This window comes from Harpia harpyja, chromosome 15 (assembly GCF_026419915.1).
Source record: "Harpia harpyja isolate bHarHar1 chromosome 15, bHarHar1 primary haplotype, whole genome shotgun sequence".
Taxonomy (NCBI): Eukaryota; Metazoa; Chordata; class Aves; order Accipitriformes; family Accipitridae; genus Harpia; species Harpia harpyja.
Window position 1 is genome coordinate 27,350,201 of NC_068954.1, and position 144,179 is coordinate 27,494,379.

The following is a 144,179-nucleotide window of genomic DNA, read 5'->3' on the forward strand; positions in this document are numbered from 1 at the left end:
CTTAAGGCAGTCTGAGAAATCATAGAAACATTCAGTGGCAAAGAATACTCATTTTCAGGTATCACAGTAACTAAACAATATTTCTACCCCTTAAAAATAACTCTGAAAAAATAGGCAGATCTTATACATTCACACTAGCTCTTTGGACAAGTGTTATTTCATTTCAACAGCACTGATCCCAAACATAGGAATTTTACCTCACAGACCTGCAGTCTTCATTTTGTGACTCCTTATTACAATAATAAAAGTTTTATGAACTCAAATGATGCTATTAAGAAAGGAAAATTAGCCAAAGCCTCTCTGGACTTATTTGCAAGACCAGACTATTCACTTCTTATTTCCATAAACTCTGGTTATACATGAAAATGAAACATTAAAGTGCTGGTCCAGAGCCAAGTTGCTGTAATACACAGAAGTTTAAACTACAAAGCAAGCTGCTGCTGGAAGACATTACCACTATCCATGTACGGGATCCATGTCATTGCTGTCTTGTGAAAGGCACTGAAGAACAATTAGGCCCATTACTAATGGAATTGATCAACTTCTCCTCCAATAAAGCACACCAGCCATGCCTTTAGAACAACATAATATCTTGACCAGCCAAAGAAGCCAATATTTCACTTTCTAGCTATTCCCAACAGCATGGGAAAAACTACTGTGAAACTATTAAAGAAAATTCCAGCAATATGACATTGGTCAGCTGTTGAACCTTCACAGGTTCAGACCAGTGCACAGACCAAAGACTGCCCTGGGAACTCCACTTTACATATTCCGTGGTCGCAGCACAAGTAAGATGATCTCCACGTTGTTCTGTGAGATCTCTGCAGCGACTTTGATACAGAGAGCTATCTTGGTACATCTAATTTGTCTCCAATGCACAGAAGTAAATATCTGGGTACATCTAATTTGTCTCCAGTAAGACTTGGCAAGGGCAGTCAGTAACTACTTCTTCTCTCCTGCATGCTCTCAGAGTTTACACTATCCCCTTTTCAGCATTTACAGAGGACCATCAGCAAAACAGGGAGACAGTGTGTCCCCTCATTCCAACACTGTGATCATGATATTCAGGGCTGTTGCTTTTTCTTGATACCTTTCAATAAATGTATATACACATATAATTTTTATAATGACATAGTAATAAGAACGCCTGCTTATGGAAGCCAAACACCTGGCTGCAAACCTTCCACAGCCAGAGAGTTACTTCAGGATGAAGTGACAGCAATGTACTCAGTGGGGGACACTGACAGGGACTAAAAGAGCAGGCACCACTAGCAATGGGTCACTCTGAATATAAGCATAAAGATTTAGAAAGTGAGAAGCACTGGAGAGCAGTAGCATCATCCCATGACTTGCCATGTTTTTGAAGGGATGTAGTCTCAACTGCTTTATTATATGCTGAAGTTAAGGCTGCCTGCGTGAGTGATGCATGCCCATGGCATAGCTACTGGATTAGCCCTTGATCTTAAGGGCAATATATGCTTATTTTTTGAAGCCAAAGATTAGGCATAAAATGCTCTGCACAGTCAAAATGATGCCAGCCCAGGAGAGCAGAGCAGCAGCACTTCATGTGCCCAACAAATTTTAGTAGCGAGAACATGAGATGTCTCAGGATTCTCAGTCACACTACAAGTAAAGAAGGATTTTATGGGGAGTGCTCACCTGGACCCACAGGCCTAAATTCACCCCAGGTGGCACTTTTGGCATATAAACATTGGGGTTTTTTGAATCTGGCTCTATATTTCTTCCTCCCTTGTAATGATCCTGACAAACAATCTATTTGTCTGTGACCTCCACCCCGGATTACTATAACTCACTATGTGGTTGAAGCTCAACATGCAGGTAAAGAATGGGCTCCAGAAGTCACTGCTCATCTTCCAATGCTCACATCATTATAGAATAACAGACCTGCATTTAAGGCTCTCCACAAGCTCCCAAGTAGTTTCTACAACAGACCCAATAAAGAACTGAGGCATTTTGGGTTGTTCATCCCCATGATTTAATAGGTAGCCTGTTTCAGTGCATAGGGAGAGTTAAGAGCCTTAGAATTGCAAACTGAACAGCCCAGATGCTGAGAAGCCTAGGATGCACTATGCACAGGGGCATTACCTGAAAAATCCTCCAGAGCGTAAGGGTCTCCTAGTGCCAAGTTAGCAATCCTTCATGACAATTAGGAACATAGAAGTCTAGAACTCCCACAGAACTGAGCAGAGCTAGCTCTTTTATTCTATAGTCCATGTTCTACATAGGTAGTAGTGTAACCACTTACTTTTATCTAAGATGTTGTAGTGAGCATACTTAGAAAAAAGTAGACAGTGTCAGTTCAGTTCCTGACTTGGCCTACAGTTGAAGGCCTCACCAGCATCTTCAAGGAAAAAAACCCCTCATCTGTTGCAGAGACTTTTTTTTCTTGTGATCTTCCTGGTCTCAGGAATTTTGAATTCCATCCTACCCAGTGGCACAACTTCATCCTGATTTACTAGAAAGTGCATTCTTTTTCAGTTCTGTAAACAGCCAGATGGTCAGATCCATTGATTAGGATGCCAAAAAATGTGCATTTCCATCTCCCCAGGCTGAGTAGCAAGCTAATCTCAGATCAATTTAGTCCAACATTCAGGCTAGTATTTAAAAGGTGGTTTGCGTCACAACTACTTTTTTTTCGAGGCATGACTTCACTTTCATTCTTTGAGAATCTCCATCTTGCTCATGTTGCTTAAACATGCTCACAGCATCTTGGGTAGAAGGAAATTCATCAGGCCCAACACGAGAACTGCATACTTTAGCTCAAAATGAGATAACTCTGTGCCTGCACAGAAGCAAACTGTAGAGGAAATTTTACTGTTAAACAGGAAAGTATTACAGTGTGGTGAGTCACCTTCAGGGGTAAATGGCACCTGAACTAGGGAGTCTTTAGGATGTCAATTCAGGTACCTTGTTTAGGCTTAACTACTAATCTTAAGACTAAGTACAGCCTAAGTATTGCTGCAGATTCCTCACTTCTTCATTGGATATAACCCATTACAGAATTTTTAAATCTGTGAATGGTTCAAGACCTGGTTTTATTAAAGTTCGTGTCTTGATACATGAGCCACAGTGGCTGCTAAATAACAAAGCCCCAGCTGAAACATGGGAAAATGAGGACAGAGCATTTTCTGTGGTGATCCAACTATGCATCCAGAGCAGGCCAAGCAAATCAGGGTGTTCACATCTTTAGCAGTACTTGAAAGTCTTCGTACTAGATTCTGCAGTGAGGGGTGCAATTTAGTATTTTGGATTGATAGGCAAGATATTTCCGCCTCACCTGAATGCATTTCTTTGTGTATTCTTTGACACCATGAGAAGAGTGAAACAATGTAGTTTATATTAGCTTTGACTGTCATTACAGCATAAACAGGATAGAGGTTTTATATCAGATTTATAGCTTTGAGATACCTGGCATGCAAACTTTGACTTTCTTAAGCTCTGAACAATTCTAAACTACAATACTGGCTAAAAGATCTTAGAAAAAGTTCACTTCAGAATTTCAAAGGCAAACTGAGACTCAGCTGTAACTTGGCAGAGTTGAGCTCCAGACAAAAATGATTCAGCCTTTTCATTCTTTACATGTTATCTTTCACTTTCTTTCATCTTACCTTTTCCCAACCTTTCATATTTTGGAGGAAAATGGAGAATATGGAAAAAGATCATAGTCACGGATTTTAGATTTTCATGTTAACAGGCTATGTTCAGAAAAAATATAGATCAAGGTTACGTACACAGGGAATTACAGAAGGATCCTACACAACCAACCAATAACAGTACTGACGTTTCAGACTGAAAAAATGACAATATTTTCATGGCAGATTTGAACAGTTTTTAGATAGGATAAGGCTCTTCTTTGAATTTGTCCATTATTGATCTAAAAATGACAGTGCAGTTCACTGGCATCTTGCTGAACTAAGACATTTAAAAGAACAGTATCACTATCAGTAGAGCACAGAGAAAAGTTGTAAGTGGTTCCCTTCATGTAAGCTAGTCCAGCAGAATATTATTATCCTCAAAAACTCGTGACTTCTAAGTGAGAATGTCAGTTCATAGACTGTAGAATAAAAAATCAAATTGTTTGATGAGACCTTGGACAAAAATTTAGCCCGTTCTACACTACTACCACCCTGAATGATGGTTGAAAACCTTGCCAATTTTTAATTGCTTCATATAATTAGGTTTTAATACAGTTGAAAAAAAAAAAGCAACTACAACACATTTAACATATGCAACAAATAAGGAAATCTACATTAGATTTGGAGGATCTGGCAGACTGCCATTCACCACAAGGTTTTGGAACAAGATAAAGTCATCCATAACTTAACAGATGTTAAACACAACAGAAATTAAAAAGTGCTATTGCTAAAAAATTCTTATGGTGAATTCAGATTTGGCTCCATGTTCATAACACAACTGACTTGACAAATGAAAAGTAAAGACTCAGATAAATAAAACACATAATAGAATGGCCACACACAGTGTGGGATCTCCTAAACTACTGCAAATATTTGTACTGTTCTAAAAGTCACCTTGATTAAAAATTAACCATGTATTTGCTGCTTCTATCCAGTTTTCCTGAAAAAAACTAAAATTCAATTCAAAACATGCTAAAATGTCCTAGTGTTTATACATTTTTCTCATCTGTAGAAGTATTAAGCACAGGGTTCTGTACTAGTCATTTATTTCTTACTTACAAATCAGACAATTCTTTACAAGACAGTACAGTACAATAACTCTTCCCATAACAAAAAGTTATATATGCATTCTATTTTGGTTCTTTGCTGAAATGGTTTTCTTGTATTTGTTTTCTTGATATAAATGTCCTTGGTCAAGGCAGATGACAAATGTAATTAAGCTGCAAAAAAATTCCATTTAACTGATAGTTCCAGTATTGAAGGAAGCTTGTGCAACCTTTGAGTTTGTTTTCTTGTTCAAAGCTGTACAGATGAAGTTTCCAGCTTCCATCACTGTATAAAGATTCACTCCCTAAAAAAGAGGTGAAAAATGTTAAGAATAATAAATGCATATGTTTAAAATGCTTAAACTCCCAAGTTTTTTTGCTCCAGTGTCTAATTTTTGCAAACCAAGGGCCTGCTTCATGTCATAGGTCAGTAATGGATATTTGTAGAGTTACAGTGACTTACACAATAGTCACAGCTTCCAGTTGTTTGGAAGGTTCTACTGGTTTGAGAGTGATTTCTTATCCTAACAGCAGTAGACCAAATACTTGAGTAATGTCTTTCAAACTCAAACTAATCTGTAATAAGGAACTGGAATAACAACTAGAAGAAGTGGTAAAAAAAATATAGTGTCTACATATGTGCTGTAGTTATTTATCACCCAACGCTAAGAAACTTCATGCTTGTAAGTATCCCATTTGCAGCTCAGGAAAATGGAGGAAGCACACTTGTACTGGCAACTGAGTTCAGTGAGAAACAGGATACTGCATTCTCTTGAATAAACATAATCTGCTTCTTGACAAAGTTCCTTTCAATGCAAAATTACAATCTACATTGCTAGCACAACTGAGCAAAAAATTGCAGCTCAGCTGTTTGATCTGTCCATGCTAAAAAAACATTCCTTAAGCAACCAACTGTTTTTTAACTAACATAAGATACAGATCAGTACTGCTTGATTGCTAAAATGGAATCAGATCACTGATTAAAGAGGAAAAAAAAACTTCAGTATTAGTCTCCTGGATTACTCACGTATAGTAAAAGTTTGAGAGTTAGATCATATAAGTGATGTAATTACTTGCTCCAGAGTTGGAGTTTAGAAGCCAGTAAAGTTCCTGGAGAAGGGATGTGAAAGGAGACTTTGAACTACCAAAACACTGAGCAGTCACATAAAACTGGGAGAAGTGTGTCTCTTGACATTAAAGAGTACAAGATGTATTGCACCAGAAATACACTTTCATAACACTTACAGATTTATGCACTAAAGTTCAGACCAAGACCTGATTTAGATGCTTAATCCTTTAATTGGATCTAGCACTTATTTCCATGTTCTATGGTAAGCATTGCCTTTTTCATTCTTGGAATTGGCTAAAAATCTTAATGAGAATAGAAATTGCTTCATGGAAATGTAATCAAAAACATTTTTAATTTGAAAAAAAAATGCTTCAAAGTTTCTAATCAGCTCTAATATTTAGCACCATTTAAAACATATTGTTGAAAGACATCCTTTTATAACTGTCTCGTTTTAATACAGTTATAACAAGGGTGATTTCAGCTTATTCTGCTTATTGGTCATTACTTAGGTTTAGTTTGTAGAGTGCTATTGCACATAATGTAATCTAAAAAATTTTTAGAGCATCTGTGGTTTTTTACTAGGAAGAAATGAGAAACATATTGCCATAGACATACTTGGTAGTTCGATTATGGAAGATGGCAAAATAAAACCCCCAAACTATACAAAATTCACATTTTCAGCACTGTAACACTGCATAATGTGATATGTGTTGATAAGAAACATATGTTCACCGTTCACATTCATTAAATGGAATACAAGCATCTCTGCCTTTTAAATTGTCTGTCTTATGCAAGTGTTGTGAACCAAAGAGGATTACCATGAAGGCACAACCCAGCATTCACAAGCATGACTCACAGATGGGGATGGGAAAAGAGTAGTGACAGGTGTTTGTAAGGTTGTTGAGTCAAAATAATATGTCTTCTGATAAGTGTACTTGGTAAGCACTCTGTATATCCAGAATTATTCCTTGACACCAAGGAATGAAATCATGGAACACGAAGACAAGTACCTCCAATAGCCTCTATGAACTTGGGTAAGTGCCTTAAGTCAGAAAAGCTTCTGCCAGAAGGCAAAGTCCTTTAACTCACATTGACTTCAATTAATCAGTTCTCATTCAGCATTCATAAATACCAAGTCTATTACCTCTCTGAACTTTGGTTTCGGTGTCAGTAATGTGAGGCTAACAGTACTTAGCTGCTTCTCAGAAAGGCTTATTGTTTGCCAAGCACTTTGAAGGCATCATAAGCACAAGTACTATTACTGTAATTACACAGGAACCATACAGAAACTGTTTTTATAGAAAGTACATGTCTCCTACAAAGTTTCATAAGCATTAATGATCTATGACATAATTATCTATCCATTACCATGGTACAACCAATAAATCTCTTTGTAGATGGGCTCTCCTAGAAAATTATTTCACATTTATCCTACTAGAGATTCAATTTACGCATCACTTCTTGGTTATGTGTTCTGAAGAACAGTATAGAACAATCACCAATCATTATTTTGATGTATCTAGTCAATCTGAACTCAATAATGTATGCTTAAAAACTGTCCATCTTTTGGTTGACACTTTAAGTGACTTCAGTCAACAAAATAAAAGCTTTAGTGCATCGCTTAGAGGAACACGAGACAGCACTCCTTGCAAATGGACAGCATTAGTAATTATAATTTCATTTTGTGCCATTATACAAAAAGGGACATATTAATAGATTTTTGCAATAAAGATTTTACAGAATTAGCCATGGTACCAAAACCAACGAGCACCGCAAAGACCAAAGCTTATATATTAAGGTAGTAATTTTGAGGGTCCACGTCTCTCATCCAGTAAACTACTCTTTTCTTAATGGGCCAGAAAAGGGTCAAGGAACAAAGTCTTGTGTTTTGCTATTGCATATTTTAAAAAGGAAGAACTAAATGTTTGATGGTGAGATCCTTACCTCCATGGGATTTGGTATCAACCTTTAGGACAAGCTAGATTCCTGCTTGGACACCTGATCATTAAAAGATTAATAAATCTTACCACAAAGCCTGGAACAAGGTATATTTCATTTAATCAGACTATTTTTATTTAATGGATTCCTTTTGCTATGAGTTAGTTGGAAAAGTCAATGTGTATTTTGGCCAAGGAAAGACTACACGGAAAGCCTAAGTCTAAAGTACGCAGCAATGTAAAGTGGAATGCATGATTTCTACTCCTTATTCCAAAGGACTGTGTTGTTTCAAAAGAATAAACACCTTCTTCCTGAAGAAAGCTATCCCAAAGCACATATGAACAGTTCAAAATGGAGTCCACTTGTACAATGGACACTTGGATTAAACCTTTTCTAAACAGGTATCTGACATCTATCCAGACCACTCTGAGAAGCACATGAAACCAGATAAACATTACAGTGAACTCTTGTCGTGGTTTAACCCCAGCCAGCAACTAAGCACCACACATCCACTCACTCACTCCCCCCCTACCCAGTGGGATGGGGGAGAAAATTGGGAAAAGAAGTAAAACTCGTGGGTTGAGATAAGAACGGTTTAGTAGAACAGAAAAGAAGAAACTAATAATGATAATGATAACACTAATAAAATGACAACAGCAATAATGAAAGGATTGGAATGTACAAATGATGCGCAGTGCAATTGCTCACCACCCACTGATCGACGCCCAGTTAGTCCCCGAGTGGTGATTCCCCCCGCCCCTACTCCCCCCAGTTCCTATACTAGATGGGACGTCACACGGTATGGAATACCCCGTTGGCCAGTTTGGGTCAGGTGCCCTGGCTGTGTCCTGTGCCAACTTCTTGTGCCCCTCCAGCTTTCTCGCTGGCTGGGCATGAGAAGCTGAAAAATCCTTGACTTTAGACTAAACACTACTTAGCAACAACTGAAAACATCAGTGTTACCAACATTCTTCTCATACTGAACTCAAAACATAGCACTGTACCAGCTACTACAAAGACAATTAACTCTATCCCAGCTGAAACCAGGACAACTCTGTAAGGTACTGAATATGATGGAACACCGTTCAGGGTATGTACAATTCAGAAACAAGTTCCATGATCCTTTTATGTCAAGGAACTCCATCAGCATGTGTACCACACTGAACCGCAACCGAGAGACAAGTAATAAGCTCCCTAGTAACTCAGATCATTGTATTTCAGACATCAGGCCTTTCAATTTCTTTCTGCAGTAGTTTAAATACAAACTACACACATTGCAGTTTTGGCAGCTCTTTATATGCTGTCCTTTGAGCTTGACCCTCAAAGTCTACGTCTAAGTTAAAGGTAAAGTCATTGTATTGCTTGAGTTAGAACAAACTCATTATGCCACATTTCCAGAACCATGATGACCAACAGGAAGACCAAAAAGCACGTTCTTTGAAGAAGGCAGCATTACTTGATTCCCAGGAATACAGAATAATTAACATGTCAACCAAGCCAGGGATACTGAATGTGTGCTCTTCAAGTCTGGATGCTCACTGGAACGGTTCATTAAAGTGCAGCTCCGTGTGGATAAGCTGCTTTGCTCTCTCCTCCAAGAACATGGATGGAAATAAAAATGACTCTGAAGCCTGCTAGCCAGTAACAGACTTTGTACAATTTAGAAATATATTAAGTGGATACCTGAGAAATAGCAATGCCCTGTGCTTGGTCTCCAAACACCACAATTTTTTTCTACTTTGAAGTCATAAAAATTGACAAAAAATTAATAAGCACTATGAACCAAATCCAAAGCTCTGTGAAAAAAGCTGAGGTCCGCTCAGTCTTTCCACTGTAGAGCTGATCAGCCTTCTGGGGCAATGTCTATAGCAGTGATTTTTTTGTTGTTACTGAGGCAGAGCAATGACTCAAAGCAGTTGCTACTGAGCTCCTCATAGCTCCAGGTAGCGAGAGGGTGGTTATTCAAATTCCTGTCAAATATGCAAACAAGTTCAACTCTAAATTGCTAGTGAAGACAACATCATTCATGTTATGTGTCAAGCCATGTTAAAGCACTGAGTTTGCAAAAACTAATATTTGCTCCCAATATTTTATGGTACAGCACAAGTAATTGTCAGGTATGTATCATATCTTTTCCAGAAAAATATTTTTGTTTTCCTTAAAGTCTTAAGTAGAAAGTAAAAATATCTTACTGTATTGATACCCAGACCATTAAGCATGTATATCACATCCTCCGTGGCTACATTTCCAGTAGCACCTCTTGCATAGGGACAACCACCCAGTCCTGCAACCGATGAATCCACTACAGCAACTCCCATCTGGAAGATAGCAACACAAAAATGCAACATCAGCACAGAGTATTATTTATAATTATTCATAAATAGCAGGCTATACATATTAGTTACCATGGATAAAATACACATTTCTCCAAAAATGGTTGTGTTTCACAGAGGAAATTCCTTCAATGGCATTAGTCCCGACATCTTTATAAGGTAAGACTCTTCAAACACAGGATGTGGAACAGAGAACTAATGGTCCATTACATGTGATTTTGGCAGATAAGATGATTGCTGTTTTAGAGCGAAACAGAGTTTTATGTCTTTTCTCTTTATCTCTCTACATGTTGTTTTTAAGTAGCCTGCATCTATTCCTGCAAAGGCTTACATGCAACCAAATACAATCAATATGTTTATTCAAATGTGTAATTCTAAGCATATATATATATAAGTCTTTGCAAGATGAAAGTTTTAATATTAGCATCTGAATTACATGTCATCCACAAGATTTAGGGATATCTAGCCTCTCAAATGTGTTTTATATTAATAGCTATTCTTCCACAAAGAACTTCCCTCCTAGCATTTTCTCTCTTCTCATTTTGTTTTCTTTCCTCTTTATTAGAGATCATGAAACCACCATGTCAATAATTTTTTTGTTCTTGTTTTAGAGGAAGACTACAAGGTATTTTCACCCTGTGCTGGTTTTGGCTGGGATAGAGTTAATTTCCTTCATGGTAGCTAGTATGGGACTATGTTTTGGATTTGTGCTGGAAACTGTTGACAACACAGGGATGTTTTCGTCATTGCTGAGCAGTGCTTACCCAGAGTCAAGGCCTTTTCTGCTCCTCACCCCACCCCACCAGTGAGGAGGCTGGGGGGGCACAAGGAGTTGGGAGGGGACACAGCCGGGACAGCTGACCCCAACTGACCAAAGGGATATCCCAGACTACAGGACGTCATGCTCAGCATAATAAAGCTGGGGGAAGAAGAAGGAAGGGGGGGACGTTCAGAGTGACGGCGTTTGTGTTCCCAAATCCCCGTTAGGCGTGATGGAGCCCTGCTTTCCTGGAGATGGCTGAACACCTGCCTGCCCATGGAAAGTGGTGAATGAATTCCTTGTTCTGCTTTGCTTGCATGCGTGGCTTTTGCTTTACCTATTAAACTGTCTTTATCTCAGCCCATGAGTTTTCTCACTTTTACCCTTCTGATTCTCTCCCCCATCCCACTGGGGAGGAGTGAGCGAACAGCTGGGTGGGACTTAGCTGCTGGCTGGGACTAAACCATGACACACCCAAACTGAACACCACAATGTAAGGAAGAATTAAATTTTGGCAGATCTGTGAACCAGATCATGAGTTTAAATCAACTGGAAATAAATTTTAAAGAACTTTATGCTGGTAAGTCTGACCCATTGTTTATCATATTCACCAGTCTAGAAGAAAACACAACCCCCCAAATAGCAAATTTCATACCCTAGCACAGTCCTGGAGCAGCATTCAAAAAGCCTGGTTTCTAAGATGCTTGGAATAACTGAATAGCCTGGATATCATGGAAGTTCTCCATAGATATAGATTCCAATCTTAGAATGTTTTTTAAGGGAGCACTTGATGCACAGTGCTAAGCTTTCTCATTTAAATTAAGACTTGAAAAAACAGCTAGGTGTCATAAATTCATAATGCTCTGATTTTTATTTTCTTTAACTGCATCCAAGCTCCTTTTCTCTCCTGATCCTCTCTCAGCATATTCATGATAAAGAATAGTAAACCAGTTACCAACTCTGCCCAACAGATAATATTAAATTTCCTATGGGATCAAGCCTTCTCTGGGAGATTGGTCAGGGAGGGAAAGGAACGGAGCCTGTGATATCCACTGGTTTGTTTAGTGAGCTTTTGCACCCTCTTCTTTCTGTGATTAGATTTTAAAATAAAACTGAAATTGGGAAGCACTTTTTTTCTGTTTTAACTTGTTAGGTATGTGATCCAGAACACCAGGTCTCCCTTGTTAGAGAAAGCTCTTCAGACTTCCCCTTGAAGAAGGTTAGATGCCTTTGGAGGCATTCAAGCTCTGTAGATAATCAGAGGCAGGCAATGATATTAGGCAGAGAGGTTATCAGAACTTCAAAGACACCAGCTTCTCTCTACCTTAAGCACACTAGAGGGTTCTCCTCCCCCTAGGGCTAATTTAGGCAGATGTACACCTAAGGTTTAGAAGCAGACTGAATCAAGGTGCAACCACAGCTCAAATTCAGGACAGAAGTTCCTGTGTAGAGGTAAGTTTTCAATACTCCAACTTTGACTTTGGGTCCAGAGAGATTCAGAGGCTAAACCATGCCTCTTACATTTGCAGGACAGCAAGATCAGCTTAGAGGCCCGACTGCACAGCAAGCTAACTTTTGTTGCTCTCCTTCTGAGGGACCTACCTGTCCCTGCAGGCTAAGCGGGGAGCCTGTGTTTCTACTTCACAGCCATGCGTACAACCAGCTGGCAAGGTAGGCAAAAGATTATGTCCTGCATGTTGCAGTTGCCAAGTCCCCTTTCCGAATATACCCATGAGTGTGTTTTTTTAGTTCTGAAATAAACTTCCCTAATGTTTTCTTGTATTTGCTTCTAGTTTTAACAGTGCTTTCCATAGTTTTATCATTGGCCTCACAGGCTCTTTGAAGTTCCAACATTTCTGGAGGGCAATAATAAAGACTAATCCAATGAAGCTTTGTCCCAGGTCCTATTCTCAGGCAGGGAATATTATCTTGAGCTACAGTCGTGGTTTAACCCCAGCCAGCAACCAAGCCCCACACAGCTGCTCACTCACCTCCTTCACAGTGGGATGGGGGAAAGAATCAGAAGGGTAAAAGTGAGAAAACTCATGGGCTGAGATAAAGACAGTTTAATAGGTAAAGCAAAAGCCACTCATGCAAGCAAAGCAGAACAAGGAATTCATTTACCACTTCCCATGGGCAGGCAGGTGTTCAGCCATCTCCAGGAAAGCAGGGCTCCATCGCGCATCATGGTTACTTGGGAAGACAAACGCTGTCACTCTGAACGTCCCCCCCTTCCTTCTTCTTCCCCCAGCTTTATATACTGAGCATGACGTCCTATAGTCTGGGACATCCCTTTGGTCAGCTGGGGTCAGCTGTCTGCCTCCCAACTCCTTGTGCCCCCCCAGCCTCCTCACTGGTGGGGTGGGGTGAGGAGCAGAAAAGGCCTTGACTCTGGGTAAGCACTGCTCAGCAATAATGAAAACATCCCTGTGTTATCAACACTGTTTCCAGCACAAATCCAAAACATAGCCCCATACCAGCTACCATGAAGAAAATTAACTCTATCCCAGCCAAAACCAGCACAGCTAGGTAGCTGCTCAAAGCCTGTAATAAAGACCTCAAAGGAGCTGAGGTGCATTAACTGTGACAAGCAAGACAGTACTGTTTAATATTGCTCAAGCATTGAGACTCTCTTAAGAAGGGATATTGTACTTTAAAGCTCACTAATCTGTGAATTATGGAGTGAATCACCAAAGTACATGTTTCACATTTCAGTCACTTATCACACACTTTGTTTGTGTAACCCACCGGTCAGAAAATGTGTTATACAACACATCTGTGTCCAGTACACAGAGGATATGCATGTATGACAGCTTTCAACTGGAAATTCTGTCTCTTTTTGCACTAGCTGGTAAGATTCATGCATTTACTTTGGAAGTCATTGCTTCAAGCTCCACAGTGGCAGCTGTTGGGCTCACAAGTGTCCCTGCAGAAACACACCTAAGGCCTCTTAATGGAAAAACTCACGGTGAGGTGAAGGTCTGGGGAAGAGAAAAGGGAGACTAATATGTAGAAGTACTGGTATGACACAAGCATGCATCCCACTACCATGCCTGCTCTTCCAGGTTGATTTTAAGATTTCCATCAGAAACGACTGTTTCAGGGATGAAAAGGTAGAAGAAAGTGTCCTTCACAGATCTTCCCACCAGCTGTCAGGTTATGTCATAACTGCTAGAGCATTCTTCTTGATGTACGTACTTTCATTAACATTTAAATGGGGATAAAAGCTACAGGAAAATAATGTGCTGAGGTACATCACAGCTGTTCAACTCCTAAGGAAGATCAACAGACTCAGAAACAGCTTTAGTAGCATATAAGCAGTCACTTTCTAACCCCAGTGAATTATCTCATGAAAGGCTTGTCCTTGTGCAAAAATAGGAAAAATATCAACTAAATTGTATCAGTGACAATTAAAGTGGCATCTGAAAACACCCAGAAAAGTTTGCCAGTTCAAGGCGGGAGAACCTCCTCCTGTGGAGTGTCACCTGTATTACTATCAGTAGCCTGCTTCAGTGCTTCACAGGCCTCTCACTGTGAGAAAAAACAAGAAACAATATACTGCCAGCATTAAAAGGGTGTGTCTTCTAAAGGCAATGGATATATATACATAGTAATTTCTGGATATGCTTGTACAAACACTTGTGATACCACTATAATTCTGCATTTGCAATGCAGATCTGATAACACTGGGGTACGTGTTGCTTATTATTGTTTGTTCAAAGTGTTTGTGAATACATGGAGGGGTATGGGAATACCACAGCAACATAAAGGTAACATGAAATACACATCTTTGTCTAAGCACATCCTAGTATTCTCAGGTAGCCTCTTCTGAGTTAATTCAAATTACCTCCACTGGAAGCTGGAGTGAGCTCAGTCATTTTATTCTATTATACATGCAAGAGCATAAAAAATTATGTTATCTGCTGGGTGAGCAGTAACCTCCAGATGATGGACAGTGATAACTGCTCTGCCTTTTAAACCATCGACTATTCCGGCTAAACAGAAAAATTAGAAAGTCTAGTCACAGCTTTACATTGGTAACATCCTCGGTATGGCAGCTTTCATCCTAGTACAGGACGCTTAAACCATTACTTCCCAGAAGCAGCGTATAAATACGTTTATGTCTCTATGTGCTGGTTTTGGCTGAGGCAGGGTTCATTTTCTTCATGGTAGCTAGTATGGGGCTATGTTTTGGATTTGTGCTGGAAACAGTGTTGACTGATAACACAGGGATGTTTTCGTCATTGCTGAGCAGTGCTTACCCAGAGTCAAGGCCTTTTCTGCTCCTCACCCCACCCCACCAGTGAGGAGGCTGGGGGGCACAAGGAGTTGGGAGGGGACACAGCTGGGACAGCTGACCCCAACTGACCAAAGGGATATCCCAGACTACAGGACGTCATGCTCAGCATAATAAAGCTGGGGGAAGAAGAAGGAAGGGGGAGACGTTCAGAGTGACAGCGTTTGTCTTCCCAAGTAACCATGATGCGTGATGGAGCCCTGCTTTCCTGGAGATGGCTGAACGCTTGCCTGCCCATGGGAAGTGGTGAATGAATTCCTTGTTCTGCTTTGCTTGCATGAGTGGCTTTTGCTTTACCTATTAAACTGTCTTTATCTCAGCCCATGAGTTTTCTCACTTTTACCCTTCTGATTCTTTCCCCCATCCCACTGGGGGTGAGTGAGTGAGCAGCTGGGTAGTGCTTAGTTGCCAGCTGGGGTTAAACCACGACACTCTATAATAGTATCTGCATCAGGATGGATTTGCCATTTTAACATTCAGCCAGTTGTAGACAAGTTCTTGACATGGTGTATATAATACAGCAGCTCTGACTGACCTCCAAATCTGACATGTCTTCAAATCAGTGCTCTTTATATGCAATAAGCGGGTGTCTCTGCCTTTAAGATATTGCCCTTTAAGGGCCTCTTCACAACACATCTGATAAGATGTCTACTGCAACATACTGCTATTTCAGCAGCAGGCTCAGCTGCATATGTCTGCTCTTGCTTGTGGTATGGGCAAATATGTATTTTCTGATTTGTGTGCAGAATCACTGCAGTTCATCTCCAGTGTGGCCTCATTCAAAAAGTCCTTAAATAATCCATACTCCAAGCTCCATTCTAACAGTGCTAAAACCAGATGTTGGAAAACATCCTTCAGCAGCACTACTAACTAATTTGGAGGTTAATATTACAGCCCAGCCTGTCCAAGCACAGAGTCTGAAATAGCACCTAATAAATAACTTCTCTGCAAGTTTGAGCAGCTACGAAGCTGTTTTGCTTTTGCAGCCATTAAAAGCATAAGAGACTCTAAAACAAAAGCTAAAAGTTGACCTAATGTGTAAAACAAGGCCTTTTCCTTCATCACACGTCCAATATTTGTCAGACTTTTACAGGAAATAATGAGATTCAAGCCTTTCAGCAATCTGAGCTTGCAAAACATTCACTGTCAATATGCGATCTTTAAAAAGGCCAGTCTCATCGTCACTTCCTGACAGGCACTAAATTGTGCTGAGATTCATGAGAAGTTGCACTGCAGCTATTTTGTAGGATATGTCCTAGACGAGCACTCACTGAGCTGCTTACATAGGGACATGTGCGTGGGTGAACAATGGCTTGGCTTCCAGGACAACTTAAGTGCTCCAATCTTTTTTGACACTTGCAGAGTTTTGATAATCACTAAATTCCTGACAGTGGTTCCTGAACACCTTCCAAACTTTAGCTTTGGCTAGCTTTATCTTACTCTCTAGAGAAGGCAGAAGACTTTTTGTTCCTGTCCCATGCTAACTTCCTAATTCCCCAATGAGAGAGGAAGGAATTAAATTCATCACCTTTGTCAAATAGCCAGTTTTAACAGGAAACCATTATTGCCAGTGAATAATAAATGCTTCATGTTCCTCAGTTTGCTTTACTACCTCCCCATAACTTCTTGTTGGGACAGTCAGTCTCCTTCCTTACTGATCTTTAAATGTGGCTTCATCTGACAGAAGTTTAATTTTGTCCCTCTCTTAAAAATGGCAAGGTCAGCATCAGTAACTCCAGGGATGCAAGAGGTATAAATCAGAAGCTATAAACCATGTCTCTCATAAATTAGGATTTTTTTTAACTGTGAGATTTTGAAACCATAATATCGAGGATCCCAGGTATGCATTAAACAGGAGAAGATTTGTCATCCCACAAAGTTTAGGGACCACAGCACGTGAAGTTCAGCACCACAGTGCCTTAAAGATAGGTGCTTGTAGATATGACAAAGAATCACTGTATTAGTTCAGCATTTGTTCAAGGAAGGGAGAAGGAAGGGAGGAATAAGTAAAAGGAGGACCTACACAGGTTAGGTCAAAAGTTGTCCACACAAAAGGCAGCAGAAGACTAATACTATTTAATCCTGCAGCCCTGTCAGTGTCTAGCTGGCACGCCTGGTGTGGCGTGGTACTGTCATATTACTGTGTCTCTCTGGCATCAGTCTGCTACCCAGCACTACTTGGTATGCCATCAGGAAAAATGCCTTCTCCTGTAGAGACAGAGATAACCATAGAAATATAAAATACTATGCCAGCAATGCTTTGTGAGGTGGATGTGCCCACAGAGACCATTCCACAAGTTACATTATCACGTTATCTAAAATCAAGGCTTGCCATCCCCCTTTATTTCAATAAAACAAATGTATGTAAAGAAATATTATTTTAGTATTTGAGCAATTACAAGCATAAATTTCTACTTACAAGGCAATAAAATGGGACATCTCTCTGTGGAAAACCCTGAAAGTTAACTGCATTTCCTTCCTGCTTCTTTTTCTCTCAGCTCTTGCTAAAGATTAATGCATCACAAAAGAAAACACTACTTTTCAGAGTTAACTCCATCACTGCTGACCACAGGGTGTCACTGTTACATTAAAATCTGTAATTCCCCAGTTCATTTAGTTAGAAAATTAATACATTCAGAAAAAAAAAAAAAATCCTTTTCTCCCAAAATATTGAGATGCAAGCAATTTGTGGGCAGACGTGCTGCATAAAATAGGTTAATACAGCATTCCTTTAACTTACTGTACACATCTTTTCATATTGCTACTGACACATTTATTATAAGCAAAGCTGGCAATGACATCTAGAGTTAAAGTTCCCTAACGCTTTCCATCATAAGGCCCTACTTTCAGTTGTTTATTACTTTGTCAGCCTTTAACTGCTGGAGCTTATATTTTCCATGCCTTGTCTCTGCCTCAGGCCGGATTGTTTTGGAAAGTTTTAGTGAAAAATAGGGTAGGCCACTTCCGAGAACAAGTTTTGGGGAAGAAAAAGGCTTTGTTATGCTAATATTCAATAATTCTAACATGAGCGTCTTGGAGATACTCTTCTAGCTTTGCACTCTCAAATTTGGCACAGGAGGAATACTGCTTTTAAGAGATCACACAGTCTGGACTTAGTTACGAGCTTAGGCACGTAAGCCACCTCATTGTCAGGAACTGGTCAGTCTGGTAGCTAAAATGTCCGAGGGTCAAGAGAGCAGCAGCTGACCATGCTCTTTCCCTCAACCTCAGCAAAGAACTGTGAAGCAATTTCTCTGAAACTGAGTTGGAAAATCTGTGTCTCTGGCTGACAGTGCATTACCTGCACAAAACACCTCTCACCGGTGGGCTCAAGCAGCTGAGATATGTGTGGCAGATCCAGTTCTTCAAAGAATGTTTCTAGATGTTTAGGGGGAATCAATGCCATTAAACATGAGACTGGTTTTGAAATTTTGAAAAGCTTAGACAGTCCTAATAAAAATCCTACACCATAACAAAATTAATATTGGGAAGCAGATGTTCACAAATCACTATTAATATTGCCTATGCAGGTTTATTTTGCTCCTTTTTTGAATATGTGCAGTCTTTTATTTACAAGACACTGGGGTTTGCTAATTCAGAGTTGTACACAATTCGAGCTGCTCCCTTGCTAAGGATCACAAACCTGCAGGGGGAGCAGGAGACACATTCAAGGTCTCGTTGAAGCCCATGAAGATGCGATGACCATCGGAGCACTGAGTGACTTTCCAGTCTCCTTTCCTTCCCTCCCCAAGCAACTCAGGGGATTGCCAGATTTCCCAGTTCAGCTGCTGCTGGTTTGAAGTTATTGCCTCAGATGCTCTTCAGCAGAAGTTGCTGCTCTCAAGTAAATCTCTGGTGGTTTAGCAGTTTGTCTGCTTGCTATGTCTTGTGAAATAATCTGATCTAAAAATGCAGGATATTCATTTTATAGATTTAAGTTTGGAGACAGTCAGAAGACCAGTTAAACAGGTAGAGCAGAGAAGATAATAATCTTTGGATCTGGAGGGAAAGGGGGAACTAGAGAGGAAAGGCAAAGGGCAGCTTCAGGGTACGCCCGGAGAGAACCATTTAGTCCAGAGATGCAACAACTGTGCCAGGTGCTCTGTGCCCTACATGCAGCCAGGTGACAACCAGGCTTTTGTCATGTGCTACATGCCACTGTAAATGCATAAAAATAAACTGAGGGATTTGAATGGACAGGGAAGACAAAAGGATTACTTAACTTGATGGTAAAGTTACTGAGGGTTGCTCTGGGAGAGGAAAATTTTGCTGGGACTGGAGAAAGCACGTTTGGAACTGCTGACAGTGAAGGTCCGATGAAGAAACAAAATCCACTCACTTTGCAAGGGATGGCTCACAGAGGATAAGCAGAGTAGAGATGTACCCACTAAAATAAAATGGCTGAATTATCATAACGGCTGAATTACGGGACATCAGCTGAGAATGGGTTGAATGAAGGATGGAACCCCAGGTAAAAATCAATGTTTCAGATGCAGGCTGCAGAGAGCACACTTCACTGTGAGTTACAATATTGAAAGAGGACAGAGTGCTAGTATGGATAATCGGGGAAAGGCACTGATCTAGTATTTGAAGTGCATGTGGGAAATGTGGAACATGTGAATCCGTCAATGAAAATGGCAAATCTGACCAGAGCATCACAGTATCTGAAAAGGTTACTTTTTCCTACATTCAGGGAACGTATGACCTAGTTCATCTATCTTAGCTACCCCTTTTATTGATATCTATACCTTATAAAGAAACTACAAATTCCTTCCATCTTGTTCTTCAGTCCTGGTTAGCTTCTACCAACTCCCAACCCTTCTAGTTACTGGAAAACCAATTTCTGTTGATTCACTCTGTGGTGTAAGCTGGGTGGCCAAAACTGTTCCTGCAGGTCTAATTTCCCTCACTTTGTATAAACAGAACACTTGCAGCATGATGCACCAAGTGGCAGAGGACACTAGCTTGTAGCAATGTGAGCAAACAAAATAGGTGGGTGGCAGAAAACATCTATTTTTATAAAATAAATTTGTAGCAATGATGGTGTTTACAAGAAAGCTGGGAAAACAGAGCAGAACTATTTTCATTCCACAGTAGTATTACGGTATGTCAGCATCAGGGTATCTAAAGGAACAAAATAGTAACAGCATTTAAAATCTCATCTGGCTTCAATTCAGCCAGAGCCCTCACAGAGCAGCACCTGACTCCCCTAGAGCCAGGAACATCACCCACCCACAAAACCCACTTTGTTTTGACTTTCATTCCCCATATTATCTCTGAAATCACACCCACCTGCCACTCAGCAAAAATGGGGACCTCCCGGACATCCCCAGGGCTCATCTCCAGATGTGCTGTGGAGTCCTACAGAAGTATCAGCTCCTTGTCTGGGGCTGATCACCCATACAACATGTGTGGTCTTCACAGTCTCAAAACCACCACTGGCTCCTTGGCATGGAAGCTGGGGAAGCTCAATGGACCAACATGGGTGGAGAGACCCCAACCTGACATCAGGCATTCTAAAGGGTTCTTCAGGTGTCTGAAAATGTATGGTAAGGTCAGCCTCTTCTCTGTCTTCCTCTGTGTAGCTTTCTCCAAGGAATGCTAAGGCAGACTAAAGGTGAGACCCCAGTTTAATCTGTTGGACACTAAGATTGATGCCTGTTAGTTAGTTCTAGTATGACGACATTTTCTTCCACAGCTAATTCAGCTTCACCCAGTGCTTCCCATCTCAACTGCATAACGAGTTTCCACATTAGAGTGAAAAGACCTTTTCAGATATTAGTGACTTACAGTATTGTTCCCACTCACACCTTGACAACTAGACCTACACTTGTTTCTCCTGGATGTGATGATATACAAAGTGAGGGAGCAGTTGGTAAATATCCTTCAATCCAAGTCTCCCTTTTCTCTGCCACGTACCAGAACATCTGCTGAAGGTTTTGGCTACTATTCCAAACATGACAGCAGTAATGACGTATTAAATTATCTGTTGCACATTAGAATTTAAAGTAGGTGACTACTCCTATCTCATGCTTCCAAGGCTTTTCCTCTGATGTCAGTACCTATGCTTTCCAGAAAATTGCTCAGGTTACTCTTGTAACTATTATAACGTCTTCCTTCCCATTTCACCTATTTAACAGGAATCAAGCTAGGCTAGAGTCAAACCTCTAACCAACCCAGAAAGATTTAGCTGACTTAGAAATGGAGCAGATTCAGCAGCGGAGCTAAAAAAACCCCACACATGCATCCAAACACAAATACATCCAGTAGTCAAGCAGTGGTACTAGCCTACCTAGGGCTCAGGTTTTTTTCTTCACTTTCCTTCTAAATAAATGTCCTAACTATTGGGTAATGTGGAACACCCAGGCAGCGAACCACAAAACTCCTGTCTATGGCTTTTGTCTCATTTGAAACCAAAATTATGCTACACTTCACAAACACGACAACATCTAAATGGAAGATCCTGCTGAAGCTTAAGTTTTCAGCTACTTCAGAAACATGAGGAGGGTGGTGGGTTCTGTGCACATCCCTGAGAAATCTAGCCCCTCTCTAACTTCATCTTTGTCCCTCCACTTTTCAATCAGATTTTGCTGCACTTTCAATCTCCTTATGCAACAGCAAGATATAAAGCCCAAGCAGCACAGTTCAACGTCTCAAGAGTCGTCTGGCATTTTATACAGCCCCAGATCTCTTGAAACTCCTCAACTGCACAGAATTGGATTGGACTAATTCTTACTTTACTGAAATGATTATTCACTGGGAGCTTGCTTGAGCAAGGGCATGGACTTCCAAGACTGTATTGTTATTATTAGTTGTAATCTGCAGTTGGAGTTCATAGATTTGATTCCTCTTGCAGATCTCACTAACAATCAATGAAGTATCAGAATTCATTAATAAGTGGGCAGAAAGAAAAGGACCTGATTGTATCAGAGAACAAAAGTCTGTTTTCATCTTTTTAACTGTTGTTATGGTTTTCATCTTTTGGGGGGGGAGCAGAGCAACAGCTCTGTTAATTCCCGAGGCTACTTATTTTGCAAAAGAAGATACTTGAACTTTTCTAAAGGAAGTCACACATTTCCAACAGGGTACATGTGTTATAATGATATAATTTGCTACTTAGAACTGGGAAATCATTTTAACTTTCATCAAGTGTATGAAAGTGTTATCTTTATGCATTGTTTTAGTTGTTCAGATTAATTTAAAATGTACTACAAGGATGTGCAGGATTTTGAATTCTAGTTTAGTTTTTCCATAATCCATGGTATCCTTTGCATTTTATAATAGCCACAATATATGCTTCATACTTACAATACATACTATATGCTCATAGCAGTTATTTTCTAATGTGAGAGATTCCTCTTCTTATTTCTGGAGATATATCTCACAACACAAATAAAGAGTTGTGCATCCTACCTCAAGCTGAATAGATGTATATCTCCATCATTCATTATCACTCCACATTAGATTTAAAGTCTAGGCCAAAAATAATTTGTACAGTTAATGCTGTTAAATAAAACCTGCACTTTTTATTCAGACATAACTATTTTGAATCTCTCTTAATTCTATTTTCATAATCCCCAAATGAAACAATACTTTATTCTATTTTAGTATGTAGGACGTAAGGAAGTTCAGAGATTCTGTTCCCCAATATTCATTGACAAAACACACTCAGCATAAAGAAAAGTGGATTGCCAAGACGTATGGTAAACTACCCTTAGAAAAAAACCTCCTGGCATTTATTACATCATCTGGATTACACAGGTGCATATCGATCTTCTCCTATATTTGGAAAACAAGAACTGCATTCTCCATTCAAATGCTTTTAACTTATTTACAGCTAGATCTGGAGACTTAATATTTATCATCACAAAGTATAAAGCCAAATGTGCTTTTTCTTCAGGAGCACCAAAGATTAACAGATTAGAATGTGTTCCACATGTCCATTTTACTGTCAAGAGAATATTAAAGAAGTTTTCCAGCTTCCGCAGCTCAGCCAGATGTCAATGGATCCCACAGTGAAGCAAAATTGGCAGAGTAGCCTTCTCATGACCCCGGCATTGTTTTATCAAGGATCAGTTTAAAAGTATAAAGGGCCATTTCTTGCTGAGATCTGTAATGTTTTTCAGCCCTTTTCCCCTGCAATTACACAAAAGTGCTGACTTTGTTGAACTACTGATATGCAGTAGTATTTCTTATGACTTCTCTCACACTGTGCTGTAATTGCTGTTTGTGTTGGCACAAGAAAAGTACCACGTCTTGTTTCCACTGTACATTTCTGGACTCTGGTTTCAGTAACATCAGTGTAGGATATTGTACTGGGCATATGTTTTGTTGTGTAAACATTAACTGGCAATTTACCCTGTCAATCTCCACAGTATGGCCTCTAATTACCAGAGGTTGAGGGGCTTCAGATGGACATTTTATAAAATATTTACAGTAGTTATGCTGCTTCTTTTTTTTCTTCACTAGTATCTGTGCTCTGAAAATCATTGCAAGGAAAAATAATACAACAACATCAAAACCCATAAAACAAAACCCAACAACAAAACCAAATGTATTCATTCTTGCACACCTCATTCTCTAGAGGAACTAAAGACTAGGTTCCCAATTAGTTAAGCAAAAATTATGGCAATATTGCAGTAGACATTATGGTATAATAAGGTACAAGATATTTCTGTTTTCTTTCAATTTAATTATTCCCTTTTATGTCTTTTATAACAAAAAAAAAATAGCATATTATTTCTATCAGTACTTTTTTTCTTAAAATACATTCTCACTAAATAGCCCCTGAACTTGCAAACAGCTACGCACATGCTTAATTTGATTCAAGCCTCAGACAATTGGTCTGTTGGTAATGTCTTGTTGGAAAAACATAGCATCTACTGCAAGGATTTAGAACCAAGGAGCAACCTCTTTTTAAAAGCTCTGGAATATATGTTCTAGACATTCATCTATATAATTTCAAGGAAGTAGAACTTTCCATTTTGTGCTAAAATATAACATCTCGAGTAGAATTCCAGGATGGGATTAAACTGTTAATAATTACAGTAATGTGACCAAAGAAGATGTAATCAAATAGGGCATCTTTTTGGATGCCATAGGCAGAGTGAATCTTTATTTCAAATAAAGTTTTCACCATGATTTTCATCATAATGCAGGAAACTAAAAAAAAGTGTGAGTTTCTCAGCTTCTACTATTCCATTATAACTGGATCGATTTTGTAATATTCATCACATTGCAATACCATATCACATTACAATACCTCCAAAAGAATCTTCCCTTCCAATACATTGACAAATTAATTGCTAGCTAATAGCTAGGTGGGGAGCCACAAAATGTAATGTCTTGAAATTTTTTCCCCATTATTCTGAATGAAGTTTCTTTTTTAAAAAAGACAGTTGCAAATTGCTCATCCAATATATCTGCCAACAGTAAAGACAGAACTCTCCTTTTTTTTAAAAAAGGCATTCAACTTAGCATCTTATCTTTTGCTACAGATGCACATTATTATATTGCCTTGCTGAGTCTACTTGTATTCTGTTTGCTCAGTTTATTCTTTAGAGGAAAAGATACTACATCAAATTAAAAATTGTTACCTATTGTTGCAACTCTTAGTGCAAGCAAAGTCTTACTGCTATGAACAAAGATCAGAGAAAAATCTTTCTTTCAATAATTGTTTACTTTATGCATTTGAAAGGACTCTGTGTTAAGCAAATCACATCATTTGCCTCTGACAATCTGTCACCACATAGCACTTACACTAAGCAACAAAGGAGAAAAAAATTAAATAAACAGGAAAATATGCAAGCTGGCAAAAACTATGGAGTGTATAAAACTATCATTCATTTATCTTTAAAAATGATCAGAAAGTTTTTATTTCTGAAAGCCTGGCTGTTTCAATTTGTACTGTAATATTTCAAAAGAAAAAAAAAGATAAATGACAAATGAATTGACTCAGGAGACTGGTTCAGTGTTGCTTCAGCACAGCACAGAAAGAAAAGATGATTGTCGTACTTCAAGTACTGCATCAGCTTTGGTTTCTGTCTTAACTGAAGAGTCATCTTCGACTAATTCCACTGATGCAAATGGTCACTTGTTCTCATATGGCTACAAAGATCCACCCAACACACTCATTTAGAGTGAGTTCAGGAACTTCAGTCTGTCTGATCATAGCCTCTCCAGATTTTCTGCCGTTTAATGTACCTTAGGAAACACCCTGAGAGCTTGTTTAAAGCCACCTGATGTATCTCAGCAATAGGAAGTAACTCTCCCTCCTTCATTGTTTGCTTCATTTGTTTTGGTTCCGAGGAGCCATAAATATGCAAGAATGGCCAGAGGTTTAGTTCCACCCCCTCAGCACAGCTGTCTGTAGAGCTGCCCAAAAAGGAAGGAAGCATCATACTGTAAACACTGCGCTTCCCTACTGGAGACACTGGGATTTGTCATTTCCCAGGACTGCTCCTGCCATGGTAAACTCCTCTGACCCTTTCTTGGGTCTGAAAGTCAGGTTCCATGCAATACCCTCTTTTTCAGGCAGAAACTAGAATAGAAACACTCACAAATAACAAGAGGTAATGAAAAGAAAAAATAATTTCCAAGTGGGAAGCACTGTAGTGATTCTGTCCTTATTTTACACTTGCTGTTGAACTTTAAGAAAAACTACTTCAGGGTAAAAAGGGAGGGGGAGTAATTTCCATTGAGTAGAAAAATACAATGTCTAAAATAAAATGTCTAAAAGCCATTTATCTTCTTCCAGCTGATGTATACAGTCACAGCCTGATTAAAGTGCAATATGATTATAGGGAGAATTTCTAAAAACAAGTCAAGCATCTCTTATAGAAATAATTTATTTTCAAAATACCATGAAAATTGAATGAGGAATTAAATCCTGAATAAAGATCTGGTCTTAAAGGTACTTAAAATAATATCCTCACCAAACCTTTGAAATTTTTCTTTCACAATTGTTTTTAAAATTATGTTGAAATATTGTATGTTATTTCTGTCACTGCATCACATACCATTTTAGTGTGCAGCATGTAAGCTGAAAACAAAGAGAAAGTGAAAGGAGTAAGTGTACCACAGTCAATCAAGAAGGGGACTAGCTGAAAACACAAAGGTAGATACACAACTAGTGGCATATTCATTTGTTCTAGATTAGAAAGTATCTAAAAATATATACCCTAGCATCATCATCATAAGTACACCTTAATCACAGGAATTAATAGGTGGTCTAATGAACATAAACCTAGTATTAATCTAGAACATGTCTGAGATGACTATTTTTAAATATAGACATTGATTTTTGTGGTGTATTTAAATCAGAAATTTAATTTAAATTGGCACGTTAGCCATGTCAGTTACAAAGACTGGCCAACATTTTCCATATTCAGATCCTATGGTAAGCTGCTTATAGCTTTGCCAGTCTTTTACTAATCAAGCTGATATCCTGTGGGATGGATATCTGCCCTGAACTACAGTGCTGTGAAAAAACTTAGCCGAAACAGTTCAGCTTTTCAGAACAACTTACACGCCCACTTAAATGTGACATGTTAGTAAACAGTGATGGATTCCTCAAGTTCTCATGCCCCCATGCCTTGAATCAAAGACATGCAATGTGGGGAGTCCCACCTTAGCTATAGAGATGGATGCAGGGTAGGGATGTTTAAGGAGGACCTGTAACAGCTCCGCAGCAAAAGCCCCAGGGATGCCAGCAGCACACTCAGAGCTGACTAGAACCTCTGAAATCTCACCTCAGGAGACATCCTCGAACGGCCACTAGGAATGACAGCAAAAAATATCTCTTTTGTGCTGTTAATACACAGGAACTTGTGCTCTTTTGTGGCTATGTATGTATATGACCCATAAACTAAATAGCTTCAGGACTGGAACTCAGTTGTCCACTGTGTGTAACTCTTGCCACAGTCCCTGGCACAGCTTTGGCCAGGGCCAGGTAGTGTTCCACTGAACAATTTCTGGCACAGTCTGGGAACTAGCACCATTTAGGGATCATTCATAGTTGGCAGTCTGGAAGTGCTGACCTTGTTTTGGAGGGTAAGAATTTGATTTTATGGATGCAAGCTTTTCATATCAATTGGCCTTAGTGCCAGAGAGGCCAGGAGGTACTGAGTCTGGGAACACTTTAAAGGAGTGATATAGCAACTGTAGGAATGCAAAGTCTATTCAGACATGCAGTCTCATATCTAAAATTAACGTGACAGCTGATGAGTTAGAAATTGATGAAGAAATGCACGCTGTGGGAGGGGTGCTGAGAAGGGAGAATGGGATGGGCTTGCAGGGATGGAGCAGTTCTGAGAGAAGCAATTTGTGTGAGATACTTATCTGTGGAAATCCAATTTCATTTGTTGTGAAAGTTGGAAAGTGTGTGAAAGACAAGCAAGACACCGTAAAATCAAAAGGGACAGGTAACAGCTGTGGAGAACTTGTTTGTCTTTCTGTGAATGAAAGAGTGCCTATGCGAGGCTGCATGAGGCACAAAAAACTACCTTCAGGCCAATGAAAACTTCATTTTCCAGTCATCTTGATAATATAGACACTGATTTTCAGGAATTGAATCAAAAACTGTTGTGAAATAACAGTTATCAGTTCCATTTCTGATAGCTACAGGCAGTCATCTCATCGAACCTACAGCCAGCCATGTAGTCTCATGTCAAAAAAACCCCCCAATAGTACCTTTTTTATGCATGCAATCCAGTTGAGGCACAATAGAAATATGCATGAGGAATTTGACACCAATGTGCCCTCACCATATTTTTATGCATGCTACAGATCAGTGACTTCAGTTTTCTAGTGCTATATTTTCACAACTCCTAAAAGTACTAAATATTTATTTTCAATTGGGCTTAGCATTTTGAAAACTATTTTATACTAATTTGTTTTATAAACACCTGAAAACCTTTTCTGAAAAGCCTTCTTACATTTCCAGCATTTGGAAGTAATTTGTTTCTAGTCCAAAAAAATGAATGTCTGTCTGTAACAGAAAGAGCTGGATTACTGCCCAGTCCACTTCAGAACTGGATGATGCTGACTCTTAGTCATTTAAATAGTCAAGTTAAACAAGACACAGTTGGGATGATAAAAGGAGATCTGTAAAAAGACTATTGCTCTGGCCATGTGGACTTACAACTATCAAACAATGACTAGGAAAATAGTGAAAAAGAGGAAAAAATTAACATAAGTGCCAGGGAAAATATTAGGATTAGGTGAATGTAGGAGCACAGTATCTGTTCACATCATTCTCCTTCTTGCCAGTGAGCTGCCAGCAGGATATTTAGTCTGCCTAAGCACTGATGGAGGCAAAGAATGGCAAAAAGGCATTACAAAGGAGAACAAAGGAGACGGGAAGCAGACACTAACAGTCTGTATGGAGTATTATCCTCAGATGCACCTATTATCTGCTGGTTTTGTATCTAAATTATATTCAATGCTATTTTGTGTGAGCCTTGTTTGCAAGCACAACTTTGCAAGCCTCTTACTAGCTGGCAAAAGGTGAAATAAGACAGAATTGTCTTCTTGTATTCTATTAATATTAATTCCTTTCCCTTTTACAAACTATAGATCCAGATACGACAACTAAAGAATGATGCAGCGGAACAGAATCTGATGAAGACCGAAGAATCATTTAAAGTAAATTCTCTGAATCTGTTTATTTTGCATGGGAAGATGCGCATTCACAAGAGGAGAAAGATGCACAGTAATGAAAGCAATACTACAATGCCTGTTAGGTACTGGTCAACCAAATCAGTATGGCCTTAATGCTTCTAGATTTAATGAATCAGAAAATGATCAATGAGGCTGAAATTGGAATGTACCACCAACACTGAGGAATGAAATGTGCAAATGAATGCCACTTACAGGATGGGAAGCTCAGAAATGAAAGCATTTAAGATGTGATTAGGAAAGCTACAATAAAACAGCATTCCAAGAAAAAAGTAGAATTATGCAAGGAGGATGCAAGCACAGAAAAAGAGAAAAGAGCATAGAATATTTGGGCCAAATGAATTCTTTCTATAAATCTACAGCTTCAATGCTATTAGTACAGAAATTATTTTTGGCTTTAAGATAGAAAACCAAAACCACTTCAAATTTTATTTCTCTAGCTGCTGCAGTGATTTCTCCATTCATATTCCATTTAGACCTAGGGTGATAAATCTATATGAACTTGCAGAGATATAAAGAGATATGTAGATTTGCATGAGAAATTCAAGGTTTAAAAATCTTTTAAAAGACAGTTGAGGTTTCCTTGTAAGCCAAAGGGAAGTTGTGTCTACTGCTCCAGTTCAGGTCTAGTGAGGGAATTTGGAGACGAGAATAATCTATAACTGATGAAGGATCTCTTTGTCTGATTAGTATCCTGAAACACTCTTAGACTTGAGGTTTGTTGGTTCAGTAACTAGGGTTGAAAGCTTCTGAAATTCAATCATCACATTAGAGGCAGTTAGAACAATGTAGATTTCTATTATTTGTTAATCATTTACAATATACTAAGTTTCATTTAAAATAAAAACCAAAAACCACAAAAACATACAGGCTACCTATTGGTATATGCATGCAAATATATCTTTGCCTCAGGGACTCTGGCTGCTATTTCAGTATACAATAACAAATATATTCCCTTTCCTATCCTAAAAAGTTTAAAAAATAAAAATCTTGAAACAAAGTTTACTGTTTAAAATTTTTTTCTAGTAATAGGGTAACAGTCGTAATAATAGCAATGAGGAATTTATTTGTGAACTATCAGGCTATCAAGTTTTTCTGAAGCATAGGGAGAAAGGTCAAAAACTTTCAGCTCCTCAGAAATTGCATACTATGCACATCCTGCAAAAAGCAGCAGAAAGCAATAAAAATAGGGTTGCTACTTCTTTTGTACTGATCTGAGGAAAGAGCAGGAGTGGTACTGCCTGTTCATCTGCTTGCTTTCTTATTCTGCTGAAATTACAGTCAACAATGTAAAATCAGTACGTATAAAAAGGCCAAAAAACCCCCAACAAACCAACAGAGAAAATACTGGAAAACATCTCTCAGATTTTCACTATGAATGCCTGTTTTCATTTTCTTCCCACGTGTAGGTCTGATTTATTCATTTGCGTGGTATGTTTTTTCACTTACAAAAGTAACTAGCTGACTGCTCATAGCAGCAATATTATTTGATAAAACGCAAGTGTTTTTCTACTTTCCTAAAGCACACACCCTCTTTATAAGTTTTCTTCACAGAAACCTTGCAGTCTTGTACCTTTTTACAATTCACCTGCCATTTTCCCCCAACTTACCTGCTTTCAGATACACAGTCTTATTCACCTCTGTCTTGTTAGCTTTCAGTCTTAAACAATTTTACTCACTCTTTTCTTCCCTAATATCATGTACTCCTTCACCTCAAACATTTGATTTTTTTAATTCCTAGCTTTACCGAAGTGCTATGTTGTTTCTAGAAGGAAAAGGGAATAAAAGGAAACAGAAACAAAAAAGCAAATGTGTTTTCTAAAGAATTTTGTGTTATTGCTAACAGCTCTTTTAGTTTGCTGACAAATAATTCGAAAGTATTGTTTACACTTGCAAACCCAGAAAATACCTGGTAAGTGCCTAGGATAAATTAATTCCTAGAGAAATCCAAAAGTAGAAAGCTGTAGGAAGACCCTTATTTAAAAGGACAGGCATGTTGTAATAAACAATCTCTTGCTTTACCTAAAATTATGTGTATTCCTATACTCTTACTTTTGATCCCAAACTTTTTCTTTGGATGTTTTAGAATATTACACAGATCTACACTTACATGTTGTGCTAGCTAACCTGTTTCTCACAATGGAAATCTAAAATTTGAAGTTTAATTTCTACAATTTAGAACAACTGCCCTTAACATCAGCATTATGGTATTGCAAATTATTCATTTAAGCAGGAAAACCGGGGACCCACAGGCCAATACTTCCACAACCCCGCTGATGGGTACTTTCCAGCTTGAAGAAATTCTGTTTCATAACTCCATTTGTTTCCTGCCATTTAGCCAACTTTCCACTTATTACATGCCTCCATGCCTTAATATTAACTTCCAGTGCAGAACACTGTAAATTGTTTTCTGAAAAATCAAAGCATATGATGGCCACTGTATATCCTTTGTCTTCTTTGGCAGTGACTGCCTCAAAGAATTCCAGCGAAATATTGAAGCATGACCAGCCCTTCCTGAAGCCTGTACAGCTATTCTCAGTCAAGCTGTGTTTTCTAATGTTTTCCTATCTGAACCTTGAAATTAGTTTCTGGAGATCTCTGTTAAGTCTTCTGCAGTTTCCTAGCATATCTTTGTAAACAGCAGAGGAAAGTAAACTTGTGAGGTCTGCTGAAACCTTTCCATTTCTATGTGTTTCTCAAAATAGGAATGCAAAAATGTTAAAATTTTTTCAAGATCCCCAAATATGTGCACGCTCACAACAGCAAGTCTTTCCTACCCTCGCATTGTGCTACATAAATTCTTCAGAGAGCCAGGCCATGCAGGGGAAGGGAAATGGAGTGTTACAGAACTCAGATAATTTCATTGGGCATGTATGTATTTTGATCACTTGCCCACTCATATACCTTAGCTTTTTTTAATCTCAAAATTACATTCTATACCAAACTTAAAATCTATTCAGTTTCTAAACTTCAATTTCAAAAATAAATTTTAAATCTAGACTTCATAATAATAATTTGTACTTGTCTGATGCTCTTCCTCTGTAGATTTTTTTTGGCATTTCACAAACTCAAAGAGATGAGCCTTATTCCTGTTTTACAAATAAAAAATTTAAGAAAAGTGATGTGCACAGTGACATGTCAAATCAGGAAAAGACAAGCCAAGATGTTATGGTTCCTGCCTCCTGTACCTCATTAATTTCATACAATACCTGCCTATTGGCTTAAAAAAATATGTCTGTAGTACAGTATCAAAATTTTAACTAAACAGTCATGACTATTTTTGCTCTGTTAAAAATTAGTTTAGATGTAAATAATTTCATTGCCAGGCAGTGGGTACCCCAGCACACTACCGACAATAAAACAAAATCATAACGGTATTTAATGTATTATTCAAGCAAGAACTTTGCCAGCCCACTACATACAAGTTCATTTCCTCAATTGCTATATAACTCTCCATACCCAGTATTTTTTGATTTGTGTTACAACAGACAAATACGGCTAGACTGCCTTCTTCAGCTAGCAAGTTCATATTCACTGTTACATGAGAAATTCCTAGCTCAGTCTAGCACAATGAGTACATGCAAGGCTTCACGTGTTTTCATGGTTGCTTATCTATCCTCACTACCTTATAGCAGAAGTGTCAATTTATTCTACTACACTATAGCTCTGAATGATTGTGCTTTGCGGGGAATTAATAAGACAGCTTTTCTTAGAAATAAAGAATGATACGGTGTCTTTTTTTTTCTTTCTTGATACCATCTTGAATGTTCAATTTCAGGTTGCTAATGAGTTAGACAGGAGTTGAGAGATGTAGATGTATGAGCAAATTTATGATCCTACCAATGGTCATTAGGAAGAAGTTGTTGAACTACCAATGATGAACATAATGCACAAAAGTCAATGGTAGATAAAGCTGGGAGACAGCTTTTAAATCTTTATTCAAGGCCTGTGCATACACTCTGTTCTCTGTTTTACAGGGAGAAAATGAAGGAGTTCAGATGTTGGTTAAACCTAGACTGTAGACAGATCAAAAGTCCTAAATTTTGATGCTCCAAATGGGTGACCATTTATATCAGCACATAAATAAATGTGCCTACCTGAATTAGTGACGCTTTGAGTTAATCCTGCTTTTTTTGTTCTCTTTTAAAGTCTTTGTTTTGTTACCAAGCATGCTGTGGATTTTTTGATTGCTGTTTCATACTTAGAAAACCAGGGAACCAAGAGTTTTTAGGTTTACTGTTTAATTTTTATTATATTATGTCCTCATTGCTCTCTTCTAATACAGCATTTTGCAACAAAGCTCATCTAGTTTTAAAATCTCTCTTAATTTTGTGGCCCTGTCCAAGCAACCATTCCAAAGATCACAGCCCAGCTATGGTTTTGCATTAAAATCATGAAAAAGGGGGAATTTCAACATAAATCCAGGAGAAAACTGCTGGTTTTAACCTTGTATCTCTTTGGAAATGAACTCCAAAGAACAAATCAGGACAAAAAGCTCATGAAAACTAAACCAAAGGAAAATGAGCTTATGAGTTTTTACAACATAAAGTTTTGTAAAATTGTACTTCAAAAAAATTATCTTGTTGCTTCTTTTTAAATCAAGAGATTAAACTGTGACTGTATACATGGTTGTATGTATAAGTCCATAAAAAGGTAACAAATCACCAGCAGAAACCCTAGAACAATTTGTATGTGACTAGTATACACATGTATTTGCCTTCTTCCGATTTGGCCTCCCACCATTGCTATCCATACCTTCATGCCATTTTACTGTCATTCCTTTTTATCACTTCTCTATTTTATTCAGCTACTCTAACTTACATGGCTTCTAGCCATCCCTACTAGTCATTCACTGGGATAAGCTAGCATGAGCCCTGCATCCTTGCAGGCATCTATTAAAATAAGCTAGACAAATCAAAGGCAATGGAACTGACTGCAGGATACAAATGCTAAGTGAATTTTCTAGTACAGAAATATTCTTACAGATTCTGTATTTATCTAGAAATTCATCATTATGGGTATATTCTTTTAGGTCAGTTAGTCACAGAAATACAGGTCTAAAAACTTAAGAGGAGAATGGCAGTGAATGTAGTCTGGCACATAAAAGAGATGTTTAAGTTCTGTCAGACACAGCAGACACCAATTCCTCAGGCTGGTTTCTGGGCTCTTTTTTTGACCCAACAGAGTTCCCAGTGCAGAACTGTTGTACACCCAGACACCAGGAATTGCTTTCTGGATCTAACGTGGTAGCAACATCTTGCATCTCTGCAAGACAAAGCCTCCAGCTGAGCTCCAAGATCAAAGCACATGAGACCCGCTAACTCTCACAGCTGCTGTATCTCCCAGCTCAGCACCCACTCCGCTACCTGCCATTCAGAGCCATCCTTAAAGCTCAAGATATTGGCTGCTAGTCCCTCCTCTAAAGACTTGACTGTCCCGAGCAGCAGCAAGGACAGACCGCTCCACAAAGGAAGGCAAGCGAGGAGCCAAGAGTCCCAGCTAGGCAGGCAGTGGCGGCAGCCTCACCGAAAAACGCCAGCAAGTTGAATCATTGATTCAAGATCAGATCAGGACTGGCGACAGTAACCAGGATCAGTCACAGATCACCCAGGTCTGAGGCTGATCCAGTAAGTCAAGCCAGAGGGTGAGAATCAGGGAGACACAAGACTGGGAGCAAGCGCAACTGCAACGCTGCTGCAGAGTAGGTTAGGCGGGGGCCAAGCACAAGAGCTTCAGGTTTAAAGCCACCGCCAAGTGAAGGTGGGGGAGCCCCCACTTAGGCTCCTTAGCAGCAAGCAACTCCTGGACAAGAGACCTTAGCAGCAAGCTGGCCTCCAGCCACCATCTGAAAGGGGTCTTGGCATCCTGTCACTACAGGCAAGCTCAACAGCCACAAACAGCAAATCCTGTATTTGAAAAAAAAAGGACAAGCTAGGTACTTGCATCTAGGAACTGGTTTTGGGTGGAAAATTCAGCTCACCTAAGGCTTCATATGTAAGATCACATGAATCACGGAGGAGGGAATTTTAAACACAGTCTTTTTTCAGTTGTTTAACTTAGGCTCTACCATCTCACACTGCTGACCATTGTGAACTCTATCCCTGTAACACAACGAACCTTGTGAATTAATAAACCATGAACTTCAGCATCTATGTTCAGATTCCTCTCCTGGCTCTGGCACTTAAAACTTAGCCATATCAACACTGAATGCCTTTGTGTGAACCTAGTCCTTACTACGTAAGTAAACTGGATGCACAAAAATACGCAAGTTGGTTAGTCTCTCCAGCATGCACCAAAGGGACTAGAATCTATTTAGTTAAGTGATGAAGGGAAGAGGTCAGCAGCCAGCCATTTCTATCTGGATTTAAAAAAAAAAAAAAAGTTTATTTAATCTTTAAAATTCAGGGATCTTGAAGACATTATTAAATATTTTAAACTCTCTGTAAGGGGATATATTATAACATTTGTAATGAAAACCTGTATTCAGAAATTTGGATTTTGCAGTCTGAACCTTGAAAGTTTAATTAGAGGCTTGATAAATTCTGTTTCTGGTACTAAAGTGTGGATTTTATTTCAAAATTCCTGTTTTCTGGGAAAAGGAAGCACTAATAAAAAGTAATTTCGTTTGGCAAATCATCAATCTCATTCACCTCATTGTGTCCATTAAGGTGGAAATGATTACACAAGGTGGTAAAAATCCTTGCTCCCTGTAAGTCATTAGAGTTTTATGCTTGTTTTTTCTAAGTTGGGATTTGATCCCAGAAGTGCAGGGATCAGTTTATATCAACGAATCACAATAGCGATTTGAATTTGATAAAATTCTATGGGATTACCATGCGATTTTTTCATTCACTGAGGTATCACTACCGGCCAAAACTCCTCTTTACCTCTTAGCATATTCTTTCTCATGTTTGGATACGCGCTATGAAAACAAACAAAGCTATTTCTGGCAACTACACAAGCTATGCAAAAAAAAAGAGTTCTGTATCACTTCCATTAAAAAACTTCCCCTTTCTCACCCATTCTGTACACGCTATGGGAGTCAACTGTCAAGGTAACAGAAATCTCCTCAGATCAATGGTGTACCTTATTGGGGCCTCTCCAGCACAGAAGTTTCCTGACCCACCTTTTTACCCTTCCTTGGAGGTCTGTAATAATTTCCTATAAATGTTTTACTACTTCTTTTAGCTACATTTTGTGTTTGTCACATTAGCTAACGCACATATGTAATTTTACTCAAAATACCACAACCTCTAACTCGATTGCCACATCACTTCCCATCTTCTGAATTTGTCTCTTTGGTAAATTGTATACTCTGATATTTTTATATTAAACCATTTAACCAAGAGCCAGTCATGTTTCTACTTTAAATGTTTACTGTTTTGTTCTGAAGTATCATTTCATGTTCCTCACATTTTTCACAGATTCTCTTCATAAAAGAAAGTTAATTTCCTTTCTCTATGCAATGCTTTCTATCTATATTATTCACTTCAACAACTTAAAAAATTACTTATCCTTAAAAAGTTGGCTAATCTCTCTCCCATCTTTCACTACCTATCCTTTTGCAAAAACAACACACATAAAACTGAATACTAAAATTACAAGACTACTTCCCTGCTAATTTCTTATACAGATACGGCCTGTCAGTTCTAGATGACTTTGGATCAGCCCCAAACAAAAGAAAATATTTTGGGTAGTATAATCCTGCATGGAACAATGTGATCTGTATAAAAAATCACTTACTGAATCACCAGCACCTCTTTCCACTCCTAGGAGATCTCCCATCGAAGCAATGCCTGAATTAGTGCGGAGTTATTTGTGGCTTTCCAGCTGTCATTCATTAATTCTTAGGAAATACAATATACAATACAATAGTACTCAGCCTGAGGTTGTAGACTGCAATGTCTTAGGAAGAGTGTAATTTGCCTGCTGAATGTTCTTGAAAATTGTTTTCAAACAATAAACGTAGCCCATTATTTCTATAACCCCTCAAACACATTTCACTCCTGATGAAATATTGTGTCGGTCGCACAGACAGGAATTGCATCTGTGGAGAATCTGGTCTATGAAACAAACGGCTGAGTTGAAGACAAGGGGTTTTACTCCAGTACTTTGCCATTCAGGTATCTTTGGCAGACAGGAAAGCATAGGCAAGCCTGACAGCAGGGGCTAGAAGTGACCTGGGCACTCTGATCCGCTGGCTTTGGCACTTTACCATCTGGCTGACCTGTAGAAGTTGTCCTGTTTTAGAAAGAGTATTGCTTAGCTATCATTCACCGCTAGCCACCTCGTTTCTTTGACCACACAGGAGAGGATGCTGTGAGGTGCAGGCCCCATCTGAGGATCCAAGAGCCTGGGGACCTACCTTTAGAGCAAGCCAAGGAGCTGCTTGCACAAAGCTAGTCAGAGAGACTGTGTAATGCATGCTTCATCAAGGACTTTTGGCATTATCTATGACAAGTTCAGCTCAGCCAAAAACACTGCACCTTTAGACATGCACTGTAGCAGAAATTGAGCACATAGGGAAGGTTTCTGGTGGGTCTCAGGCACCCCTGGCTTCCCAGAAATCTGAGAAGGCTGCATAGTGATTTTTGTTTAGGTCTATTGCTCTCTTGAATTTAACATGTTAATTAGCCTGAACTGCACATTAGTTACCTAAGAGCTTTTTTCCCCTTTAACTCTTACATAGTTAATTTAAGAAGTAAATAAAAGGATAGGAGCAGGAGGTAAACCTGAAACAAGAATCACTTACAACAAATACTGGGGTTAACAAAGCACAGCCATCATTCATTGTTTAGTAGGCACCATGACAGCAATTATTTTAAGGAAGGATTTGAAAAACAATGCTTCAAGTATTTTTATGGCGAACTCCTCCCATGCTCAGGGGTTTTCATGCTTTTAGCTATTACATCTGCAACTGAAGCTAACTGTGAAATTAGCAATTTATTTATCCCATGGTACATACACACACATTTGCAACAGTAAAAGTGAGTAAGGGTCAACAGTGAACACTGTGAGTAAAAGTTAGAACCTTTTTTACCAGATTTTGTCATTCAGTATTTTATCAAATACCTGCAGAGATTCGCATATTGAAACATTTCCCTATTCCTTCTTGTTGTTTATATCACTAATACTGTTAACACACTGCTGTTATTTTTAAACAACATAATATGAGGTCTGCCAAAATAAGTCAGGACAAAGGAAAGTTGACCTTAAAAACTGCTGCCTGAATTGCAAGGAAGCAGAAGATGCCATTAAATATAAAATAGAACAATAAAGGCCTACGATTTGTAAACAGCTTTTGATTTTGTAACATTTAGTAAAAATAGGTCTCCTTAGGAATGCATGTACACATTAAAATATTTTTCGATATTATATCTTTACAAAAACTATATTAGAACTTGTAGTCTGTTTCTTGTATTGTGTCCTATTCTTAAAAATATTAACACAAAGGGAAAAATATCTCTTATGGAAATTAACTATTTCTGATTATTTAGTCACAGATTTGAAAGATGATTAAATAGGATATGAAGCTGTTGCTAATCTTATTTGGAAAATTTAATTGATAAAAAAGCATACTGAAGGGATGTTAACAGTGATAAAATTATCTAGACCACTCTGTGTACATAATTACCAATAATTTAGATTTATCCATCTGAAATCAAGCTGTAATTATGCATTATTCTATTTTATATTTAGATACCTCTGTAAAATAGACAGTTTAGTGAGCAATGAACACAGAAATGCTCCTAAGAAAAGTGGAATCTGAGACATCAGAAAATAATCATATTTTATCTCCCTCATTTATCCAAAATCAATGGAATATAATAATCACCGGTGTTTCTTAGTGATTTTGCATACAACTGAAGGTAAAAAGTAGATAAGAATTGAAATTTTCTTGCAAAAGCAACAGCAGTAATACTTGTAGACAATCCGATGTGTGAGCAATACTTTCTGAAAGTTTAGTGAGTGATTCTTTCCCTTTCTAGTAATTTCTTTAAGGCTGGAATGTTTTAAAATTGTGCGTTTGAATTAAACTAAGACTACCACTATCGTATCTATAAAATGAGAACCTGAGTTACCTGTATGGCTGTGAGGATATTGGCTAATGCCTGGCCATATGTGTCATGACAGTGAACAGCAAGAGCACTCAGAGGAATTTCTTTCATAACAGCTTCCAACATTCTTTTCATACTTCCAGGAGTCCCCACACCAATTGTGTCCCCCAGAGAGATTTCATAGCAGCCCATACTGTACAGCCGCTTAGATACCTGATTAGAAACAGAAGAAACATGAAAAGGTCAAGATGAAAGAATACAAAATAGGGTCAAGAACATACATTGGACACAATTCTGTACAGGTTTCAGGCTTTGACCTACCGAGGTAGACCTATGTATCAGAAACCCTCTATTCATTCTTGAAAATTGTCACCCAAGAAGAACGTCACATAGATCCTCTTATTTTAAATTTATAGTTCTGCTTCTGTACACAGAATAACCAACCCAGCCAAATCCATCAAAAACTTGCTTTTTGACTCTCCCACAGAATCCAAATAAGCAAGATTTTACACTATGAATTAAGTTTCTGTCAAGCCCTTTCCCAACATTTTCCTCTCTCGGGGGATTTCCCAGCTGTTTGGTTTTCTCCATGTAATTTTCAGCTTACAAGTTGTGCAGGGTAAAGACCTGCCCTTTTGTTTGCTTATTACACAGACCCAAGCACATGGCTGAACTATGACAATAAATAATTAACAAGAAGCCTGATTTTGCTTTCTCTTGGCACTGAAAACATCAATGAAAACTGAAGTTTTAACAGGCAGTTAATATTAATTTTGCTTGCTTTTCATGAAATCAAACATTAAAATACTAATGAAGAAAAACTGTAACTTAATTAACATTCTAGTCTAAGTTTTAAAATTTTTCTTAATACCAAACAAAACCTTATACAAATAGTTCTCATCTACGTAAGCAGAGCCCTAAATGTTTCTGGAATTACGTCTTTGAGGAGCTCTTTGTGTGAGTAAGAGATTTGAGGTCTGGCTTCATAATGTTTGTATGGTGAGAGACATACACTTGGAAGCACAAAATTATGTTTGCACCAAAAATATTGCTTTAGAAATTGAATGTAAGATCTTTCCATCTTAGTTTTGTTGAATTTATTTGGAAAGGGTTTCACTTTATTTTCAGTTGCTGAGTATGTTTGTCCCCTTTAGCACTTCCCACTGTGTATCAGCAATCCCGAAAGGCCGCTCCACTGGAATGGAATCCCAATCTGGGAATTAACAGTTTAGAAATGAAAAAATATGACCCTTTTCCAAGAGATCTTCAGTTGCACTGCACTCTGCTGTTAAAGCAATTCCAAGATTTCATCAGTGGGATTGCTGTGAATATGTCTGAGAAAGCTGACAAAGTGCTAGACGAAAAGTCTCGGAAGTGCTGGATGAATATTGCTGTTCACTTAATTCAAAGAACAGCTGAAAAAGAACTTCAAGTAGTCTGAATTGTCCTGCTTAAAGCTTGGAAATGCTATGACTATTGCAAATGTAGTAAAACTCTTTGTGCTTTAAAGTCAAAGAGCTCTTGGTTTGTATCAACATAAATTTAATACACACTTCAAGAAAGGGACATTCACCAGACTGCAATAAGGGATTCTATCTCACAGCATATTTTTATATCATCAACATATGGCAGGTGTTTTAACTGGACTACTGTTGTAAGAAAAAAAAGTATCATCTGCAGTTAGTGGTGGATTACCTCTAGTTAATTCCCAAACCTCAGTGTTTGTTTAAGATCAAGGTAAAGGAAGCAGACTGCATTTTTTTTCTCACGTTCTTTTTAATTCATGATTCAGAGTTTTTCTAGATGACCATTTTATTGATGACAAAGAGAGTATATAAACTGCTAGAAATCATACTCCATTCACCTCTTCCCCATGCTCAGTCCTTAGGTCTTTCAGCTTTCTGAAAATAAAATTCTGAAAGATGAAAGAAGAGAGGGGGAAACTCTGCTAACAAGCTGAACATCATCACTGACTTGTCATGACCTAACCTTAAATTGACCTTTAAAAAGAGATCTATATTTAATTTCAAGAAGAATGTGCATGCTTGGAAGCTGAATAGGAGTTTTTCATACTGAATTTCTATCCTACCATAGTAGGAGGCAGCCCATTAGTCATAGTTTTGTAAGTTTTCAATGTGGATTTTTGGGAGGAGGGTAGGGGAGAAGAGAACACACTGTTTTGTCAGTGTAATCAGGATGTGATTACGAGCTTGCAGCTTTGTTGATTGAACAAGGTTGTGTTCTGCACCACTGAGCAGTTTTACTATGCATGAGTCTTGTGCTACTCCCCTTGGAAACACTGCCATGACACCAAGCATTGATCAAAACGGGAGTTGGTGACCCAGCACTGCAACCCCTCAGGCATGTGAACAATCCTACTGCTGGAAATAATATCTAAAACTATACCCTTAAACTGAATACAAAAGGTCATAATTGAGTTACAGATGATTTTAAGCAAATATAAACATAAAACCACACTGCAGTCCTTGTGCTGTAAGGGAAACTTTGTAATAATCCAACAGCATTCAAATAAGAATAGGCACATTTTCTGTAGCCTGATCAGCCTGTATGCTGGATAATATTCATATGAATTCACTGCTCTAGGTTAAAAGGAAGCTAAGGAGAGAAAGAAGCAGACAGAAAGATAAAAACAGCCAAGTATGTGAGTGGAAGACAATGGATAACACAACTGGCTTCAGGGGTGTTACACAGTGCTTCCAACAACTTACAAGTCTTGTTTGCCTAAGGTTGAAATTCACAAACCACAGGATGATAAATGGTTAAACAGTGACTTCATTTCAAGAAAAAGCAGAGTGATAAAAAAGGACTATGCAGTTTATTTTAATAGATGAGAAATGTGGTTTGTTTAATAAAGAACCATATGGATGTACCAGACGGATTCTAGAAGTCTGAAGGCATCTTAAGTTTGCACTCACTAGATAACTATGTGTAAAACAGTTATGTACCTAGTAAGCCAGAAATGCATGTAGTCTTGTTAATGAGCCACCTCGTCTAATTGGTTTTGCTTCAGTTAAAAAATCTTTGCTTAAATAAAAAAAAAAAAAAATCGGTTGCTAACATTGACTGCAGAAGAAACAGTTCAAACCTTTCAATAATACCTGCCGATTACAATGCACGGTCAAGGGAGTCACACACTCCCATCCCAAGAAAGATGATGACCAGAGAGGTAGCTCTCTGAAAGGCTTTAGCAACACGGCCAGTAATTTTGGTAATTCTGATTCAGCAAAGGATGAGTGCATGTGTTTATGTAAAAACCATTAACAGCTAATCAGATGCTTCTATATAAACATCAGTGCTTGCTGCATCAGGGCCTCAATAACTTCAATGAGGCAGCTTTTATTCTCAAACACATACACAATCGTGTACAGCTACACAAGATGACACTTATTAGGATGAAGACAGAAAATAAAATATCTCTGTAAGCAGAAGTTTGCAGGTTTGGAACATTAAGTAGCACTCCCACTGGCAAACTGAAAAGGAGCTCTTCTGTGCAAGGAGAGTAGTTAAAAAACAAGCAATACATGGAAAGAAGCCTGTTGGGGAACATGATATTGCAGTAAGCAATTTACCAACAGCACAGCTGAATCTGTCATCATGGCTCTAACTGAAGCTGTGTCACTTCTAACTTTCACTTCATATTAAACCCAGTTAATTTAGAAACACTGAGTACCTTCCAATTTAGTTATTTTTTTCAAAGAGTGTGAGTATATGTGGCTGCTGTGGGAGAAGTATTATCCCAAGTTCCATCTGGAATGTATACTAGAAGATGATGCAGGAGAACATGACCTGAAAGCCACACATGCAGAAAACAATATATCAGACAAATGTTGACTAGCTGCTAGTGCTACAAAGGAAAAAAACCAGTGGTTTGGAGGTTCTGCTAGATCACCAAAAGTAGGTGATTACGTGTAACAGAGAAGACAAGGCTTTCTCCAGGAGGAAGGCCAGCGTGTTCTGCCTTGTGCCTCTTGAATTCTCTCCACTTTCTTCTCTACTGTCCATTTCAGCTTTCCTGCCCTCTTTGCTTTCCTGCAAAATTTAACACTTGTGTTTCACTCACCTCTTTCTCTTCTGGAAAACAAGGCTGGACTAAGACATTGTCTTTCTACTTTATCCTAAATGGGAAACGGGGCTGGGGAGGGAAGGTGCAACTTATTCCACCACAGCAGTAGAGCAAGTTAAGTAGTAGGAAATCATGTTGGGGATGAGTTTTGGTTCATGTGTCAATCACATGACACTCGCCAGAAGCACAATATTGTAGCAGTGGCTCTACCAGCTGACAGCACAGTCTGCTTATGCCAGTATAAAATAGATTTAAAGGCAGATACCCTTTGCAAGAGGTTGTGCTGGAAATCATCTCGTACAACATGGTCCACTGACATATGTGCTTGAGTCTATTTCCTTAAGCATTTCCTTACCTTCTTGTTGGAGGAAATAGCACATAATATTTTTCCTCAAGACTGATAACAATCAAAACATACTATTCTCCTTAGACTTGACTACATATGGTTGAGTGAGGTTATGCACCCAGTTTTAGTATTAGCTATGTTTTGTGTTTGTTTTCCTTAAATTTTGTCAATTAAAGATATTTTTAGGATTAAGTAGAGAACATTACTTATAGACATTTTAAAACGTATTTTTGATTCATTAAAAAGACAAGCCAGAAGTTCACTCTTACTTCTGCAACTTTAGCTGGTGTGATTTTTCCTTCGTATGGGCATCCCAATGCACATGACACATACCTACAATAAAAAGAACAAACAAAGATACTTCTGTTTTACCTATGTGTACCTGTATCCATCCATGTTACATAAAAAAAAGATTAAATATAATTTTGCATATTTAAGCCAGTGAATGTAGAATAAATATTCGAATGAAAAGTTAAAATTACATCAGATGAAAACAGCAGGTTTATCAATTTTCTTTTTAAATCACAGAACAGAGATTTATAGCTTGCTTTATGCTCAGTGTATGTCACAAGTTCTAAAGGACTGGCAATGCTGCCAAGCTAATGCTGCTGCAGGAGACTTCAATTTTTCTTGGTATTTCCTTCTGAAGTTGTAGGAGCCAGCTCAAGTTTTGCCTTGTCTGGCCCACACAAAGTATTCAGAGGAAGATATCATTTTCTTCCTTGTGCCAGCTACCCAGATCACAGAGAGCAACACATGAACACAAGCAACTTATAACAACCCCACCATCTGATAAGTCATTAGAACTGTGGTGAATGGGATAGCTTTCACCCTCTATCTCTGTACTGGCATTTCTGTGCAGTGCCCCAAAAGAATTATAGCGCCACTGCAAGCTGTAGTTTAGGTATGCCTTGGGACAAGAAACCGAGAAGCCAGACCCTGTCTCTCAGCAGCCATCGGCTCCACAAAGCACAAAAATTGAAAGCCACAACCAAGTCTCCATTGTTCAGTCTTAATGCTGTGTTAGTGTAGAATTTGGTTTAAATTTCCTTTTTCTAATGACAGTCAAGAGCCACGAAATTCCAATTAAACTTCTAATTGTTTATCTTAAATTGATTAGGAATAGGATTAAACTAACCAGAAACAGCCATTCAAAAATCAAACTAAGTGTGGCTATAGAGGGATTTACAACAGATTCAGAGGCAGGCAGAGCCCCAGTCCCAGTGGAAGGCTGCTCAACTGCTTAATAGAAGAACAAGAGCCTTCATCGATCCCCCATCATTCCCTTTCCCTCAACACTGAAGGATATAATGTAAAATTAGACACTGTATAATGCAAATGGGATTGAACAGATGCCAGTTTGTATGTAGTCAAGGTCCACAGCGTAAAGGACGTATTGTTTCTTTGCAGTTGAAGGAGAAACTGATTGACAGAATGTGAAATTAGGATGAGTAACAGGCAAAAACAAATTGTGAAAAAAATTACAACATTTTAATGTGTAGAACATATTCCATCCCTTATATGAAGGTACAGTGTTGGCACACTGGAAGTAGCAGTAAGAATGAAGCAAACCTTTAACCTAAAAAGAACTTGATTAGCCCTGACAAAGAAATGGAAATTAATTTTGTTTCCACAAAAGTGGTTGGATCCATTACATCCTGCTCATAATTTTAGTCCAGATGCCTACTAGGCATGATTTCAATTATCTGTATGCCGTTATGAAAATCAGGTTTTTGAAACTTGGCCATAGACTTCATTAAATATCACCTCCAATTTAGATGTCAGTGTTTAAGTTTCAAACTTCTAAATTTTCTTATCTACATTAAAGATTTAAAAAGTAGCTACTGTTAACAGTTAAACACTGCCCTGCTTTTCAGTGACACATAACTCAAAAACAATTCAGGATCATTTCCTTAACTTTTTTTATGCATATGCAGTTTTTCAAATGAAACCAAGCATGAAAAATTTCAGACCCAAAGGATTGCTTTTTACATAATAGTAGAGTGCCTAGAGGTAGCAAATACACAGATTTTTACTGAAATTATTTTGCAACATCAGCCACAGCACTTGTTATGAAGAGAGCAAGAACACTACTAAATACAAAGTAAATGCAAAACATACAGTACGTATGTGCACGTTCCCTTTAATTACATATATCTTTACATGTTCCTAACAGCTACATACATTAGATCAAGAAGACGTGCATTTGGTAGTGATAATGTGGCATGAATGACATCTGGAATGGAGTAGGGCAAACAAAAGTAAAAGCAGGCCAAAAGGTATCTAGAGAACAAGGGAATACTCCCTGTGGTTCACACCAGCGAGCAGAAACTCGCCTGCGCTCACATAATTCAGCTGGGCCTGCTGGGGTATAAAAGTATGTGGTGACCTGAGGAATCTGCCTACTACAATGTACAAATCTGTTTGTGATTACGAATTCTGCATGCTTACACCATTGTGACTAGACTGACATTTTAAACAAGGAAAATATGATAGATATAATCTATCCGGGCATCTGATATTCAATATTGAACTGGAGAAAATAGGGATTACTGAAAGAATTTGACAGGTAAAGAACTTTCTACAAGAGAACAAAGTCCTGTGGAGAATGAAAGAACTGTTTGTGTCACCAAGGATGAGCTTGGCAGAATTTTATCTAATATTTTCATTTAATGAATTGGCATAAAAAGTAGAGATGTGGTGATAACATTAAATTTCTTGGTACTGTCAATACAAAATAAAGCATTGGGATTCCATGGAGAAAGGACAGGAGCAATAGAAATAGAACTCAGTTGATGGCAATGACTAAGAAAGTGAATTGCTTAAAATGAGGCTGTAAAAGAGCAAAATGCACTCCAAACATATATCAGGAAAAGCATTTTTAACAGAGGACATAAGCTATGAATTCTATTTGACAAGGTCTTGCTATATTCTTATTGGAAATAAGAGACACAGTTTGAGTCATTTGTAGAAAAAGTAATGCAAGCTGGAACAGATGCAGGCAATGGCTGAGCACAGCTTGCAGGGGTACAGAGAGCCTAGCATATGAAAGGAGAAAATCTGCATGTCTATGTGAAAGAGGGAAGATAATCCTGTGTCTGGTCTGAGCATTCGCTAAGACATCTAGACTTAAGGCAGTGCCAGGTGGGATGCTTTGTAATTGCATTTGTGTGGTTCCAAGTCAATAAGCTTAAGTGAGAGGAAACAGGTTTTAATAGGAAAGTAGATCTATCACCTACAGATACGTTTGGCTGTTACATTTTCTTTTTTGCATATGAAATAACCCATAAGGCATTAAAAGCACAAGAGAATCCAGCCAAAGCAGAGCCCCAAGACCTCCACCCACACCCCTCCAAAATGGGAGACGACTTTGAAACATGCTGAAGAACTGCTTAGAAAGAAGAAAATTTACAAGACAGAGCCACAGAAAGCAACAAAAGACACAAGTTTAAAGAATTCTGGTCAACTGCAGCAAACACTACTGACAAGTCAAGAAGAATGAGGATAGACTACTGTTTCTGAGATCTTGTCATCAGGGAGTTTGGTGAGAGCTGTTGCAGTTGGAAGCAAGGAACAGAAGCCAAAGTGTAGGAGTTATAGGAGGGAATCACAGAAGAGGGTCTCCAGACAGTAATTATAAACAGCGCCTTCAATGAGCTTAGGAATGAAGAAAAGATAGGCGATGAGATATGATATGAAGAACCAAGTAGGGTCAAAGGTGCAATTTTTAAACAGCAAATTCTTGCTTATGTTGCAGTGGAAAAGAGCCAGAGGACAATGAGAGGTTAAGAAAGAGAATAAGGGAGGGGAGAAATAAGAGGAAGAACAGAACATGGGGTCACTGGGGCAAGTGGAAGGGGCTACAGATGGCAAGTAGACAAGAAACTCCTGCTGCTCTGACAGCGGATGAGAAAGAGAAAGGATTAGGGGAGGGGAGGGAGAAGAGAGTGACAGAAGAAAGAGCATACTGTATCTATTTTTCCTTAGGAGAAAAAACAAGATCTTATATGAAGAAAAGCAGCAGAGGGAAAAAGAGGGAAAAATTTGAGCACTGAGTTACAGAGGCAACTGGGATTTAATTTAGGGATTTAATTAAGTTGGAGAATACAGCTGTTTTCTAAAAAGATGGCGGGACTGAAAGAAAAAAAGACTTTGTAATGAAAAAGACTATCTTGGTCTCAGGATATTCACCAGAGACACTCCACAGTATGAGAGCAGAAGCAAATATCTGGGAGTTCACAAAGCAGACTATGCAATGGAAGTGTTTAATTCTAAGTATGTGCTTAAATCTTTGCTGATTCAAGGCCAGACATTTTAGTAGCTTAACTATGTCTTTAGCATGCAATCAAGAAAAGAGCCCATGCAACCAGAGGTGGAAAAAAGGACCTGCAATAAGTGAATGTATCTATGCAGCTGCTTTAGGAACACACGGGTAAATGCCGTTTTGCTCACTCGGGTTATGTGAAATCAGAATTCCTCCCTTTAATAAAAAGCGATAAAAAGAAGTTCTGTACTTGGTTCACCTGGCAGAGTTTACCCAGTATTTTGCCTGTTCTACAGATTTCACTGCAGGTGAGTATCATTTGGTCTTCTCCTAAATTGTTTTCTATGCATATAAAAACAATTAAAAAAATAAACCCCAACAACTTTACTGTGTAATATTTTGGACAAAAATGCTGAACAGCCTCTGGGGATGGGGAGGGAGAAGGAAGAGAGTTTTCAATTTCTTCCAGTAAGCCAAAACCAAATTGCAATGTTCCACAAATAGTATAGACAGTATAAGGTCCCCACGATCAGGGTCACTAGGAATGGTGATAATCACCACACCAGCCCAATGACTGTGAAGTGCAGGATATAAAACCACAAACAGGGTAAATGAGCAAACTTTCCATAACCGAAGTGTGTTAAAAGGAAAATTAATCCAAGCAGAAACTGAACTCCATGTTGTAATCATCCCTTTGTCAGCTTGTTTCAGCAAGAGTTCCAGAGCCAGATCCACAGCTGCTACCACAGCTGGAAGCATGGAGCCTCCTGAGAAGCCAGTTGCAGACTCAGATGCTGCTGTTTCCTGTTTATTATTATAGTGTAAGTTTGCATATAATTTACCATGTTCACTGCAGATGTATTTATTTTTATTGGATGTTCGTGCTAAAATGTATATGCCTATCATTTGGTGAATTCATAATATTAAGGTTGATATATTCTGTCTCTTTGCAGAGGAAGACATTTGTTAAAAACAGGCAATCTTTACTGTAAGGAGAGGGGGAATACAAAAAAGAGAAGAAGGAAAGGAGATTCTTCCAGAAACAGAATCTCCAAGCCAAGCCCAAAATGTGTCAGCAAGGCCAGGATTTTTTTTCCACATTTGATTTAAGGAAAAAAAAAAAAAAAAGAAACAATCTTTCCATGTATTTAGTGCCCAGTTGCGAGTAATATATATCTGCTATTCAAAGTATATATAGTAATATACATAGTGTATATATAGAGTATTATTTGTTGTTATAGTAATATTTGTTATTATAGTAATATATAGTAATATTTATTATTTTTAGAATGCCCAGAAAATACTGTTGTGAACTATGTTCTAGAGAATGACTTCTCTAAAAACAGAACAAAACTGTTACTATAATGAAGGGCCACTTAACAACTTAACTTTTAATATCTGTATCAAATTATCCATGGAGCAATCAGTAACATACTAGCAAACACATTGTATTGTTACCCTATAATTTCATACTAACATTTCAAGTCTGATTTTACGCTACCCTTAAAGAAGAAACAGGGATCATTTTTACTTCCCATAGGCATCCCTCTTTTTTTTTTAAAAAAAAAGCAGCTCTTCTGGCCTACTAATAATATTTTCTATATGCAGGCACAAAAAAATGGGTAAAAGTTGGTATAAAGTTATTCCTAAGGAAAACCTCTCCTCTTACATACTGCAATCATCCAGAATTGTAGTTAGTACGATGGCTCCTACATCCTTTTCTTAACCTGTCACTAGTACAGAGAAATGCACCAAGTCCCCACATCCCAGCAGTCTCTGGCTTCTCAAACTTCTCCAGGGGACTGTGACCAGCTGGCTTGTGTAACCCTGTAGATTTATCTACCATTCGCATACTAAAATGCTTCCAAGTCTATTAAATGTTCATCTACATTTTGTTGTTCCCATAATCTCAAATATAGGATCACTTCTAGTGACACGAAGGTGCTAAATTTGTTTTACTATCTACAGAAGTGATAATGGTATAAATCACCCTATTATCAATATAATTGCGACTATGCTAAACTACACAGTGTAGTCTAAAAATGGGGGCTTAAAGCAATGTGAAAACACATGTGTACTCCAGCCCTAAGTATTCCAGAATACCAGAAAATATAAGTTCAAAGTTTCTGTCTGTATTCATAAAACATACGGAGCTTTAAACTGTACTAATTTGTGCAAAACTGAATTGTTGGAGTTTATCTCATGGTACTTCTAATTAGGTATACAAAATATAGTATTGTAAGGCCATCCAAATATCTTGAATTAAGGTATTTAAGATGAACTGTAATATAAAAGAGCATTATTGAACAGAATTATAAAGATCAGATTGTCTTGATAATCAGAAGTTTCAGATAATCAGGACGTTTCTTTATAAACAAAACAGACTTATTAGTTCCCAGAATTACTTCTTATAAAGTATATTAAAATAAAACTGATGTGTTCTTCCATGTGTATTTTTTTTCAAAATAAATCCAAATATCACTATCACAAGATAAAGATAACTAAAATCAATTCTTTTTCTTTAAGTTTCCACTATTTTGTGTCTTACCTTGTGTATTAGCATCAAAGTAAACCAATAATTATTTTCTATAATCAACAAGGAATTACATATGTCGTAACCTGTAACCTTTATTATAACATAATATAAAAGGTAATAATAATAATGTTGCATATAATAGTTTGTTTGCTATCTATTTGTCACAGCAAAAAATACTGCTGTATTTCAAGTATATCAGCCAGTATCTGAATTCTGTACACAGACATAAGCCAAATATTGATACATTTCAATATGCTTTTATGTATTACAAACTTCACCATACTGCTCATTCTTAAAAGACACAGGACTATAAACAAAGAAATGACATACACCAGTTTAGAATTAATGTGTATTACATATGCTTTATGAAGCAGCAGCTTTGTAAGGAAATGCTTCTGGAGTTATTTTACAGCAAACATTTGCATCTGTTTTTCTAACACTGAATGAAACTCTAAACATTTGCATACACACTCATATTTGCACATTCAAATAGTCCAAACGGCCTCAAAAGGGCTATTCACATGAAAAGTTTTTAGGACTGGGACATAAATACAGCTTTTAATTGCTGGTCATGGAGAAGTGGGTTTTGGTAGAGAAAAAAAAAATTACAACTTTCAGCTCTTATATGCCCAGTTAATTTTTATTAGGACTAAGACAGTCCTATACAGAACTGAATGTTTCAGAGGGAGATAGTCTGACTTTATTTCACTGTCACAGGACACAAAGTAGGTAGAGAAGTACCGTTTGTGGAAAAGGGGGAAACGGAAGTCCTTCCTTACTGTTCTATTGTACTAATTGCAATTTATTTCTGTGTCTTTTTAAATTTTGGAATACATGAACTTGGAAGAATCTAGCTTAATCAGAATTTATTTAACATTTTCTTCATATGTACATTAAAAATACATTTAAATTAAAACACAGTCTAAGTGACTACTTGCAATTACCATTTGCCACAGTTTTTCATCAATCCTGGCTGTTAGGCTTCATTTTTAGTCACTGAAAAAGACGTGATTTTTTTAATAGTACCTGAATTATGCATTAAAAGATGCAACTCTGAAACTAGCAGCATATTGTGTCAATTCACATGCAAAAGATGCGTAGTAGTAATTAGCTGACCACACAGTTTATAACTGATTTGGCTCAGTGTCTTCACAGAATGTGTCCCAGATGTTATTGTAAAGTTTTTATGCATGTACAAAAAAAATAAAAATAAAAACCCCTTTATGACTCTAATAAATAGTCTAACTTATAAGATCATACACAAGATTTCAATTCTTCATAAACATTTGAACTAATTTAGTAAACATTTAGAAAACTGTGTACTGTGCTACAGATTCTAAATGCGACAGCTGACAACGTAAATTTTCTGGATGATGATCGAGTCAATGTTAGTGCAGCTGTAGCAACAGTAAGACATGCAAAAGCTTTAAGTTTAGTTTCAACTATTTGAGTGCATTTTTCATAAGATTCAGGGATTGCCAATGATTTATGCTCACTACATAAATTCTAAATTGCCAGTAAAAATAGGAAATAAAATTTGAACCCCTTAGAATTATTTTTGGAAGTATTTTTCAACTGCACAAATAAGGAGTTAGGGCAAGGCACTAAATTATCCATTTCCTGCAAATAAATAACACTTTAAATAATAATAGTGCTTTAGAAATGAAACAACCTCTGTACTGAAATTAATATAAATACAATTTATGCATATTAATATTTTTATTACATAAGCAAAATATTTAGCCTACAAAATTTATACTAGAAGCCAAAATGTGTAGTTCTGGTACCTTGCTTGAGCAAGGGCTGCAGGTTTTGGCCATGGTTCCTTAAAGGTAGCCAATCCCTAAAAGGCTGATTAAAAACAAAACATTGATTCTCAGTGCAGAGTACAAATCTTTGTCCATATAGCCCACAGCTTCATTTTGTGTTACCTTGCAGTACAAAGCCTATCAATACATTTCTTAGATCTATTGTAATTTACGTGAATTACAAGGTGCTAATCCTTAGCCTATGCACAGGTAGGATGGGATTCATCTGTTCTAACTTCTGATATCAAAGATAATCATCTACAGCCTATGCCTTAGATAGGCCACCTATAGGATGACTAACATAGGATAGGACCCAAGCTCCTTTGCAGCCAAAAGGACGGAACATCCAGAGAGTAGTTCATCTTATCCTAAGGCAGGTACTTTAAAAAGCACATACGATAAATCATAGTCTGAAGGCTGCCTATTTCCCTGTAGTAACTACAAGCAGATTTAGGATGACAAGCTCAGACTTCTTGTGTGGTCATGCTCAGATTTGCCTCATGTTACAACAATAGTTGTAAACAATATACAATTATTTTCAGTAAATAGAGGCCACACAGCAAAATAAAACCTGAAACTAATCTTCTCCTTGAAATTAAATAAGAACCAGTCAAACCATGAGCATCAATTCTAAATACTGAATGTCAACTGATGAATTACATAACATCCCATCCTTTTGTTTCCAAAATGCTGGGTTTGAGGTCATTCTACAGAAAATCCCAAATTTCAATTTCTGAAACTGTCAGATTCTGCCCCTGCTTGACTTGTCTATGTGATACTCAGAGATCAGGATATAAAGCATAAAGAGCAACTTTGACTGTCTCAGCATTTAGAGAATTTTGCATGGAACTGGGATACAAAAATGCCATTTATTTTATCTGTCACTAAAAGCAGCTTCTCTAGTAGCAGCTAAATATGGGAACATAAATCAAGATCATAAATCGCAGGCTTTGATAGCTGATTCTTTTTTGATTATTTTATGGCCAGGAAAAAGTCACCTTGATTGCACTGAATATTTCTATGAAATCTCTGTTTAAGTTTTACTTTCTGATTATCTTTTCCATACCTTTTTTCATTGAGGAAGAGAAGCCCTGTGTTTTATATGTACAATACAATGTAAACAATACAATGTAAAACCTCACAAGTCGTCTAAATTTACTGCAATGTTTGGGAACTAATGAACTACTTCCACTGAAGTCCTAATGAACTCCCTGTAGTAGTGCAGGCTTTTGTTGGGTGTTAGTACCAGAGAAAATTATGGTTTAGTCTTCTGGAATCAAGTTGGAAATGACAGTCTGCTTCCATAATCCTCCCCCTCACAAGCAGCTGAAATGTTGTAAACAGATTTATTTACTTCCTGGATTTGGCATTCAAAACTGATGCTGCTGCTTCATGGGTATTTTCATTTTTTAACTAAGTAGAAGTTTTAAGTCCACCTCCCAGAGCTTTGTTCAACTGCTGAGAGATCTACCATTAAAAAAAAGTCCTTCTGAATTCTGCATTTCTATGTTCGTGCTCCTGCTATTATTTTTCTGGTCTTCAGAATTCTACTCAACAAAAGACAGTACACTGGAGCTTAAAACAAAGTACTGAGGTACATGGACACTAAACAATCCTCTTTTTTTTATTATTTCTGAGCAATCGTTCTGTCTCAATGCTTCTTACAGATTCCTGTAACTCCGCAACCCATGAGGAGTGCATCTGAATGAGTATGCACATGCAGGAACAAGACTCAGTGTATCACAATACTTGGTAATTATTCTCTTGAAAACGTATTTGTCTAGATTCTGATCCCCAGCAACATTTTATTTCTCATTAATTACTATTTTGCCTCTTCAAAATCTCCCTGGGAGGGATTTTTTTAAAAATGCACTCAAAGTCCAAACAGATTGTGTTAACCAGTTCTCTTTTATCTTCTAACTTACTAGCATGCTCAAAACTTTCTTGTCAGTATTTTCATATACTGAAATCCATATTCAGTGGATGTTTTAATACTCAGAATTATTGCCTCAGTTAGGGTTTTTTTGATGAAATAAGGCTCCATACACTGTAATTTAGATTTTCAGCAGATTTTCAGCAGATTAGCTACTTTATTATTGAGTTATATTAGATCCCCCTGGACAAATACCAGACAGTCCTCTCCTAAAATTTTTGATTTGTTGAAGTGTAATGTTAGTCTAGCATCTTATCTCCTGATGCCTCACCCTGTAATTTTGACTGGATAAATTAGTTCCCAATATAATAACCTGTGATGAAGATAACTACACAAATGTAGTTTCTCTTCAATATACTTATCCTCCCTAATTGGGTTCTTTACTTGGCTATATTCCCACAAATCAAATGATTCTGTCAACGGCTTCCTACTTCTGAATGATTCACTCAGAACTGTAAGCTTAAGGAAGAAAGCTATAGCTGAAGTGAACTTACATCAATTTCATTCATGACTTCGAATCTGTTCACTTTGTAGCATATCTGATATTAAGCAGTTCACTGTTGAAGCATTGTGTAACATACTGCATCTGGCATGACAGACTCAATAAAATTGTCCTGCATGTACTGTGTGACCTTTGCCTAGGTTTGCATACTGAAGTGAAATTACAGATCTTTGTACTGGATGCACAAAGTAAGCACTTTTAAAACATAATCTGATTGTACTTTCTCTGAGTTCAATTATCTCATTTCTCTTCATCTCTGTACTGCTGTTTTTTTCTGTTTGCTTCATTACCTGGTTCTTGATAATCCTCTCTTTGCATCTCATTGCTTTGTTTTCCTTCTTTTTATTCTTAATTGTTATAATATTCTTCTTTTTTTTTGTGTTCTGCATCCATTTGACCATTTTCTGCCTCCTACTTCTTCCTCTCTGTACATGCGTTCCCAAACTGCTGCATTCTCATTTTATTCTGCTGTGTGCAGAAAAAAACCCTGCCACACAGTTCATCAGATAGTAGACAACAAATGTATGGGAATGTTGTAGAATCCTATCATAGGAACAGTCATTTCCATCACGTCAGTTTATCAGTGCCAGAATAACTGCTACTGGCATATTACAAATGCCTTAGAAATACAATCTGTGGAAGGAAAAGCAGCAGGTTGCCACTTTCTCAAACATGTAAAAACTAGTGCACAGAAGATAAGTCAACATTTAAGCTCCAACATCAATCTAAAGTACACCACAGGGGCTTCTTCATCACCTGCAGTTTACATCTTCTGGACCAGTTGCAAAGTCCATTTGTTAACACCCATAGCTATCCAAAAACATATACAATGCACAGGCTTTGATGATTCGCTTGATGGTTGGTTGCCTCTATTGTGCCATTTGGTTGAATTTTGTTAGTGCAATACAGGAATATAAAACAGAAGATACTGCCTGACATGCCTACACTTCTGAGAAAACCAGAAAACAAAAGTTTAGTGCAAAAATGATCACCAGTGCCTAAGGTTTGTTGCTATGCACATGCTGTCTTTTCTGAATTGACTGTCTATTCCCTTATCCACACCTACCTGAGACCTAAAATTCAGGCATCCCTGAGCTTAATCCTCCCGGGGAACTCAAATTGCTAGTTATGTTCTCACCTCAGAATTTAGTTTCAGAAAAATGTGGCAAACAGTGGTGGCAGAGAACTTTCAAACAACGGACCTCGTATAAGAGAAGTTGCTCAGGAAGGCAAACCCTGACTCTACCTGACAGATTAGCAGCTAGTTAGAGCATTTAAACTCTGCTACAAGTTATCATTTCTTAATACAGTGAAAGTCCTTACTTCTCTATTCAGTGATTTTCCATCTGAAACATATAACCAGGCTAGGGAGAAAGGACCCAAGCATTTATGAGCTATCCTTGGTTGGATGTGTGTGTGTTAAAATCCTCGGGTTGGACAAGACGACCTCCAGAGGTCCCTCTCAACCTAAACCATTCTGTTACTCTGTGATCCTCTGAGGCTGAGGTGTAACTAGAAGTCAGATCTCCCTTTCTCAATGCAAATGCTCAAACTACCAAACCACTGTGCAAAAAGTGAGCAGTAGCATTATCTCATCACTATTTCTGGAGGAAAGAGACATCCCAGTATTTATTCCCAGACAGGTTTTCAAGCACTTAGTCTCTGAGCTGTCTACCTCCATCTGTTTTCAAGTCCAGGTATTTTCTGAGCATGATGTAGTTTGCGTTACTAATGATCCTCAAGGAATCTCACTGTTAAGTTTCTCCTTGAACCTATGTAAGCCTTTTTGCATTCACAAGGACCTTCACAAATAATCTTAGATAAGTAGCTCCGTGTAACACAAAAGAAAATGGAAATGAAAAAGAAAGATTGTTCAAGGGCGAGTACCATTCAGAATTGTTTCAAGTTTAAAAGAAGGTACTCCAGAGAAAGATAAATACTAGATAATTCCAGAGTTTCACGCACTAGAGACTCCACACACTTCAACACCTGGAGTTTTCAGAATAACTTATATCGAGAATATTTTTTTTCTTAGGAGTAAATTTGTTCTGTCACTTTTATACCTTAATTCTACAGTGTATGAAGTGATACATTATCAATACTATCATAAAATAAAAGTATGCAGGGTATTTTTTAAGGTGCAGGCAACAGTGTTATGAGTTCTCAGCAGCACAAAATAAATTTTATTCTGTCACCTGTGATGATAAAAATAGATTTGTATAATAGAATGTGTATGTTTATAAACACTTTTTTTTCAGTTTCCAGAGAAAACTAGTCACCATTAGTAGTTACAAAACACAGAGCAAAATTACTAAGTATATTCAATCTTTAAAAAAAAAAAATCACAATAAAGACTATTATTTCAATTAATCTAAAATGTAAAAATTTGGTAGTATACTTTTCTACTAGTACAAAAAAACCCCTGTAACAGCAACTCTGATAACTCTGTATTACTTAAGAATCTTTGTATTTACCCACGCACTGGAATATTCATATTCCTTGCAGATTTAGCAACTTCTTCAAATTTTCCTATGCTTTCTTCAATTGAACAATTAATATTCATTTTGCTAAAAGATTCAGATGCTGCACCAAATACTGAGACTTCTGTAGCTCCTGCTGCGATCTGAAAAATACATTTCAATAAACCAGAAGCAAGACACTATATTAAAAGTGTAGGTTAAGCATTTAATTCTGTATGACATTCTAGAATTTTAAAGTACATTATATCATCCATATCTAAAACATAAGTTTCATTCCAATTTTTAAAAAATCTATTACATACAAACAGATTGAATCAAATTTTGAGTTCATTCACTATGGCATATTTCCTTCCTCTTCTTTGCAATTAGGTAAACATATTTTTAAAGTGATAAATGATAAAGGTATTAAGATGTAGGAAATCACACGAACCAACTATGAAAATAACAATGATTGATACTCATATTCATTTTTCAAAAAAGGAAAAGATCATATAACAACTCTGAAATATCCATCCACTGTACAAAGCCTATTCCTCATGAATGCCAGGAAGTCATTCTCATGTTTAGGAAAGCTCTGTGCCTGTATGTGCCTAGAGCAGCAACAATAACCAACAGGGATTTCCTTGTTAGAGCCAACTCTAGGATCAAGGGCTCCATTGGTCTCGGTGTCATAGTTGATATGGATAATATGGCAAATGTGAATGTGAGAGTCTGCTGAGAAAAAGTCTCAGAGCAAATACCAGTCTAGAAAATGTGTAAATGTGGTGACTTCCCTGAAGGGGCAATTAGTCTGAGCTTGTACTGAGTACCTCAGTACTCAGTAAATCAACTAACATGAAGCAAACTAGAATGCTGAAAGCCAAACGATAGGAGAAGAAAACATTTAAGCTTAGGAGAATAGCTAATTAATTAATTCTGACTCTCCAGAGAGAATAATACTCTTTTTCTATGAAACAGAATGGAGCTTTTCCCTTCACTCTCTGCTTCTGCAGGATAATACCTAAGCTTCAGCAACCCTTACGGGAACAAATATCCTTTCAAATAGAAGGAAGAAAAAAAAATAGCAGCAAGAAAGAACTCAGCACCTACAACTACTTTTGCATTGTTTTCCTTTCATGGTATCACTAAATATGGTACAGAGATATAGCAGATTTAATTCAACTCATACAAGCTACCATTGCAGACAAAGTTGTGGCACTGTATATCTATTGATAGTTAACTCGCCTATGTACAGGATTCTGTTTTAACAGAGATTTCATATGCAGTATAGAAACTGAATGACAGACTACACCACAAATGTCCATTAATCAGCATGCTTTCCAAATACAGCTTGTCCTATATCAAGACAAAAGCATAGAAGCATGCAAAATTTTCAGAAAACAAAGAAGTGTAAAGATTTGGCTATCAATGTGTATGTTTTAAGAAGACTGAACTGCTCCATTTTTGCAATTCCAAACACTTTGAGTCTATAATTTTGAATATTTATTTTGCATGAACTGAAACAATTTAAACTTTCAAACCCTACCAAAATGGAATGCAGAATTTAAGAAGTCTAATACATTCCTACAAAGCATTATCATTTAAATGACTCTTTCCTCACTCTTCTTCACTACTTTCCAATAAGAAGACACTCTTCAGAAACTTTTCTAGGACCAACAAATCAAAGAAGGAGAAAGAATTATCTTTATACACAAGCATCATCTATAGAAGCTTGCAAAGACTGTTTGATGAATACTTCCATTAAAATATGAATATAGAGAGCTTAACATCACTCTGTGAATTTGCCCGTTTTTCACAAAGAAAACTGAGAGTTTTTAATTAAAAAAACTATAGCTTAGTTCTCACAGGACAGGTTACGTGACATTAAATAGATAGTTTATAGTACTGAACTGAAAATGTCTGAAACATGAAAGAGGACATTGTGGACATCTTCTATGAAGGCACTTACAGCAGAATGAAAACCTTGAAGATTAGGTGTGAGAACAGGATACTGGACTCCAGGATGCCGCTCAATGCCCCTCATTACTTCTTTGTGATCTGCCATCTAAAATATATAAATAATTTGTATTGATCAGCAGTTATTTTCTGATTTGATATAGCTAAGCAGAAATCAGCTTAGACTGTGGTTTTGCCTTCATTAGGCATACAGTTCATACAAAAAGAGTAAAAACAAAGGGGTTAAATTGATGTTGTACAAGCACTCTTTTTTTGGATTTCTTAACTTTTGAGTATTTGAGTTGCAGGCTTTCCAGTTCTATATGAATACAGAACTGGGGCTAAGATTTCTATGGTGTTTCTTTTTGTGTGTGTCTGTAAAATCACAATTTGCATCATAAATTGGTAGACTTGTGATCATGCTGATCATCAACTGTTACTGCAACTTTTAAACTTACCTCAGTAGACTCAATAGGTGGAATTAACAGAATAACTGACATTTTAAAACCTTCCAAATCTTGAAAACTTCAGCATTCTGATAAATGTGACTTCACAATCTTAAGCATAAGTGAACCTGAATTACTGAACACTATAACCAGCATATTTGAAAAGACTAATCACAAGCCTATCCTTAAAAATATGGCAAAATCTCTGCATAGTGTAACTTTTTAATATACTTAGAATTTTCTTTCAAAAGAAGAAAATACTTCTTTATTATAGCAAAGGTCAAAGACCATTACTTTATTCAAGCATTTGTTTTCCTTAGTCTCCCCTCACAAAAGAAACTCTGCCTTTTTAAGATACTCTTACACTTTTCTCACTCAAGATTAAATACAGCCCATGTACTAATCGAGGAGATGAATCAAAGACTTATTCATGTAATAAACTGTAGATTACTCAGACAAGCACATTTTCTTGAAAGAAGTGGAGGAAAAATGAGTTTATTTTTTAATGGTGTGCATGCCTAAAAACAATACAGTTAATCAAACATATCCCTCATATTCCATGTCTTACAGATTTTGAGTTTTAAAAAATGAATAGTGTATTTTAAATGCTTTTTAAATCAGCTCTCATAAAAGCAAATCTTCCAAGCAAACAATATTAAATTGGATTTCTGATTCTTTCCACACTGATGAAAAGTCATTTGAGCAGTACCATATGAAAAGATATATGAACTACAAAGCTTTCATTACTCCTTATTTTCAGCAGATACTTTATTGACAGCTTTGCAGTATCACAATTCTAAATATGTGATATTAAATTATACCAGATTTAAGCGACAATATTACTGGCAACCTGGAATTTTCTTGTAACTGGTTTCCTACTACGAAAATGAATGGATTAAAAAAATCAGAAAAATGCATGTATGCCTTCTCAAATGTAAGCTCTACGTGTATCTATAAGGAAGTGGATATATGGTATGAAAAGTGTCCTATAGCCAGACGCAACTCATTTCTCATCAAGAAACAAGTGATGGCACAAAGCAACTTTTTGTAATTGCTTCTACATAAACTAAATCAGTGTAACCGCCTAACATATCTGATAACCTCACAAAAAAACATTGGGTAATGCCTTAGTTTTTTAAGAACAATTTTTCATTCCTTAATTTAATATAAATAGTATCTACATTCCTCATGGCAAGGAATAATGTTTGAAACCAAATGATTCATTAAATGGCAAATGCTAGAACTAATTCCACACTTTAAAATTATAGCCTGACTTAAAATGTACTAGAAAACCAAAATGACACTATTTCAACCAGTATAAAGCTGCCAGTTCCAAATAATATTATAGGTATTACATTTGTCCCATTATTATTTTTCCTGTAAGTAAAATTCCATTTTAACACATATTGCATGTTATAAGTTTTTAAATTGTAATAAAATATTTCTTTTCCAAATTTCTTTAAAAATAAGCTTTCTAATGGTAGGTATTTATAATTTTTGGCTGTTTAGATTATAGGTGTGGGATCCTGTTTTATATGGCACCTTGCTACTGTGGAACTTTTTCTTCTAGCTTTTTTCAGTAAAAAAATCTCTGCCAAACAAAACAGTGGATGGGAAACCATAAAAGGGCTTTAAAATACTAAAAAAAGAAATAAGTGAATGAGTGATCTAAACATAACCATGAATTCTATTCCCATGACCTATGAAAAGAAAAAAGAAACGAGCAAAGAAAAGACAGTCAAGACTGCGCTCCCTATCAAAGCAACACAATCTTATCTTTTAAATAAAAAACATTTTAAACACAAATTAAGCCATTACAATAAAGTATTAGACATGAATTTAAGATAAGAAGGGATTGCTCATTTTTTCCAAAACTGACAAATCTGTGCTAAATTTGGTACTCCTAATGGCTCACAAGAAAAGGAAATAACTAAACAAGAAAGAAAAAAATCTACCTTTGCTTTAGAGTTTTCCTTCTAATGTTTAAAAACCTACATTATTCTTTATTGCTGTAACTGCCAAAATTTGATGGCACTTGGAAAAACTTAACCTAGTTGCTTTTAACAGACACAATATCATTGCCCCTGCATTGACACAAAAAAAATTCTGCATTGTCGCTGTTCTCTTCCCCTCCCCTATTATCCTTCCTTTAGACCCTTCCCTGGTGATTCTGAGAACTGAAATAAACAAAAGGAGTCCCTCAGAATGCTGTACAGTTTGCTCTGCTAACTCATGAATAAGAAAAAGTATGATCGTACTATGTTTTTCTCAGAGGAAACCCTGGAATACAGTCCAGGCCCAGGATGTATTCTCTGTTTAAAATGGACAAACTTTATAGCAGCTATGTCTCCACCAACTAATAAAAAGGAAACACAGGCCTTCTTAGGTGTCGTGGGGTTTTGGAGAATGCATATTCCAAATTACAGTCTGATTGTAAGCCCTCTCTATCAAGTGACCCGAAAGAAGAATGATTTTCAATGGGGCCCTGAGCAACAACAAGCCTTTGAACAAATTAAACGGGAGATTGTTCACACAGTAGCCCTTGGACCAGTCCGGACAGGACAAGATGTTAAAAATGTGCTCTATACTGCAGCTGGGGAGAATGGCCCTACCTGGAGCCTCTGGCAGAAAGCACCTGGGGAGACCCGAGGCCGACCCCTGGGGTTTTGGAGTCGAGGATATCGGGGATCCGAAGCTCGCTATACTCCAACTGAAAAAGAGATATTGGCAGCATATGAAGGAGTTCAAGCTGCCTCAGAAGTGGTTGGTACTGAAACACAGCTCCTCTTAGCACCCCGACTGCCAGTGCTGGGCTGGATGTTCAAAGGGAGGGTCTCTACACATCACGCGACTGATGCCACGTGGAGTAAGTGGATTGCACTGATCACACAACGGGCTCGCATAGGAAACCCCAGTCGCCCAGGAATTTTGGAAGTGATCATGGACTGGCCAGAAGGCAAAGATTTTGGAATGTCGCCAGAGGAGGAGGTGGCACGTGCTGAAGAGGCCCCGCTGTATAATAAACTGCCAGAAAATGAGAGGCAATATGCCCTGTTCACTGACGGATCCTGTCGCATCGTGGGAAAGCATCGGAGGTGGAAAGCTGCTGTATGGAGTCCTACATGACAAGTTGCAGAAACTGCTGAAGGAGAAGGTGAATCGAGTCAGTTTGCAGAGGTGAAAGCCATCCAGCTAGCATTAGATATTGCTGAAAGAGAAAAGTGGCCAGTGCTCTATCTCTATACTGACTCATGGATGGTGGCAAATGCCCTGTGGGGGTGGCTACAGCAATGGAAGCAGAGCAACTGGCAGCGCAGAGGTAAACCCATCTGGGCTGCCGCACTGTGGCAAGATATTGCATCCCGGCTAGAGAATCTGGTTGTAAAAGTACGTCATGTAGATGCTCACATACCCAAGAGTCGGGCCACTGAAGAACATCAAAACAACCAACAGGTGGATCAGGCTGCCAAGATTGAAGTGGCTCAGATGGACCTGGACTGGCAACATAAGGGTGAGCTATTTATGGCTCGGTGGGCCCATGATGCTTCAGGCCATCGGGGAAGAGATGCAACATATAGATGGGCTCGTGACCGAGGGGTGGACTTGACCATGGACACTATTGCACAGGTTATCCATGAATGTGAAACATGTGCTGGAATTAAGCAAGCCAAGCAGTTAAAGCCCCTGTGGTATGGAGGGTGATGGCTGAAATATAAATATGGAGAAGCCTGGCAGATTGACTATATCACACTCCCACAAACTCGCCAAGGCAAGCGCTATGTGCTCACGATGGTGGAAGCAACCACTGGATGGCTGGAAACATATTCTGTGCCCCATGTCACCGCCCGGAACACTATCCTGGGCCTAGAAAAGCAAGTCTTGTGGCGACATGGCACCCCAGAACGAATTGAGTCAGACAACGGGACTCATTTCCGAAACAACCTCATAGACACCTGGGCCAAAGAGCATGGCATTGAGTGGGTGTATCATATCCCCTATCATGCACCAGCCTCTGGGAAAATTGAGCAATACAATGGACTGTTAAAGACTACATTGAGAGCAATGGGGGGTGGAACTTTCAAACATTGGGATACACATTTAGCAAAAGCCACCTGGTTAGTCAACACCAGAGGATCTGCCAATCGGGGTGGCCCTGCCCAGTCAGAATTTTTACATACTGTAGAAGGGGATAAAGTCCCTGTAGTGCACATAAAAAATATGTTAGGGAAGACAGTCTGGGTTACTCCTGCCTCAGGCAAAGGTAAACCCATTCGTGGGATTGCTTTTGCTCAAGGGCCTGGGTGCACTTGGTGGGTGATGCGAAAAGATGGGGAAGTCCGATGTGTGCCTCAAGGGGATTTAATTTTAGGTGAGAACAGCCAGAATTAAACTGTATATTAGTTGCTATATAACCCTGCTACTGTATGTTACCCTTACTATAATTATGTGCTATATCCATAGTACTATAGTAAGAATCACTTAGATCAAGCAAGAAAAGAACTGTAATAAAACTGAGCAAAGCGCAGTAGTGATGGAACCAGAACTGACTCCAGCATGCAACAATCCAACGGTGCACACCATCCTCCTGCTGCGCCAAATGTCACCTGCTTGTCACACTGCACTGAAGCCCAATTCTGCTCTACCGACTGAGAGGACTTTGCACCATCCCTCCTGCCCAGAAAGACTGGTACGACAGATGGAGCCCAGAGGCGGAAACTAAATGAACTCAATGAACATTTTATGAACATGACCCATGGACTAAAGGAATGATATCTCTGTGTGTGTATACATATATATATATCATTGCTCATATGTCTTAAAGGAATGGAAAGGTGATGATTGATCAGGATGTAACTAAAGGTATGGGAACTGTGCATGACGTCAATGGTATAGAATAAGGGGTGGATACTGTCCTGGTTTCAGCTGGGATAGAGTTAACTGTCTTCCTAGTAGCTGGTACAGTGCTATGTTTTGAGTTCAGTATGTGAAGAATGTTGATAACACTGATGTTTTCAGTTGTTGCTCAGTAGTGTTTAGACTAATGTCAAGGATTTTTCAGCTTTTCGTGCCCAGCCAGCGAGAAAGCTGGAGGGGCACAAGAAGCTGGCACAGGACACAGCCAGGGCACCTGACCCAAACTGGCCAACGGTGTATTCCATACCATGGGACGTCCCATCCAGTATAGGAACGGGGAAGTGGGGGGCAGGGATTCGCCGCTCGGGGACTGGCTGGGTGTCGGTCGGCGGGTGGTGAGCAATTGCACTGCGCATCATTTGTACATTCCAATCCTTTCATTATTGCTGTTGTCATTTTATTAGTGTTATCATTATCATTATTAGTTTCTTCTTTTCTGTTCTATTAAACCGTTCTTATCTCAACCCACGGGTTTTGCTTCTTTTCCCGATTTTCTCCCCCATCCCACTGGGTGGGGGGGAGTGAGTGAGCGGCTGCGTGGTGTTTAGTTGCTGGCTGGGGTTAAACCACGACATATGTTTTGACAGAAGATGAGCAACAAACATGTTAAAAATGGAAGTATTTTCTCAAATGAATTAATTTCATGTTTTACTCTGTAAATAACTTGTGTGGTCATCACTAAACATGTAAGTACTCAAATGCTTCTGTGCAAACAAGTGTGTGGTTTCTTGAAAATGAGTTTAAATAATAGAGACAAGTATTGACTTATTTCCTTACTTGCAGGGAATAATTAAGTTTGCAAAAACAGGAGCTACATATTATACTTCAGGACTAAGCCTGAATGTGCAGTGTTAAATCTCAGATGAAAACCTGGCACTCCTCATGCCAACGTAGTTTTGCTGCTGACTTCCGAAAGGCTAGGATTTCTGCTGAATTATACCAAATGTAAAAATTAATTTTGGAAAAATAATGAGAAAATTATTATGATTCATCAAAACTCCGTATGGCTGCTGCTAAGAGTGCTAGATCTGCAAAATAACTATCATGCCTAAATACTACTATATGTACGAAAGTCCCAAATTTAGATCTTCCAAATACACTTCCAAATGTGGAAAATGAAATTTCATTTAGGGAAAAAGAAAAAAAGGTATGTTACCTTCCTTTTTTACATTGATGACTGTTAGTTCTCAGAAGAGTAGAAAAGAGGTAGGAACAACATTAAATTATATTAATGATGTGTCAACCATCCCAATTCTTTAGTTACAACTAAATGTTTACATGAATAAAGATCAAAATAAAATGCACAAGTACTTTCTTTGCCTCCATTCCACAGTACAACGTTAACATTGATTGTAAAGAATTTTCTCTATATTATTAACTGCAAAAAGTCACTGCCCCTTTGTGAGCAAACTCAAAATCAGGATAGAATCTGCAACATCTCTCCTTAACTAGCATCCTTCAACACATAAGCACATGTATGTTTGTATGTGTGTGTTTATGTTAGTGTTTGGAAAAGGAGGACTGCATGGTGGATAGATACACAGAAATGTACCAAGTGCAGCAGACATTAAAAAATGGTGTTTGGCTTCAGGGAAGAGTCAGGTTTCCATGACACTCCATCAACCCCCAGGCCTGGGGAGTCTACTCCCTTGGTTTGGTGCTAGGGAGCACTCCTGAGAAGTTTACCCAATTTGCACAAGCCCTGTGCATCTAGGTTTTCCTGCCCTGATTCCAGGTCTCTGAATTGATGTTGCTTCCCCAAGAGGTCTCCTCCACCATGACTGTTCCCCAGAGATCAGATGAACAGCAGTGGGGCTGGATAGTCAAACTCAGTATTCTGCATCCCAACTGCTTCATATTCTCAAATCTTTATCATTATGTCTACACTCAGCATCCTGTATCCCAGTTGCCCTTTACTCATAGTGTTGATCCATCATTCCCACACCTCTTATCCCCACTCAGCATCCTGTGACCAATTCTGTCACTCCCCATTTACTGCTGTCCCTTGCACATACACACATACAAATTCCTACCCTCCTGCTGCAAGGGGCAAATTGAGAGTCACCTGCTAAATTATTTATGTTTGGAGAGCAATCACAATATTTAAGGTTTCTCACACCCTATGTAGTAATCATGGCAAATTGTACTCCCAGCATTTCTGTTGATCAGGGCCTGGAGTGCTGCCCTCCCAAGAGTTTAGCTGCCTGCACTCAAGGCCAGCTCATTGATAGGAAGACAGCAACTTGGGAAGCCTCAATCAGCCTTGGAGCTCATCAATAAAAGCTGGAAAGCAGATCAGCAGAGGCTCCCCCAAACAGCTCTGTTAAGAAGTCTTAACATGGCCTACCCTCCCTTTTCACTCAACTTCACAGCAAAAGTTGCTTCACAGCAACTTTTAAGCTGAGATGCTCTTATGCTTCCTCCCTGCCTGAGAAACTGCAGCTGCACAGCAGCAACCAAGCCCATGCTTAGCCAAGTACCTTACTGATTGGATCCTGACTATGTCTCCCAGACGTGACTTCCCGGCTTATCCTGGGACCTGCCGCATCACTGCAGACTCACCTGAGTATGTGTACTCTTGGCTGCCCTGGTTACCCTCACCAGACTTGCTCTGCTCTCACGGACTGCTGGACTGCCCTTTGGTCAACATGGCTACAACCTCTGCACCCCTTGTTATCATGCTTGGCTTCCAGTTCCTTCCAGGACCAGAAGGTCCTTCCCTTCTGGAGCAATCTGCTCTTGCTGCTAATGAGTTAGGGATTTAACCAGCTTTCTGCACATTCAGAATTTTCTTCGATTTTGACTACTTTTTAATAATTAGCCCAACTTCAGCTGACCTGAATAAAAGCATAAAACTTGAAAACTGCGCCAATGGTGTCTGACAACAGCATCTGATTTTACAAATAAACATTATTTCTGTTCCATTTTCTTGTATAATTATACAGGCTATACTAGTGGAAAACTCCACTGCATGGAGTGGCATTTAAATTGAAATAGTTCTGAATGGTGATGATTTTACATACCTGAGGCACCCATTTGGATGAAACAAAACTGGTCACTTCTATTGCAGGCAGGCCTGTTTTGGAAAGCCGGTTGATTAACTCAATTTTTATATCGGTTGGGATTATCACCTATGGACATGGAGACATACTATAGTAAAGTATTTCATGCGGTAAGAAACTTTTGTAAGTTAAATGTTCTCAGTACATAATCAATACTTTTTTTTTTTTTAAATAATGAACTATACCCATACATTGTACCATAACTATAGTGTTTCCTGACAGTAGGAAGCTACGGCATAAGGAAAGCACTAGGCAGTATACATGATCCTACTCCATTTTTTGTCCACCATAAAAGAATGAGGAAGCACTTCTGTGTAACTGGTTATAGATCTGGCCTCACTTATAGCTAGTAACCAAACACCAACCTACCAAAGAAGCAACAAAGGAAACGGCAACACAGAATAGTCCAACCAGAGAAAAATAGGGGGAAAAAAGCTCCACAGCTGAAGCAGAGTAATTCCATTCTGTTAATACTACTAATATCTTTGAGATCAGTAACAATGATACACATAAGCTCATTTTGCTCTTTGTGGAAACAGATGACTGTTTTGATACATGTACCCTATTTTACATAGTCTCTTTCAATCTTCTTTCATGCTTCCCTCCCACCCTTCAGGCAAATATTATCAAAAGAGTAATTTCTTTTTTTTTCCATGCTTGTTCAGCAGGAAGTATGACAAAACCCATTGTACCATTCCTACTATAGTAGCACTTGTAGCACAAACACATATTATAAAGATGGCCAGTGTTTCATGGCGTTTACCAATTATGTCATGACAGAATATTATTGACTGACAAGACAAATTCCAGAAAAAGAAATGGCAGTTGAGTAACAGAAAGGCTAGGTAACTAAGTATAGAAAGAAATTCTATTATTTAACATCTGGCTAAATAGTTATATACTTTTATTATAATATACAAAACAGTTATCAATACAAAAAGAAATAAATATATTTATAGTACAAAATGGAAGAAACATGATTAGCAGGATGTACGTGTTTTGCACAATGAAAATAACACCAATATCTGTCAAAACACACCAAAAAAAAAAAAAGGAGAAAAATTACCTTTTCATTTTGTAATCCATCCCTTGGCCCAACTTCTACAATCTTTATGTACTCAGGCAGTCCAGATTCTTGAGATTCCTGAAATAAAAATCAATACTGAAACACAAAACAATGAAGGTCACCAAGATCAAAGTACAGCTTGAACTTGTCCTCCCATATGATTCTGGGTATAAAGTCATACTGCCAACATTAAGTGTGTTCATGGGCTGCTATGGGGAGAACTAACTCCATCTCAGCCAGACCCAATACACCTTTAAAAATCTGTGAGAACATGTTCCACACCTTCAGTTAGGGAATAAAAGTTAAAAGTAGAAGTTATCTGTGTGCATGTTCCACTGCTCCTCTGAGGCCACAACTTTATAAAAATGTACCTAAACCCATAAATGAACATTGTGTTTTACAGAGTGAAAAACATTCCCATTTCAAAAAGCTTCCCAACGAGCGATCCAGTCCTCCAAACTTCTAACTGAATGTTCTCAATTTAACTGAACAGTTACTTCTCTGTAAACATTTGCAAGACTAGGCTATAAATCTGAAAAGAACAGAGCCATCAAGAAATGTTGAAGAGATTATTAATGAAAGATGAAAGTAATTCCTCTGCCTGAAGATGAAGGTTTTAAAGAAGGATTTAAAGGAGAACAAGGAAGGAAGGCAGGCAGCGGTAAGGTCAAAGGGCTAAGGAGAGCACAGGGATTTGAAGGAGGAGGAAGGAGAAACAAGAGCAGAAAAGTGAAGGGAAATGAAACTTCCTTTTTTATTATTTAGCTGCTCTGTTATTGAATCAAGTTGACAGGTGTGGCAGTTAACGTAACCTGGGCCTTTAAGTCCTGAAACAGTTCAGAGCAGTTGCCTAGACTGACCCCCAAAAGCTGTGTGTCTTTAAAAACACATCAAATGGCCTACTTGGGGCATGCTGCCCGTGCCGAGGAGCGGACAGGAGGGACGCAGGCAGCCTTGCCAGGAGCACTGGAGATGCCCTGTTTTCTGTATTGCACTGAATACAGAATCGGACCCAGCGTCTCCACTCCAGTGTTGAAAGTCCATCCTGGGATTAGCGCGAGCTACCTGCAGGACAGCTGCTCCCACTGCACCCACCACCTCCCCTGAGTGAAACGCCATGGGAAGGACGACACCGCTCCTGCCTGCGGGACCCACAGCTCGCCCGGAGACCAGAAATCACTTCTGCAGTGCGTAGATACAGCCACTAATCTCACATCATCCACAACCAGATGAAAAACCCATTTTTCATCCCTCCCTGGCTAGTATCATCAGGGTTGCTTCAACCAAACGGCCGCGAATTTCTCCTCACGGTAACGGAAAATGAGCATTCCTACAACACCTTTGGTTTCTCCCTGCATTCTCAGTGCCCGTGAATAAAAGTAAGCTCTCTGCAGCACTAGCCAAAATACAATAAACATATTTCAGAGCACTTACTGTGTATTTAACTGAGCCCAGTAAAAAGAATGGGAAACAGCTGTATAGTATCTATTTGATCACGTGGAACATCTGGTAAGTTAAAACTCTGTCAGGCTGTACTAAGCCCACACTCACTGACAGTATAAACCTACTTAAATGTGAAGGTAAAACCTTCACATCTGCTGCATATTGTTTCTCTTTTTTAAGTTAATTTCACAAATATGGCACCGCTTCAGCACTACGGGCATAAATCTGGGTTATTTCATGATTATCAGAATCTTCCTGTTACAAGACAAATGCCACAGCTGCGCTATGAGTAAAGTTGTGACTGGAAAAAAAAAAGGAGCTAAAATAGATTATGTGAACCGAAGTTTAATTTAGAGCATCAAAAATGTCCATAAAACTTCCGTGGCAAAAATGTTCAATTTCTAGGCCAAATCCTGTAAATCCTATTCAGTTCCTACTGTGGTAAAACTTTTGCTGAAATCAAAGAGCTGTACCTGTCTTTACAGAACAGTTCACATAGCTACAGCACGTGCAGTAGCCATTCACACAGCCGTTCAGGCAATGTCTGCAGCCTTTGGATTTCATAGGGGACAGAAGTTTGGAAGGGACATTGCAGAAAGGCATTCAAGTATCGATTTTTATTCTCCATCTGTGATATTACAGGCGTACAGTCTCTTTGAGCCATAGTCCAGGTCTCTCACCCCATGATTTCTCTATAGCCTTCCTGTCCACTAGTCAGTCCCAACTTGAATTCACTGTTCTTGAACACAACACTGAGAACCATGTACAGGCTGACTCTCACAAGGGCCACACAGTGGAAACTCAAGGCAGTACTAGAAACAAATCCTTACACTCTTCGAGCTGATGAACTAACAGCTTAGAGTAAACATCTTGGCTCTTAGTCCAGAAGAGTCTTGCTTGGCATTGAATTTCATCTAGTTTCCTCTATAGTACATTGATTCCTCGTGTCTTCAGGGTCACTCAGTTCCTCCTGTGTGGCATCCAGTGTGGTACTGATAATGTCTCCTGTCTTTCTGTCATCAGCAGATCTTAACACCTTGATATTTTCTTGTGAAAACATTTGGGCTAACATGATTACCTTATTTTAATACAAACAAATATTATCTCAAAAAATTTGGGTTAGTGCTATAGAAGAAACACGTTTTAAAAAAAGACCTGGGAACTCCACCAGCAATGTCTCTTTGGTCTAATAAATCTGCTTTCAACGTTATCTCTTATTTCCTCCTCAGCCCGTTTCTTACTTATCTCACAAATTCTGTTCTGATCATCCTTCTCCCCAACATAACTAATAATTTCTCTCGTGCTGCATTGCTGAAGCTCAGATAACAAGCAAGTAAAAGGGAGGCAGAATACTTAGGTTCAGGCCCCTGTGGACTATTTATGCATTTTACAGTGCATAATCACTGGATAAAACTCAGAAACAAATTACAGACTATAAGAGTACATGTACCATCTTCTGCTAAGATGACTCTAGCATTTTTCCATTCTGTGGCCCAAGTTGAATCAGAGGAGTAAAGGAGTACCTCTTCACCTTAATCTCACCTGTCCTATGAATGAATACTCAGCAACTAGCTGTTAGGACATTCTTCCAATATGTTGGAGATAGGTACTTAACAGTGTTGTCGGGAAGAAAAAAAGAGACTCCCTGCTTTCTTGGGAAGTCTTCTGATCACAATGTCGCACTTGCAGAGTATTTTGACATCACTTGAAACACAGCTGAAGTCACCTGAGCCACCAGTCACATTCTGTGCCAGGCTCAATGCCATCCGCATTTCACTAGGCAAGCTTCAAATCCACAGAACTGCCTGAAGCCTTTAAGAACTTAGGCAGAGTTTAAACACTTCTCTGTTTACTATTTGGATGGCAGTAGACCTTAACCAGGACTCCGGTTTCATGAATTGAGGGATCAAGTTCCCTGAACTCTAACTCAAATGTGCACCATCCCCTTGGGTAAAAGGAAGGATTTTCAGAACCAACAATGAGACAAACTTAGAGAATTTCCTTGCCTTCAAGTATGGCATTAAATGGTCTACAGATAATAAATAGAAAATATAAATAGAGATAAATAGAAAAATGAAAAATAGTTTTTATCTTTTAAGAGAATCCAAAAAAGGTAAACCTTACAGAAATACACAAGTACTTAACATTAAACACTAAACGTGTCAGGTAAATCATTTTGTTTCAGAAAAAAATATTTACTAAATTGTATTATATGAAGTATTTTCATGTAACAAAGCATAAAAAGTAGTTATGGTAATACTTCGAGGTGACTGCTTACTGAATTATTTAGTGGCTCTGTTAAAAAGTAATGACTACCAAAGTACAATGTTTGAAATATCAAAAAGGAAATAGCTGACATAAAAGACAAAGAGCCTGGAAAATTTGTTTTTTCCACGTATCTTAGCCTTGCCAAGGGAGAACAAAAAGCATATAAAAACACAAAAAAACTGCCTCCCTCAAAACAGAATGCAGCCAAAGAGTCTTTTTAAAAAAATTAGAAAAAGGAAAACCATACCATTCAGCTTGAGACACCGAATGCCAAATTTCTGCATGGAAACATTTTCCCTGAGCTCTAAATAGCTGAAAATTCAAGTTTATTATAGAAAATCCTAGTAACCTTTAGTTAGAGCAGTATAATCTTCTTAACCATAAATGTAATCAAATTAAGTAAACACACTTTTTTAAGCTCTGTCACTGCTTCACTACGTCTAGTAAAGGTGCTGAGGTTCCTTCAGCCTTCTGATTTTTATTCCATGCAGCTCATTCATATGGGCCCTAATAGCACTGGCAAGTATTACTCAGAGCTGCTCAAAAGTAACTGAAAGGACCCAAAAGTAAGAGAGAAGAATCTGGAGGTTCAGGTCTTTTCATTCTAACCAAGCAAAGATGAAGCTCTGCTTTCCTTTTCCACAAGGTGGTGTTCTGGCACAGAGGACAACTGAACAAAGGTAGGTCCATCTTGTACAAGAAGAATTATTCAGAAGAGCAGTTTTAAACAAGGATCAGCAGGGAGGTGGCATCATAACTCCATATGTATATGTGCAGTGACATGGACAAATGCCCCAAAACTGGGAGAACGCTCTGAGATAAATAACACAATTGCTGGAAGGAGAACAAAGAAAACAGTGGTCAATCTTCTGAACACATAGATGTCTCTAAACTTTACAAGGCATAGAGGAAATAAACAGGAAGAAATTAAAATCTTCGTACATAATCAAATAATGATTGAAGTGGTATTGCAGAGAGTTGTTTATATAGTTCACACTACTGGAAGGCAGATATAAAACATATTAATTCCCAAGTTAACTAGGGGGAAAATGGTGAAGATTCACCTGAGAGATATGAATAATATATACAGATACTCAGAAAACACTGGGACACACCTGGTGAATCCCTCAGTAAAGATAAACTGAGTATTCGCCCTAGAACTTCTGTCATATGCTGCTGACATGACCACTGGGAGAACAGTAGCCCGGAACAGGCCATGACTAGCCAAAAAACTCATCAGCACTTGAGAAGTTTTCGTTAAGTACATTTTTCTTATCATATCATTGCATATTCATGACCTGAATGATAACATAGAAATACCACAAACAAAGCAGTTGTTAGTGCTTTAGACAACAGGACTGGAATTCAAAATTCCATTGACATACTAGAGAAATAAATATGACGCATTTCAATAAAAGCAATACATAACATAACACTTAGGACTATCCTTATTGTATCTGATGCTGATTGACTAATTAAAAGAATCTTTGTATGTTGTCCTCTACAAATTCTATCATGTTTATTTCTCCATTTTAATAATTTTGACCCTCAGAAAAAAGATTTTTGTAAAATAATAGAAGTTAGAGAGTACCTGACTAAACATTTTATAGAAAAGGACTGGGATATTAAAACGAGTAACAAACTGAGTCAATAACATCATGCTCTCAAGAAATAAAAAAAGAAGAAAATTAAATTGCAACTCTAATCCTAGGCTATAAACAGAGATGTCACAGATAAGACAGTAGCCTGCCACTTAATGAGTAGAAACACCGTTTCGTTTTGGGCTTCCTACTTCAAAAAATAATTCAATCAATTGGAGATCGTCCATAGGAGGGCAAAATATAAAATGCAAGTAAATCACTACAGAAATTAGTTAAATATAGAGTTAACTTATCTGGAATAAACCAAATAATTATTGAGGTCAGAAGGGACCTCTGGAGATCATCTAGTTCAACCACCCCAGCTCAGGGCAGGATCAGCTAAAGCAGGTTGCCCAGAACCATGTTCTGTTGGGTCTTGAGTATCTCCAAGGATGGAGACTCCCAGGCAACCTGTTCCAGTGTTGACTGTCCTCACAGTAAAAAAAGACTTTTCTGATCTTTAAATGGAATTTATTGTACTTCAGTTTGTGCCCATTGCCTCTTGTCCTGTCATTGACTTTGTCTTCTTTACTCACCCAACTAGGTATTTGTACATATTAACAACATCCCCCTGAGCCTTCTTTTCTCCAGGCTAAACACTCTCAGCCTCTCCTCATATGACAGATTCTCCAATCAATTAATCATCTTCATGGCCTTTTGCTGGATCTGATCCAGTCTGCCTACGTCTCTCTTATACTGGGGATTAAACCTACAGGTATTACTTTAGTCCACCTCTTCAAATTTAATTTGAATGTGCTTCGAACTTTTATTAGAGGGCTTGTGTGAGCTCATGAGAGAGTAGTGATTTACATATATCAGGAGATTATCTGAACTGACTAAGAATTCACTGTAGGGATTTCTATTGTAAAGTAATAGCTCTAACATTTCTACTGTAATTTCCATTAATTATTAAATTCTAATATAATCTGCTAGTACAATTATTAAATTGTTGCAAGGCTGTTTACAATAAAATACAAGTCATTCATATGAAAACAGAAGAAATATGATTTTAAACACAGGGGAATTCAACTAAACTATAAATGCTTATGCTGCTGGAGTGGCCAGTTGTTTGATGTAATCCTGTTTACAAAGAGGACTTAAATAGTAAAGACAAAGGTCATGAAATGCAAATAATATTAACTAACAGATAATAAGAAAAAACTATGACTTTTATTTAGAAATTAGAAATTAATATTTCGTAAAAAGAATTCTACCAAGTGAGCAGAACTCTGATGAACTGACAGTTCAAAAGGTAACAAATGACAATAGGGAATGCTCAAGAGATTGTAAAAAAATGTTGCTGTGTTAAGAATAACATTCCTACACAAAACTAGAAAATTTCAGTCACACTCTTAACTACACTACTACTGGCCATACAGTTATAAATTTAAAAAAGAAAAATACCATCTATATATTACTATTTCTTTTGGAAATCCTTTAGAATAGGTCTTCCAAAGCTACAGAAGATGAGGTTTAAGAGTGGTATTCAGCTCAAGGTTAAGAAACCTCAGCTCATTCCTGCTGTCTAAAGATATGTACCTGGAGTCATTCTGGATGACTTAAGAGTTCTGGCCTCCAAGTGCTCCTCAGGAAGGGCATGGGTCCCACTTCGCCCATTTACTGTAGGTCTCATTTCAAATCTATCAAGTTGTCTATACACTGCAGGGCATCTTAAATGGCACCAGACACATCTGTTAGGCAACTGAACTGAGTTTCTAAATGGTTCCCCCCATGCAGGTGTCTAAAGGTATGCTGGCTGTCTAAATTTCCATTGCAGCTGAAGGAGCTTTATTTAATATGGGTGACAGAGATAAAGAATTCAGGTCATCCTCAGGTTCATATCTAGTGGCTGATGATCTCAATCACCAAGTCTGTATAACTGCTTGGGGACTGAATGCCACTCCAGCAGGAAATGGGTCTCTTGTGCATTTTACAATGTACAGGATATGCCTACCCCCTAAGGATGTCTCATATATCCTACGTGTTTCAAATGGCAATAGGGACCTATGTTTAGGCAACTGAGTCCTGTCCTAGGTCTGCACTGGCTATCACAGGAACTTCAGCTGCTGTAGACACCTACTTACGTCCTAATTCAGATGTCTTAATCCCAAGCAGACATCTGCCTCAAATGAACTATATATCATCTAATGAGTTATCAAGAGAAATCAGACGAACTTCTTTTGAGTTCCTCCAAGAGCTCAGTAGGTGATGTATTCTTTTCATCACTCTAAATTAAGTTTTCACCCTTCCTTGCTGACATGATTCCCAATCCATCCTGCTGCCACATTTCATCTTTGCTTCTAAGGTCTTCCTCACTGAAACACTGGAATACAGATAAATATTTAAGAGAGAGGAAATAACATTACCCCTTGTAGCAGATCATTTCAATTCAAAATATACCCTCAGCAACTGATGCCTTACGCATCAACAGTTTTCCAGGTATATATATGAAAGGCAACACGTAGCACATGGATATTTAAGCAGCATCTGTCCACATTTCAGAACATCTCTTTGGTCCAAACTGGCATGATTTCTACTCTTCTGCCCAAGCTACGCATTAGAAACAATTCAGATCAACTGAATTCTTGCCTCCTTGTTTTCCCGTAACTCCTCTGTAAACAGATCAATGTTGATCCAGACCTTCACCCACGGACTGACTTTCCAGTTTGACCTTGGGCCTCTCTCATCACTACAGACCTGCCTGATAGTCACTGCGCTGCGTGGCCAACCCTGATTACCATCACTGCACCAAATCCTGACCTTGACTGACTGACCTGCACTCCCAGCTCTAACTTTGGACCTCCCTTATCACAACAAACTTGCCCAAGGACCTGGACTCTTGCTTGAACCTGGCTACCACCTCTATGCCTACCCCACTCACCTCACTTAGCTACTATGGGACTGGGCCCTGGCTGGTGACCTGCCAGCCCTGTTACCACCCTCAGCTGCCCTCCCTTAGGGAGCTGCCAGCCCTCACTGCTCCCTGACAATCGTACTGAGAGGAATTTCTTATTCTAGAGTTCATTGCAATATCTGATCCTTGCTGCCTGACATCCAGTTCAGATATATACTCCTTGAGCATTTCTTTACCCCAAGTCATACATGCTGGGAGTAGAACACAGCCTATTTCTCCCTTTCTTTGCCCCTTTTCACCAGCTGTACCTAAAAAGAAAGTGCAGTAGTTGTTAATGACTAGCGCTTTAAGTAGAAGCTTTGTTGATGGAGGCCAGTAATATCACATTCCAGATTAGAGCAGCAGCAGTCATAAACTACGTCTGAAAGTTTGTGCTTTGTACATTAACTCTCTTTCATTACTGGTGCACCATCTCCTTACCCAGTGGAGGCTACAGCTATCAGATGTTATGAGAGTAATCCCAAAGGATAATTCCTTGTTCAAGAAACAAACAAGGGTTTGACACAAAAAAATACACCAAAATCCAACTAACAATAAAAGAGCTCTGTCTGATACACAAATACAACTCCGCTTATAAAAGAGAAAACTGAGGCATGATATACAGTTGTGCTAAATCACTTACTGCACAGAGAATCACTGGAGGGGTACTAAGTGTACAAAGGGATTTCACAGCACATTATCTCCCAGGTCTTAGCAAAACATAACATGACATAGCAAATAAAATAAGCAACTCCTTTCTATATGAAAGGACATTTCTTTCAGGCCAAACACAAAATAGCACATTCTTCCAAAAGAGCTATAGAATTAATAAATCAATATGATCTCTGCCTGCAGGAGTCTAACAGAGGGAGTAAGAGAAGGAATTCCTTACTTCTCAGACTGTTTTCCTTTATACTAGATCAGAAGAGGTCAACTCTTACATACTTTGTGTGAAACACCTACCGAATATTGTTTTCTATGATTTGGAATTTACCCTTTCGCTTACAGCAGATGTGCTTAGTCACTCAGAAATGCAAACAAAACCTGCAGCTCCCTCCAACATATAATTTGCCTTGTATAACCAATTCAGGTGAACTCGGCTTGAACTATGAATACACACACACTGAAACCCTGGCTCTTTCCATTTAGTTTAATTGAAAGGGTAGTCATATATTTTAATACTGTTTGGAGGTGTCTACTTTCAATTTTATTTTAAAAGCATAAGAATAGTCTCTAATAATTTATTAATACATTTTTAAGTACATGAAAGGATGAAAGCTGTTTTCTGTTGTACTTTTCATATCACATCAAAGACTAAACTGGCGTTCATTCTTAGACTACTCCTCATTTTCCCCTTTTGTGAGGAAGTGCCAAGTTCAGAAGTAATAAACAGGCTTAAAGATTCCTCATTGTTATTTTATCATGTCGTGGGTTTGGAATGCATTCTGAAACTACTACTCTTAGTCAAACAAATTACATGGGTTACCATACTGATCTTGCAACAGTATTATCCTGTATTTCTTATGATCTTCTCAGTTTCTTCATAAACTAGATTTTCTTCTTGATTTCTCTACTATTTGAAGACAACACAGAATGTAACAGTATTTCTTCCAAGATTGAAGACCTACACTGAACTACTAAACTGGGCATGTGTTCTTCCCAGTAGCAGTATATAAAACCATGAATTGCTTGCCTATATTCTTAAGCTTCAGTACTGATTAAGTCCTTGCTTTATAACTTTTCATATATTGCTTTCAACCCCCAAAACTGTGCAAAGCACAGATACAGTGAAATGATAGAACACAACCAGTGTTTTTATCTCACCTACACAGTAATGGCTATGCTGGATAGAAAATGAATAAAAGCTGTATTTCCCACTTTACATAATGATAAAGAGCAAAATCTGTTAAGACTACCTATTCAAAATACAAATATTCATGAAGAAACATACATAATGTCATTATTACCTAAAATACAATTATTAGTATTATTTCAAATATTAGAAATAAATATTTAGGGGAAATATAGGCATATAAATATCAACATTCTAGATTTATTATTAATTTACATATTTTCTTGTTTTTGAATCTTATTGTTCTTCAAATATTTTGATAGTTTAAACAAAGCGAGTGAAAGTATACTGGAAAATATGTATAAAAATTACTGTGATGTGAAGGTAGTTACAGACCCCTAGAAGCTTTTCCCTTTAATAAGCAAAGGTAAGAAACATGAATGCTTGAATTGCATAAAGTTACTCATTTTAAATGGTGATCATCAAAATCATGACAGTCCATGCTACATTCTAACTATACTGCCAAGGACAACAACTTATTACATGTCAATAGAGAGTCACACAAAACATTTCTGGTGGTCATGGCTTAAAATTTGCTGAATGCGAGCTCCAGTGGATCAGAAAATTCCACAGGCAGACTGAAACTGCTGTTTTGACAGCGCTGCAAAAAGGAAATCTCAGGAACTGGGGACTGAATGTCTAACAGAAGGAGCAGCTAGTTCTAAGAGCAACTGCAAACCATGTCCAATTCTCTGCCATGATGTTGGATGATCTAAAAAAGTAGTAGCATTACAGGACAAATACTCAGAAGGATACAATCAAGCCCAAAGACTGTTCACAACCTCTGAAAACAAAGAAACCACTTCTTTAATATTCACGTCTGTATTTTACATAAAATCATTCACAATTTGGCTGAACAAAAAAATAGACCAAATCTGTCAAATAACAGTCTCCTGGATGAGTCTGAACTTTCTGAATTATCACTGACAAGTTGACTTCCCATCTTCTAAAAAACATTTGATGCTATTTTCAACAAATGTAGAGCACGTGGAATCGCAGAGGTTTGAATAGAAGTGTCAATTACAGCTAACAGTTCATGCACCCTAAAAGCAGATAGATGTGCTGTAGTCACAGATAATTTTGGATAACTAGCAAAATAATCACGAAGGGAATGTATTAATAGAGTCAGGTGGTAGCAGAGGCATAGATAACCACAGTTAGACTTGTGTTACAATGGAATCATTAATAATAAATGGTACTAGAGGCCTCTGTTGTTAGTAAGAGGCCAACACAGCCGGTCACTTTAGCAAAAATTAAAAATGTATTTTCAGGACATGGTGTATACATTACCTTTTTCTATTTCCCTAAATGCTTCCCTTGGCTAACAAGCAGCATTTCTCCATTAACCAAGTTGATTTGCAGCCAACGCACTTTCATCCATATCCCTATCTTGGTCAAAGCCTGGAAAAGCAATTATACTCTGCCATCTGGGCTGGATGAAAAGGATACAGAGAACTGAGATCAACAGCATACTGATGACACTGGAGCCAAAACCTCCCACACTTTCCTTTACTATTATTTATGGTAATAGTATTATGGTGTGTATGGTGTTTTACAGGCAAGACTGAAGACAGAATTCTAGAAGGCAGAAAGAGTGGTGTTTTTCCACACACATTGAAAAAGCAGAGGCATGATCATCCTTACAAGACCAACATGTGAAAGTAATTTGCCCTTTATAGTACTTCGGGATATCAATAGGGGGAAAAACGAATACATTGACAAGCCAGCCCATCCACCCTATCAGGTAAGTCTCTTTAAATACCTCATTGTCAATAAAAGTGAGTTATGCATAGATCTTAAAGGTCTCAAGTAAGAAGTTGGAAGTAAATCAACTATTCTCAATTATTATTGTCATCAAAATCACCTTCTGTGTCCAAAGGCTGTGCCTAAAAGATCAAGGAAATCTTTAATTCAAGTACAGCTGGCCCACCACTATGTTTTCCATAGGTCTCTTCCCAAAAGACACTGATAAAAATGACAGTAGTTTAATGGTTATTTATTTAGCCACTGTTGGCAACTCATCATTCACAAGAATTTAAAATTTATAAAGCTCATTAGAAAAATAACATCTGCAAAGTGTTACCATAATAATTTCCCAATAGTAGGACAGAAATTATGGTATCTTGAATGTTACACCATTCTTGATGTTATAAAAATGTTCCATTTTCACTATGGAATTAGTCAAATGTGAACATATTTAAAGAATACCATTTTCTGCCCATTTAACTGATAATAATTAAAGCCATTGAAAATTTTCCTTATATGAAATTTAGAAAAAAGACAGGTATAATGCCTTATTTTTAAAATAAACATTAAAAAAATTTATCAGTTTTTATGAGCTTATTAAAAAGTACTCAAAATGACATGTCACAGCTTCTGCTGAACTGGTTAAATTTCCAATTTATGACATTAAATAGTCATGTAATAAGATTTTAACATGTTCTAATCATACAAACCTGAAAACAGTGGAGTGGAACAAGCAGAAGAAAATGGACTGGTACTGGAGAAACTTTGACAAAGACAAAACCAAAATGGGATCATACCACTTCAGACTATTTGAGAAGATTAAGGGTTGTCATAGCAAAATTAATCATGAGATTTCCTAATTTTTTATTGCTTCCACTTCCAGACATCACAAATTTAGAAAGATTTTTTCCAGCCTCCATATTCTGGATAATAAGTTGTACAACTGATGAGAAAGAAATGTGCTTTGTTGTAAAACTGGTAATAAGACCAGTGGGTCAGTGTTAACTAAGCACAGAATAAGTAAAAAATATCTAATAGTATTACCATTAGCTGTACTTTCATTTTACTGTGACACATAGTCTTGACCAAAGGATTGTTCTAAGCTCTGATGACAGACAGTAACACTTAGGGACTAAATGGCAATCCAGCCATACCACTCACTAAGCTCAAAATTTCCTGAAATGTTCTTAATGGCAGGATTCAATTGGACTTTAAAACTCCTGAACTTAGCTATCTACACATTTATGTCTACAGGTGTGCTAGGTATCCCAGTACAGTCAATTTATATATTCACATATAATGTCTTAAGGTTCCCTAAACACACTGTGTAGGGCACAGGACCTGTGCCATTTTTGGCAGCTGCAGGTAAAGTATGATATTATAGGGCATCTTAAATGGCATCAGCAATGAAGCTTGGCCGGCTGAATCAAGCCACTTCTCAGCACTGTCAGCAATGGCCAAAAGCATATGAAACAACTCAGCCGAGTAGTAAGGGCACAAGGCAGAAGACTAATTACAGGAACCCAGTGCATTTGAGACACATCCCACTTGACTTCCAGCTATCGCACCAGAGGGCACAGGTCTCCCATAGATCCCGTTTGATATCTGCCAGCCCTATAAGCCATCTCAGCTACCTTAGGGCATCTCACATGGCACGAGACAACTGTGCTTAGGCAATTGAATCAAGTCCTAAATATCAAAAAACGGCAAGGAAACAACAGAAAATTCTCAATCACCAGTTGATTCCTCTCTGTATAGCCAACAGCCAGCTGGCTTAGCAGTTTAACTTTCCATCTTCTTCATTCATACCATTCAGGCAAAAGTGAGACATGGCAGGGCCAAGGAACTTGCCTATCCTCTCTCTTCTCTTTCCCCAATAAATTCTTCATGTAAGCTGTTTTGCTTTATATGAAGCCAACATACAGTTCAATTCAAATTATGTTTCCAGGCTTTTAAAAATTCAGCCATGATCAGCTGTGGATTCTGTTAAATCTTTTTCCTAATCCCAGTATTCCACATGATATGCCTTCATCACTTACCTTACTCCCCCATTTCTCACATACTAACACCTATATTTAATCTCATCTTAACTACTTGCATTAAAAGTAAACCCTAAAGTCACATACAGTTCCTTTCCAGATGCTGCTGTTGAATTATTTCCCTATGGGTTTCACCTAACATTCCACCAATGTCCTCTGGCGCTTCAGTCCACACATCTCATGCATTCAAAGACTTTAAACTTTTTTTCCAAGAAACTCATAAACTAACACCTTTATTCCCATACTAAACAGCTAACATCTGTGGACAAAAAAACAGCCAAACAAAGAAGAAATGTCTACCCAGCACAGTTCTTTACTAATGCACCTTTTAGCAGTTTTTGCATGTAATAAATCTGGGGGTTTTTTGCAAGAACTGTTGAGAATCACCCTCATAAGTATATTTAATCCAAATAACAAATTCAAATGTAATATAACAATTGGATTAACTTTCATTCATTTACACCAAACCATAAAATAAATCTCCATTTAACAAGGGAATTATCTAAAAATAATATCAGCTACAACAACATTCTGACAGTAAGTATAATTTCCTTCTTATCACCTGCAGCATCTTTTTCATCTCTTGCAACATTAGAATTTTGTCCCAAACTATGATTGAAATCTTCACCATCAATTATTATGTCTAACCCAGTAAAAGTCTGAAAAGTCATGAGCTGATTACTTCCAACATAAGAGTGAAAAGCATCCCTTAAAAGTATCCCTGGAAGTATTTTCCTGAAATGTAAATCATGAATTTATCAGTTTTCTGATTCCTTTGGAGTGAGCGATTGATTAAAAGACCAGATAGTCAGAAAAATAAAGTCTGTATATGATTCATAATCTCGTATTTAATAAATTCTTTATTATTCATTACAACTTATGTCACTATCAACATATTACAAAGTAGAAAAAACTTTCATCTCCGCTGTAGTACTTAGTTTTGAAGTGTGTGCACCATTTTGACACTTCTGCCCCAAAAGGACTATATAAGTGTATATTAATACAGCAGTAATAAAATACTTCGCTTTTGCTGAAAAGCAAAAATGCTGAATTAGCTTTACTGGTATTTAGCACAGTATGAAAGCCTGATTTTGATCATGGAGCTACAGGCCTCGTACTACATGCTCATATCTCAGAAATTCCAGATCAGCCAATAAAGCAACTTTTCTCAGAGTTTGAACATCCTGATGAGTTTTTCTATGTGACAGAAGATGGATGGATTAGATAGCCAGAGAGAACCTTCTCCTATAAATTTGTGCCTGATAGCTTTTTATTTCCATTCTTAAAATTAATATTTTTCTGTTCCAGTATTTTCTGAGGTTCAGTTAATTGATAAGCCATACTGAGTGCACAGTACTTCATTACACTGTATGTCAAGGTCCACATATGCACTATGATGTGCGTTGGCACAAATTGCAAGGCGGTACACATTCCCCAGCAAGTTCACAATACCACACACCATCTTTAAGACATCTTTAATACTTCTCTTTCATACTTCATCTATCTTTTTAAATATACATTTGGGGGAAAAGAAGGATGCTAAAGAAAATATTTCACCTTTGTTAAATGAATGAGAGCTAAACAACAGAAGAGAATTCAACACAGCCTGAAGTACTAAATAACTACTCTGAAGTCCCCCACAGCTTCTTTAAACATAACTCCTTCCACATTTGACACATCAAAGGATCTCAATAACCTTCAACTCCTAAAATTTCAGAGAATCATCACCTTGGTTAACCACCTCAAATATTTACATTGTGAAAGAGCAGAGAGTGACAAGAACTCATTTCAGCTTTATCTCTGGACTGTACCTACACTGTACCAGTTTCTCATTGTGTGATTTTCACATAGAAACTGAAATTTAAACACACGCTTTCATAAACAAGTGAATCTTCCAACCCAGATGCTGCAAGAATTGGAGATACCTTTTTCCTCTGAAATACCAAAAAAAGGTGTTATCATTAAAACTGAGAAAATAAGTGTAACTTCATTCTAGGTACCCAGCATTCCACCTTTAAACCAAGTCTATAGTGAAAAAAACTAACTTGTGATCCAAGCCACTACAGAGATGACTACTACTACTATTTATTAGTCACTTTGTCAGACAGTTCAAAGATACAAAATTTGATTAATTAGGAGAAGTAAATATTTTGCTTTATGAAAACTTCTATGTCTGACCAACTGGTAAGTCTTACAGCAGTCTTATAAGGCACTTGTGAGATTTCCTTACCCAAACTAGAAGCTAGAAGATCCACAAATTGTAAATAAAATCCTTATTAAAACCTGAGACAAAGATAATATTCCCATTTATTTCAGCAGGAATTAAATGTGGATCTAGCTGATCTTAGGCAAGTCATTTATCTTTACTCTCAGCCAAGGCAATGAGAAAATGAATTAAGAAGAATGATCTCAAGATGTATGAATTTTAAAATGATGATTTGACACATGGGGTGTCTGAAATTAATCTTTTTCCTTGAGCTGGCAAGAGAGGAAATGAACATCACTGTGCCCATATGTAGGCTTTGAAGGAGGTGGAGGTGGGACGAGTCAAAAACAGGATCTCACCAAAAAACAGATGTTGGGTCTGAGTAAAAATTTCCTGTGCGTTTTTTTAATTCCCAAATTTGCAGAGCAAGATCTGTAAAATCCTTTACAACATTTCCAGCTGTATTATAAAGTTCTAAACCCACATAATAATCCCAATATAGCACAAATCTGTATCAAATAAAAAGCGCCTGTTATCTTTCCACTATTTACAATCCAATGGCACAAAAGAACTAAAAGTCATTACTCCATTTAGGTCAAACTTACACTTTATTATCAGCCTCTTAACTTCTAACATCCTGTTTGGCACCTTTAGCAAAGCAACCACTTAGCCTTTTCGGACTTTCTCTCTTCAACATTTTATCCACCAATGTTCTTGAGCTGTTATTCTGCAGCACAAATAATACCTGGCTGAAAAAATTGGCATGAGTTTACTGACTGGATCTTCTAAAGGGGAAACTCCTCTCGACTTGAAAGAAAATTTCAGAAAGAGCTCAGCATTGAACTCTCTCTACTCTGGTTAAATTCAGTGGGAGTGTGTTTTTGTGTTCTATTTATTACCTTCAGTGTCAGGATGTATCAAATGTCTTGATCATCTCCAAAGTCATCAAGAAAAGATACAGCATGCTGATACGAACTTAATAGTTTATAATTTGATTCTAAATTATAGTTACAGGAATCCTTTCTACTTTATTCTTCTATTTATTTTCTTTTTTGAATAACATTGTATGCTTGACATCTTATGAACATTAAGAAAATAAATGTTGCTTGGGAATCTGCAACAAAACAAAAAAAGTCCCATTCTTTTGATGTATTCGTTGAGAAAAAGATCCATCTGCTGAGTTCTGTATTGACAAGGTCTCTACATGTAGAGGAATATGAAGGGCTGGAAGTCAGGAATTTCAAAGGCCTTTCGTGATCAGTTATTTAGTCTTAAACTACATGAAGGACAAAATACCTTGGAAGTTCATGATGAAAACACAGGATGAAGTAAGAATGGAGGGTAAAGGAGAGAGGAAACAAAAAAAGCATACAAGATCTTTGCCCCATGTTATTAATATACTTTCTCTATACTGATTTCATTAAGTATCTTTAAATAACATCATCCTTTTAAAAAGTCAAGAAACAAGGATTCTGCAATATAAAGTTCAGGACATCTAGCTTCTTTTTCCCTATTAAAAATACACTTTATAAGCAATTTTCAGAAGATAAAAAAACTGAATGTAAATTATGATGTATTTCTTGCATATTGTAATTGTAATAAATTAATACATTTGCAATATTGTTGACAGCAAATTTTTATAGTACTTCTTAAACTAAATAAATTAAATAAAAAATGAAAATAGCTAAACCAGTTATTTAAGGAGAGCCTGCAAATATGAATTTGTTCCTGGAATACATAATTACAAGGAGATAAAAAGAACATGAAATATAGTATATCTCAAATTAGTTGCTCTGAGGTGTAGCTAAAAGATTCAAATAACACAGACATGCCTTCTCCTCCCAGGTAGCATAATGCCACCATATGCCTCATTTTTTGTGCTGTAATTTGAATCAAGAATCAACCATCAAATACAAGAAGTGGTTAAGACAAATACACATAATTGTCATATGGACTGTGGTTTTTCGTTGTTATTCTTGAGTTACTTTAAAAATAAATTTGAGAGGTTTCTAGCATATGTTTAAAACATGATAGTATATTGCAAAATCTAAATTAGCAAATTACAACTGGAAAAGTAAGACACTTGTGTGCATTTCTTGATCCAAGAGTGTCATGCAGTGAGGAGATGAGGGAATCTTGGGCTGTGTGTTTTAGATCTGGAGGTTTAGGCATGTAGCATATAAATCTCTGCAACCTAGGCACTGAAACATAAGTTAGCTGCCTAAATTAGAGGACCCAAGCTTTTGTTCGTTATTATACGTATTTAGCATGTAGAATTTTTGTTCCTCTTCAATTATAAAACTGACAATAATGTACACTGTGCTTTCCAATGACAATATACTGAACAACTGTTAATAATTCTGGGTAGTGCATCCCATATGACAGCCTAAATCTGTGACAGAAATCCTACAAGGTAACGTAGCACACATTAGCATTATTTAGACAGATACATACCTCCTAGAATCAGCCACGTCCAGCAGAGCAAGAGACTAGAGTCTTATTTTTTACTTATTTTTGCTTTGCTTGTGGTAGATGTAGGTAGCCCTCACCAAACCATATAACTCCTAGTATACTATACCTCTTAGTACACCTAGCTAGTGGTACATTAAAACACATGGGTCTAAGAGAAAGATGCTTATTACTTAGCTATTTTTAGCCACAACCCTGTTGTAGAGTAGGATGCACTGATTTAAAGTGGCAGAAGATGAATATTCACACTGAAGTTGATACTCTGACCTTAACTAATTCTATTTTTTCCTAAGTATTGTAAGCCATGCTGTCCTGGTTTCAGCTGGGATAGAGCTAACTGTCTTCCTAGTAGCTGGTACAGTGCTATGTTTTGAGTTCAGTATGTGAAGAATGTTGATAACACTGATGTTTTCAGTTGTTGCTAAGTAGTGTTTAGACTAATGTCAAGGATTTTTCAGCTTCTCGTGCCCAGCCAGCGAGAAAGCTGGAGGGGCACAAGAAGTTGGCACAGGACACAGCCAGGGCACCTGACCCAAACTGGCCAACGGGGTATTCCATACCGTGTGACGTCCCATCTAGTATAGGAACTGGGGGGAGTGGGGGCGGGGGGAATCGCCACTCGGGGACTAACTGGGTGTGGATCAGCAGGTGGTGAGCAATTGCACTGCGCATCATTTGTACATTCCAATCCTTTCATTATTGCTGTTGTCATTTTATTAGTGTTATCATTATCATTATTAGTTTCTTTTTTTCTGTTCTATTAAACCATTCTTATCTCAACCCACGAGTTTTACTTCTTTTCCCGATTTTCTCCCCCATCCCACTGGGTGGGGGGAGTGAGTGAGCGGCTGCGTGGTGCTTAGTTGCTGGCTGGGGTTAAACCACGACACATGCAATGTAATTAAAAACTGGATTTGGAATTGTGTCTACTTTACATCATTAAATCTAGTCCTCTATTCCTTATTATATAAACTTTAAAATCTCTTAAGAGTCCAACCATTTTCACTACTATGGGAACCACATTGTATAATCCTTTTTCTAAACCTAAATCATGTAGGTTATGCATGCTCATTATTTTGATTAGAAAGCTATTAAAGAATGTCACCACTTGATACTTAGCTTTTAAATTTCTACTCTGTATCTAACATATAGACAGATCATAAGCATTTGTTTGTGTTTGGCAACATATTCCTTTATTTTAAGCAGCTCTTTGCTATTCTTCCCTCACTGCCTGCCCATCCTCCAGGTCTTAACACTAGATATCAAATGAACCAAAGTCATTTTACATTTCATCTCCATTTTCCTGGACATTACAGTGGTGCAAGACCTAACTTGTTCCAGCTAGAATTCAATTTCTTGAACATGACTAACCAAAATTGAACAAGCCTCAGATACAGTCTTTTGCAATGGCACTACACTTCCCTGTTTCACTCGAAATACTTGATCTGATATATCCAAGGACTTAATTTGATTTTTTTAACAGCTGTACTGTATTGGCAGCTCATAGTCCTCCTATGGTCTGTGAGTATTCCAAGGTTCTTCTCTTCTTCAATTGCTTCTAACTGATAATGCCACAGTTTCTAGTTTGGGTTATTAGTCTCAAAGTACCTAATCATTCTGTATCCTTGAATTTCATCCCAGTCTTTTATACCACTTCTTTAGCCATCCAGCTCTTCCCTGCTGTGTCCTTAGCATATTCCTAATGCATTAAAATTCCATTTTAACCTACATGAAAACATAACATTAAGTCTGTAGGATGAGACCAATGTCAGTTGCTCTCAGGCCATCTCTCCTTCTAGCCAGAAGGTTCCTGCTAAGATAGAGGACAACCATCAGCAGTGGATGAACAGCCAGCCTTCCACCCTGCTGCTCAGCCTGACCTTTTTACAAAACAGAACACAAAATATGTTACAAATTCCAGTCAAGTGCTATGAGTCACCATCAGTAGCAATCTTGATCACTGCAGAAATCTCCCTAATACTGCACCATCTACTGCTATCTCCTTTCTAGGTAGATTCTAGCACATTTCACAGTTCTGATATAAATCCATGTCTTTAACAAGTTCTCATGTAGCTATAGCTCCTATTTAGTAAAATTATTTGGACCTTTAATATTAAATTAATCAGACCTATTAATAAAAACAGTATACACTGGGTAATGCTAAGAGAATGAAGCAGAACTAGGATCCCCTTGTATGAAATATAAGACAGTATTTCTGAAGCAAACAAGATTAAGCACTAAGAAAACGGAATAAGATGAAGATACTGCAACAGGAATGTGGTGTCCCATTGACTAGTCAGGTGTTTGATAATTTTTTAACATAATACAGACTAGCCTAAATAAGAGTGAAATAGAGATTAGTAAATCCTAATAGGTAGTAGAAAATTCTATTTACTTTCTGTCTAGCCATTAGCCCAATTACCTTTTGTTTTTCACCTCTCCTTTTCAGTAACTTTGCTTCTCAAGCAATCCTATGTTTTAAAGTCAAATACAGTTGTAAAAATACTACAAAATTGTTGGCTAAATGAAACAGGAAAACGAAGGGAAAACAAAGACTAAGACATCCCACTACTCACTCTAGGACCTATCATTTGGCCTCCAATATGGCTCCAAGTGGTTAAACCTGGACCTTTACAAATTAGTCAGCACAGTATATAAGCAAATTTTTACATATTTGGGATTTTTGAGACAAAATTGAATGATTTTAGTTTTAGAAGAGCTCTGGTAGCAACACTCTAGTAACACCTACATATTACTTTGTGTTTAAAGAAAAATCCTGAAAAACTCCTGAAAAGATTTCAGCAAGCACATCAACTCCTTCTTTTCATCAGCCATGAAAGCACTAAATTATTTCTGGAAAACTGTTCTTGCACCTTAAGCCCCTTGCCCTTTTTTATTTCTTAGTGTACCTACATAAACGTGGTTACAGTGGTGCTCCCATAACTGTCTTGCATACATTGGGCAAAACAAAAAAAACCCACTTTTTACAACAATCACTTAAGCTAGTATAGTTTCTAGATCACATAAAGAGGAACACATTTTTTCTTGAACAGGATTGGTACAGAAAGCACTCAAGCATAAGTTAAACCTTTATGGGTTGTTTAAGCATCCACGTGAGAAAAATGGAAATTTGAACAGATTTGCGTAAAGAAAATCATTAAAAACATCTAATAAAAATCACAGCAAGGTAATGCAGAAGCAAATGTTAAAACATTAACGGTGACCAACTCCAGACTTAATTAATGTCAATGGGCTCAGTAGACTGTGCAGCTTACAACCTCATCAATGTGCACAGGGAGGATAAGCAGCAAATTCTCATGTTTGCTGTTTACTGAGGAAGCCATCTTTCTGTATCCTTGGAGGAAGAAAAACAGTGATGAAAATTAAAGAGCACTGCAAAAATGAAGCAAAAGTTACAGGCATCGATTACAATAAAGAAACCTTTTTTTTTTTTGATCTATGATTTTCTGGGAAGATATTATTGCTTGTCTTTGACTTCAAACCCTCTCTGTTGCAAAAGCCCTTGAACCTTTCAGATGCTTTGACAAGGGGTAGAGACTGAAGCAATCAAGTGACATATCAAGGTATTTTGAAGGAATTTTTAAAAAACATTCACATCTTTTGAAAGAAAATGATGCACCAAAATGTAGCAAGGGCACATGAAGAGGATTATAGTGCTTTGTTTCATGCCTAACACATAGCAGTCCTTTCATTCTATCTTATTTCTTTTTACAGCAAGAAAACATTTTTCCACTATTACAGAAACAACTGAAGGAATTTGTTTGATTTTTTTCCCCAAAATTCAATGCTGGATAGACACTATTCTCAGGGAATTATGATAGCTAGAAGCTGTATGGTGCTTACCTATACAAAGCTCTGTGCTCACCACAGTATTGCTTTGGGTATTGCAAACATGTAGCTTTTGAGCTATCAAGCTCAGATCATCTGAAGCAAAATTACAACGCTGCCAGCTTTCACGGCACTCAGAATATTGTATTTTTCATGATCTCCCCACCTCTGAAGTTACATGCTACCTAATAATTAAACTACACTTCCAGATGGTGGAGAAAAATGGAAGGTGTACCTCCCATATATCTAAAAGGGGTAGAAAAATAGAAGAAAGATGTAATGAACAAGAAGTGCATTTTTTTTAAGACATGATTTTTAAACCAATTTTGTTCTAGGCTTGGCTCACGGTTTTTAATGTTGGAAGCACCAACTGATTACTGGAGTTAGATGCAGAATGAATGACAGTTCAGACACAATATGCCCCAACAATTAGCATGTTGTTATAGTAAAGGCAACGTCATGCTCAGAATATTTTCCTTCTTTGAGCATTTCATATTGACATCTTCCTCCAAGGTCCTTCCAGATTTATGCGGCCTCTCCCTAAAAGCCATTGGTAGCTTTCCCTTTCCTTAATTTCTTTCCTTCCCAAGCCACGACTAGGACAGTTGTGGCCTATGGTCTTCACTTGGCTGCCTGCCCACGTGCCTCCTCCTCTAACTTCCTCTCCTGGTCCCCACTATCTCCAGCCACTCTCCCCACCTGTTCGTGGCTGACAGGCCGGAGGGTGAGCAACCACATTCACTCATCCCTCCGTAACAATGCCACCAGCACTCAGAGCAGCCCAGGCCAAAAGGAGGGTACAGCTGCTCCAGAGGAGTTGGTGGCTCAGCCTCCGCACCCTTACAGCTGTAGTGACTTTCCAGCTGACAGCAGACGGGCCCACCACACTCCAGTTTGAGAAATACAAACTCCAGGGAGCAAGGGTGATGGTGCAGCCTCGCCAAAATACATGTCACCCTACAATGCTGTGGCATTTCACACAGTGGATTGTAACAGGTGAGGGCAGGCAGAAATGAGTGGGGTTCTTTAAACGCCGCCTCATCCCTGCCCGCAGCGCCGTTAGAGATGCCCAGCTGGGTGTGCACTAACCAGCCAGATGGCTTAAAACCAGCCGTGTTCTGACAGACTGACCAAGAAAGGCCCAGCGGCGGGGGGGGGGGGGGAATGAGAGGCTCCCGCCCCTCCGTGCACGCCCTTACGCCCGGCGGTGGCCGGCGGGAGGGCCGGCGGGGCGGACCGGGCCGGGCCGGGCCGGGCCGGGAGGGCGGGCGAGGGCCGGGCGCAGGCAGCAGGCGGGGGGCGGCAGGGACGCAGGGGCCGGGCGGGGCGGCGGCGAGGGGGCGGCGGCGGCGGCGCCCCTCCGCGCCCGGCGGGCCCCGGCCTCCCCCTGGCGGCGGCCGCGCCTCGCAGGGCCGGCACCATCCCATCCCCTCACCCCCGCCCGGCGATACCTGCCCGGGGTGCGGAGCCGCAGGCGGCGGCGCGGCCGGCTCCCCGATCCACAGCTGCTCCTTGAGGAGGTGCTGGTAGCTGAGGCAGTGCTTCAGCGCCGACGGCACCGTGCCCATGGCGCGGCGGCGCGGCGCTCGCCGGGCGCCCGGCAGCCAGCCGCAAGGTCGCCGCAGCCTCCCGGCCCGCGGGGGCCGCGCCGGCCCCGCGCCCGCCGCAGCCACTGGCTGCAGCCCGGCCCCGAGCGGCGCCTGTGATTGGCGGAGCGCGGGAGCCCGCCGCGCCGGCATCCCCGCCGCGCCCCCTCCCTGCGGCGACCGCCCTCTCAGCCCGCCGCCATCCGCCGCCGCGGCGGGCCCCGGCGTCTCCCCGCCTCCCCCTCCGCACCTTCCCGGGCGCCCAGGGCGCCCGGCGGCGGCTGCCCGCGTCTGGTGCGGGCTCGGCCCGCGCCACAGCAGCCTGCCATCGCGGGGCGGGGGTTGGGGAGAAGCCCCCGAGGAGGCTCGGGGACCCGGCGGGTCCGGAGCTCGGGGGGGCGGGCGGACAGGAGCGTGGGGACAGCCAGCCGTCCTACCCCACATCCCTCCTGACAGGCCGCACACCCGGGGGAAATGGGGCCCGGCCTGGGCTTTCAGTGCTTTTGGCAGAAGGCTTGAGGGGAAAGAGAGGAGCAAGGACGAGGGACAAGGCTGCTTGGGGACCAAGCCCGTTTGCCCCGTTTGGGATCCTGGGGCTGTGCAAACGGTGGGGAATAAAACCGGCCCTGCTCACTCGGCCTTTCAGGTAGCAGCAGGTCTTTGACGAGAGGCTTTATGTGCCCGCTTGCTTTTATGCTTTTCATTTGGGTAGCAGAAGTTTAGAACGTAGCAAATAGCATACTTTTCAGGTTTTAACAGCTCTCTCAGAAGCAGCAGGTTATATTTTGTCATCTCCTTCAGCGTTCAGTGTGTCAGCCAACTTTCCAGACTACTCTCAAGCGAAATACCATATGCATTGGAAATTGTTTCTGGATCATTCCTTTTCTGGGGTATCGGGGGGAGGGGAGTTTGTTAAATTCACTAAACTTTCCCTCAGTCATTTTCTGCAAAAGATTATCAGGTTTACAGCCAAGTCTCTGCTTCAGGCCTTCACGGGTAGACATGATGCTCTCAAAGCACTGTCTTTTTCTTTTGCTGTTTTGCATTTCAAGCTTGCTGTTCTGTGCATCCAAAACCCTCCCTGTTTCTGAATGCCATTGTAAACCAAAAGTGGATGCTGATTCATTGGCTGGGAAATTTTTGTTTTTCGAGGATAATAGCTTTTCAGAAATAAAATATTTAAATTACAGTTTTAAAATTTATTTTAAAATACCACTGGTGGGCATCTCTGTCATTTGAAATCTGGCCACAGAAAAGTGCCAGGAGGTTTCTCTACTGACTGCTATCTGAGGCAGTTAGTATCTTTTCTGCCTTCTTCCAGTAAAATATTTGTGAATTCAAAAGTCTTATATTTTCACAGTTCAAAATTCCACTAGGATACCGTTCAGTGCTGGCTCTGGGTACTTGCTTTGGCCTTGTTACCTGTGAAGCTAGGAATAAAATGTACAAAGGCTGGCCAAAAAATCAAGCCTTTCTCTTTTGTCTCCCAGTGAGAAACAGATTATCTATGATGTGGTACATGGGAAGGGAAAAGCACTTTATTGAGGTAAATAATTTCATTTTCCACTTTTCTGTACATTTCATAGCGAGTTGGAAAGAGGGAGAAAAATGCAATCACGAGGAGTTAGAGCACATGTGTGTATAAAGTATACCTCTCCTACCCACCTGACCTATTCTCAAGTTACTCCAGTAGTGGAGTCAAACTTTGTATTGCCTTTAATCATCCTTCTTACAAATATCTCTGAAACTAGCTTTATTATAACCCTCTGCAGGTAGCTTAGCCATCAAACTGCTATCTTCTCCACATTAAATCCCTTCTAATAGTGTTGCTTCTTTGTCTGTCACTGTTATTATAAACATAACTATAAAACATACTGCCAGAATTGAATGCCATTTTTGTAGGGCTTAAAGCTTCAGCGTGCTCTTCCAGCCTAAGTCCGCTGTCAACATTTTCTGACACAAACTTGCTTTAAGACTCAGATTGCCACCAAATATGCTGAAAAGGAGCATCTTTACCAGAAATCCCAGTTCTGTGGAGCAGAGAAGGAAAATATAGCAGTGATGCATTACAAAGTAATCCCAAATCAACTGGCTTCTCATGCAACAATTTCTCACTGTTTTTTTCTGTTGTACCTCTCATTCTCCCTGAAATCAGAATTTGTTTTTCACCCTTGCCAATTTAGCACTTAATATTTCAACTAGTGCTTCTAATTCCATGTAAGCAGTTGTTTCAAAATCAAGAGACGTATAAATAAAACACATTCATCTGAAGCTCCCATGTTTCTTGGGAGAAGGACATGGTATTTCATCTATCGAAAAAGCACTGTGTGTTAAAAGCTTTAGTGCTAAACCAAATTGTTGTTTCTAAACAAGAGTCATGTGGGACAGCACAGTGTGAAAGTAGCTCCAAGAAGAGTGCGTCTTAGGCAGGCGTAATTATGCCGACACTGTTCTTTGCTTGCAGGGGCTACAAAACTTACTCCACCCCACTTTGTGAGTTAACATGAAGGTAGGTATGGTACGATACACTGTTTAACCTTGTCTACTTTCAGTGGTAGTACCAGTATATTTACTGATATATTTACTGATTTACAGAGCTTGCAAACTCATGTAAAGAATAATGGAGACTTCTGGCAGATCTTTCTGTAACAGTACATGGGCCTCTCGTGGTCTGGACCTTTATAAGCCCTGTGCTGTTCCTTATTTTGATTCCGCATATTTTTTGTTCAACAATGGCATTTTGGAACAACTTCAGTTTACTAGAACACAAGGAAGGACTCAGATGTGTTTAGTGCTGCATCAGGGTAGTGAATAGAAATTGCACATGACTGGCTTTTGGCTTTCCATCTCTCTCTTAAAACTGTTTATCATTCTGATACTCCTCTGAATTTATCATTGCCATTGGCTCACACTGTATTCTGGTCAAAGGTTTTAAAACATTTATTAAAAGGAATGCTTTTCACTAAAATAAATAATCTCCCATAAAAGTCATGCCACCAAGCCTACTAGATGGGGAGAACAGACAAATCTGTGTAATATGCAGGGAAACTTCAAATATTACCATGAGAGATGTTTCTGTACTCATTATTCCCATGCAATTACACAGGTAGTTGGCAGTCAGATCATTAGGAGTGGAAACATCAAGCTGTTGGATTTCCTGCAGTGTGACACAAAACCTTGGCCAAGAAAGGCATGGTAAAAATAGGTTGATCAGTTACAAGCATCTAAAAGAAAATAAGAAAGTTGTTTAAAGAGTGATTTGATGACAGCAAGAAGGACAGAATCAGAAGCAAGGGAGCTATTCATGCTGCTGATAATCATAAGTGCCAAACTGGCGAGCAGCCAAGGTGCCTACTAGACAGGGATCAAAGACACATATGGTGAGTCTCAAACAACAAATAAGCCATAAATTTCTGGCAAGCATTGCAGGAATAATATGCTCCAGCCCTGACAAAGAAGATGAGGGCTAAAGAAAAAACAATGGGGCTACCAATAGTGGATCATACCTCAGGGAAAGCACAGCTTTCATCATTTCAGTTTTATTGGAGAAAAATGCAGATAACTTCTCACATATGGTAGGTCTGGTTGATCTAAATTGATGGGAAGTGTAACACAATGTTAAAAAAGATTCTTTACAGTTGTGGCAGTAAATCAGTGTTCCATTAGCAGCGGCATCATTCAGAGACGGCATTCTTCAGAGAGTTAGTAATAGATTTACTTTGCCAAAGTAAGACTACACCCCAGGTGATAGACACCTGGCATTTGAAACAGACACAATCAAGAAGAAAGGCCAAGTTACATCTTGCCAGATGTTGGATCCTGTTCTTTTCTGTTCTTTCACTAATTCACTCAGATGGCAGGTTTTTTGCCAACTAGATTACAATGTGAAACACAAAAACAAAAAAATTGAAAAAATTTAATTGTTTTCTCATACTACTAGACAGCATTAAATAGGAAAAGAAGGAAATTCTGTGAGCTTAGACCTAGTTTCATAATCACAACAGTTATACACCTATACACAGAGTCATAAAAGAAAGGGATGTATCATAAACTATGTTATTTTATATTTATAAAGGGCACTGCCTTTTACATTGGTAAGAATGGTACTCTGGAGCCCTTTCGGTGATCTCCAAAGTACCAGCACTACATAGCTACACATAATTGTTACGAGGCATATCAAAGACAGCAGAGAATTGTAGCAGAAAGTGCTTATTTTTGGATAACATTTTCCATTTGAGATATTTCCATAACTGACAGAAATGCTGATGAACCAAATGTGTTCCTTGTCTGACTCCATCGTTTAGACTGTAATTTCTTCGTCTCAGTGACCTGACCTACCACTTGGCATTATCAGGAGAAACTATGAGCCAATTCCTGAATGGATTTTCAAGGTGCTATTATGATATTTAAGAAAATCTTTCCTTTTCAGAGCAAGTATTTTGCCTACTGTTACACAGACTACGTTTCCATCTCTGTTTTCCACATAAATGCAGTTAGTATCTCCCTCTCCTCTCCACCCAGTCTTTTTTGCCAATAAATACTGATGTGATTTCTTATATGGATTATAAGGTGCAATATGCAGTAACCTCTGATTTCCTTCCTCCCATTATGTTTATTAAGAGCCAACAAAATTGTATTGATCGTCAGTGGGGCCACTTTTCTTGCTCTTCCAACAAGTGACCCCTTTACATCAAGTAGTACAAAGAGAAACTACAACTCATCCTTAGGAAATATTTACTGAATAAGGAGATGCTGGGACAGCTTTTGTGTTATATCTGTTTCTTCTCAGTTAGAAAGCATTTATCAGAGTTTAGCCAGAACAGCACAAAATAACCACCTGGCAAGTGTACCTGCACTGCATTCTGGGGATAGTGCTTTCCAAACAGGAAAAGAGTTAAAGACCTGCACCTTTTCTGTGTTTTCTTAGGGAGCAATTCTTCTGATTAATTTTAAACATGTATTTTAGTATCAAATGAGCCATATTCTAATGTGTGCATTTGTCTCCCCGCTGACTACAGAGAGCCTAGGGTAATTACTCAGATGTAGATAGCTGCATTGACTACATTTACTCGAATGTGTCCCACGCCAGCTAACATCAGTAAGTTCATTACATTGTCACTGCATTTGGCTCTGTACCTGATTTCTACCTGTGCAGACAAGGAAAGTCTCGTACCAGTATACTTAGCAAATTTGTTGCTGGCTTTAGAGAAAAATTCACCAAGGAAGCTAGAAGTGGACTGAAAGGGAAGGTACAAATGAAATGCAGTCTACAAATATGAATATATAATCTCATCATATCCTGCAGAAAATTTTTCTGTTAAAGATTACGTGGCAATAGCTTTGAGGCAGGTAGATAAAGAGATAACTAGAGAGCGTGTCCCTCTGGCAGAGGAGAATGCAGATTTAGCATTAAGGGGAGGGAAGAAGATAGAGTGGAACTGGAGTGTTTCTGGGAAGCCCAGATAGTCCAAGGAACTGTGTATTTAGGCAATGAAATCACAAGAAAAATAGAGATTGATTAGTTGCTATCTTGCTTGGGGGTGATTTTATTACAAACCCTAGGATCTAATACACTAATGTCTAACATACCAATATCTAATATAGAATTTCTCTATTGCAAACTTTCCCAGCGAGTGAAAATTAATTAGGCACTATCTAATAAAGCACAAATATATGTAGATTATATGAATCCAAAAGTTAGATTTCCCTGCTCTTTTTGGTATAATTCTTCTAATTACTAAGTTAATGTACAAAAATATTTTGTGGGCATACCAGGAATACCTGTTTGAAATTTTTTTTTAGGCATTTGCCATTTAACTGTCCTTTAAAAATGACTTGGGGTACTCAACTGCTATGTCCCTGGCAGTATATTGTTGAGAGCAATAGTAACTGTTTAAATTATAGCGTAGTGACCTGTCTGTCACTAGAATTTTTCTATTTCTTGTCACTGACATTACTCAACCTAAGACCAAAAATAAATGGAGGAGAAGTCTTCTGGTGCAGTACAAACTTGCCTAATTTGGCAACCAAACAGTAAAAAAGGCAGAGGTGTTACTGAACAAACAAAGCAAAGTTTATGTTTGCACATAAAAGATGTGCTTGCCAAGGTAGTCTGCTCGTGTTTAATATGGCAGTTTGGTGTTTTTCAATTGACTTCATATCATTTTGCCTAAACAATGCATAATTAAAATGCTTATCCCCAATAACTGAATGCAGTTGTTAAATTATCAACACAACAAAAACTTTTGGACAATATACTACTAAATAATGCAAAATAAATTGGAATAGTGCTTAATGTGGAATAAAACCAAATATGACATGCACCATAATACCAAGTAATCTGAGGTCATCAAGTAGATGTGTGCATCATTTATTTCTCCACTTCAGAGTCAGATTGCAGTTTTCAGCTGTGTCCTGTGATCTAAAATCCTCTTTGGTAGCATGCATGTTAGGACAAAGGATTGTGATTTTTGGCTTCAATAGCAAAGACTGAACCAAGCAAATGAATACTGTAACTCTAGAGGAAAGGTTGACATAGGAAATACTGGAATGGTATCGACATTCAGAGATTCCCTTTTCAGCATAATGGTAGCAACACCACAGTAAAGTAAAACACTTGGAAAAACTCTAGGTTTTTTACAGCTTCGTTCTCTGTCTTCATTACTAATGCAAGATGTAATCACATAAAAATTAATGTGCACTACTTCATGCTAGAGTTGCAATAATAAGCACTTTCTTGAGTCCACAGCATCTCAAACAAGAAAGTATCTGTAAGCTTCATCGGGGGGGGACCAGTACCTTTAATTAATATACTGATGCCATATTGTGAAGCAGAACACGTTATTGTTATTTAGGGACCCACAGTGTTGCTTAAGCAATACTCTGTGCAAGACAACAATATTCTTCTTTTTCATAACAGCAACATCATTTGCAGTATCAGCCATTCTATGCTACCCTTAATGATTTCTTTCCCCAATTTAAAACACAATTCACCTCCAAAGCAGAGGTTTGTATACCAGGGCAAGAAGGGATTTGTTTCGCATAGTACATATGGGGGTTTTCAGGTCTGTGTCAGCTTATAGATTTATGTGAAAACACAAGAATTTCTTAAGAAAATTTAAGATTTTCTCATCTTTCTGATTGCAAAGAATGGCTTTAAACTGTGACAGTGTGGTCCTAGTACAACAGGGTACTGGTTCTGGCTGGGATGGAGTTAATGTTTTTCATAGCAGCTCATATGGTGCTGTATTTTGGATTTGTGATGAAAACAGTGTTGATAACATGGCCATGTTTGAGCTATTGCTGAGCAGCATCAAAGCCTTCTCTGTTTCTCACCATGTCCTCCCAGAGAGCAGGCTGGGAGTGCACAAGAAGTTGGGAGGGGACACAGCCAGGACAGCTGGCCCCAACTGACCCAAGGGATATTCCAGACCATACGATGTCATGCTCAGCATATAAAGCTGAGGGAAAGGAGGAGGAAGGGGAGTGACATTCAGGGTTATGGCGCTTGTCTTCCCAAGTCACCATTACGTGTGATGGAGCCCTGCTTTCCTGGAGATGGCTGAACACCTGCCTACTGATGGGAAGTGGTGAATGAATTCCTTGTTTTGCCTTGCTTGCGCACACAGCTTGGCTTTACCTCTTAAACTGTCTTTATCTCAACCCACAAGTTTTCTCACTTTTACCTTTCCGATTCTATCCCCCATCCCACAGCGGGGGGAGTGAGCGAGTGGCTGTGTGGGGCTGAGCTGCCTGCTGGGGTTAATCCACAACAAACAGATACAGCAGTCTATCTGCATTAGACTGCAGAGGATTAAAATAGGTATGGACAGCATTAGTCAAACCTCCTACTTTAGGCATTTAAATTAGGCATTGCAGCATTTATGAGCCTTTAGAGAGATTTAGGCTGCCTAAGCTGCATTTTTCTGCAGTCAGTGGAGAGAGGTAGGTGTCCGCATCACTCTCAGTTACCTATTTGGAGCAGCTTAGCTACAGACTTGCTTCTCCACTGCGATGAAGGAAGCTTAGGTGTTTCCTCTAGGCAATGCAGTACGTCCACATGTTGAACAGGTAGCCACTGAAGTTTGGCCAGTAGGAAACATCAAGCACAGAGGAATAGTCGGGAAGTTCCTAGCTCAGAGTTTGAGAAGACTTCAGAGTATTGAACCCACAGTTCCCATTTCCTAGGAGAGAATCCTAAATGCCAAACCAAATGTTGACAATGGATCACTGTAGAGACAGGAATTTGAGTAATAAGGAATTAAAAACAATGCATAGGATATTTTATTAAGTTCTGTAGTAATACATTAGTGTTACAGTTCTCACTTTTCTTTGACCTTTAAGTATTGCTGATCCTAGTGCAGAGAGATGCTTAAAAATCTGTAGTTTCCCTTGACAACAACAGGTAAATAGTCTTTTGGACTTAAAACTATTCTTTATTATTTTTGTAAAAAGTTTTTTCCTCTCCCACACATACAGAACTTCCATTAAAATTTTTGAGGTGTTACATACCATGTTAAGGAACATAATTTGACCCAATGCTTAAATTATTATAAATCAGATTTGTAATTCAGAGCTCAAGGAGAGAGCTAACAAAGATGTGAGGTAGCATAGTGTTAATGGAGGAAGTTTGAGTTCTTCTACTCCTCTTTTAGTGGGCCTTTTGAGGAACAAGAGAGAAGAGGAACAGGTCACCATGGGGCACCAGAAGACCCAACACAGACAGGAGAGGCAGCATTTTAGCCACAGAGGCAGTAGGACTGCTCCAGTGCATGATAGCCAGGAAGGGAAGCTTTAACTTTCTTTCACAATTGGTCCCAGAGAGACTTTGGCTCTTCAGCCTCATTAAGATCCATTTTCTGCTCCTTGCCATTGTGTTGTCACCACACATGTTCATGAGACAATGAACTTGTGTTCCCGATGTAAACACAGTGGTGTTTACTCGTGGTACATCTGTGCCTGAAGTAGTGACCACTATATTTAAGTTGCCAAAGCTTTTCCATTACAAAAGTATGTATGTCCAACTGTTTCTAAAAGCACCAACTTCCCCATGTCTTGTAGCAAGAATTTGGAGTTTAGCAGCAGGATAGCCTGGAGTCAGGAACATGCCCTCTACTGTCCTGGTGAATATTGATTTAATTTCTAAAATGTTGAGAAATGTTATTTTCTAGCTATGTTTTGCTCCTTTATGTTTGCCAGGGGCTAACAGCTAGGCAGTTTAATATTCCAGTTGCTCTGAGCAGATTTTGCTCTTGCACATTGCTGCAGTATGGGAAACAACAGTGCAGCTACATCTGGAGCCCACATAACTCAATTCCTGCCACTGCTCTGCAACAAACAATCTCAAAGAGCAAAACTTAGTGAGACACTGAAGAGTTCTGGAATGAAAACAAAACTTCATCCTTTAGGGCTTCAGACGATGTCTTAAGTATTAGGGCTTAGGATGAGACCTCCTTAATAGAGAAATAATCCAACATTTGCCTACTGTAGGGGTCTTTTGCACCTTTGTGTAAAATATCTGGTGCCAGCTACCGTCACGGACAGGATGCTGCACTTCATAGATTACACATCTGATTCATATGTTTTTTATGGTATGGATAGAAAGTTCGCAGAATGCTAATTCATAGAATGCCAGTTCCAAAGAAATTTGGTTGTACCTGTGGGCCATTTTGTTTCTACTAAAACAATGATTTCCAGCAAGCACTCATTCAGCTAATGCATATAAGATGCTAATTATGAACATACGAAAATATTACAATACTTGCATGTTTGCCTTGAGCTTGACTGTATCCAGACGTAAAATAAAACATGATTCCTATCCCAATTTATCAAAATGACAAAAGAGAACAGAAATACGGGAAGGGAAAGGTAATCACAAAATAATCAGCTTTTAAAAGCCTTTTATTGACAAAAATGATACAAAATAGCCAGCCCTGTTTCTTTTAGACAGAAACAGCTAGGAAAATGTGGTAGGCAGAGTATGGAATCTTTTGCTGTTCTCTGGTTATCCATGTCATGACTGGATTGTATGAATTCCCATATTAATTATGAAGAAGCAGACGCATTGCTGAAAACCTTTTAAGAAAACCAAGAAATAGTCTTTGTTTGTCACGGTTAGATGTCTGAGCCAATCGTTGCTATGGAATTTGAACAGTGATATGGTACAAAGGGAGTAAGATGAGCTCTTCTTAAATGGAAGGGAGATCAAAGTCAGGCTCTAGGAGCAGAAGAATAGGTGGGGTCTCCAAAGTTGGAAGTAATCTAACCAGAAGTAACAAAATGTTAATACTGATGAATGCTCCACCCAGAAAAGCGTTGTATGGAAGAGGCAAAACCTGTTGAAGCGTCTTTTCTGCTGGAAAAGGTGAAGCAATCAGCTAAATTAAGGAGCAGATTCACTGCATGATGAATAATTCACCACCCTTATTAATCCTCTAGTCTGCCCAGGCAGATTTGGGACCCTTCTGTAGAAGCATATATGGTCTTTTAAGGGTGGTAATTATTGTATTATATTCAAAATGTGGTTTATCTGGAATGTACTGTCATGAATTACTGTACAGCTGGTACACAGATACGGAATACAAGAATTAATTAAAGCATTAAATTAATATGAAATTTTTACTGTCAATGGGTCTTAACAGTCTTTATGAATAACACCAATGATTTGGGCTTTTCAAAGCACAAATCAAAGTGAGAGTGAATGAAGTCAACAATCAATGAGATGATACACATTCAGGATTAACTGAGCATCATTAAAATAAGTGGCCTATTGTTCTACATATTACGTAAGCAATTCCAACAAAAATGGAGACTCAAAAAAGAAGCTGCTTGAGAAATATCTCTATGAAAAAAATTAATATATCTTCCTTAAATAGATTGCGTATCTAGTCTGAGAGAAAAAGAGGAGGGGGGTATAATTGAAAACATATTTCCTGAGGAATGATATCTGCAAACAGTGATTCAGCTTTTAAAAACAAAGTGCAAATTATATTCCCATACCATTAAGAAAGCAAATGATTCCTTTGATTCTTAACACATGTCATCATGGCAAATCAGAAAAGTATGACTTTTTAACCAAGGTTAAAATTGAGTATGTCACATTTTTCCCTTATAGGAAAAAAACAAGGATGAATTTCTTGGCAGGCAGAACATTTCAAACTGATAAAAATATTCATGCATACCATACATATTTAGGCAATTCTTAAGTAGTAGGGATTATTATCTTTGCATAAGATATCATGGAAGCTAAGAGCTTAGCAGAATTCTAAGGACTAGTGTCCATATGCATGAAAAGATAACCGTAAAGGAAAGGTTAAAAAACATAACAAGTATTCACCCGGTTGGCACTAGGTAGAATTAGAGAGTTTCACTTAGAAATAGATTTAATTATTCATCACTGTCTGATTTCTTATAATAACCAATGCATTGCAGATCCTGAGACAGGTTACTTACTACCTAGACCTTATACCTGGTGTAGTCATATCTTAATAGGTACATAAAGAAGTATCTTAATGCATACCTCTGGTGTAAAAAAAACACATTGTGTGCACCAATATGTGATGTTATGTTTTTAATATGAATACAAATCAGGTCATAATTTTAAAGGAAGACTTAATTGCTCCCTTTTATAGTGCCATAACTAAGCCTCTTCAACTCTACCACTACAAAAGATAAGGCCATATATAATAGCTGAAAAGACAGTAACCGTGATAACTTGAACAACACTTACTCAGCTGTGATTTCACAATAGGTAGCATGTCACCTAGCAACAGCAATATAGGGGCATGAGAGATGATGTCAGAAGACAATAAATTTGATGGATATGTGGCTGTGATTACATCAACTTTCTCCTAAAAAGGCTGCCTAGCAGTAATTATATAAAGAATATCTGGACAACAAAGGACAACTGACTTCATACAAGATATGACCTAAGACTTTGATAGCAGTTCATCTTTTTTGGGGGGGCTATGGGATAAGTAAGAACATCCTATTCCTTGTGTCACTCAGTACTCTGCAGAAGGAATAGAGCTGGCTAGCAGCTGGTCATTGGCCTGGCTCCCATTCTTAGCCATTACTGGTGCACTGCTCTGTACAGAGATGTACCACCAAAGTCTGTTGTCTTGACTTGTGCTGTCAAAACACAATTGCAATGCAGAATGAAGCATCTTGGCCTCAGAAGCAGAATTAGGATTTGCCCCAAGGGCGAAGCAGCACTTTATTTTCCTCATACAATAAGAAGTCCTGAAATCCTGTGTAATGACAAAGTATTTGGCTTTTGTGCAGGTGTTGCGTGTAGGGTCTGGAGGAAGACAAGTTGCCAGATGTTCACTTTTGCTCTTAACCTGGCCTACCCCAATATGTCCTCACTGATATATTCATAATAGATGCAAAGTTCACCTTTCTATGAAGCCCACTACACTGTCACCCATACTTCCTCACTTATCACTGTCTTAAGAGCAGTCATAGCATTTATCACAGGAATTTCCTACATGAAACTTCTGCCACAGAAGGCTAAAATATATCTTACAATGATATCAGTGAACCCCCCCTATATCTACCCTGAGATTGTATACTGCTGCCTATTACTGCGGTGTTTGAACGCTTTCTATATAGAATCAGTAACAGCAGCAATGTCTCTACTTTGGAAAAAAATAAACTCCCTTTGGACTGGCATTTGCTCTTGAAATGTAAGATTTTAGTCATTAATTTTTTTTTTTTATGGATATATTCTCAAATACTAACATTAGAAGCACTGCTGTGACTGTGATGGTTTAAGGATATGCACAAGAAGTTTGTAGGCAGATGCAATATCGTTAGTGGGATTAATCAGTATATTTGGAAAAAAAACGGGTAATCCCTGGGGGAAATTAATCCTTCCTAAGTGCTTCAATTTTTTGCTACAGGGACAAGGAAGTTGAGTAGTTGAGAGATTTGGTGTTTTTATGAGAGGAGGACAAGTCAGGGTTATGAATATTGTTCTGCAGCAGTAAAGTTTCTTCAAAGAAGGATTTTGTTAGTGGAATAAGAAGTTTAATGTTAGAAAAAAAAAGAAATCTGTTTTGTCTAGTCTTACCAGATTATCTGGTAAGACAAACACAAAACTTCGTTCCTCTGGAATATGATCCTGTAGATTTCCATGTGTTCCTGTTAATTTAATGCCTTGTATGTACTTTTACAGCTGGATTCATGAGCTGAAGCTGTTAAATTTAATTTCTAGCAAGCTAAATAGCTTATGGTCTAGTTTTATTATTCATATTTCTGAATCTTAAGCAATAAGACATTGCCTGTAGGGATGTGTTAAACCAACACATGAGTAATCGGCCTCATGAGAGCATGAGTAAAGGAGGGCCCATATATCCACAGCTGATCCCCAATGACTTTTTCTCATTATTCCTGCAGACAAAATAGTATCATTTTAAAATTAGTGCAATAATAGAGACTAAAGCTTGGTGACTAACCTGATGAACTGTTTAAAAATTTAATAAAGCAAAACAAGACTGAAAGATAAAGTGGGCTGGAAGGAGCTTTCTTGGTATCATTCTTCACCTTTGACAGATTCACCTGCTGTGAAAGGAGATAAAGGACATTTCCCACTGAGATGTAAACTTTTTAGACCCTGATCCACAAGTCGCAGAGTGTGAAAACCAGTCTGAGGTAGGCCTTGCTCTCCAACTGGAATCTATTTTAAATTATTTTGGAATTTTGCAGACACATACTGTTTTGGATACCTATATTAATCTTAATGATAAAGTATATTTTCTCAAATGAAGCACCAGTCTCCCTTTAAAGCAAGCATTCTCTTTTGTATTTATACTCTACTTACGTATTTCTCAACAAAATACCAGTTATGCATATTTTCCCTGTGAAAAATGACAGGCAAACTGCAGTTCTGTTAAGTCATGTACGATTTATGCTCTAAATTACAACTGGTTTCAATTTGATCCATTTTGTTTAGGGGAAAGCCTCCGTATGGATGAAACCTCCCTCACATCGGTTGAGTACTTCAGAGACTTGCCGCACAAGTTTGACAGAGCTCAGCACATTTGGCAGGCTTTGCTCCAAAGAGGCTCAGGCCTGTAATAACCCTGGCGTGGCAGATCAGAAACAAAGTGCAATGGGAAAGCAATATGAGGGATGGTTGCTTAGCACATGTCTGCAATATATTTCTTTTTACCAAAGTGCAGCCGGTTGTGCAATATTGTAAACTGGCCTCTTACTGTGAAGCAAAAGCGACAAACCTGAAAACAGCAAACCACCGTAACATGTGAACAGTATAAAATTGATATCAAGTCTGAAAAGTGTATGTTTAATGTTAGCATAATGAAATGCAACTGTATGACTGTGCTGCTTAAGGACTCTGTTTTGTGAGGTGCTGAGCACTATCAGCTTAAGACACGTAATATTTTAAAATGAGGAGCTGTACAAGGCAAAAAGAAAGGCATTTCATTATGTTATCAGGTCTCATTAGCCAAAACAACAGTGCTTGAGCGAACACCCCAATATCCTATATGCCAACTTTATATGAAAGCTATTGAAACTTAAAAGCTTTGAGTCCATAGGTCCCTAAACACCTCCAGTATCTGAGCAGTTTAAGTGTTACCACCACTTTTTTCTACAGAACAAGCCTATGTTACACTAAAAAACATTAGCTACCTTGTTTAATGTAAATTTAGAAATCTAAATAAATGTAGCAGTTCCTACATAGAAAGGATATCTATTGATCCCAATTGGATTTTATAAGCATATGAGTTGAAGGATGATGTGTAATGCATATTAATAATGTATGTTAAGTTGGAAGAAATAGTTCCTTCTCTAGATGTGTGAATATGTACTAGATTAGGATTTCCAAGAATATATTTTCTAGGGAGAAAATTTGCACACGTGTGTGCGTACACACACACACATTGAGATTATCTTTTATTATTAATACTGAGACATGAACTTGCACAACATTCACATATATTTCTACCAGTATTTAAATATTGATGTATCTACACCTACTATATCTAAATTACACACAGGGTACTTGTTTACTCATGAAAGCAGTACCAGACATAACCAGTGAATGATCCTTTTTAAATATTTGCAAAGAACACTTTCCCTTATGGCTTCTTCACAATTAGATCATCTGGGCAGTGATTCAGGTTCATAAACATGGATGCCTGGTATCTTTAAGCACTGCAGTTAACAAGACATTTGTACAAGGCTAACAGATATGAAATAAGAGATGATACATGTTTTGTATGGGATTGGCAGACATATGGGACTGTGACCTGTGCCTTTCTAGAATGGCTGTGCATCTGCTCTAATTGCCTAACAAGTGGTTTAAGGTTAACATAAAGACAAGCAGCTTCAGGCCCTCCGAATTTCAAGCTCTGTCTCATGCTCTGTCACAACAGCTTCTGTTTTTATTTTCTAATGAGCAAAACAGAAAGGAAAGAAGGGTCATCCATATATATCACCCCATCTTATTTATTCAGCTATATATTTTGCATAATGCAGCAAGGTGAAACAGCTTTTCTGTATTGATTTCATGTCTTCCATGTGGCAGTGGGGAGTGTCAAAATCTATAAGCTCCTAATGATTCAATCTTCTCTTTCTGAGAATCATCCTCAATGGTTTTGTTTACCCAAAATTAATGATGTTGTTCTTTTAAAATTATATATTCTGGGCCTTATGACTCCCATACTGCTGCAGTGAGAACTGATTTTGTTGGCTCCCAGCAGTGTCAAAAAGAAGCAAAAATTTGATTTTCTAAATTTAAAAAGATAAACCATAAAAATATTAAACCTATATTTTTATATTTTTTCCTCCACTATTTATATTTTGGAGGGGTATTTTATTTTTATTATTATTTTCACAACAAAGTACATCTAAAATACTGAATTTATCCATGACTTCAGAGGCCCAAATCTTAATTCCAGCATATACAGCAGCAGGCAGTTCAGAAAACTGGCCTTTTTAAACATTTCAGAATGGCTGGAAATATCTGCCAAAAGCACACGGAACACCTCTTAAACAGATGCAGATCAGTGTGCTACAAAGGACACTGAATTCAAGTGCCCTTTAAAACAGTTATCCAGATTTAAATACAAGCTGAAGTGAAAGCCAAAAGGCATTCATGAGACTGAAACACCACAGCTTGGACTTCCTCAGCCTGTGTGCTGAAGAAAAAGCTGGATTGTAAAAAGTCATGAGCTGAGCTTCCATTGACCTTTGCTCTGTCTTCTTAACTCTGAAGAGTGCAGTGCTTCAGGACTGTAGATAATCATAATCATGCTTCAGGAAGAGATATTCCAGATTCACGATAACCTGCTAATGTGCATATAAGTAGCAGAGGGGGAAAAAAATCAACTCCTCAAAGGTAACATATTTCTACTGGGTAATTAACCACAATAAAGTGGTCTAGGAATAACATTTCGTTCTGATAACAGAATTTTAAATTCCTTTTTTTCAAACTCAGTACTAGTTGCTTTTTTCAGTGGGTGTTCCCCTGTGTTGGTTTTGCTGAAAAATTACAGGAGGCTTAAAGATGGAAAATGATCCTTGTTTTGGCAGTCCAGGCTCTTTACTGTAAGTTGAGAGCACGATCTTGAGAGCAGAGTCTTGTTTTTCCAAAGTTCATTTTGGAAGGAAAAGGAATAACATGCTCCATTTCTAATCCCTTCTCATTTTCCTTCCTTCTTTGCCCTTTTCCAGTCACCAGTTGCAAGAAACTTGGGTATGGCCCACCCAAGCTATACCCACTGTTGAATAATTGTATCTCCTACTGGTTCTCACCAGCGACAGCAGAAACAAACCTGTTATCATAATCTCAAGTGAACTACCTAAGGAATGTCTTGAACTGTCTTCTGCCATAACTAAAGAGTTGCAGAAAACCAAGAAAAAAGTATCAAATACTACTTTTTTCTAGCTTTATTGTCTATACCACCTTACCAGGTACAAGATGGAGCCTCGTATATGCATATAAATCCATGTTGTGTATGTGAAAGAGAACAACTGCAACTTGAATGTATACAACTTAAAGTTTACCAGCTCATATGATCACTACAAATAAAGAGGCAATCGTCTAGTGACTTTTTTTATTCAAAAGCATAATAAAATTTTTTTAAATACCTGTCTTTCACAGCTCAGGGAGTTAAGAGCTGGACCTAACTTCTTCCCATAACAATCAATTTCCAGCTGTTGAGATTTGCACTGTGCCCACACCAGTGAATCTCTGCAAAGCACTAGTGAGCAAGGTGTGGGAGGCCACCTTTTCTGTTGAAGGAAGACAGCAGTAAGAGTAGCTGCTGAAATTATTAAGTCAGGAGAGAAGAACTTTCTCACCTTCAGCAGGTAAGAAATACAAGTCAGCAAGTAAGGGAACCGAATGCTTCTCAGGAGGGAGTCACAGAAGGCTTCAGTCTCCCCCAGTGGTGTGAAATGAAGGTAAGAGAGCAGGTCAGAGAGCTGGGAATAGGTGACTAGTATTTTAGAAGAGCTAGGAAGCAAGAATCCCACTGGAGTGAACGTGAGCCACAAATATGGCCGTTACATTTATTTTTCAAGGACACAGAAGAAATGTGAGATACTTCAGAGAATACACTAAAGACAAAATACAAGTAACAAGTTGTTACTGGGAGAGAGGGAAAGATGTTTTCTCTGCATGGGACAAGCACCTAAGTAGCGCTCAGTCCTGTGAATTTGCATCCCTTTTGAGTAGCTCTGTTGAAATTAATGCCTCAGTGGCCTTATTCCAGATCCAGGGAAGCCATAGACTTCAGTGGGCTTTCGGGTATAACCTGAGTGGGGGATTAGGGGGGAAAGGGGGTGTTGTCAAGGTTGGGGCCAGTTCTTTACATGTATTTTGTAGGCAGGAAGGTCCTAATATTTTAAGATTTTAAATTGTGGAAAGATACAAAGAGGCTCTTTCTCAAAAAGAATCCATTCATGATACACATCTCATGTCAGAACATCAGTGAAACTGGGTTTGATCCCCTACTAAGTTAGCTGGGGGAGAAGTTGTCAACACACATCAGTCAAGAATTACAAGCATATTTTCTCATTTTCCAAACACAGTAACACACGTGAAACTATCCTGACTTTTTCCTAGGGGGGGGAGAGAGGTAACTGGAGGTGGGGGTAGGTTTTGTTTTGTTTTAAAATTGTTACCAAGAAGGCAGATCATTTAAAATGTTCATGGAATCCAGAGGATTGCCTATATATTTTCTGTAAAAATACTGCAATGAGAAGATAGGGATATTCCCTTTTCTGTCCTTCCCCAGTGCTACACTTTCCCTAAATTATGTCACTATACTTAGGAAAGGCTTTCTTCAGGGTTAGAGTGGGAGGATCTGAAGCAACTATAGGTGAAGGTAAATGCAGTACTCAAAGGGAGTGATAACAGTGTCTGCTTTTAACATTCCTCAGCATCCTCTTTCCTTGAACTGAGGCCCCCCAGTACTTATTATAGCAAAGTTGTTCTCTTCTGTAAGCTAAGTCTAAGTGTTTGATTGCTTCACCATACAGAAGGCAAAATACATACTTTGAAGAAAGCACAGTTCATATTTTAAGGTATTTCATCACTCAAGGCCACAGCTGGCCAATACCAAACAAGCAATCCAGAGACTAAGGACTGTCAACAAAGAACAGTTCTTCACATCACAGAATCAGCCACATTTGCACTCAATTAACACTTTGCTTAAAAATAGACAAAGATAAGCCCTAAAGAGTGTGGTGCCCCACAACCCCATCATTATGTATACAATAGCAATGCATAGCAGTAGTTATCATCATGCCTTACCACTCCATTTGCTGTAACAACAAAAACATCCACTATCCATTCCTTATCGTGTTTTGGATATATTTAGAGATATTACCATAAAGCTGTCTCTGTGATATTGTCAAAGGGATTATAATCTAGTTTGTTTTAAAAGTGAAATTTATATAATCTTACTCTCTTTTACTTAAATTCCTTGCTTAGTGCTGATTAAACATAAGCTTCTGTTATGTATGGATGGCAAAGATGACTTTATGTCACTTTTAGTGTTCCTGAGGTTCCGCAGAAACTATTTTGACTGTGGTAGAAGTTAGCTCTGCTTCAAAATTACACAAATCTGTGCATAGACCCAAAGATACAGGGATCAGTGGAGTGCAGGAATGCTCTGGACTATCACCTCTTCAGGGAAAGCCCGCTTCTTTTTCATGGCTAAAAGTCAGTCGGTACACAGCTTTTCAGTCCTTTTCCATCACCATGACATGGGGATTCATGCATGCAGGAGAATTTAAATCTGCATAGATCAGCTAGTCCAGCAGCTGTTTTGCAGTACCTGAGTAGTGCAAAGCAGAGAGAATTAGCCTGAGAAGAAAAGTCATGTTATAGCAGGTCACAATTCAGTAAAGCATTCAGCCTCACCTCAAACATTTCCATCTGCAAAGCTGTATCTGGAGAAGGCATACAGCATTTACAGAGCACTCAACAAAAGAGTAAACTCTTTGTCATTTTCCATAGCAGCTTTCTAGTGAAGGAAAACACTTGTAGAACAACACTAATAACTTTCCTTTTACAGAAGTATAGTTCACTAGAGATGGTTCCCACATGGAGAAGAAATGCCTCAGATTTTTTTTAGCATTTACTTGGCACTTGGGACCTATTTATTACTTCATATACTTGGATGTAATGGCAGTTAACACACAGTTATGATGGGGAAGTGATGTAGGATTCTAAAAGATACAAATTGCAGTACATATTAAACTTTAATTTGCTGCCAGTCTCAAGTCCTTCAGCTTTTTTAGGACTGCAGGGCCCCTCCAGAAGCGTGGTGGACATGAACTGTATTAGCTCTTAGTTAAACCCAGTGCTGCAAGCCAGCTCACTGGTGGAATAATGTCAGTATGTTCTCTTCTCTCTGCACTTCCCTGGTGCTATGGAGAAGATGTGCACAAATAATTGCAGTTTTTGTGGAAGCCCAAGTGTACAATACCCAGCTTCCATGGTTACCTTACAATTAGGTGGTTTACAACATCTGCATTTGTAGCCATATGTTCTCTAAATCCTTATAGTTTTACTGATTACAGTGAAAGTACAGGAAAATATCACAATTAATTATAAGTTTCAGTGCGTGATTGAGACACCTGAATTTATGTGACTACATGCAGTTGTCTCCATATGTGCTAGACACATGAGCTCCAGCAGCGGCTGGTGAAGACTTAGCCAATGCACTCCATGGAGCTAGAAAAGCCCTTCCCAGCTCCAGGCACAAAGTGAATTAAATCACTCTCTAGACTGTACTGATTAGAAAAGTGCTACCACAGGAGCTTAAACACCCTTATTGGTATTCAGTTGCCTAAGCTTAATATGCCTGCTTACAAAAACCGGGTGCCATTTGAGATGCCATCGTCCCCTGGCTGCCAGTCTAGAGGAGTAGAGGTCTCCTGCAGGCCCTGTGACATTTGTGAAACCTGCTGCAGATGTCTTGGACAACCCTGAGCACCCCAAATTAAAATGCTGTAAGTGGGAGATTATCTTCAGCTTCATCCTTTTTAAAGTTTTGGATGCTTAATTACAGATTAAAGAGATACTTCTCTCTGATGGTGTTTCACAATTTGGAAACTGGGGGCAAATTTTTTTCTTTCAAGAAAACCAAAACAACCAAGTACCTTCTGTTTAGCCAGTAGTCCAGCGGTAGTGGTCCACATCCTGCCTGAGCAGAGCTGAGCCCTTGTATTTGACTGCAGAAGTTCCCTAGCCATCACTATAGTTTTTCCAGGGGTAATACCAATCAACAGGCCATGGAGTTACTGACTTTCTTCATCACAGCCACTGACTAGAAGACATTTAATCAGACAATGAAAAACTTTAATTAACCAGAAGAAACTGACAGCTTCTATTCCCTGAAACCTCCAAAGTCTGGTAGTTTAGAAACACTTAGATTCAGATCCTTTCAGCCAAAGGATGGAACTGAAACCACACTTCTCGTCAGTGCTAGGTGCACTTTATATTCTGGAATTCAAAATGAAATATCTGCTCTCTCTAAGCATTAAGACTGAGTCGTCTGTGGATATGCTGAGAAATAAAATTTGTGATACATAAGCAACTTTGAAATCATAAGCTTAAATACATAGGAACTCTATATGCTGCAGTTAGCTGAGTGAGGAGTCAGAAAATCTGTGCTTTAGAGTTAGGTTTCTAAAGAGGTGTTTAGGTATATAAATTCTGCTTCAGTCTCAGCTATCCCAGCTTTTAAGTAACTAAATAATTTGGCAAGAAGGTCATTGTCTGGTTATAGCAAAAAGTTGATTTAAAATGTTCAAAGTTTTAAAAATCTTTTAACATCAAGTTAGAACAGAATTTTCGCACAATTTGTATGTAAATCTGCTGTGCGTTAATATTTTATTTTTCTGTCTTGTGCCTTAAATCATCACACTGCATAATGAAAAAGATACATCAACCACAAAAGCAAACATATTTTTCAGCAGTCTACTAAAACTTAAAGTAACTGTTACCTTTTGCTTCTAGAACTTAAATAAATGAATGTATCTTTTATCACAGCATAACAGGATGCATTTTTGTGTCTACTAAATACATTATTTAATATTGAAATACAAAACTACAAGGAAATGTCAGTGAGAACTTGCTGGGATGAAGTCAACTCATCACTGCAAAAATAAATATAGATTGCAAATACAAAAGAATCTGGAAAAAAACTATGACTTTTTTAGATAATGGCATCCTTCCACTCCTTGAATGAGGATACAATAACCTTCAAGTTGGAAGCATATAAGAAATTTTCACTCAGTCTTATGCAGCAAGTATAATCTCAAGAGAGGACAATATATGGAAACACAGATCTGAAATTTTTCTTTTTTTTCTTTCAGTATTACCTACTGGAAAATGCTATAATGATTTCTTTTTCATTTTGATTCCATTTTTCTTGCCTCTCACTTTCAAATAATTATAGTTTTTTGGAAAGATGACAGAAATCAGGACTGCACTGGCAGTCTGATAGTTATAAAGCCCATGCAGGCTAATAGTTGCATTTGTGTTCATGAATACATTTATGCTACTGAAGGGATTCTAAGTGTTCAGACAGTACACATATTTAGTAAATTATTTAAATTTTACATATTTACACTAGAAACATTCTGTGCTCAAGTGAAAAGACAAAGGTACCGCTTACAGTCTGAACTGTATTGTACTCAGATTCAAATGATAAGCATTATCTTTCAGAAAGAGAAAAAAAAAGGTCTGTTAGCGCTCTTAGGCAAGAATGGATTAATTTTTATCTTAATCCAGTTTATAGAAAAGCATTTCCTCCTCTTTGATGTGGTATATGCTAAGTGAAAACATCATGCTCTACCCATCAGAATCATGCAAGTGGTCATTCTTTCTTTTGCACCGATATTACAAAAGGAGATAGCCTGCATGGCTGGAAGGTATCCATGATATTAAACAGTTCATGAGGCTGTGAAGTGCTGAGAGCAATCATGCAGAGCAACAGGCCACAGGAATGCAAATCATCCACAAAGCCAAAAGTGGAGCTAGCAGGTGGCCTCTTCTATTCATCTGATGTCAACACACTGTTCAGATCAAGCCCTTTTAACATCTGGGTAGGCCCACTATTGCTTTTAATTAAAAATAATACAGCCATTCAATGTTCTCGCATACAAGAAAACCACACAGTAAAAAGCATATCTTCTGCACATTGAGGGTCACTATAGTTATATAAATAAATAGTACTGTTTAACTTAGATTGTAAGGTAGTTTAAATTTCATATACTTTCCATATACCGTTCAGTGTTCTACAGTTAGAGCCTCTTTGACATTTCAGTGACTGACCATATTTCCATGGAAAATGTTCTTGCTCCTTCAGAGGATTTAGAAGGGGAAAAAAAGCCTTATAATTAACTTTTTCTACCTTTGAAACATTTCCACTGTAAAAGATTTTGAACAGAAACATTTGTTCTCAAAATTAGTTTACAGAGAGAATTTAACTGTGTTAACGTATAAGCCATGGAAACTGTCATAATACCTAATTAAATTATTACTGACGTTCCAATCAGTAGCAAAAAACCATCTGTAACTGTAATTCTACTACAGAGAAAGTATAATTAAATCTATTCAGTAATGGGTAACAAGCTATTGCAAAAGTATACTGCAATGCTTTAGAAAGCTGGAATGCTTCAAATACCTTTTTCAAGTATAATAAACCTTTTTTTTTAAGTGGGAACATGAATATATGCATTCTTCTGAAGACCCTTTATTAGGATTTAATTTCAATGCATTTATGATTACATTAGTTCTTCTGTTTGAAACAGACTGGAAAAAATAACTGCCATCATTCAGAGCCCAGGACAGAGAAGCACATAAGTGTATTTTCAGTCTATCTCTATGGAGAGCAAACGGTAACAGCATGCTTCATTTTAATTTCAGGAGATAAGTAAAATAAAGCACACAGTAGAGTATTTTCTTGAACCGAAACATATTCCAGAATTGGAGCCAGAAATGTGTGACAATGCTGAAATGCATTATTGTAAAATATTAGGAAAGGAGATGACTCGGGAGGAAAGTAATGGGATGTGAAGCATTTAAACTAAGGTTGCAAGGTCAACTGTTGGTAATGGACTGAGAGTTTTAATGTAAATGATGGCTGCTCAGTAGCTCTGTGTAAAGAGAGATAGATGTCCAGCCCCTTATGGGCAGATGTGATCATCCCAGAACTCCATCACAGTTGCCTTTTTTTCTTCCTCTAGTCAGAAGAGACTGCATCAGACTGGAATCTCAGTCTACGATGCCCTTTCCCATCTGCACTGAGGTAGGCTGATGCTTGGAAAACAGCTTTGCCTAAATTTGTCTACATTGTAATTATACACATAACATGGATATTTGCGCTCTCTCCTCCAAAGCTGAAATTATTACTGAAACGTGTAAGAGACAACACCACCAGCAACATGTCAAACTTCCGCCACAGCCACTCCTAAATATAAATGTCAAAGGATGAATTATAAGCAGTAATGTTTTTCTACTTCTCTTAACATGCCATCCATCCACAAATTCCGTTTCATTAATTCAGATGCTCAACAGCATATATTACAAATAAACAATGTTTAGTTTTCATTCGTTATTCTGATATAAACCCCCATATGTCTACTAGCAGTCACACCAATGTACAAGAAAATGGTACCTCAGTAGCACTTCCAGAGTGAACGTCAGGTTTCAGCTGGATACCTTCTGCTGATTTGCAGGGGGTTATATGCCTAAAAGCCCTATTAAATGCTTTCAAAATTTATGGCTGTGTAACTTTTCCCAGTGTTAAGTTAGTCTAACTGTAGGCAAAAATATGTGGTACAAATATGTGGCAGTCCTTGTGCAGACAAGAAGTTTATTGGCCTGCTAGAAGAAAGGAAGTTTAAAGATTGTTGCTCCTGCTGAGGTCATTGGCAAAACTTCCATTGACTCCACTTGCTGAAGAGCAGGGCCTGAGGGGCAAGAGATTTTCTCTCTCTTTTATGTAAATTCCACCATGGGTTTGGGTGGGTTGGGGGTGGTTGCCTGTGTTGAAGAGAGGGGAGGAGGAGAGAAATCGGAGCTTTACTGCTAGCCAGGGTCTTGACATTTCTGAAAAGCTTCAAGACAGGAGACATGAAACTGAGTAGAGATGTCTCTATTCAGCTGATGGCTATTGAAGAAGAAATATATAATGATGATGCAGATTAATCTATTCTGATCACCTGGCAGCTGTTATTAGGCAATAAGAGCCAACAAATTTACAAACTGCATAGTTAAGAAACAGCTATAAGTGGTTATGCAGGTCAGACACCTAGCACTGGACCATTTTGATACAGTGTAAACAGAAAAAGGACACTATATCAGTTAATTTTGGTAATTGTATAAAATCCCTACAGTTTTCCATGCTGAAAACCTCTGTTTCATATATTATTAAATGTTTCTTTTTGGACATAAGAGAATTCATATATATACTTAATGAGACATCTTGTCAGGTGCCTGTCTTTTTAGCACATTTTTTTGTACCTGAATATGTTTTCCATAGTTTACAATCTCTTCGGCAAAGAAGACAGAAACACCATCTGAAGTGATCAAATGGAAATAAGTGTCTCTATAAGTATGGCTTTCCAGAATTTTGAAATCTCAGAAAGACAGTAGAAGTTCCAAAAGTTCCAGATTTATCTTAGTTCTTAAACCAATTTGGCAGTTGAAAACCTATTCAGAATTTTTCTGTTATGTCTTGTAATGAGGTGTGGTGGTTTTGAAAATAAATCATTAGAATCATTTTCATAGACCTTAGGAATTCATTTTAAAACCCAACTAAAATACTTCTCCTACCAATCTATGTCTTAAAAGTACTACAGTCACATTAAAATAATTGGCATTTTGGAAGCCATGTCCTGAGTGCAGATATTCCACCTCTGCTTTGTAATAAGGTTCAGCTCTTTTCTTGGAAAGATCGGTCTCTCTTAGGTGCTTCAATAAAATGTGCAGCGTTTCAGACTTATTTTATTGAAGCCTCTACACCTTTCTTTTATTCATTTCATTGTGGAAGTAATTATGTTTTGGAGGTGTTATCTCTATTAAATACTTCATGACCTATTGTACATCTGTCAAATCTATTTTTGAAAACATGATATTCGTTGGGGGAATTCTGAGGCACTCATACAGATTTCAGCTGGATTAAGTGCTGTAATGAAAATGCTGCCCAAGTGTATTTTATACTACAGTAAGTACTTATTTCAGAATTCAATTATACCTACAGGAATATATTCTGTGTCTGATTATCTGGGAATGCCAAAGATACACAGTGTTTTGGCAGAATGACTTCAACTCTGCTAACTAAGTTAATGCTTTTGAAGAGGAGATTGGGTGAAAATGTTACATACAGTCTGAATTTCCTCCTCTGGTCTACCAAACAGCATTTACTTGATGGAAGTGAGAACAAGAAGGCTGCTGTCTTTGCTCCCTCTCACATGTGCCCTTCTTAGCTTTTCCACTACAGATACATGATTGGAAATGTAGCTGTTAGACCTTTGCAAATCGCAGCTTAAGAAAAAAAGAAAAAAGAGCATTGTGGTCTGGGCTAGTACTTAGTAAGACCTAGGCTAAGATCCTCCCGCAGTACAAACAAGAAAGAAGAAAAAGAAGTAAGTTGTTGTTAGGCAGAAGGATGGGTTGTGTTAATATTTCATTCTGAATATATTTTGAGAAATAGCAATCTTATATTCTTACTCTGTGTTTGATTAACACTGATTAATAAAAATAAATAACATTTCTGTTTGGATTTCTTGCTATTTACATCATTCACTCCTAAGCAGAATTCATTGATAATCTCTTCCACTTTTAATTCTAGTGAGTTCTTTTGATGATGTCTTGATGTACATTCAATAGCTAATTTCAGTTTTACTGGTTCATTGGGCTACTTGAAGACCTCACAAACAAATTCACTTTTACCATCAGTTTGAACTGAAGTTTGTTATTTTGTTTAGTTGTTGGTTTTATGAGCCTTTTAGGTCAGATTCTATTGCTGCTTATCTTTTTTATTATCTCTAAATGTTGAATGGTTCTTAAATTATAATTTTGTGAAATAGTTTTTATCAAAATAACATTACTTTTAGTTTTAAATATATTGCTGTTGTGCACATAAAGAACATAAAATATACAAAATCATTAGGACTGAAGATATAATTACTGTTAAATATTATTATAGTTTTATTTATAATTTTGCACCTTTTGATCCTTTAGTAGCTTTAGTATGCATTACTTACTGGCACTTCCTTTTGTGTTTATTGAAAGCAAACTAACACATTCCTTTCCCCAAATCTCCTGTCTTTCTGACCTCTTGATACAGTGAAACATTTTAAACTTTTAAAAGTTTTACAATGTGTTATATGACAGTTCCCACATAGAATTGCCCATGCCTTATCTTGCAAAGAGTTTAGAAAACTCTTTATACTTAGCAGATATCCAAAAAGAACTTACAGACATGCTTAGAAGAATAGATCTCCAACAGATTCCTTTAGGCTGGGATTTTCAATAACACATGGCAAGGATTTTATGGGGACTGTATGTATTTATTAGCTCAAAAGTGTTAGAAATAACAGATATGCTTTTAGGAGCACAGGACTTGGCTGATCTGAAATGCAGGCAGCTAACTTTAAGCTAAGTGCAGACTGATTATAGCTCTTCTGAATTAATTGTATTGCTCAGACCATTTGAATAAAGGAGGATGTCAGCAACAGGAAAGCTGATTAAGTTCTTAGTCCTTAAAGAGCCAAGAGACACATTTTAGGGAAGCATGTTCTCCAAAGGATTCTAGTTCAGAGACATCTAAGCCCATTCATTTTTTTTCACATTTTCAGCTTTCATGCTTATACTGGAAATACCAGTTTACAAGGTAATTATCAAAACTGGGATCCCTTGGGTTTAAACATTCTATTCTACATATTACAGTCAACAACTACTCTCCTAAGATTCCTCCAACACCTCCTTGCCCAAAGCAAGCCAATGGTTATGTCAGGCAGGTAGTTAAAGAAACCTTTCTAATATAGTCAGGATACCAAAATATCAGCTATAAGTTAAAAAAAAAAGTAGTTTGGAAAGCTGTATAGCCATGGCTAAGTGCATGCAGAGATGAGTTGTTCTCCAGTTGATCCTCTGCACCCAGCAACTTGTGCAGTTCAAACTCCAGTATAGCATAATGTGTACTTCATGTGAGTGATGTGTTCTTGCTTGGGCACATTCTGAAAAGAGCACGTTGATGTGGCTTAAATACATCTGACTTGCAGGTGCCAGTATTAGGAAATGGAATTCATAACACTGAGTCAAGACTCTGCATTCCCTATACAATAAATTGAGAAAGTTAGCTGCCTTAGGAGAGTGTGGATAACATCAGCCTAATTGAGTATGAGGGGTGCAGCCAAAGGAGTGTGTTCAAAAGTCTGATGCTCACATGTACTTCACCTCCTCTGTAAGATGGATTCAGATGCTGAAACTACTGTTGGCACCTAAAGCATCACATTTGCTCTTTGGGTACAAATGGTTGGCCTGTTCTTCAGATAAGGAGTGACAGTAGTACTACCACCATTCACATAGTATTCTGCCACCTAGGGTATGCAGGCAAGGTCCCACCTCAACCTCAAGTGATTTGAATCCTTACCTTCTTCCAGAAGATGAAACCATTTATTGACTGTCCTGCTGAAGGTGCACCACTGGGCTGTCAAGAACAGAAACTGTGGAACCTAAAGGAGTTCTAGTTCTTACGATAAGGGTGGTGAGACACTGGAACTGGTTGCCCAGAGAAGTTGTGGATGCCCCGTCCCTGGAAGTGTTCAAGGCCAGGTTGGATGGGGCTTTGAGCAACCTGGTCTAGTGAAAGATGTCCCGGCCCATGGCAGGGGGTTGGACTAGATGATCTTCAAAGGTCCCTTCCAACACAAACCATACTATGATTCTGAGAGCACTCTGTACGTAAGAACAAGAACATGCTTGCGTTTTTCCATCTATATGCTTTACACTACGTAGACAGAATAAAGAACAATCTTGATCTCAAAGACTGAAATGGAGAGTTCATTATTAGATTATGCTTATGGATTTGGCTAGAGAAATATTTCTTAAATCAGTGTTCTGATGCTAATTAGTTCCTCCATGTGACTATGCAGTGAACTTGACAAGTATAACCATTATCATTTTCACTTCATGAAGAGCTGTGTTATAACACAGATTACAGGAATCACTGAGTACACTCCAGTTAATTCTATTGATGTGACTAAAACCAGAAAATGTGAGATCATGTCAGACAAAGTTCTATTCATTTTCAGATTATTAATACCTTTTGGTTTGTGACTGTCTATGCTAATTCTATGGAGAACAGTTTTGTTTAATTAAAGTTCTGTAAAGATTTGAATAAAAATGAGTAACTACATCAATTTGTAATACATTAAGATAAAAATATCTATAGTGTTCAGAAATGAATCTGGCAATGAAGTGTTATCCTTTGACTAAAGAATTCAGTCTTTGGCTTCAAGATCTTAGCACTTCTCTCATCCAGGCTCCTACGAAGTCCTCAAAATATGCAGAATGATATATTGTGTTCTGTTTAATCATTGAGCATGTGAATAGATGCAAGTTTTTTAGATGGTAAAAAGTGCTCTGAACTATACTTTTATAGTCTATACTTCCTTACTCATGTCTAAGCAAACACAGATGAGCCCAGCATTATATATTCTCTTAGTGAAAGAGTATTATAATCAAGCTGATATTCTTCTCATTTATATAAGCATGGGGATTTTTTTCCTGTTTTGGAATCTTCTTAACTAACATAACCCATCTGTGACAGCTGCTGTTGATAAAAGCTCTCTAAAAGCTGCTCTGCTTGAAAACATCATGCACTGTTTTTATTTTATTTTTTCACAACACTAAAAATTATTAGAAACAATTGATTGGCTTTTCAGTCTGGTATTACTTTGTGTTATGTAATTTTCTTCTTGTATGATTAAGGAATTCTTAATTTATTGGTTTAAAATTCAGGATACTTACATACAGAAAATGTCAAATAAAGTAGGAAAATACCTAAGTGATTAGGTTCATTATTCATGAATGGCAATTCTAGAAAGAAGGAAGGATCAAACTGAGGATTTTTTTTAGCAGTTGATTGGAAAACAATATTAGGCAAATAATACAGAGCTAATTAAAAAAAAAATCCAGTTCAAGAAAATTTTCTAAAGCAGACACAGTAATAAAAGATTACGTACTAGGAAACAGAGACTAATGCATATTGTGATTAAGAATTCTGTAAAAAAAAATCTGGTTGTGTTTTATACTGATGTAAACTATACAGTATTTTCTATATTTATGATTTATAAAATAATATTTTTCATATAAACACTAACAGGAAATGCCTTTTATTCTGGAATTTCCTAAATTCTGAATATCTGAATATGCTATTGGATTACAATTCTTTTATGTGTGAAGAAGGTCTGGGGTTTTTCTTTTAAAGGAAATTTAAAAAAAAAAAAAAAGAAAACAGAAAAGAAAAGAGAACAGAAACCTTATGTAACTGCCTTTTGATCTCCCAGTACACCAGGCAAAAATTCTTCCACTTGAACAAATGAAGTAACTTGATAACACACTTAGAGTGGTCGTCTTCTTTGTTGATTATTACTAGAAGGGATAGGTCATGTTGTCAGCATTTGCTGATAGCAGCGTCATAGCAGGGAGGAGTGTTGGGTTCTGGCTGGAGAAGAGTAGCCTTTGGTAAGCAAGAACTTTTCTGCCTCTGTGATGGACCTCTTCTGGTCCTTCTAAGGTGCCTTGGTTTTGGCCTCTTCACCAATCTGATTGAATATATGGTTACTGAACATCTGAGTTTCGCTATAAATACCCTTTTTTTTTTCTTCCACACAGAGTCTTTTTCCTGGAGGGATTTGCATGCTCCATCTGTCTGCTGTTCTGGGCTATTAAACGCTGAGAAATATCAAAGAAATGGCTACTATGCCTGCGCACATCAGGAAGTGTGGTAAGTTCAGTACATCAGAGAAAGCCAGCTCAGTACAGTAATTTTGGAATATCAGAAACAAAACCTTTTACATTAGGTGCACGTATATATTGCACATATTTTGGGACCCAAGGCCAAGTGTTACTTAGTATGGATGCAGCCAAGTTACCGGGTCTCAGAGCTAGAGGATGGTCCCTGGCCCTTTTAGATCATTGAAAGGTGGTCACCAGCATAATCTGCAGTTAATGAGTATATTTGGTGAATGCATGATGCCTTGCAAGGCATGTCCTAAGGACTTGTAGGATAGGTATCAGATGATACATGAGTTTTGACAGCAATACGGTCTGGAGCCCTGTCAATCAAGAGATGCTAGAGAGCAGCCTACAACCAGTTCATGTTCTTTCATGCAACTGCAGCAACAGCAAACGAAGTTGCAGTTACAGGGCAGGTTGCAATTTCTGAGGTGTTGTCTTAAATCTCAGCCAGATTTGGACACGTTATCACTGAAAGAGTATTCTGTAGACTAGCAGCCACCAATATGCTGGCTGAGCTGGCAGTCATGCCTGCTACTGTGAAGACATGAGTTCTCACCAGAGAACTGTGCTTTTTAATGTTGGAAAAGAAACGTACTGCTTGTAAAGCCATGTATTGGTGTCCTTAACTTTCAGGAAACCACTGAAGGGGCTTGCCTGATAAGTTCAAATAAATAAGCACATGGCCCTTACAATCTTTTGAATCTGAGGTGGGCTGTTGACTTGAAACATTTCAGATCGAATAGTTTAATTTTGGCAACTGGAAATAAGATGTTGTAGTGGAAAGTGTCAGGCAACTTTAAATAAACAGAGCTGCCAGCCCTGCTTGTAATAAAAAATTGCATATACACATATGCACACACATGCACTTCCTCAAAAATCTCGTTTGTGCCCATGTGTCTGCTCCTGGACAGACCCAGCATAGCTGGCCAGACGCAGATGGGAAGAACAGAGAGTTATGAGAGCAAGCATGAACTCTCTGGAGTCAGCCAGAAAATGAGGCTCCCACCGCTGCAGATGTTGCTCATAGGTCGTGGTCGTGCAGCATGTGTGAGTGATAAACTCGACAGCTATGAGTAATTAGAGCAGCTTTCAGGTCATATGTATGCAGATGTGACCAAAGGGCAACAGCATAGGCTGGACACCAGTTCTGCTGATGGCAATATGGCGGGTGGCACCCTTCCTTTCTCATCAGCACTAAATCAGCTCCTCTGTAATATTCCTTGACTGTATAAATAGCTGTCAAACAGGAAAAGATCCTCCCTAAGACAGAAGTCAAGAAACGCACAGAGTGTTTCATTGAACCCCTTGACATTGTTCCCATTAGGCTAGCTGCCATAAAGAGTGGATAGAAATGTGGACTCTACTTCTTGGAGGGTGGGTGGCCTATTTAATGCCTATAGTAGTATGTGGTTATTAATGTACCCTCTCAAAACAGAGGAAAACCACTAAAGCTGCATGTTGAGGGAGTTTAGGGGAGCTCCCATAGACTGACAGCTTCAAGGAATGCTTTATAATAAACACAGGTCCCTAAGAAACAAACCAAATAGTAATATATTATTAAAATTAAACCCACATTATTAAAAGAAGGACTTTATGGTAGTGTTTGGACTATTTTTCAGGTTTCTTGGCTGACACTTTCCTCCCTGCTGTTCCAGACTTTCCCACAAGCATTGTCACAGCTATAGGCTTCAACAGCCCTTCATCTGCTTTTGAGTTCTTACAACTTTTTTCTCCCATTAAAAACTGCGCATAGAGCTCATTACTAGTGCCAGTTTTGTTTTCTTTTAATATAAAACCAGTAAGTTAATCTGGGCAAACTTCTTTCTTGAAATGAGGAGTGACAGCAACAAACGCTAACATAGAAAGAGAAAATACCAAAAATACTCTTCTATTTCTATTTTGCAGACTTTTTTTTTTCCTGGCTTCCACTTACGTTGCTTATTGTGTTTCTCTTTTTACAGTGGTGGCCTCACCTTCCTCACAATGCTGGTTTTCAATGCCATCACTGATAGTGATGTAGTGGAGATCTACTCTGAGGGGAAAAATAAAGAAAAAAGAAATCTGGACAATAGTCAGATCCATGGCTCAGAAAACAATCATTCTCTGCTCTGGGTAGTGGGGAATTAAGGAGTGGATAAGTACTTTTTTGGGCTGTCTGAGGAATGTGTAGGTTCTATATGCTGGAATCAATATTCTGTTTACTAGTACTTAGATTTGACTAGACCACATTTGCTCTCCAAATAGCTAAGCAATAAATAAGGTGGAGATATTATTTTAAACTTGTTCTTATCATTCATAAATAGTGTGGGAGACTGCTCTAATACTCTGGCACTTTGATAAATGGGTAAAAAAGGAAAAGGATTGTCATGTATAAACATTTATGTCTGTTGCAGTTGGTATGGCATTTTAATATCAGCAGGCTGAGTCAAAAAGATGTTTTTGCGCATATTGTGCCCTAAATATAAAACAGGATGTCTTTTTTTGATTTTGGTCTTTATCTTCTAGGTCGTGACACTGTTAACTTTTTGGTCCCTTTGTAAAGGAAGTATAGAGAAGCATTGTCCAGTGGTCTCCTGAAACCATTTAAAATAGCAGCAAACATCTAAACAATACTTAAGACATTGTTCTCATAAGGGTAACAGCTGTTGTCAGGCCATATCTTTCCAGAAAAGAATGAAGACATTACATTCACAGAGATCATGTGCAAACATTAAATCTAACTTTGTATACCTAAATGTGTTAACACTATAATATAATCAAAAGTGCTAAAAGAACAGTTTAGCAACAGTTTACAGTGGTAAGAAGGTCTTCCTTTCCCCAGAAAAGTTCAGTTTCAGTCACTCTAAAACTATACATAAATTCTGCTGAATTCAGACAATAGTTTCATTTGGTTTTCTTCAAGCTAAATTTTTCACAAAACTTCGGGTGTGAAGAGCCTTCCTCTGGTCTTTTTATCCAGTAGCTCAGGGGTTAAAGTACTAATCTAGACAGTAACTAATGAATTCTCTGGGTTAAAGGATTTTAACCCTTATCTTTAAAGAAGGGCTTGAAAGTTAGAAATTATTCTGGGAGCAAGTAAGCAGACTCAGCTGCTTCTGTTGAAGCTCTATTTTATGTAAATGCATTCCCACTAGATCAGGGACCAAAACACAAGCATCTACCAGATGGATGAGTAACTTAACTAGACCCAGTGTTTATATTACTGAGTATCAGGAACTGAAAATCAGCTCTGTCCCATGCATTAATGGGTCTGGCTCCTTAGCCTCCTCCCTTCCCCAGACCAGTCACAAGACCAGTATTGATACTGTCCTGCAGAAATAGAGCTTATTAGTTTCGGCTTGGTAGCTCATATTCATTGTGATCACACCTTGTCTTCCAATTTGGAAGCCACTGGTCTGTTTACTGCATTCATCTGGAGGAGGATGACCAAAACTTAAACTTCCCTGATTCAGAGCACATATGGTAAAAGATTGGATAGTGTTGGAGGGTCAACCCTAGCTTATTTGAGGTATGTGTCCTGTCACCAACAGGAATATGGGAACATGTCCTTCGCTTCTTAATCACTGGAAAGTTTTCCTGTTGGTAACTTGTACCTTCCATACTGTGGTTTCAGCCTATTACTTCTTGACCAGTCCTTCACTGACTGAGAAATCAGATCTTTTTCTTCCTCTTTGTTTATTTCAAATCCTCCCACCAGGTACACTTCTTAAAGCTTAACAGAATTCATTCATGCTTTCTGGATAAACCATGTCTTCAAGATCTCAGATTACTCACTCTGCTGTCCTGCTTTATTTGAACTACATTTTTTCCTGAAGTGTGAGGCCCAAAACTAGGCATAGCAAGGCTTGATCAGAATGGAAGGATTATTTAATGTGTCCTGCAGTCTGTCAATCTCTCATTAGAAAAGTCCTTTCCTGATACCTCAGAAACTCCTGAAAACTCCTTGCCCTACCATGAATTGAGTCCAGCTTACAGAGGCCATAGAGCCTTCTCCCTACTCCTGCCACTCCTCCCTGCAAACCTAGAGGGGGTTAATAATTAATTGAACCCAGATGCTTTGGCTTTTTCCTACATCTGATAATTTATTCTGTCACAACAACCATGGAATTAAAACAAAATAAAACAGTCATTAAGAAACCAGGTGATCCTATGGAATGATCAGGGAGAAGTAAGCAGTCCTTAGGCCAGTGACTAACCCAGCCAGATTTTAGACCTCCCCCTGTGGCATCAAATTTCTTTATTAACTCAACATAATGTATCCAGGAAATCATCACCCAAAAATTTAGCATGTGGGTAGGGGGTTGTACAAACAATTGCTTTTTCTATATGACCACAGAACCAGAATACAATACAATTCCTATTTCCTCTCTCACTAATTGAAGTAACATTAAATAATTATTTCTTAGATATTTTAGGAGTTTAAACAGGAATTCACAAAGAGTGGCAGAGAGAACCATCACACTATATTGTACAGGAAAAGGCTGAAAACACTCCAAAAAAGAAGCAGGTAGATGCCTTGAGCAGGACATCTTTTAAGCAAATATCCAAACTACCACATTACATCCTAACTATGGGTGCACTGGCAGTGGCAAAATGGGGTTATGAAGGGCATCTTAGACTTGCTGTGAGCCAAACCATAGGATTTAAAGCATTTGGAAATTTCTTATTTCCAAAATTTGGCTTTATTTTTCACTTGGTGGGAACAATTAAAGAAAATTAAATTCAAATTTGCAACTGTTTTTGAATCTCCTCAAATTGTATTTTATAAAAGGATAGGAAGGGGTAAAGATATTTGTTACAGGAAGAAAAAAAATCATCCAACTTCAGTAGTTAGACAGTGTAAGCAGAGCACACATCTGAGTCTCTGTTCAAAGCAAAACACTGGAAAAACGCCTGCGAATTTATCATGACAGTATAATAAAAATTTAGACAATATAAACCACTTAAAACTACTATAAATAGTACCTTTTACTTAAACTCACATGCAGATGAATTTTTCTTAGTATGGAGGGCAGGAGATTAAAGATGTTCTGCCAAAAAAAACAGGATTAAAAGATAGAGTTCAAATGTATATTTAGGGCTGGGAAAAAGGAGGGATGGTAGTGATTATTTTAGAGCTCCACCAAGCACCTTTGTCCAATTAGCCAAATGCTTTCTTTTTCAAAACAGCTTGGAGGAGTCCGGAGCTGCTGGCTGGCCTATAGAGCAGATGCTGCTGGATATTGTTAATCTTTATTGTCTTTAAATTTGGTATTCTATAGAGTGAGAGACAAATACTTATTCCAAAAAGCAGAGTGCAGGTACAAGAGCTGCGTAAGCACAAAGTGACTTTGCTTCCTAAGAATTTTGAAAATGTGTCCTTTCATTTCACAATTTTTCCTTCTCTCACCTAGATCCTGAGCTTGAGATTCCTCATTCAGGAAAAAAGTTTGGGTCATCTCCCTGAGGGGCCCATTTCCCTGATTGCCTCAGCAATCTCACCCTGGATGTCTATTTTTCTTGCACTTCCTACAACTTTGTACATGAGAGTTTAAATGAACTAAAATATTTTGGTTATTCTGCAGGGATCTTCAGAATAATTATTTTAGCAAGTACTTTTTATAAATCTGAGTATCTTCAAACCAAAAAGATAAAAATTAGAGGGTGTGAGAAAACTCCATCTGAAGGTTTCTATATTTTCTATATCAGAAGGTTCTGATAGGAAAGCTTTAAATCATTGCTAAGGCTGAAAAACAATGATGATAATAATAATTGGTTAAATTTTCCCTCTCCTTCTCAGTGTATGTGAGACAAACTATCAGAGTAAAACGTGGGTAGGCCATTCTCTAACTTTCCCATTGGTAGAAGACAGTGGTTATTTGTATACCCAAGAATGCTCAGATGGTTCCAGAGTCTTGTTGCTTTTTCTTTGTTACATCAACTTCAGAGTACAAAGCCCACTGCAGGGGATGTGTCTTTAGGGCTAGAATAATTAACACAATGATAGCTGGACTGCTAGAACGGTTGCTATCAACATAATGAGTCAGCCCAGTATTTACCTTAACAAACAAAAGGATTGGGTCAATACAAAATTATTAGGTAGGCCCTTTAATTTAACCTCTTTTCACGTAGTTAAATTTTAAAATTAAGATCTTTTCAAATGCAGGAATACGCTTTAGCTTTAAAAGTGCCAAAACAAAAAGATTTTCCACTTTTGGCTGGAAGTATGCTCTGAATTCGTTGACATTTGCTAGTTGTTTCAGCCCTCATGAAACTCCTGTTCTGGATGAGTTTACAATGTCAAAACGTTTCACCAGATGTACTTAAACACAGTAATCAAGTCACCACTTTGTCTTCTTTTTGATAACCTAAGCAGATTGAGGGGTTTTAGACAGTTTCTCCAGGTCTCAAATCATGTTGCAGCCTCTCCAGCTTCTCAACATCCTATGCAAAATGCAAACACTAGAGTTGTCTACTATGTCTTTTAGTATCCATCTCATGGATGGATTTGGAAGGAAAAAATCAGGTCCCTAGTGTGTCAGGAGAATAGAATAAGAAAAATATTTGAAGACAAATACAAAGGAAGAAAAGATACTATGATCACAGTGGAACTAACTACTCTTCCTTTTAAGCTGAAGATGAGTATAGGTGGTAGGAAGACTATGCCTACGTCCATGGACAATGAAGCAGTTTTCTGTGAACAAGTTCAGAATGCCCTGCACATCTCATTGGAAGAAGTAGGAAGGCTTGTAGAAGTTGAACCATTTTTACAGCACTGATTTCAGAAAGGTGGTGCCTCAGTTGCAGGGACGAGCTGATACTGAGTAAGGAAAAAGCAGTTTCTCCCAGGATGGTGATCGTGCACATCTTGGGTCTCACTGAGGAAGGAGGAGAAAGATACAGAAATGTGAAACTGCCCATTCTATTTGATCAAGCATATCTACTCCAATCTCTACACCCCTGTGGATTTAATTCAACACAAAGCATGTCCTGCCTTGAGGGCTCAGTGTGCACTCAGTGGTATTACTTAGTGGAAATGAAGGAGATGGCCAGGAAATCAGCAGTCTGAAGCTATTGGCAGAGGAAGGGGGAAGGGTTTAGTCTTCAGGCACACACTCTTTTGACAAGCCTGCCATCAATCCCATCTCCTGTGGCTCCTTCAGGGAACAGCTGCGTCACAGGCATGAAAGCAAAAGCAGAGTCTACCACGAAAAGCACTCCACCATTAACGTCCCAACTTTTCTGTCCCTGTAACCCCACTACATTGATCTTGCAGACAAACACCTTCCTCTGCCCTGGTCAGCTCTGTGGCCAAGATCCCCACCACAGTTGTCAACCTTATCTTAGTAATTTTTGTGTTGCTTTTTCTTTTTTTTTTAAATTTTTTTGACTGGCTTTCCTTATTTCTACACCCCTTTCTTATCTTTTGCAGCATCCTCTTCTGCTACAAGTGCCCAGAACACCCCATGAAGTACACTGGAAAAATCGGTCTGCTTGGCATGCTCTGGCAGATGAAAAAAGGCCAGTAGAGAAGAACAAATACAAATACAAATACAAATACAAATACAAATACATGGTTTCTTTAGCTTCACTCTTTTGGAGTCATATTAGGAAATGCACGTATGCTAGGAGTGGGGTACTTAAATTCCTAGACTATGATCCCACTACTGTGTCAGGCAGTGCCAAAGCCAGTTAAATCACACAAATTCGTGCCATTCTGTTTGCTGCAGCAGACCATCTACACTAGAAATTTGCACTGGAGCACTTCCATTCCAGGAAGGGAAAAACATCTCGGGTAGGACTAAAAGGAGCAACTCAAAGAGCAGTGGTCACTAGAGTGGAAGCCTAACCCTGTTAAAGTCCATTAAGCATGGTGGGGCCAGGATTTCACCCCAGCTTCTTTTTTCCTGCTTTAAGTGTGTGATTTAGCAGGGGAAAAGTTCAGCTGAAGGCACACAGTTAGGCTATACATACAACAAAGAAGCAGGGAGGGGAAAAAAAAGCAACACAAAGGATTACTTTAAAGTTAGACCTCAGCTCTTTTGGCTTTACACAATGAAGGAAAGCACATAGGTTTCAACAGGATAAAAGCAGACTTTATTTTGTAAAGAGATCTCAGGATGAAACAAAGGACTGTAATTGTACCTCCTATCTGCAAATCTGAGGTGGTGAAGGAAAAGAAAGTGGGTGGATGGTTAACAAGAATAGCTTGAAACCATGCTTTGTTAACAGAGGAAAATTAGCTTGCTGAGAAACTTTATTTTCCACATAACTCTTAAGGGGGGGATTATTTTACATATCTCTACGGTAGAGAGCCCATTTACAAATTTGCAACAAGTAACCACTGAAACTGAGCTAATTTTTCTCTCTGTTTTCTGTTTCATTTGCTTAATTAACGACAATACAGTTCAGTTGGGTTGCTAGCACACCTATAGCTAAAAGCCTGTCAGCGTTTCCATTCTGCACACCTAGGGCACTTTCACACTGGCTCAATTTCACCCTGAGAAATACACCCTATCACACCTGGAAAAAGTTTAGAGGTAAAAGCATAGTTTGTTTTTCAAAAAAAGAAAAACATTCATGTAGTTCTGTTTCAAATGCAGCACGAACCAATTAAATTAAAACAGAGGAGTACTCAATTCACATGTCCTTTTTGTCTGCTCATTTTTAAAAATATTAAAAACCATGGCTGGGTCAGACCAGAGGTCTGTCCAGCTCAGCACCTGCCTGCAGCAGGAGTTACAGCAGATGCTTAGGGAAAAGTGATACCCTTGCCCTCTCCTGCCATGCCTCCTGGCTACTGCCATAGGATTGTCCCACACGTTCGTCAAATAAATGAGTTGAGATCTGTAATTTGTGCTTTTTTTTTTACAGTTATATTTTAGCAGATGCATACCATACTTGGCATCATAAAACCTGCTTCTAAGTACAGTTATATTATTGTCAGTTCATTATGCCATTTCTACAAACCATCTGTGGTGGGGCGCACGGGAATGTACTTTTACTCTTGAACATTTGTGTTTGCGTGGTGCTTAACACCAAGGAACTGGTGAGGCCTGTCAGTGCTGCCATCCAAAACCAGAACTCACCAGCCTGTTTTAAAAATCTGGCGACTCCTTTCTTTTTCTTTTCTAACCTTTTCTGTGATCTTGCAAATGCAAGATACAGACTGTCCCCGTCATTAATTTCAAAACCTGATTGGTTTTTGGCTGGAAGTGCCCTCTACAACTCCACTCTCAAATTCAGAAATAGTGATTTTCCACTCATTTTTTAGGACTTTTCTACCTTGCGGAGTGAATTTCATTATGAGTTATGTCATGGCAGGTGTTCATCTCCCCTCACCTTCTTAATGCAGGAAGCATATGGGGCATTACCCACGATAATAACCCCACTGAATGTCTCTACCAGCAAAGATGACGGGAAAGCCAACTGGCCAGTCTGGAGTTCCCTTTCGTAAGGGAAATTCCATGGGACTTATGGGGCTTGTATAATAATAGCCTTATTCTAGAATATTTTCCTATATGCACTTCATGTTCGGGTTATGGGCTTGGGGAAATGGTTTCTAAAGAAAGGAGGTAACATTTCTGAATAACAATTGAAGAACACGTCAATTCAGATTTAATTTCAAATTGTCATGTTTTGGGGATTATAGAGTCAGACTCCTGATCTTATCAGACTATATTTTTCACGGGTTTAATTCTTTTTTTAAGTGTTTGAGTTCATTCAAATTTATTTAGCAGATCCATCTTTGGAGGAGGAAATCCCAACATTATTAAATGCAAGGACTCAAAGAAAGGAAGGCAGAAAAAATATATATTACTTGGAAAAATCTGTTGATTAATACTGAAGGGCTCTCTAACCAATTTAAAACTAAGATTAATCTGAATCCATATACTATATGGAAAATCATTGTAAAATTGCAACTTGAGAAACTATATTTTAGTCTTGAAATGTTCGATTTCTTCTGCTACACCAAAGTGAATGTATATTTGCACTCTGAATTATACACATATTTAACTCTCATCCTCCAGATAAACTTTTTTTATTCATTAAGTCTACAGTAATACCTTTTTAACATTTTGTACTAGCATTTTTTTGCAATACGAGAGTCATAATATAAAATTACAATACAAACCAAATCAAATAATCACGTAGCTACAGAATAGACACTTTTGAGGGGTTTTATAGTGCTTCTTTTATTCTTGGAATATTTTCAAAGGATTTTTTCACCTAATTACCCTTTCTGCCTATTTAACACATCAGTCAGTCTTTCTTTTCTTCTTCTATGGTTTTAGCCAAACTGTGCTGCCCAGTTCAGACTGTGTGGTTTTGTTTATAATGTGCTCTCAGACTGGGACACAGCAATCAGTTTCCCTGGTAGTGGGAAATACAGAATTTCCACCACTCAATGGAAGTGCTATTCTAAAGCAAGTTTCTTGCTGGGCCAGATAATGCCACTACGCTGCACAGCACCAGTTGAAGATTGGCCCAGATGCATAGATTTTGCAATGTTTCCATACACTTTTATGGTAAACCCAGTCTAGCTATTCTCCTACTCTCCTTCTAGCAAAGAAATATTTGCCAAGCAATCACTGAGCTAACATGTGAAAAACAAAATGTGAAAACAACTATTTGTGTTCTCTTTTCGTACATGGAAGTACAAAAAATAAAGAAGCATAAACAGTAAATGATTAAATAAAAAATAAGTATTGATATCTACTCAAAGATGATATCTATTAATACAGCTGAGGGCCAGAGACTGGGAGTTGGGGTAAATACACTGCAGCAGAAAAGGGGACCATGCTGGTGTGATGGGGAAGGCTGCACCACCAGACAACCCTCTGGAATGGCATTGAAGTTACAGCCAATAAACTCATGCAGAGGCTTACTTATATAAGGCTGCCTAAAAATCTTGCTAGTGCTAGATCCTGTGTTTTCAATTATGTATAAGTTTTCCCCCATTTTACGTGCTCAGGTATTGTAAGAAAGATTTAAGTGCTGTACCGGAGGAGGGCTGAAACTACTTCTTTTTCTTAAATCTTTGGAAAATTAACTTAAACCTCTGTGACCCAGACTGATCATTTGGAGACAGAATCCTTTAAAAATGAGAAATTAAAGGGCCTTTGTATATGGGGAGAAAGGAGTAAAAAAATGAAACATAGGAACTCTTAACTATGCTTCTATATAAGCCACACTCTGCTCAAGGATGCAGGTAAGCAGGGCTCTGCTCTGGAGCAAAACTTGCTTCTTTTGCCTTTTCCCATTGTGAAGAGTTGCCAACAACAAGACTACAAGACCAGGACAGGAGAAGACTCCCAGTGTTACATTTTAGTGTAGTGAATAATTATAGCCACAAAGACTGAATGGTATCTTGATGCTAAATCTTAAGCTTTTTTCAGATTTCAAATTTCATTTCTGCTAATGATTTAACTGTTGCTTCATTGTAATAGTTCAGTAATGCACGTCAGATATCTACAGGGCAAATGCAATAGAAATTTGCTTAATCTACTTTTAACACCAAACAGCTACGGATGCAATAAACTAATAACATTAGAAGGAACAGTAGATTTCAGAAATCAGCGTCAATAGTGTGTTGTGACTGTAAGGATTCCTCTTGACAGATTCTTCTCTCATACAGATCAATACCTCTGTATGAATTATTCTTACTGCTTTGCATTTTGAAGTAAGAGATTTTTATCCCTTTGACTTTCCTAGATCTAATTAATGCAATGTGAAGCAGGTTGTAAGTTCACCACATGAATTCCACCATTTCTAACATTCAGTGATCTTATTCCAGGCATGCAGAACAGACAAAATCAGGTTATCATCAGGATCAAAGGTTCTGTGACAATAAGGAATAAAACACTGATTGTTCACAGAAGCTGGAAGCTAAGATGGTTTGCTAGCTGAACACCATAGCATTAAAACTAATGTTAGGACTCAAAAATGATGGGATATGTACATGACAATACCAACTCACTTTCAATATAAACTGCTGCAGAAGTTTTTGGTAAACTCCAAAATGTACCCAAATTGTAAGCAGCTGTCAAATTGTCATGCTATCAGTTGTCTAATATCGTTGGTCCGATCACTGTTTTGCAGCCAATTACAAATACTGGTGAAATAAATATGTAGTATGTCAGAAGATTCTCCTGCAAGCCATCTATTAGAATAATAAGCTGGCTTATTTCCTGAAATGTGTGATGTTTTATGTCTCCTAGCATTCTCACCTGTATACTTAGGCTTTACTAGTCTAATTCCTGGGGGTTAGAAATATACTGGTAGACATCCAGCCTCCCTCGGATCCTGTCTCAATGAACTCTTGCAGCAATGAGTTCCACCAGCTAACCATGACTAGTATGAAGAAACATTTCCATACGTCACTTACATCTGCTGCCAAGAAATCACTCTGTTTTTCCTTCTTTCTTTCAGCCAGCTGATCTTTCTACTAAACAAGGTGATCCACCCAAATCTAGCAGCTGCGACTTGCTGTGATTCACGTGGTGAGGAATGTGGTGTTACATGGAATTTTGTACCGAGGCAGAAGCAGACCCATGGTTTTGGCGGGCTGATCTACAACACACACAATGGCTTACTTTGCAGTCAAATTCTGCAGTAACCTATAGAACTAGTTTACAGTTTGAAAGTGGATGAGTTAAGTGCCATTGAGGGAATTTTTAAGTGCCACAGGTATTTTTAAAGTAATTGTCTGTATTCCTTTGATGAACTTTGCCTGAAGGCTAATGACTGTAAACATTCATACATAATAGGAATCTTCATTAACAGATCTACAGCCATCGTCTTTGCAAAGAAAAAAATGTATGAGAGCTGCATAGCTTGGAGGAAAGAGGCTTTTTTCTCCCCCCCCCCTTTTTTTTTTGAGTGGACTGAATGTGATGATGCAGTGGCTGCTAAATTTTTCTGTTTAATAACACTATGTGTTTAATATGCTCTCCCCAGTGACATTATGAAACAACTATGTTTCTGTGACACTAGGAAGTTACTAGATTTGCAAGAAGAAAATAGGAAAAAAAAGTTTTTCAAAATCTGTTGGATGCTTATATTGCCACTGTCTTTTCTTCTTTTCTTTTTTCTTTTCTTTTCTTTTCTTTTCTTTTCTTTTCTTTTCTTTTCTTTTCTTTTCTTTTCTTTTCTTTTCTTTTCTTTTCTTTTCTTTTCTTTTCTCTTTTCTTTTCTTTTCCATTCTTTTCTTTTCCTTTCTTTTCCTTTCTTTTCCATTCTTCTCTTTTCCTTTCTTCTCTTCTTTTCTCTTCTCTTCTCTTTCCTTTTCTTTCCTTTTTTCTTTCTCTTTCTCTTTCTCTTTAAGATCAAATTGTCCTCTAAGGAGTTTATTCACATTCTACAGATTTGCTGAAAGTTATTGTGAAATCTGGCTTAGTCAGTAGCATGGACTGTTTCAGTTGCTTTCCCCAGCTCTGGCCAACTAATGTTATTAGTCTTTATTAAGTGACTAACAATGTTGTGGACTTTTATGAGCTTCTGCCACAAGATATATAACATAGGTAAAATCATAGAGAATAGATTCATCCTGGAAAACACGATGTACATGGCAAATATCCACCTTGTACTTGAAATGTTAACTGTGCATACATTTATTCAGCATGCTTTTCTATATAAATGTCCATTGTGTGATCTTTTGAAAGCTAAAGATTAGATTTTTTTTTTTTTTTTCAAAATCTCTTTTTAAGGTTTTGCCCTTTTGTCATTGTGGAACATTTGAAGGAGAGAAGTGTGGAATTTCTTTTTTTTTTCTCCTAGAGATAAATCTCTGTGGAATAGACATTGATACAAAACAATTTTTCTTCACTCCTACTTAGGGAAAACTTTAAAAATAGTGTTAACTGAGTAATAAGTGTAAAATGGAGCAAATACATTAAAAATAAATGCATTAGAACATTCTGAAAATGAAAAAAAAAAAAAAGACCAGAAAGAGAGAACAGGAAAGATTTGAGCTTCTTTTTAAACTTTCTACACAAAAGTGTTACAGTTATAGGCAATGTAAGACATATTAGAGGGTATTTAAAAATTAATCATTGATAGTTATGTAGATGAACCTTTTTCTATATCTACTAATCAGCGGGAGTACAGATAACCCTTCCGCAATCTTTATTACCTTTATTGTAGTTTTGGCACGGTATCACAACTACTGTCAGCAAAGCCAGAAAGAACATATAGCCGTTTCTCTCCTAGTGATACCACAGCAGTTACTCCACCTGATATGACCTAGCTTTGTTCGATAGAAGCGATCTCTGCATGCCCACAAACTACTGCTATTGATTTCACCATGCTCCTTTCTTAGCAATTTGACACTAAGGACCGCTGGCACACAAATCTTTCAATGTGAAAGCTCTTTATCACTAAGGTAAATAAGGAAGCTACAGTTTCAGTAGCTGAAGGTCCTGGCAGGTCAGCTTTTAATTATCTCGGTCCTGTAATGACTGGTAATCTCATCACTTTGAGCCTTACTGTACCTGCTGGTCTCTGCTTACTCTACCTGCAAAAGAGCAGTGGTGGAGTGTCCTCTTCCAAGCCATACTGCTGCTTACTTTTCATTGCAGACCCATTGGTCCACACCATCCCACTGGTTTAACTATACAGAAACGCTACATTTATCTACATTCTTGAAACATGCTAAAATATATGTTATATTAAGGCTTTATATATTAAACTAAACGTAACACATAGGAAGACTTGGTAGCCTGTCTTTCATTGGCGGGAGCTGATTTTCCCTCAATAAATTCAAAGTTCATTTGCTATTTTAAGGGAATCCAGTAAGATTTTGTTCTGTGGGAGGGCAGTACAGTGGGGAAACAGTGAGGTTTGGCTTGCAGCCGGAATTAGCTGGAGAATTTCTGGGTTTTGGCTGTACTTGCTGTAATAGCAGATTAGTCTATGCTGAGAGATTTACTGGGGCCTGCACAAAATTAGAAAACCAAATCTGCTTATGGTGAAAACTTCTCTACCATGTCAAAGCCTGCTTAAGTATTGTCTGTGCAATCCACCACTACCTGCCTTCCTCAGACATCTGATGCCTGGATCATAGCAAAGCCATCTGAGAAGAACATATATTTTGATCCCTTGGATGGGCTTTCTTGCACATATGGAAATGGAAACAAAGACAAAGAAGGGGAAAAGTCTAGAACTTCATTCTCTTCATTGTTTCTCCATAGCCTAGCAATTATTCAAGAGATAAATGCCTGAATTTTAATATACATGGCAAAACATGTTTCCATGAGTATTTGTGAATAAGCTCAATTATGAAATGGTTTTGCTGCCTGTGATTTTTTGGCCAAACCTCCTCTAGACAGACTATTGTTTGTCATAGGAATCTGCAATGAGCATTTTATGCTTAAGCATAAATTTAAGCTCATTTATTTTGGTTTTACATCAGTATAGCTCATTTTAGCTCATGGCATTTTTCCTTATTTTAAACAGTACAAATCTGAGCAGAATCTGACTTAGCAAAGAGAACTAAGGTCCTATGGATAGTGAAATTTATAGTTTTTTGACAGAAAAGCTTTAAGGCACATGTCAATATTATTGAAAAATATTTTGTGTCACAATACTTAGTGCATAAATCTTAGTTAAATCTTGGTTTGCTCTAAGGGGTCCCAGTGTTTTATTCCACCTCATTTCTGTAGTTTTTTTTCTCTTTGCTCACATAATTGTATATTTGTGTTTTATACTGAGTAACTTAACACAGAAAAACTATTTGCATATATAAGTCAAATTTAGGAACGAGAAACATGAGAAAGCTATTTCATGGATTTCTGGTCTGGTATCAGGAAACTGTGGAGAAGTAAACATTACGTCTCATCTACTGACCATGAGGTCATGGTACACTCGATTATGAAAAATCATTTATAAACTACTACGTCTGTGGTTTTGGGGGTGGGGTATTCTTTGTTTGCACCTTGAAAATCATAAACCCAAAGGATTCACTCTTATGGGAAGAAATCTGTGAGTTATATTAGTCTAGGACTGGATGATGTTGTTAAAAGCAGGGGTTTCATTTAAAAAAAAAAAAAAGAAAAAGAAAAAAAAAGCCATGCTGGGACAGGAGGAACAAGTTATTTGCACTGTAGCAAGAAATCCTCAGATCAAGCAGCCTCTTTTCAAAGTGTGATTGTGGAATGTAACAGCTGCTCAAGATTCTGCTAACTTGTGGGAGATTCATGACCAGTAGATTAATTTGCTTTTCACCAATTATAATTTATCTTACATCAGGACTGTTTACATTTTCTCTGTCATCTACATGCATTAGCACCAGGTTAATGTGCAAACCATGTACTAAATTATGTCCTGTATAAATCTTTCCTGCTAAATACCACAGTCCTTGTCCTTACTTCCTGAGAATAACCTTTGATCTTCACATCAACAAAAAAAATAATTACCATCTCTGCCCAACCCAAGACAAGTCATTTCACTCCTAAATAGCTGCACAGCTGGAGACAGATGTGTTCTTCTCCCTGGGTAGACCTTACAGGGTCTTCCACAAGGCTTTATATCATACTTGTCATTCGTTTATCAGCGTCCAAATGTTGTACACTGGAAATGTGTGTAAAACATTCTCAGAATTTCAAACAATAACAAATCAGAATGGGGGAAGGGGGAGAAAAGGCTGCAGGAAAAAATAGAAGTGTCCCAGCTGTGCAAACTTAAGTAGCTGTATTAGCAAGAAATGCACTCCAAAAGTTACATTATTGCCAACTTCAGCAAAAGTTGATTCAAGGAATGCATTGTCAATTTTCAAATCCTGTGCTAGGCTAATGAAACAATGTTTAAAATCTTCCTTTAGCATGTACAAAGACATCCAGACTATGGTATTCTGTTCAGAGGAAACATGGGGTTTGGGGTTTTTTTTTCCAGAAACCTGGCATTTTCTGACTGTGTTGTGGAACACAAAGGACTTCTAATATTTTTCCTTTTTTCAGTTAAAGAAGGTTTTTTCTGTCAAGCATTTCTGTCAGTGTTTGATTCTGGTTTTCCCTTAATTTTACCTTCATGGTTGTTTTAGACATTGGGGTTTTTTGTTCCTTAATCATATGAAAGATTGTATCATTTCTGCTGCATTAGAAAAAAAGAATATTAAATAAGCAATATGATTAAGGGGAATTATGTATTTCAAATTTTTTTTTATCATGCAATAAAGAGAAAGAATTTAAAGGAGAACAAAAATAGAAAAAATAGATTAAAAAAATTTTAACTTTAACTTGTGAAATTCAATATCACAAGCTAATCACAATCAATTATATGGCTACTGATAAACAGTTTATTAGAGTTAAGCTTAAAAAGCAAAGTTGTATATCCTGGGAGGAATATAAAAACCTTCAAAACCAATTTAATGAGCCAACTCATATTAAAGAACATTTTAAAAAACCCTCTGAGATCAAATGTCATATGAATTTGATCCAATATGACATGTGCAACTCAAAATGAAAAAGGAACATGATGTTAAGCAGTCTGAATAATTAATCTTTTGAATTTATTTTTCTCTTTTAATTCAGAAATCAGTAGGATTCAATCAGAAAATGTCAATCACCTCTAAATGAGTGAAGAGTTGCCCAATTAGGTTGATATTTTTTTCCTCTCCTTTACAGCTATTTACTGTTAACATCAGTCTTCCCTGGTCTCTGCAGGAAGCATGGCCAGTCCTGGGTTGCTGCTCCTTTGTTCACCACCGCAACCCTTTCCATCTGACAGTGGCACCTCTCCCAGCTCTCTTCATTTAAAACATCAGAGTGAAATCAAGTGGGAAAACAACCTGGAGGGAAAAAAATTGAAATGGCATATTGCCAAATGACCATTTTCACTTGGGTACTCTTTCTATACTCTGCTATTTGAGAAGTCTGGATAGACTGGTCTTGTTTGGCTGAAACAAAGATCTCATCCTTGCTGAATGCTCGTTTTCGTACTGGAGGTGGGTCTATCTCCTGTCAGTAGAAACTACATCCATAATAATGAATAAAATGACCCAGAGCTCACCCTGTGGCTCAAAGGACAAATGGTTTGGCATGGTGCATGTCCATAGAGCTAAGTCCACTCCAGTCCTATGCAAGATGACCTCACCCATACAGCCTGTTGGGAACAGTCCCCTAGGCCATAACACCCCTGAACCGAGCCTAGATATGAGAGAGTGCTAAGTAGCATGAGCCAAAACTATGTCCAGAGAGAATATTAGCAATTATTAACCAGCAGTTTGGAGATGGACAACAGGATGGACACAGAAACAAGACAAACCCATGCCCTGTCCTTGTTTAAGTTAGAGTAGGCATAGTTTGAGTGACTAAAATTGCCATCCTGTTTCATGAGATATATTTCAAATGCATAGGTGAAGCAAATGGACAAAGTTTTTGTTAGCATTTGCGTATCTAATGTGCATGGTCTTACTATTTTTTTTAGCTATAGACAATTCTCAAGCACTGCAGTTAGTTACAAAAAAATTCCTTCAGTCACATGGAAAACACAATTTTAACTGGCCATTGTAGAACAGAACTAAAGCTAACAATGCAAGACAAGGAGAAAAACCTGATGTACTTTTAAGCTGTTTGCTGAAATACAGTTGTAGAAGCAATTCCTTTCTTTTCTACAGTGAGATCCCCCAAAATAGTGAGCTGAGTTTGATGAAAATTAGATCAGCTACTATGTGAGGGTCTCACATTACATACACCAGAGAAATGCAGTAAGCTTTCTTGGTCTACATCTCTTTAACATGTCTGTGAATGGGAGGCTTCAGAGTGACCACAGGGTTCAGAGTCCAGATTACATATCCTGAAGCAACCAGGGAGTATCACATTCTGTATAAAATATTTTTGAGCTAATACAGCAAGCAATAATACTTTCAAAAGCTTCTAAGGTACTTAAAAGTGTAAGTCCCCTTTCCAGCCAGGACCCTGGTCTGTATAGGGTACAGTCATCAAAAAGCTGAGGACCACAACCCCAGTGGTTTACATATCTAACCATCCCCAAGGGGGCTCAGCAAGAGTGAAGTTGCTGTCTCTGGGTCCAGAAGCTGAGTGGAGACCTGACTAAGCTAATGAGCAGATACTGCTAAAGCAGTTTTGGAAGATTTGCCTGAGAAGAAGGCTACATGTAGCTGGAATTCATGCCATGAATTCCTTTGTGAACTAATATTTTTGCAGTTTTAGACACAAAATGCAGTATTGGTGGTAAAAGGTAATCATGTCAGTGTTCCCTTTTACCTAAAAAGCTGAGTGTTAGAGCAAGATGTGGTAATGTAGGGTTCAGAGTAGCTTGAGGGGATTACAGCCCACATCTCCCATGTGAGTTCTTCAGCCATTAAGGTAATGACCCTCATAATCATAAGCATATTTTCTCTCCTACACAAAAATTTAAGTATGCTACTGAAAGAAGAACAATTCTGTCAGACAATATTAAGATCACTTTATCCCAAAATATCCTTCAGAACCGAAAGCCACCTTGTAATACTTAGTTAAGGCATATATGGCTAAGAATGGTAGGTTGTATGCCATGTACCTGGGAAAGCAGAGAGGACAAGGAGGAGCTGCAGGAATAGTCCATGGGTGGAAGATGACAGTGGCTGCCAAGACTCCCATAGGATGGAGCAGGCTTGACTGGATGCTCGGCTAGGTCCCAGGAAGATCTGGCAGTGTCTGCTTCAGTTCTTGAGTCATCTGTTACCACAGAGACAATTCTGGATGTGCAGTAGCTCGTGTGATACAGTCCGGTGATTTGGCCTCCAGACAGGAGCCCAAATTAAAGTGCTCATAAGCAAATAGGGACAGATGAAAAAATAAAAGTGCAAATCTTCCACAGTATAAGTGACTGGAAACTGAACCTTCATAACCACTGGAGTGGAGAAAACATCTTCTTCATTCCTGAGTTTTTCATGTGGTCTAATTCAGCATGCTCTGATGTTGGGTTTCCACAGCAGTCTGAGCCAGTTGATGGTCCTGCCCACCCTTTGCTCCCACCCTTTCTACTACACTGATTCGAGCATTTGACCAGCATTGCACTGAGACCATTCAGTGTACTGAGGAAACAACTGCCTTTTTTCACATCCGTTTTCTGTTGGATTTGCATGCTGAAATGACTCAGCACAGAGAGATCCAAACAAACTCTGAAAGGGAGAGGTCGGGACTCTGGTAAAGGGTGGAACCTTGGCACCCAATAGTTAAGTCAGGTTATGCTTGCACACCAGCCTGTTGAACCAGCCAAGGAAACAGGTAGGGATTGCCTGGGCTTTGCTGTAAGCATAAGGCGTCTAGCTACTAAGCAAGTGTAGCCAGTCCTAGAGCTCTCAAGGGGAGGTATTTAAGCATTTTTAGGGAACTTCACTGGAAGCAATTAGACTTTAGGCAACTTGATGATTCAATGATGCCTAAGTTAACATTTTTCTGAATTTACATTTGGATGAAGATGGTTTTTGTAGCAGTTAAATAGCATTTGGTCTCCTAGATCAATCTGAGATTTCTAACTCCTGGTATCAAAGCTACTTTCGAAAACATGATGAAAGTCCCTAATTTGCCTAGGTATCTTTGAGAATTTTAGCCATTATATTTCCAAACCATTCAAGGATAATTGTAAATGCTGTAATAACTTTTGTGTTTTACAAGTGACTCCTGACTCCAACTGCAGTATAGTACTAAGTAGCATATTATGTAGTATTCAGCTAGAGCTTTCTTGGAAGACTGATTAACATTAGATCGTCACAAGTTCTCTCAGAGCAGTCTTTTCTGATGACTATTATTACTATAGTGCTAGAAGAAGTGGCTGAAAAAGATCTTTCTATGAATCATTTTTGAATTATATAAATTCTAGTGCTTACTTTAGTAACTTACTCTCATACAATTTTGTTTCCTGCTTCTTAAGAAAGACATTTTAAAAAACCCAATCTATAATGTCTTATTCTCCATAAGGCACTTTCATCCAGTCTTGAGTAGATTGCTCTCACTTCCTGAGATCGTCCTTGGTCAAAGGCCCCAAGGAGCATCCAGCAAAGCCAGCAGACTCTGCTATTCTCATACTTTTACCTATTCTTCAGACCTTCATGAAAAAATTTGAAATGCAAGTACAACAGCCACAGCACAAATGTGGTAGCCAAAAGGACAATAGAGGATCATTTCTTTATGCATTTTCGTGCATTGTAATTCATGATTAATCGTGTCTTCCTGTGGGTGTTTGAGCCCTGAGAAGTGAGAAAAATTCTAAATATCATCAGATAAATAAATGTAAGAGGATTGATTCTACCTTCTCAAAATCTATTTCAACAGCATTAAAACAGAAAAATTCATGGCAGCCAAAGAAGAAAAAGAGTTTATACTGGGATTCTAATTGATTTCCATCACCTGGTAAAATTGTTAACTTATAACATATAGAACTTTTTATTAAACAACAAGAGTAAGTTTAGAAATTATAGAAATTAAAGACTTTTCAATTGCCATTACAACCCATAGGACTAAAATCTGGGCTTTTTG

General features: G+C 38.2%; 1 protein-coding gene across 2 annotated transcripts; it reads right to left on the minus strand.

The window, feature by feature from the left end:
- Window positions 1-3,286: 3,286 nt before the first annotated feature.
- Window positions 3,287-92,267, minus strand: HMGCLL1 (3-hydroxymethyl-3-methylglutaryl-CoA lyase like 1). Of its 2 annotated transcripts, XM_052809265.1 has the most exons (9): window positions 92,067-92,266; window positions 68,211-68,288; window positions 67,106-67,213; window positions 58,736-58,831; window positions 56,782-56,930; window positions 43,534-43,597; window positions 38,859-39,047; window positions 9,902-10,027; window positions 3,287-5,007 (listed from the first exon to the last, which is right to left on the minus strand). In XM_052809265.1, exons 1-9 carry the CDS (start codon window positions 92,181-92,183, stop codon window positions 4,894-4,896), a joined length of 1,041 nt encoding a protein of 346 aa, XP_052665225.1. In that variant the 5' UTR covers window positions 92,184-92,266; the 3' UTR covers window positions 3,287-4,893. The 2 variants fall into 2 exon arrangements, with proteins under 2 accessions (XP_052665225.1, XP_052665226.1); XM_052809266.1 differs by lacking the exon at window positions 43,534-43,597 and having other exon boundaries at window positions 56,790-56,930; window positions 92,067-92,267.
- Window positions 92,268-144,179: the final 51,912 nt, after the last annotated feature.

What these genes read in the sequence shown, in the direction of transcription:
- HMGCLL1 (XM_052809265.1), bottom strand. Translation starts at nt 92,183, where the DNA reads ATGGGCACGGTGCCGTCGGCGCTGAAGCACTGCCTCAGCTACCAGCAC. An exon ending in ATGGATTACAAAATGAAAAG is followed by an intron (nt 67,214 to 68,210) that starts GTAATTTTTCTC and finishes CCATGTCCATAG; the next exon opens with GTGATAATCCCAACCGATAT. An exon ending in ATGAATATTCCAGTGCGTGG is followed by an intron (nt 43,598 to 56,781) that starts GTAAATACAAAG and finishes TTTTTATTGTAG; the next exon opens with GTATGTGTCATGTGCATTGG.